The sequence below is a fragment of the Ptiloglossa arizonensis genome, unplaced genomic scaffold (assembly GCF_051014685.1).
Source record: "Ptiloglossa arizonensis isolate GNS036 unplaced genomic scaffold, iyPtiAriz1_principal scaffold0264, whole genome shotgun sequence".
Classification (NCBI taxonomy): domain Eukaryota; kingdom Metazoa; phylum Arthropoda; class Insecta; order Hymenoptera; family Colletidae; genus Ptiloglossa; species Ptiloglossa arizonensis.
Genome location: NW_027478634.1, coordinates 448,707 through 592,885, shown reverse-complemented (window position 1 = coordinate 592,885; position 144,179 = coordinate 448,707). Strand labels below are relative to the sequence as shown.

General features: G+C 42.1%; 1 protein-coding gene across 1 annotated transcript; it reads right to left on the bottom strand.

Moving 5' to 3' along the window:
* Positions 1 to 77,502: 77,502 nt before the first annotated feature.
* On the bottom strand, positions 77,503 to 80,514 carry LOC143154641 (uncharacterized). The gene is made up of 4 exons (XM_076326612.1): positions 78,273 to 80,514; positions 78,041 to 78,163; positions 77,703 to 77,874; positions 77,503 to 77,659 (listed from the first exon to the last, which is right to left on the bottom strand). Exons 1-4 carry the CDS (start codon positions 80,512 to 80,514, stop codon positions 77,503 to 77,505), a joined length of 2,694 nt encoding a protein of 897 aa, XP_076182727.1.
* Positions 80,515 to 144,179: the final 63,665 nt, after the last annotated feature.

Genomic DNA, 144,179 nt, shown 5'->3' with positions numbered 1-144,179 from the left:
TTGACGAACTCAAGAAATTCCTGTTGCATCTGAAAGTAGAAACTTGCCCGATTACAATGGTATGTGTTCTTTTCCCCTAGGCCATTCCAGTTATTGGTTTCGAGTATCAGACTTGCGAAAATTTTGATGGTTTCTCAACCATTCCTTGACTTCAAACGCCCATATCTCGGGAACGGATTGACGCACTCGAGAAATTCCTGTTGCATCTGAAGGCAGAGACTTGCCCGATTACAATGGTGTGTGTTCTTTTCCCCTAGGCCATTCCAGTTATTGGTTTCGAGTATCAGACTTGCGAAAATTTTGATGGATTCTCAACCATTCCTTAACTTCAAACTCCCACATCTCGCGAACGGATTGACGAACTCGAGAAATTCCTGTTGCATCTGAAAGTGGAAACTCGCCCCATTACAATGGTGTGTGTACTTTTCGCCTAGGCCATTCCAGTTATAGGTTTCGAGTACCAGAATTGCGAAAATTTTGATGGTTTCTCAACCATTCCTTAACTTCAAACTCCCACACCTCGCGAACGGTAGGCGAACTCGAGAAATTACTATTGCATCTGAAAGCAGAAACTCGCCCGGTTACAACGGTATGTGTATTTTTTCCCTAGGCCATAGTAGTTATTGGTCTCGAATATAAGACTTGCGAACATTTTGATGGTTTCTCAATCATTCCTTAACTTCAAACTCCCATATCTCGCGAACGGATTGACGAACTCGAGAAATTCCTATTGCATCTGAAAGTAGGAACTCGCCCCATTACAATGGTGGGTGTACTTTTCCCCTAGGCCATTCCAGTTATTGGTTTCGATTATCACACTTGCGAAAATATTGATGGTTTCTCAACCGTTCCTTAACTTCAAACTCCCATATCTCGCGAACGGATTGACGAACTCGAGAAATTCCTGTTGCATCTGAAAGTAGAAACTCGCCCGATTACAAAGGTATGTGTATTTTTCCCCTAGGCCTTTGTAGTTATTGGTTTCGCCTATCATACTTGCGAAAATTTTGATGGTTTCTCAAGCATTCCTTAATTTCAAACTCCCATATCTCGCGAACGGATTGACAAATCCGAAAAATTTCTGTTGCATCTGAAAGTAGAAACTCTCCCGATTACAACGGTATGTGTATCTTTCCCCTAGGTCATTGTAGTTATTGGTTTCGAGTATCAGACTTGCGAAATTTTGATGGTTTCTCAACCATACCTTAACTTCAAACTCCCATATCTCGCGAACGGATTGACGAACTCGAGAAATTCCTTTTGCATCTGAAAGTAGAAACTCGCCCGATTACAATAGTGTGTGTATTTTTGCCCTAGGCCATAGTAGTTATTGGTCTCGAATATAAGACTTGCGAAAATTTTGATGGTTTCTCAATCATTCCTTAACTTCAAGCTCCCATATTTCGCGAACGGATTGACGAACTCGAGATATTCCTGTTGCATCTGACAGCAGAAACTCGCCCGATTACAACGGTATGTGTATTTTTGCCCTAGGCCATAGTAGTTATTGGTTTCGAGTTTCAGACTTGCGAAAATTTTGATGGTTCCTCAACCATTCCTTAACTTCAAACTCTCATATCTCGCGAACGGATTGACGAACTCGAGAAATTCCTGTTGCATCTGAAAGTAGAAACTCGCCCCATTACAATGCTGTTTGTACTTTTCCCCTAGGCCATTCCAGTTATTGGTTTCGAGTATCAGACTTGCGAAAATTTGGATGGTTCCCCAACCATTCCTTAACTTCAAACTCCCATATCTCGCGAAAGAATTGACGAACTCGTGAAATTCCTGTTGCATCTGAAAGTAGAAACTCGCCCGATTACAAATGTATGTGTATTTTTCCCCTAGGCCTTTGTAGTTATTGGTTTCGCGTATCGTACTTGCGAAAATTTTGATGGTTTCTCAAGCATTCCTTAATTTCAAACTCCCATATCTCGCGAACGGATTGACAAAACAGAAAAATTTCTGTTGCATGTGAAAGTAGAAGCTCTCCCGATTACAACGGTATGTGTATCTTTCCCCTAGGTCACTGTAGTTATTGGTTTCGAGTATCAGACTTGCGAAAATTTAGATGGATTCTCAACCATTCATTAACTTCAAACTCCCATATCTCGCGAACGGATTGACGAATTCGAGAAATTCCTTTTGCATCTGACAGCAGAAACTCGCCCGATTACAACGGTATGTGTATTTTTGCCCTAGGCCGTAGTAGTTATTTGTTTCGAGTATCAGACTTGCGAAATTTTGATGGTTTCTCAACCATTCCTTAACTTCAAACTCTCATATCTCGCGAACGGATTGACGAACTCGAGAAATTCCTGTTGCATCTGAAAGTAGAAACTCGCCCGATTACAAAGGTATGTGTATTTTTCCCCTAGGCCTTTGTAGTTATTGGGTTTGAGTATCAGTCTTGCGAAAATTTTGATTGTTTCTCAACCATTCCTTAACTTCACACTCCCATATCTCTCGAACGGATAGACGAACTCGAAAAATTCCGGTTGCATCTGAAAGTAGAAACTCGCCCGATTACAAAGGTATGTGTATTTTTCCCCTAGGCCTTTGTAGTTATTGGTTTCGAGTTTCAGACTTGCGAAAATTTTGATGGTTCCTCAACCATTCCTTAATTTCAAACTCCCATATCTCGCGAACGGATTGACGAACTCGAGAAATTCCTGTTGCATCTGAAAGTAGAAACTCGCCCGATTACATAGGTATGTGTATTCTTCCCCTAGGCCTTTGTAGTTATTGGTTTCGAGTATCAGACTTGCGAAAAGTTTGATTGTTTCTCAACCATTCCTTAACTTCAAACTCCCATATCTCTCGAACGGATAGACGAACTCGAAAAATTCCGGTTGCATCTGAAAGTAGAATCTCGCCCGATTACATAGGTATGTGTATTTTTCCCGTAGGCCTTTGTAGTTATTGGTTTCGCGTATCAGACCAGCGAAAATTTTGATGGTTCCTCAACCATGCCTTAACTTCAAACTCCCATATCTCGCGAAAGGATTGACGAACTCGAGAAATTCCTATTGCATCTGAAAGTAGAAACTCGCCCGATTACAAAGGTATGTGTATTTTTCCCCTAGGCCTTTGTAGTTATTGGTTTCGAGTTTCAGACTTGCGAAAATTTTGATGGTTCCTCAACCATTCCTTAATTTCAAACTCCCATATCTCGCGAACGGATTGACGAACTCGAGAAATTCCTGTTGCATCTGAAAGTAGAAACTCGCCCGATTACATAGGTATGTGTATTCTTCCCCTAGGCCTTTGTAGTTATTGGTTTCGAGTATCAGACTTGCGAAAATTTTGATGGTTCCTCAACCATTCCTTAACTTCAAACTCCCATATCTCGCGAAAGGATTGACGAACTCGAGAAATTCCTATTGCATCTGAAAGTAGAAACTCGCCCGATTACAAAGGTATGTGTATTTTTCCCCTAGGCCTTTGTAGTTATTGGTTTCGCGTATCAGACCAGCGAAAATTTTGATGGTTCCTCAACCATGCCTTAACTTCAAACTCCCATATCTCTCGAACGGATAGACGAACTCGAATAATTCCGGTTGCATCTGAAAGCAGAAACTCGCCCGATTACAATGGAGTGTGTACTTTTCCCCTAGGCCATTCCAGTTATTGGTTTCGAGTATCAGGCCAGCGAAAATTGTGATGGTTTCTCAACCATTCCTTAACTTCAAACTCCCATATCTCTCGAACGGATAGACGAACTCGAATAATTCCGGTTGCATCTGAAAGTAGAAACTCGCCCGATTACAAAGGTATGTGTATTTTTCCCCTAGGCCTTTGTAGTTATTGGTTTCGAGTTTCAGACTTGCGAAAATTTTGATGGTTCCTCAACCATTCCTTAACTTCAAACTCCCATATCTCGCGAAAGGATTGACGAACTCGAGAAATTCCTATTGCATCTGAAAGTAGAAACTCGCCCGATTACAAAGGTATGTGTATTTTTCCCCTAGGCCTTTGTAGTTATTGGTTTCGCGTATCATACTTGCGAAAATTTTGGTGGTTTCTCAAGCATTCCTTAGTTTCAAACTACCATATCTCGCGAACGGATTAACAAAACCGAAAAATTTCTGTTGCATCTGAAAGTAGAAACTCGCCCGATTACAAAGGTATGTGTATTTTTCCCCTAGGCCTTTGTAGTTATTGGTTTCGAGTTTCAGACTTGCGAAAATTTTGATGGTTCCTCAACCATTCCTTAACTTCAAACTCCCATATCTCTCGAACGGATAGACGAACTCGAATAATTCCGGTTGCATCTGAAAGTAGAAACTCGCCCGATTACAAAGGTATGTGTATTTTTCCCCTAGGCCTTTGTAGTTATTGGTTTCGCGTATCATACTTGCGAAAATTTTGATGGTTTCTCAAGCATTCCTTAATTTCAAACTCCCATATCTCGCGAACGGATTGACAAAACCAAAAAATTTCTGTTGCATCTGAAAGTAGAAACTCTCCCGATTACAACGGTATGTGTATCTTTCCCCTAGGTCATTGTAGTTATTGGTTTCGAGTATCAGACTTGCGAAAATTTAGATGGATTCTCAACCATTCCTTAACTTCAAACACCCATATCTCGCGAACGGATTGACGAACTCGAGAAATTCCTTTTGCATCTGAAAGTAGAAACTCGCCCGATTACATTAGTGTGTGTATATTTGCCCTAGGACATAGTAGTTATTGGTTTCGTGTATCAGACTTACTAAAATTTTGATGGTTTCTCAACCATTCCGTAACTTCAAACTCCCATATTTCGCGAACGGATTGACGAACTCGAGAAATTCCTGTTGCATCTGACAGCAGAAACTCGCCCGATTACAACGGTATGTGTATTTCTGCCCTAGCCCATAGTAGTTATTGGTTTCGAGTATCAGACTTGCGAAATTTTGATGGTTTCTCAACCATACCTTAACTTCAAACTCCCATATCTCGCGAACGGATTGAAGAACTCGAGAAATTCCTGTTGCGTCTGAAAGTAGAAACTCGCCCGATTACTATGGTGTGTGTACTTTTCCCCCAGGCCATTCCAGTTATTGGTTTCGAGTATCAGACTTGCGAAAGTTTTGATGGTTCCTCAACCATTCCTTAACTTCAAACTCCCATATCTCGCGAACGGATTGACGAACTCGAGAAATTCCTTTTGCATCTAAAAGTAGAAACTCGCCCGATTACAATGGTGTGTGTATTTTTGCCCTAGGACATAGTAGTTATTGGTTTCGTGTATCAGACTTACTAAAATTTTGATGGTTTCTCAACCATTCCTTAACTTCAAACTCCCATATCTCTCGAACGGATAGACGAACTCGAATAATTCCGGTTGCATCTGAAAGTAGAAACTCGCCCGATTACAAAGGTATGTGTATTTTTCCCCTAGGCCTTTGTAGTTATTGGTTTCGAGTTTCAGACTTGCGAAAATTTTGATGGTTCCTCAACCATTCCTTAACTTCAAACTCCCATATCTCTCGAACGGATAGACGAACTCGAATAATTCCGGTTGCATCTGAAAGTAGAAACTCGCCCGATTACAAAGGTATGTGTATTTTTCCCCTAGGCCTTTGTAGTTATTGGTTTCGAGATTCAGACTTGCGAAAATTTTGATGGTTCCTCAACCATTCCTTAACTTCAAACTCCCATATCTCGCGAAAGGATTGACGAACTCGAGAAATTCCTATTGCATCTGAAAGTTGAAACTCGCCCGATTACAAAGGTATGTGTATTTTTCCCCTAGGCCTTTGTAGTTATTGGTTTCGCGTATCATACTTGCGAAAATTTTGATGGTTTCTCAAGCATTCCTTAGTTTCAAACTACAATATCTCGCGAACGGATTAAGAAAACCGAAAAATTTCTGTTGCATCTGAAAGTAGAAACTCGCCCGATTACAAAGGTATGTGTATTTTTCCCCTAGGCCTTTGTAGTTATTGGTTTCGAGTTTCAGACTTGCGAAAATTTTGATGGTTCCTCAACCATTCCTTAACTTCAAACTCCCATATCTCTCGAACGGATAGACGAACTCGAATAATTCCGGTTGCATCTGAAAGTAGAAACTCGCCCGATTACAAAGGTATGTGTATTTTTCCCCTAGGCCTTTGTAGTTATTGGTTTCGCGTATCATACTTGCGAAAATTTTGATGGTTTCTCAAGCATTCCTTAGTTTCAAACTACAATATCTCGCGAACGGATTAAGAAAACCGAAAAATTTCTGTTGCATCTGAAAGTAGAAACTCGCCCGATTACAAAGGTATGTGTATTTTTCCCCTAGGCCTTTGTAGTTATTGGTTTCGAGTATCAGGCCAGCGAAAATTGTGATGGTTTCTCAACCATTCCTTAACTTCAAACTCACATATCTCGCGAACGGATTGACGAACTCGAGAAATTCCGGTTGCATCTGAAGGCAGAAACACGCCCGATTACAATGGTGTGTGTACTTTTCCCCTAGGCCATTCCAGTTATTGGTTTCGTGTATCAGACTTGCGAAATTTTTGATTGTTTCTCAACCATTCCTTAACTTCAAACTCCCATGTCTCGCGAACCGGTTGAAGAACTCGAGAAATTCCTGTTGCATCTGAAAGTTGAAACTCGCCCGATTACAGCGGTATGTGTATTTTTGCTCTAGACCATAGTAGTTATTGGTTTCGCGTATCAGACTTGCGAAAATTTTTATGGTTTCTCGACCATTCATTAACTTCAAACTCCCATATCTCGCGAACGGATTGACGAACTCGAGAAATGCCTGTTGCATCTGAAAGCAGAATCTCGCCCGATTACAAAGGTATGTGTATTTTTGCCCTAGGCCATAGTAGTTATTGGTTTCGAGTATGAGACTTGAGAAAATTTTGATGGTTTCTCAACCATTCATTAACTTCGAACTCCCATATCTCGCGAACGGATTGACGAATCCGAAAAATTTCTGTTGCACCTGAAAGTAGAAACTCTCCCGATTGCAACGGTATGTGTATTTTTGCCCTAGGCCATAATAGTTATTGGTTTCGAGTAACAGACTTGCGAAAATTTTAATGGTTTCTCAACCATCCCTTAACTCCAAATTCCGATATTTCGCGAACGGATTGACGAACTTGAGAAATTCCTGACGCATCTGAAAGTAGAAACTCGCCCGATCACAATGGTGTGTGTACTTTTCCCCGAGGCAATTCCAGTTATAGGTTTCTAGTATCAGACTTGCGAAAATTTTGATGGTTTCTCAACCATTCCTTAACTTCAAACTCCCATATCTCGCGAACGGATTGACGAACTCGAGAAATTCCGGTTTTATCTGAAAGTAGAAACTCGCCCGATTACAATGGTGTGTGTACTTTTCCCCTAGACCATTCCAGTTATTGGTTTCGTGTATCAGAATTGCGACATTTTTTATTGTTTCTCAGCAATTCCTTAACATCAATCGCCTATATGTCGGGAACGGATTGACGAACTCGAGAAATTCCGGTTGCATCTGAAGGCAGAAACACGCCCGATTACAATGGTGTGTGTACTTTTCCCCTAGGCCATTCCAGTTATTGGTTTCGTGTATCAGACTTGCGAAATTTTTGATTGTTTCTCAACCATTCCTTAACTTCAAACTCCCATGTCTCGCGAACCGGTTGAAGAACTCGAGAAATTCCTGTTGCATCTGAAAGTTGAAACTCGCCCGATTACAGCGGTATGTGTATTTTTGCTCTAGACCATAGTAGTTATTGGTTTCGCGTATCAGACTTGCGAAAACATTGGTGGTTTCTCAACCATTCCTTAACTTCACACTCCCATATCTCGCGAACGGATTGACGAACTCGAGAAATTCCTGTTGCATCTGAAAGTAGAAACTTGCCCGATTACAATGGTGTGTGTTCTTTTCCCCTAGGCCATTCCAGTTATTGGTTTCGAGTATCAGACGTGCGAAAATTTTGATGGTTTCTCAACCATTCCTTGACTTCAAACGCCCATATCTCGGGAACGGATTGACGAACTCGAGAAATTCCTGTTGCATCTGAAGGCCGAAACTTGCCCGATTACAAAGGTGTGTGTTCTTTTCCCCTAGGCCATTCCAGTTATTGGTTTCGAGTATCAGACTTGCGAAAATTTTGATGGATTCTCAACCATTCCTTAACTTCAAACTCCCATATCTCGCGAACGGATTGACGAACTCGAGAAATTCCTGTTGCATCTGAAAGTAGAAACTCGCCCCATTACAATGGTGTGTGTACTTTTCGCCCAGGCCATTCCAGTTATAGGTTTCGAGTACCAGAATTGCGAAAATTTTGATGGTTTCTCAAGCATTCCTTAATTTCAAGTCCCATATCTCGCGAACGGATTGACAAAACCGAAAAATTTCTGTTGCATCTGAAAGTAGAAACTCTCCCGATCACAACGGTATGTGTCTCTTTCCCCTAGGTCATTGTGGTTATTGGTTTCGAGTATCAGACTTGCGAAAATTTAGATGGATTCTCAACCATTCCTTAACTTCAAACTCCCATATCTCGCGAACGGATTGACGAACTCGAGAAATTCCTTTTGCATCTGAAAGTAGAAACTCGCCCGATTACAACGGTATGTGTACTTTTCCCCTAGGCCATTCCAGTTATTGGAATCGAGTATCAGACTTGCGAAAATTTTGATGGTTTCTCAACCATCTCTTAACTCCAAACTCCGATATTTCGCGAACGGATTGACGAACTTGAGAAATTCCTGACGCATCTGAAAGTAGAAACTCGCCCGATCACAATGGTGTGTGTACTTTTCCCCGAGGCAATTCCAGTTATAGGTTTCTAGTATCAGACTTGCGAAAATTTCGATGGTTTCTCAACCATTCCTTAACTTCAAACTCCCATATCTCGCGAACGGATTGACGAACTCGAGAAATTCCGGTTGCATCTGAAAGTAGAAACTCGCCCGATTACAATGGTGTGTGTACTTTTCCCCTAGACCATTCCAGTTATTGGTTTCGTGTATTAGAATTGCGACATTTTTTATTGTTTCTCAGCAATTCCTTAACATCAATCGCCCATATGTCGGGAACGGATTGACGAACTCGAGAAATGCCTGTTGCATCTGAAAGCAGAATCTCGCCCGATTACAACGGTATGTGTATTTTTGCCCTAGGCCATAGTAGTTATTGGTTTCGAGTATGAGACTTGAGAAAATTTTGATGGTTTCTCAACCATTCATTAACTTCGAACTCCCATATCTCGCGAACGGATTGACGAATCCGAAAAATTTCTGTTGCACCTGAAAGTAGAAACTCTCCCGATTGCAACGGTATGTGTATTTTTCCGCTAGGCCATGGTAGTTATTTGTTTCGAGTATCAGACTTGCGAAAATTTTAATGGTTTCTCAACCATCCCTTAACTCCAAATTCCGATATTTCGCGAACGGATTGACGCACTTGAGAAATTCCTGACGCATCTGAGAGTAGAAACTCGCCCGATTACAATGGTATGTTTACTTTACCCTAGGCCATTCCAGTTATTCGTTTCTAGCATCAGACTTGCGAAAGTTTTGATGGTTTCTCAACCATTCCTTAACTCCAAACTCCGATATTTCGCGAACGCATTGACGAACTTGAGAAATTCCTGTTGCAACTGAAAGTAGAAACTCGCCCGATTACAATGGTGTGTGTACTTTTCCCCTAGGCCATTCCAGTTATTGGTTTCGAGTATCAGACTTGCGAAAATTTTGATGGATTCTCAACCATTCCTTAACTTCAAACTCCCATATCTCGCGAACGGATTGACGAACTCGAGAAATTCCTGTTGCATCTGAAAGTAGAAACTCGCCCCATTACAATGGTGTGTGTACTTTTCGCCCAGGCCATTCCAGTTATAGGTTTCGAGTACCAGAATTGCGAAAATTTTGATGGTTTCTCAAGCATTCCTTAATTTCAAACTCCCATATCTCGCGAACGGATTGACAAAACCGAAAAATTTCTGTTGTATCTGAAAGTAGAAACTCTCCCGATCACAACGGTATGTGTCTCTTTCCCCTAGGTCATTGTGGTTATTGGTTTCGAGTATCAGACTTGCGAAAATTTAGATGGATTCTCAACCATTCCTTAACTTCAAACTCCCATATCTCGCGAACGGATTGACGAACTCGAGAAATTCCTTTTGCATCTGAAAGTAGAAACTCGCCCGATTACAACGGTATGTGTACTTTTCCCCTAGGCCATTCCAGTTATTGGAATCGAGTATCAGACTTGCGAAAATTTTGATGGTTTCTCAACCATCTCTTAACTCCAAACTCCGATATTTCGCGAACGGATTGACGCACTTGAGAAATTCCTGACGCATCTGAAAGTAGAAACTCGCCCGATCACAATGGTGTGTGTACTTTTCCCCGAGGCAATTCCAGTTATAGGTTTCTGGTATCAGACTTGCGAAAATTTTGATGGTTTCTCAACCATTCCTTAACTTCAAACTCCCATATCTCGCGAACGGATTGACGAACTCGAGAAATTCCGGTTGCATCTGAAAGTAGAAACTCGCCCGATTACAATGGTGTCTGTGCTTTTCCCCTAGGGCATTCCAGTTATTCGTTTCTAGCATCAGACTTGCGAAAATTTTGATTGTTTTTCAACCATTCCTTAACTTCAAACTCCCATATCTCGCGAGCGGATTGACGAACTTGAGAAATTCCTGACGCATCTGAAAGTAGAAACTCGCCCGATCACAATGGTGTGTGTACTTTTCCCCGAGGCAATTCCAGTTATAGGTTTCTAGTATCAGACTTGCGAAAATATTGATGGTTTCTCAACCATTCCTTAACTTCAAACTCCCATATCTCGCGAACGGATTGACGAACTCGAGAAATTCCGGTTGCATCTGAAAGTAGAAACTCGCCCGATTACAATGGTGTCTGTGCTTTTCCCCTAGGCCATTCCAGTTATTCGTTTCTAGCATCAGACTTGCGAAAATTTTGATGGTTTCTCAACCATTCCTTAACTTCAAACTCCCATATCTCGCGAACGGATTGACGAACTCGAGTAATTCCTGTCGCATCTGAAAGTAGTAACTCGCCCGATTACAATGGTGTGTGTACTTTTCCACTAGACCATTCCAGTTATTGGTTTCGTGTATCAGACTTGCGACATTTTTTATTGTTTCTCAGCAATTCCTTAACATCAATCGCCCATATGTCGGGAACGGATTGACGAACTCGAGAAATGCCTGTGGCATCTAAAAGCAGAAACTCGCCCGATTACAACGGTATGTGTATTTTTGCCCTAGGCCGTAATAGTTATTGGTTTCGAGTATCAGACTTGCGAAAATTTTGATGGTTTCTCAACCATTCTTTAACTTCAAACTCCGATATCTCGCGAACGGATTGACGAACTTGAGAAATTCCTGAAGCATCTGAAAGCAGAAACTCGCCCGATTAGAACGGTATGTGTATTTTTGCCCTAGGCCATAGTAGTTATTGGTTTCGAGTATCAGACTTGCGAAAATTTTGATGGTTTCTCAACCATTCATTAACTTCAAACTCCCATATCTCGCGAACGGATTGACGAACTCGAGAAATGCCTGTTGCATCTGAAAGCAGAATCTCGCCCGATTACAACGGTATGTGTATTTTTGCCCTAGGCCATAGTAGTTATTGGTTTCGAGTATGAGACTTGAGAAAATTTTGATGGTTTCTCAACCATCCCTTAACTCCAAATTCCGATATTTCGCGAACGGATTGACTCACTTGAGAAATTCCTGACGCATCTGAAAGTAGAAACTCGCCCGATCACAATGGTGTGTGTACTTTTCCCTGAGGCAATTCCAGTTATAGGTTTCTAGTATCAGACTTGCGAAAATTTTGATGGTTTCTCAACCATTCCTTAACTTCAAACTCCCATATCTCGCGAACGGATTGACGAACTCGAGAAATTCCGGTTGCATCTGAAAGTAGAAACTCGCCCGATTACAATGGTGTCTGTGCTTTTCCCCTAGGGCATTCCAGTTATTCGTTTCTAGCATCAGACTTGCGAAAATTTTGATTGTTTTTCAACCATTCCTTAACTTCAAACTCCCATATCTCGCGAGCGGATTGACGAACTTGAGAAATTCCTGACGCATCTGAAAGTAGAAACTCGCCCGACTACAATGGTGTGTGTACTTTTCCCCGAGGCAAATCCAGTTATAGGTTTCTAGTATCAGACTTGTGAAAATTTTGATGGTTTCTCAACCATTCCTTAACTTCAAACTCCCATATCTCGCGAACGGATTGACGAACTCGAGAAATTCCGGTTGCATCTGAAAGTAGAAACTCGCCCGATTACAATGGTGTCTGTGCTTTTCCCCTAGGCTATTCCAGTTATTCGTTTCTAGCATCAGACTTGCGAAAATTTTGATGGTTTCTCAACCACTCCTTATCTTCAAACTCCCATATCTCGCGAACGGATTGACGAACTCGAGAAATTCCTGTTGCATCTGAAGGCAGAAACACGCCCGATTACAATGGTGTGTGTACTTTTCCCCTAGGCCATTCCAGTTATTGGTTTCGTGTATCAGACTTGCGAAATTTTTGATTGTTTCTCAACCATTCCTTAACTTCAAACTCCCATGTCTCGCGAACCGGTTGAAGAACTCGAGAAATTCCTGTTGCATCTGAAAGTTGAAACTCGCATGATTACAGCGGTATGTGTATTTTTGCTCTAGACCATAGTAGTTATTGGTTTCGCCTATCAGACTTGCGAAAACATTGGTGGTTTCTCAACCATTCCTTAACTTCACACTCCCATATTTCGCGAACGGATTGACGAACTCAAGAAATTCCTGTTGCATCTGAAAGTAGAAACTTGCCCGATTACAATGGTGTGTGTTCTTTTCCCCTAGGCCATTCCAGTTATTGGTTTCGAGTATCAGACTTGCGAAAATTTTGATGGTTTCTCAACCATTCCTTGACTTCAAACGCCCATATCTCGGGAACGGATTGACGCACTCGAGAAATTCCTGTTGCATCTGAAGGCAGAGACTTGCCCGATTACAATGGTGTGTGTTCTTTTCCCCTAGGCCATTCCAGTTATTGGTTTCGAGTATCAGACTTGCGAAAATTTTGATGGATTCTCAACCATTCCTTAACTTCAAACTCCCACATCTCGCGAACGGATTGACGAACTCGAGAAATTCCTGTTGCATCTGAAAGTGGAAACTCGCCCCATTACAATGGTGTGTGTACTTTTCGCCTAGGCCATTCCAGTTATAGGTTTCGAGTACCAGAATTGCGAAAATTTTGATGGTTTCTCAACCATTCCTTAACTTCAAACTCCCACACCTCGCGAACGGTAGGCGAACTCGAGAAATTACTATTGCATCTGAAAGCAGAAACTCGCCCGGTTACAACGGTATGTGTATTTTTGCCCTAGGCCATAGTAGTTATTGGTCTCGAATATAAGACTTGCGAACATTTTGATGGTTTCTCAATCATTCCTTAACTTCAAACTCCCATATCTCGCGAACGGATTGACGAACTCGAGAAATTCCTATTGCATCTGAAAGTAGGAACTCGCCCCATTACAATGGTGGGTGTACTTTTCCCCTAGGCCATTCCAGTTATTGGTTTCGATTATCACACTTGCGAAAATATTGATGGTTTCTCAACCGTTCCTTAACTTCAAACTCCCATATCTCGCGAACGGATTGACGAACTCGAGTAATTCCTGTCGCATCTGAAAGTAGTAACTCGCCCGATTACAATGGTGTGTGTACTTTTCCACTAGACCATTCCAGTTATTGGTTTCGTGTATCAGACTTGCGACATTTTTTATTGTTTCTCAGCAATTCCTTAACATCAATCGCCCATATGTCGGGAACGGATTGACGAACTCGAGAAATGCCTGTGGCATCTAAAAGCAGAAACTCGCCCGATTACAACGGTATGTGTATTTTTGCCCTAGGCCGTAATAGTTATTGGTTTCGAGTATCAGACTTGCGAAAATTTTGATGGTTTCTCAACCATTCTTTAACTTCAAACTCCGATATCTCGCGAACGGATTGACGAACTTGAGAAATTCCTGAAGCATCTGAAAGCAGAAACTCGCCCGATTAGAACGGTATGTGTATTTTTGCCCTAGGCCATAGTAGTTATTGGTTTCGAGTATCAGACTTGCGAAAATTTTGATGGTTTCTCAACCATTCATTAACTTCAAACTCCCATATCTCGCGAACGGATTGACGAACTCGAGAAATGCCTGTTGCATCTGAAAGCAGAATCTCGCCCGATTACAACGGTATGTGTATTTTTGCCCTAGGCCATAGTAGTTATTGGTTTCGAGTATGAGACTTGAGAAAATTTTGATGGTTTCTCAACCATCCCTTAACTCCAAATTCCGATATTTCGCGAACGGATTGACTCACTTGAGAAATTCCTGACGCATCTGAAAGTAGAAACTCGCCCGATCACAATGGTGTGTGTACTTTTCCCTGAGGCAATTCCAGTTATAGGTTTCTAGTATCAGACTTGCGAAAATTTTGATGGTTTCTCAACCGTTCCTTAACTTCAAACTCCCATATCTCGCGAACGGATTGACGAACTCGAGAAATTCCGGTTGCATCTGAAAGTAGAAACTCGCCCGATTACAATGGTGTCTGTGCTTTTCCCCTAGGGCATTCCAGTTATTCGTTTCTAGCATCAGACTTGCGAAAATTTTGATTGTTTTTCAACCATTCCTTAACTTCAAACTCCCATATCTCGCGAGCGGATTGACGAACTTGAGAAATTCCTGACGCATCTGAAAGTAGAAACTCGCCCGACTACAATGGTGTGTGTACTTTTCCCCGAGGCAAATCCAGTTATAGGTTTCTAGTATCAGACTTGTGAAAATTTTGATGGTTTCTCAACCATTCCTTAACTTCAAACTCCCATATCTCGCGAACGGATTGACGAACTCGAGAAATTCCGGTTGCATCTGAAAGTAGAAACTCGCCCGATTACAATGGTGTCTGTGCTTTTCCCCTAGGCTATTCCAGTTATTCGTTTCTAGCATCAGACTTGCGAAAATTTTGATGGTTTCTCAACCACTCCTTATCTTCAAACTCCCATATCTCGCGAACGGATTGACGAACTCGAGAAATTCCTGTTGCATCTGAAGGCAGAAACACGCCCGATTACAATGGTGTGTGTACTTTTCCCCTAGGCCATTCCAGTTATTGGTTTCGTGTATCAGACTTGCGAAATTTTTGATTGTTTCTCAACCATTCCTTAACTTCAAACTCCCATGTCTCGCGAACCGGTTGAAGAACTCGAGAAATTCCTGTTGCATCTGAAAGTTGAAACTCGCATGATTACAGCGGTATGTGTATTTTTGCTCTAGACCATAGTAGTTATTGGTTTCGCCTATCAGACTTGCGAAAACATTGGTGGTTTCTCAACCATTCCTTAACTTCACACTCCCATATTTCGCGAACGGATTGACGAACTCAAGAAATTCCTGTTGCATCTGAAAGTAGAAACTTGCCCGATTACAATGGTATGTGTTCTTTTCCCCTAGGCCATTCCAGTTATTGGTTTCGAGTATCAGACTTGCGAAAATTTTGATGGTTTCTCAACCATTCCTTGACTTCAAACGCCCATATCTCGGGAACGGATTGACGCACTCGAGAAATTCCTGTTGCATCTGAAGGCAGAGACTTGCCCGATTACAATGGTGTGTGTTCTTTTCCCCTAGGCCATTCCAGTTATTGGTTTCGAGTATCAGACTTGCGAAAATTTTGATGGATTCTCAACCATTCCTTAACTTCAAACTCCCACATCTCGCGAACGGATTGACGAACTCGAGAAATTCCTGTTGCATCTGAAAGTGGAAACTCGCCCCATTACAATGGTGTGTGTACTTTTCGCCTAGGCCATTCCAGTTATAGGTTTCGAGTACCAGAATTGCGAAAATTTTGATGGTTTCTCAACCATTCCTTAACTTCAAACTCCCACACCTCGCGAACGGTAGGCGAACTCGAGAAATTACTATTGCATCTGAAAGCAGAAACTCGCCCGGTTACAACGGTATGTGTATTTTTTCCCTAGGCCATAGTAGTTATTGGTCTCGAATATAAGACTTGCGAACATTTTGATGGTTTCTCAATCATTCCTTAACTTCAAACTCCCATATCTCGCGAACGGATTGACGAACTCGAGAAATTCCTATTGCATCTGAAAGTAGGAACTCGCCCCATTACAATGGTGGGTGTACTTTTCCCCTAGGCCATTCCAGTTATTGGTTTCGATTATCACACTTGCGAAAATATTGATGGTTTCTCAACCGTTCCTTAACTTCAAACTCCCATATCTCGCGAACGGATTGACGAACTCGAGAAATTCCTGTTGCATCTGAAAGTAGAAACTCGCCCGATTACAAAGGTATGTGTATTTTTCCCCTAGGCCTTTGTAGTTATTGGTTTCGCCTATCATACTTGCGAAAATTTTGATGGTTTCTCAAGCATTCCTTAATTTCAAACTCCCATATCTCGCGAACGGATTGACAAATCCGAAAAATTTCTGTTGCATCTGAAAGTAGAAACTCTCCCGATTACAACGGTATGTGTATCTTTCCCCTAGGTCATTGTAGTTATTGGTTTCGAGTATCAGACTTGCGAAATTTTGATGGTTTCTCAACCATACCTTAACTTCAAACTCCCATATCTCGCGAACGGATTGACGAACTCGAGAAATTCCTTTTGCATCTGAAAGTAGAAACTCGCCCGATTACAATAGTGTGTGTATTTTTGCCCTAGGCCATAGTAGTTATTGGTCTCGAATATAAGACTTGCGAAAATTTTGATGGTTTCTCAATCATTCCTTAACTTCAAGCTCCCATATTTCGCGAACGGATTGACGAACTCGAGATATTCCTGTTGCATCTGACAGCAGAAACTCGCCCGATTACAACGGTATGTGTATTTTTGCCCTAGGCCATAGTAGTTATTGGTTTCGAGTTTCAGACTTGCGAAAATTTTGATGGTTCCTCAACCATTCCTTAACTTCAAACCCCCATATCTCGCGAAAGGATTGACGAACTCGAGAAATTCCTGTTGCATCTGAAAGTAGAAACTCGCCCGATTACAAAGGTATGTGTATTTTTCCCCTAGGCCTTTGTAGTTATTGGTTTCGCGTATCATACTTGCGAAAATTTTGATGGTTTCTCAAGCATTCCTTAATTTCAAACTCCCATATCTCACGAACGGATTGAAAAAACCGAAAAATTTCTGTTGCATCTGAAAGTAGAAACTCTCCCGATTACAACGGTATGTGTATCTTTCCCCTAGGTCACTGTAGTTATTGGTTTCGAGTATCAGACTTGCGAAAATTTAGATGGATTCTCAACCATTCATTAACTTCAAACTCCCATATCTCGCGAACGGATTGACGAATTCGAGAAATTCCTGTTGCATCTGAAAGTAGAAACTCGCCCCATTACAATGCTGTTTGTACTTTTCCCCTAGGCCATTCCAGTTATTGGTTTCGAGTATCAGACTTGCGAAAATTTGGATGGTTCCCCAACCATTCCTTAACTTCAAACTCCCATATCTCGCGAAAGGATTGACGAACTCGTGAAATTCCTGTTGCATCTGAAAGTAGAAACTCGCCCGATTACAAATGTATGTGTATTTTTCCCCTAGGCCTTTGTAGTTATTGGTTTCGCGTATCGTACTTGCGAAAATTTTGATGGTTTCTCAAGCATTCCTTAATTTCAAACTCCCATATCTCGCGAACGGATTGACAAAACAGAAAAATTTCTGTTGCATGTGAAAGTAGAAGCTCTCCCGATTACAACGGTATGTGTATCTTTCCCCTAGGTCACTGTAGTTATTGGTTTCGAGTATCAGACTTGCGAAAATTTAGATGGATTCTCAACCATTCATTAACTTCAAACTCCCATATCTCGCGAACGGATTGACGAATTCGAGAAATTCCTTTTGCATCTGACAGCAGAAACTCGCCCGATTACAACGGTATGTGTATTTTTGCCCTAGGCCGTAGTAGTTATTTGTTTCGAGTATCAGACTTGCGAAATTTTGATGGTTTCTCAACCATTCCTTAACTTCAAACTCTCATATCTCGCGAACGGATTGACGAACTCGAGAAATTCCTGTTGCATCTGAAAGTAGAAACTCGCCCGATTACAAAGGTATGTGTATTTTTCCCCTAGGCCTTTGTAGTTATTGGGTTTGAGTATCAGTCTTGCGAAAATTTTGATTGTTTCTCAACCATTCCTTAACTTCACACTCCCATATCTCTCGAACGGATAGACGAACTCGAAAAATTCCGGTTGCATCTGAAAGTAGAAACTCGCCCGATTACAAAGGTATGTGTATTTTTCCCCTAGGCCTTTGTAGTTATTGGTTTCGAGTTTCAGACTTGCGAAAATTTTGATGGTTCCTCAACCATTCCTTAATTTCAAACTCCCATATCTCGCGAACGGATTGACGAACTCGAGAAATTCCTGTTGCATCTGAAAGTAGAAACTCGCCCGATTACATAGGTATGTGTATTCTTCCCCTAGGCCTTTGTAGTTATTGGTTTCGAGTATCAGACTTGCGAAAAGTTTGATTGTTTCTCAACCATTCCTTAACTTCAAACTCCCATATCTCTCGAACGGATAGACGAACTCGAAAAATTCCGGTTGCATCTGAAAGTAGAATCTCGCCCGATTACATAGGTATGTGTATTTTTCCCGTAGGCCTTTGTAGTTATTGGTTTCGAGTATCAGACTTGCGAAAATTTTGATGGTTCCTCAACCATTCCTTAACTTCAAACTCCCATATCTCGCGAAAGGATTGACGAACTCGAGAAATTCCTGTTGCATCTGAAAGTAGAAACTCGCCCGATTACAAAGGTATGTGTATTTTTCCCCTAGGCCTTTGTAGTTATTGGTTTCGCGTATCATACTTGCGAAAATTTTGATGGTTTCTCAAGCATTCCTTAATTTCAAACTCCCATATCTCACGAACGGATTGACAAAACCGAAAAGTTTCTGTTGCATCTGAAAGTAGAAACTCTCCCGATTACAACGGTATGTGTATCTTTCCCCTAGGTCATTGTAGTTATTGGTTACGAGTATCAGACTTGCGAAAAGTTTGATTGTTTCTCAACCATTCCTTAACTTCAAACTCCCATATCTCTCGAACGGATAGACGAACTCGAAAAATTCCGGTTGCATCTGAAAGTAGAATCTCGCCCGATTACATAGGTATGTGTATTTTTCCCGTAGGCCTTTGTAGTTATTGGTTTCGAGTATCAGACTTGCGAAAATTTTGATGGTTCCTCAACCATTCCTTAACTTCAAACTCCCATATCTCGCGAAAGGATTGACGAACTCGAGAAATTCCTGTTGCATCTGAAAGTAGAAACTCGCCCGATTACAAAGGTATGTGTATTTTTCCCCTAGGCCTTTGTAGTTATTGGTTTCGAGTATCAGACTTGCGAAAATTTAGATGGATTCTCAACCATTCCTTAACTTCAAACTTTCATATCTCGCGAACGGATTGACGAACTCGAGAAATTCCTGTAGCGTCTGAAAGTAGAAACTCTCCCGATTACAACTGTATGTGTATCTTTCCCCTAGGTCATTGTAGTTATTGGTTTCGAGTATCAGACTTGCGAAAATTTAGATGGATTCTCAACCATTCCTTACCTTCATACTCCCATATCTCGCGAACGGATTGACGAACTCGAGAAATTCCTTTTGCATCTGAAAGTAGAAACTCGCCCGATTACAATAGTGTGTGTATTTTTGCCCTAGGACATAGTAGTTATTGGTTTCGTGTATCAGACTTACTAAAATTTTGATGGTTTCTCAACCATTCCTTAACTTCAAACTCCCATATCTCTCGAACGGATAGACGAACTCGAATAATTCCGGTTGCATCTGAAAGTAGAAACTCGCCCGATTACAAAGGTATGTGTATTTTTCCCCTAGGCCTTTGTAGTTATTGGTTTCGCGTATCATACTTGCGAAAATTTTGATGGTTTCTCAAGCATTCCTTAATTTCAAACTCCCATATCTCGCGAACGGATTGACAAGACCAAAAAATTTCTGTTGCATCTGACAGCAGAAACTCGCCCGATTACAACGGTATGTGTATTTTTGCCCTAGGCCATAGTAGTTATTGGTTTCGAGTATCAGACTTGCGAAATTTTGATGGTTTCTCAACCATACCTTAACTTCAAACTCCCATATCTCGCGAAAGGATTGACGAACTCGAGAAATTCCTGTAGCGTCTGAAAGTAGAAACTCGCCCGATTACTATGGTGTGTGTACTTTTCCCCTAGGCCATTCCAGTTTTTCGTTTCTAGCATCAGAATTGCGAAAAATTTGATGGTTTCTCAAACATTCCTTAACTTCAAGCTGCCATATTTCGCGAACGGATTGCCGAATCCGAAAAATTTCTGTTGCATCTGAAAGTAGAAACTCTCCCGATTACAACGCTATGTGTATTTTTCCCCTAGGCCATTGTAGTTATTTGTTTCGAGTATCAGACTTGCGAATATTGTGATGGTTTCTCAACCATTCCTTAACTTCAAACTCTCATATCTCGCGAACGGATTGACGAACTCGAGAAATTCCTGTTGCATCTGAAAGTAGAAACTCGCCCGATTACAAAGGTATGTGTATTTTCCCCTAGGCCTTTGTAGTTATTGGTTTCGAGTTTCAGACTTGCGAAAATTTTGATGGTTCCTCAACCATTCCTTAACTTCAAACCCCCATATCTCGCGAAAGGATTGACGAAATCGAGAAATTCCTGTTGCATCTGAAAGTAGAAACTCGCCCGATTACAAAGGTATGTGTATTTTTCCCATAGGCCTTTGTAGTTATTGGTTTCGCGTATCATACTTGCGAAAATTTTGATGGTTTCTCAAGCATTCCTTAATTTCAAACTCCCATATCTCACGAACGGATTGACAAAACCGAAAAATTTCTGTTGCATCTGAAAGTAGAAACTCTCCCGATTACAACGGTATGTGTATCTTTCCCCTAGGTCATTGTAGTTATTGGTTACGAGTATCAGACTTGCGAAAATTTAGATGGATTCTCAACCATTCCTTAACTTCAAACTTTCATATCTCGCGAACGGATTGACGAACTCGAGAAATTCCTGTTGCATCTGAATGTAGAAACTCGCCCCATTACAATGCTGTTTGTACTTTTCCCCTAGGCCATTGCAGTTATTTGTTTCGAGTATCAGACTTGCGAATATTGTGATGGTTTCTCAACCATTCCTTAACTTCAAACTCTCATATCTCGCGAACGGATTGACGAACTCGAGAAATTCCTGTTGCATCTGAAAGTAGAAACTCGCCCGATTACAAAGGTATGTGTATTTTTCCCCTAGGCCTTTGTAGTTATTGGTTTCGAGTTTCAGACTTGCGAAAATTTTGATGGTTCCTCAACCATTCCTTAACTTCAAACCCCCATATCTCGCGAAAGGATTGACGAACTCGAGAAATTCCTGTTGCATCTGAAAGTAGAAACTCGCCCGATTACAAAGGTATGTGTATTTTTCCCCTAGGCCTTTGTAGTTATTGGTTTCGCGTATCATACTTGCGAAAATTTTGATGGTTTCTCAAGCATTCCTTAATTTCAAACTCCCATATCTCGCGAACGGATTGACAAAACCGAAAAATTTCTGTTGCATCTGAAAGTAGAAACTCTCCCGATTACAACGGTATGTGTATCTTTCCCCTAGGTCATTGTAGTTATTGGTTTCGAGTATCAGACTTGCGAAAATTTTGATGGTTCCTCAACCATTCCTTAACTTCAAACTCCCATATCTCGCGAAAGGATTGACGAACTCGAGAAATTCCTATTGCATCTGAAAGTAGAAACTCGCCCGATTACAAAGGTATGTGTATTTTTCCCCTAGGCCTTTGTAGTTATTGGTTTCGCGTATCAGACCAGCGAAAATTTTGATGGTTCCTCAACCATGCCTTAACTTCAAACTCCCATATCTCTCGAACGGATAGACGAACTCGAATAATTCCGGTTGCATCTGAAAGCAGAAACTCGCCCGATTACAATGGAGTGTGTACTTTTCCCCTAGGCCATTCCAGTTATTGGTTTCGAGTATCAGGCCAGCGAAAATTGTGATGGTTTCTCAACCATTCCTTAACTTCAAACTCCCATATCTCTCGAACGGATAGACGAACTCGAATAATTCCGGTTGCATCTGAAAGTAGAAACTCGCCCGATTACAAAGGTATGTGTATTTTTCCCCTAGGCCTTTGTAGTTATTGGTTTCGAGTTTCAGACTTGCGAAAATTTTGATGGTTCCTCAACCATTCCTTAACTTCAAACTCCCATATCTCGCGAAAGGATTGACGAACTCGAGAAATTCCTATTGCATCTGAAAGTAGAAACTCGCCCGATTACAAAGGTATGTGTATTTTTCCCCTAGGCCTTTGTAGTTATTGGTTTCGCGTATCATACTTGCGAAAATTTTGATGGTTTCTCAAGCATTCCTTAGTTTCAAACTACCATATCTCGCGAACGGATTAACAAAACCGAAAAATTTCTGTTGCATCTGAAAGTAGAAACTCGCCCGATTACAAAGGTATGTGTATTTTTCCCCTAGGCCTTTGTAGTTATTGGTTTCGAGTTTCAGACTTGCGAAAATTTTGATGGTTCCTCAACCATTCCTTAACTTCAAACTCCCATATCTCTCGAACGGATAGACGAACTCGAATAATTCCGGTTGCATCTGAAAGTAGAAACTCGCCCGATTACAAAGGTATGTGTATTTTTCCCCTAGGCCTTTGTAGTTATTGGTTTCGCGTATCATACTTGCGAAAATTTTGATGGTTTCTCAAGCATTCCTTAATTTCAAACTCCCATATCTCGCGAACGGATTGACAAAACCAAAAAATTTCTGTTGCATCTGAAAGTAGAAACTCTCCCGATTACAACGGTATGTGTATCTTTCCCCTAGGTCATTGTAGTTATTGGTTTCGAGTATCAGACTTGCGAAAATTTAGATGGATTCTCAACCATTCCTTAACTTCAAACACCCATATCTCGCGAACGGATTGACGAACTCGAGAAATTCCTTTTGCATCTGAAAGTAGAAACTCGCCCGATTACATTAGTGTGTGTATTTTTGCCCTAGGACATAGTAGTTATTGGTTTCGTGTATCAGACTTACTAAAATTTTGATGGTTTCTCAACCATTCCGTAACTTCAAACTCCCATATTTCGCGAACGGATTGACGAACTCGAGAAATTCCTGTTGCATCTGACAGCAGAAACTCGCCCGATTACAACGGTATGTGTATTTCTGCCCTAGCCCATAGTAGTTATTGGTTTCGAGTATCAGACTTGCGAAATTTTGATGGTTTCTCAACCATACCTTAACTTCAAACTCCCATATCTCGCGAACGGATTGAAGAACTCGAGAAATTCCTGTTGCGTCTGAAAGTAGAAACTCGCCCGATTACTATGGTGTGTGTACTTTTCCCCCAGGCCATTCCAGTTATTGGTTTCGAGTATCAGACTTGCGAAAGTTTTGATGGTTCCTCAACCATTCCTTAACTTCAAACTCCCATATCTCGCGAACGGATTGACGAACTCGAGAAATTCCTTTTGCATCTAAAAGTAGAAACTCGCCCGATTACAATGGTGTGTGTATTTTTGCCCTAGGACATAGTAGTTATTGGTTTCGTGTATCAGACTTACTAAAATTTTGATGGTTTCTCAACCATTCCTTAACTTCAAACTCCCATATCTCTCGAACGGATAGACGAACTCGAATAATTCCGGTTGCATCTGAAAGTAGAAACTCGCCCGATTACAAAGGTATGTGTATTTTTCCCCTAGGCCTTTGTAGTTATTGGTTTCGAGTTTCAGACTTGCGAAAATTTTGATGGTTCCTCAACCATTCCTTAACTTCAAACTCCCATATCTCTCGAACGGATAGACGAACTCGAATAATTCCGGTTGCATCTGAAAGTAGAAACTCGCCCGATTACAAAGGTATGTGTATTTTTCCCCTAGGCCTTTGTAGTTATTGGTTTCGAGATTCAGACTTGCGAAAATTTTGATGGTTCCTCAACCATTCCTTAACTTCAAACTCCCATATCTCGCGAAAGGATTGACGAACTCGAGAAATTCCTATTGCATCTGAAAGTTGAAACTCGCCCGATTACAAAGGTATGTGTATTTTTCCCCTAGGCCTTTGTAGTTATTGGTTTCGCGTATCATACTTGCGAAAATTTTGATGGTTTCTCAAGCATTCCTTAGTTTCAAACTACAATATCTCGCGAACGGATTAAGAAAACCGAAAAATTTCTGTTGCATCTGAAAGTAGAAACTCGCCCGATTACAAAGGTATGTGTATTTTTCCCCTAGGCCTTTGTAGTTATTGGTTTCGAGTTTCAGACTTGCGAAAATTTTGATGGTTCCTCAACCATTCCTTAACTTCAAACTCCCATATCTCTCGAACGGATAGACGAACTCGAGAAATTCCTGTTGCATCTGACAGCAGAAACTCGCCCGATTACAACGGTATGTGTATTTTTGCCCTAGGCCATAGTACTTATTGGTTTCGAGTATCAGACTTGCGAAATTTTGATGGTTTCTCAACCATACCTTAACTTCAAACTCCCATATCTCGCGAAAGGATTGACGAACTCAAGAAATTCCTTTTGCATCTAAAAGTAGAAACTCGCCCGATTACAATGGTGTGTGTATTTTTGCCCTAGGACATAGTAGTTATTGGTTTCGTGTATCAGACTTACTAAAACTTTGATGGTTTCTCAACCATTCCTTAACTTCAAACTCCCATATCTCTCGAACGGATAGACGAACTCGAATAATTCCGGTTGCATCTGAAAGTAGAAACTCGCCCGATTACAAAGGTATGTGTATTTTTGCCCTAGGACATAGTAGTTATTGGTTTCGTGTATCAGACTTACTAAAATTTTGATGGTTTCTCAACCATTCCTTAACTTCAAACTCCCATATCTCTCGAACGGATAGACGAACTCGAATAATTCCGGTTGCATCTGAAAGTAGAAACTCGCCCGATTACAAAGGTATGTGTATTTTTCCCCTAGGCCTTTGTAGTTATTGGTTTCGAGTTTCAGACTTGCGAAAATTTTGATGGTTCCTCAACCATTCCTTAACTTCAAAGTCCCATATCTCGCGAAAGGATTGACGAACTCGAGAAATTCCTATTGCATCTGAAAGTAGAATCTCGCCCGATGACAAAGGTATGTGTATTTTTCCCCTAGGCCGTTGTAGTTATTGGTTTCGCGTATCATACTTGCGTAAATTTTGATGGTTTCTCAAGCATTCCTTAGTTTCAAACTACCATATCTCGCGAACGGATTAACAGAACCGAAAAATTTCTGTTGCATCTGAAAGTAGAAACTCGCCCGATTACAAGGGTATGTGTATTTTTCCCCTAGGCCATTCCAGTTATTGGTTTCGAGTATCAGACCAGCAAAAATTTCGATGGTTTCTCAACCATTCCGTAACTTCAAACTCCCATATTTCGCGAACGGATTGACGAACTCGAGAAATTCCTGTTGCATCTGACAGCAGAAACTCGCCCGATTACAACGGTATGTGTATTTCTGCCCTAGCCCATAGTAGTTATTGGTTTCGAGTATCAGACTTGCGAAATTTTGATGGTTTCTCAACCATACCTTAACTTCAAACTCCCATATCTCGCGAACGGATTGAAGAACTCGAGAAATTCCTGTTGCGTCTGAAAGTAGAAACTCGCCCGATTACTATGGTGTGTGTACTTTTCCCCCAGGCCATTCCAGTTATTGGTTTCGAGTATCAGACTTGCGAAAATTTTGATGGTTCCTCAACCATTCCTTAACTTCAAACTCCCATGTCTCGCGAAAGGATTGACGAACTCGAGAAATTCCTGTTGCATCTGAAAGCAGAAACTCGCCCGATTACAATGGGGTGTGTACTTTTCCCCTAGGCCATTCCAGTTATTGGTTTCCAGTATCAGGCCAGCGAAAATTTTGATGGTTCCTCAACCATTCCTTAACTTCAAACTCCCATATCTCGCGAACGGATTGACGAACTCGAGAATTTCCTATTGCATCTGAAAGCAGAAACTCGCCCGATTACAACGGTATGTGTATTTTTGTCCTAGGCCTTAGTGGTTATTGGTTTCGTGTATCAGCCTTGAGAAAATTTTGATGGTTTCTCAACCATTCCTTAACTTCAAACTCCCATATATCGCGAACGGATTGACGAACTCGAGAATTTCCTATTGCATCTGAAAGCAGAAACTCGCCCGATTACAACGGTATGCGTATTTTTGTCCTAGGCCATAGTGGTTATTGGTTTCGTGTATCAGCCTTGAGAAAATTTTGATGGTTTCTTAACCATTCCTTAACTTCAAACTCCCATATCTCGCGAACGGATTGACGAACTCGAGAAATTCCTATTGCATCTGAAAGTAGAAACTCTCCCGATTACAACGGTATGTGTATTTTTCCCCTAGGTCATTGTAGTTATTGGTTTCGAGTATCTGGCTTGCGAAAATTTTGATGGTTTCTCAACAATTCCTTAACTTCAAACTGCCATATTTCGCGAACGGATTGCCGAATCCGAAAAATTTCTGTTGCATCTGAAAGTAGAAACTTTCCCGATTACAACACTATGTGTATTTTTCCCCTAGGCCATTGTACTTATTGGTTTCGAGTATCAGAATTGCGAAAATTTTGATGGTTTCTCAAGCATTCCTTAACTTCAAACACCCATATCTCGCGAACGGATCGACGAACTCGAGAAATTACGGTTGCATCTGGAAGTAGAAACTCTCCCGATTACAACGGTATGTGTATTTTTCCCCTAAGCCTTTGTAGTTATTGGTTTCGAGTATCATACTTGCGAAAATTTTGATAGTTTCTCAACCATTCCTTAACTTCAAACTCCCATATCTCGCGAACGGATTGACGAACTAGAGAAATTCCTGTTGCTTCTGACAGCAATAGCACGCCCGATTACAACGGTATGTGTATTTTTGCCCTAGGCCATAGTTGTTACTGGTTTTGAGTATCAGACTTGCGAAAATTGTGATGGTTTCTCAACCGTTCCTTAACTTCAAACTCCCATATCTCGCGAGCGGATTGACGAACTCGTGAAATTCCTGTTGCATCTGAACGCAGAAACTCGCCCGATTACAACGGTATGTGTATTTTTGCCCTAGGCCATAGTAGTAGTTGGTTTCGAGTATCAGACTTGCGAAAATTTTTATGGTTTCTCAACCATTCCTTAACTCCAAACTCCCATCTTTCGCGAACGGATTGCCGAATCCGAAAAATTTCTGTTGCATCTGAAAGTAGAAACTCTCCCGATTACAACGCTATGTGTATTTTTCCCCTAGGCCACTGTAGTTATTGGTTTCGCGTAACAGACTTGCGAAAATTTTGATGGTTTCTCAACCATTCCTTAACTTCAAACTCCCGTATCTCGCGAACGGATTGACGAACTCGAGAAATTCTTGTTGCATCTGAAAGCAGAAACTCGCCCGATTACCATGGTATGTGTATTTTTGCCCTAGGCCACAGTAGTTATTGGTTTCGAGTAACAGGCTTGCAAAAATTTTGATGGTTTCTCTACCATTCCTTAACTTCAAACTCCCATACCTCGCGAATGGATTGACGAACTCGAGAAATTCCTGTTGCATCTGAAAGTAGAAACTCGCCCCATTACAATGGTGTGTGTACTTTTTCCCTAGACCATTCCAGTTATTGGTTTCGAGTATCAGACTTGCGAAAATTTTGATGGTTTCTCAACCATTCCTTAACTTCAAACTCCCATATCTCGCGAACGGATTGACGAACTCGAGAAATTCCTTTTGCGTCTGAAAGTAAAAACTCGCCCGATTACTATGGTGTGTGTACTTTTCCCCTAGGCCATTCCAGTTTTTCGTTTCTAGCATCAGAATTGCGAAAATTTTGATGGTTTCTCAACCATTCCTTAACTTCAAACACCCATATCTCGCGAACGGATTGACGAACTCGAGAAGTTCCTGTTGCATCTGAAAGTAGAAACTCGCCCCATTACAATGGTGTGTGTACTTTTCCCCTTGGCCATTCCAGTTATTGGTTTCGAGTATCAGACCTGCGAAAATTTTTATGGTTTCTCAACCATTCCTTTACTTCAAACACCCATATCTCGCGAACGGAATGATGAACTCGAGAAATTCCTGTTGCATCTGAAAGTGGAAACTCGCCCGATTACAGTGGTGTGTGTACTTTTCCCCTTGGCAATTCCAGTTATTGGTTTCGAGTATCAGACCAGCGAAAATTTTGATGGTTTCTCAACCATTCCTTAACTTCAAACTCCCATATCTCGCGAACGGATTATCGAACTCGAGAAATTCCTGTTGCATCTGAAAGTAGAAACACGCCCGATTACAAAGGTATGTGTATTTTTCCCCTAGGCCATTCCAGTTTTTCGTTTCTAGCATCAGAATTGCGGAGATTTTGATGGTTTCTCAACCATTTCTTAACTTCAAACTCGCATATCTCGCGAACGGATTGACGAACGCGAGAAATTCCTGTTGCATCTGAAAGCAGAAACTTGCCCGATTACAACGGTAGGTGTATTTTTGCCCTAGGCCATAGTAGTTATTGGTTTCGAGTAACAGATTTGCGAAAATTTTGATGGTTTCTCAACCATTCCAGAACTTCAAACACCCATATCTCGCGAACGGAATGATGAACTCGAGAAATTCCTGTTGCATCAGAAAGTAGAAACTCGCCCGATTACAAAGGTATTTGTATTTTTCCACTAGGCCTTTGTAGTTATTGGTTACGAGTATCAGACTTGCGAAAATTTTTATGGTTTCACAACCATTCCTTAACTTCAAACTCCCATACCTCGCGAACGGATTGGCGAACTCGAGAAATTCCTGTTGCATCTGAAAGTGGAAACTCGCCCGATTACAATGGTGTGTGTACTTTTCCCCTAGGCCATTCCAGTTATTGGTTTCGAGTATCAGACTTGCGAAAATTTTGGTGGTTTCTCAACCATTCCTTAACCTCAAACTCCCATATCTCTCGAACGGATTGAGGAACTCGAGAATTTCCTATTGCAACTGAAAGTAGAAACTCGCCCGATTACAAAGGTATGTGTATTTTTCCCCTAGGCCTTTGTAGTTATTGGTTTCGAGTATCAGACTTGCGAAAATTTTGTTGGTTGCTCAACCATTCCTTAACTTCAAACTCCCATATCTCGCGAACGGATTGACGAACGCGCGAATTTCCTATTGCATCTGAAAGCAGAAACTTGCCCGATTACAACGGTATGTGTATTTCTGCCCTAGGCCATAGTAGTTATTGGTTTCGAGTATTAGACTTGCGAAAATTTTGATGGTTTCTCAACCATTCCTTAACTTCAAACTCCGATACCTCGCGAACGGATTGGCGAACTCGAGAAATTCCTGTTGCATCAGAAAGTAGAAACTCGCCCAATTACAATGGTGTGTGTACTTTTCCCCTAGGCCATTCCAGTTATTGGTTTCGAGTATCAGACCAGCGACAATTTTGATGGTTTCTCAACCATTCCTTAACTTCAAACACCCATAACTCGCGAACGGAATGACGAACTTGAGAAATTCCTGTTGCATCTGAAAATGGAAACTCGCCCGATTACAATGGCGTATGTATTTTTCCCCTTGGCCATTCCAGGTATTGGTTTCGAGTATCAGACTAGCGAAAATTTTGATGGTTTCTCAAGCATTCCTTAACTTCAAACTCCCATATCTCGCGAACGGATTGACGAACTCGAGAAATTCCTGTTGCATCTGAAAGCAGAAACTCTCTCGATTACAACGGTATGTGTATTTTTCCCCTAGGTCATTGTAGTTATTGGTTTCGAGTATCAGGCTTGCGAAAATTTTGGTGGTTTCTCAACCATTCCTTAACCTCAAACTCCCATATCTCTCGAACGGATTGAGGAACTCGAGAATTTCCTATTGCATCTGAAAGTAGAAACTCGCCCGATTACAACGGTATGTGTATTTTTCCCCTAGGTCATTGTAGTTATTGGTTTCGAGTATCAGGCTTGCGAAAATTTTGGTGGTTTCTCAACCATTCCTTAACCTCAAACTCCCATATCTCTCGAACGGATTGAGGAACTCGAGAATTTCCTATTGCATCTGAAAGTAGAAACTCGCCCGATTACAAAGGTATGTGTATTTTTCCCCTAGGCCTTTGTAGTTATTGGTTTCGAGTATCAGACTTGCGAAAATTTTGTTGGTTGCTCAACCATTCCTTAACTTCAAACTCCCATATCTCGCGAACGGATTGACGAACGCGCGAATTTCCTATTGCATCTGAAAGCAGAAACTTGCCCGATTACAACGGTATGTGTATTTCTGCCCTAGGCCATAGTAGTTATTGGTTTCGAGTATTAGACTTGCGAAAATTTTGATGGTTTCTCAACCATTCCTTAACTTCAAACTCCGATACCTCGCGAACGGATTGGCGAACTCGAGAAATTCCTGTTGCATCAGAAAGTAGAAACTCGCCCAATTACAATGGTGTGTGTACTTTTCCCCTAGGCCATTCCAGTTATTGGTTTCGAGTATCAGACCAGCGACAATTTTGATGGTTTCTCAACCATTCCTTAACTTCAAACACCCATAACTCGCGAACGGAATGACGAACTTGAGAAATTCCTGTTGCATCTGAAAATGGAAACTCGCCCGATTACAATGGCGTATGTATTTTTCCCCTTGGCCATTCCAGGTATTGGTTTCGAGTATCAGACTAGCGAAAATTTTGATGGTTTCTCAAGCATTCCTTAACTTCAAACTCCCATATCTCGCGAACGGATTGACGAACTCGAGAAATTCCTGTTGCATCTGAAAGCAGAAACTCTCTCGATTACAACGGTATGTGTATTTTTCCCCTAGGTCATTGTAGTTATTGGTTTCGAGTATCAGGCTTGCGAAAATTTTGATGGTTTCTCAACCATTCCTTAACTTCAAAATCCCATATCTCGCGAACGGATTGACGAACTCGAGAATTTCCTATTGCCTCTGAAAGCAGAAACTCGCCCGATTACAACGGTATGTGTATTTTTCCCCTAGGCCATTGTACTTATTGGTTTCGAGTATCAGCCTTGCGAAAATTTTGATGGTTTCTCAACCATTCCTTAACTTCAAACTGCCATATTTCGCGAACGGATTGCCGAATCCGAAAAATTTCTGCTGCATCTGAAAGTAGAAACTCTCCCGATTACAACACTATGTGTATTTTTCCCCTAGGCCATTGTACTTATTGGTTTCGAGTATCAGAATTGCGAAAATTGTGATGGTTTCTCAACCATTCCTTAACTTCAAACTCCCATATCTCGTGAACGGATTGTCGAACTCGAAAAATTCCTGTTGCATCTGAAAGTAGAAACTCGCCCGATTACAACGGTATTTGTATTTTTGTCCTAGGCCATAGTGGTTATTGGTTTCGTGTATCAGCCTTCAGAAAATTTTGATGGTTTCTCAACCATTCCTTAACTTCAAACTCCCATATCTCGCGAACGGATTGACGAACTCGAGAAATTCCTATTGCATCTGAAAGCAGAAACTCGCCCGATTACAACGGTATGTGTATTTTTGTCCTAGGCCATAGTGGTTATTGGTTTCGTGTATCAGCCTTGAGAAAATTTTGATGGTTTCTTAACCATTCCTTAACTTCAAACTCCCATATCTCGCGAACGGATTGACGAACTCGAGAAATTCCTATTGCATCTGAAAGTAGAAACTCTCCCGATTACAACGGTATGTGTATTTTTCCCCTAGGTCATTGTAGTTATTGGTTTCGAGTATCTGGCTTGCGAAAATTTTGATGGTTTCTCAACCATTCCTTAACTTCAAACTGCCATATTTCGCGAACGGATTGCCGAATCCGAAAAATTTCTGTTGCATCTGAAAGTAGAAACTTTCCCGATTACAACACTATGTGCATTTTTCCCCTAGGCCATTGTACTTATTGGTTTCGAGTATCAGAATTGCGAAAATTTTGATGGTTTCTCAAGCATTCCTTTACTTCAAACTCCCATATCTCGCTAACCGATTGACAAATCCCAAAAATTCCTGTTGTATCTGAAAGTAGAAACTCGACCGATTACAATGGTGTGTGTACTTTTCCCCTTGGCCAATCCAGTTATTGGTTTCGGGTATCAGACCAGCGAAAATTTAGATGGTTTCTCAAACATTCCTTAACTTCAAACACCCATATCTCGCGAACGAAGTGACAAACTCGAGAAATTCCTGTTGCATCTGAGAGTAGAAGCTCGCCCGATTACTATGGTGTGTGTACTTTTCCCCTAGGCCATTCCAGTATTTCGTTTCTAGCATCAGAATTGCGACAATTTTGATGGTTTCTCAACCATTCCTTAACTTCAAACTCCCGTATCTCGCGAACGGATTGACGAACTCGAGAAATTCCTGTTGCATCTGAGAGTAGAAACTCGCCCGATTACAAAGGTATGTGTATTTTTCCCCTAGGCCTTTGTAGTTATTGGTTTCGAGTATCAGACTTGCGAAAATTTTGATGGTTCCTCAACCACTCCTTAACTACAAACTCCCATATCTAGCGAACGGATTGACGAACTCGAGAAATTCCTGTTGCATCTGAAAGAAGAAACTCGCCCGATTACAATGGCGTGTGTACTTTTCCCGTAGGCCGTTCCAGTTATTGGTTTCGAGTATCACACTTGCGAAAATTTTGATGGATTTTCAACCATTCCTTAACTTCAAACTCCCATATCTCGCGAACTGATTGCCGAACTCGAGAAATTCCTGTTGCGTCTGAAGGTAGAAACTCGCCCTATTACTATGGCGTGTGTACTTTTCCCCTAGGCCATTCCAGTTTTTCGTTTCTAGCATCAGAATTGCGAAAATTTTGATGGTTTCTCAACCATTCCTTAACTTCAAACTACCATATCTCGCGAACGGATTGACGAACTCGAGAAATTACGGTTGCATCTGGAAGTAGAAACTCTCCCGATTACAACGGTATGTGTATTTTTCCCCTAAGCCTTTGTAGTTATTGGTTTCGAGTATCATACTTGCGAAAATTTTGATAGTTTCTCAACCATTCCTTAACTTCGAACTCCCATATCTCGCGAACGGATTGACGAACTAGAGAAATTCCTGTTGCATCTGACAGGAATAGCACGCCCGATTACAAAGGTATGTGTATTTTTCCCCTTGGCAAATCCAGTTATTGGTTTCGAGTATAAGACCAGCGAAAATTTTGATGGTTTCTCAACCATTCCTTAACTTCAAACTTCCATATCTCGCGAACGGATTGATGAACTCGAGAAATTCCTGTTGCGTCTGAAAGTGGAAGCTCGCCCTATTTCTATGGTGTGTGTACTTTTCCCCTAGGCCACTCCAGTTTTTCGTTTCTAGCATCAGAATTGCGAAAATTTTGATGGTTTCTCAAATATTCCTTAAATTCAAACACCCATATTTCGCGAACGGAGTGACGAACTCGAGAAATTCCTGTTGCATCTGAAAGTAGAAGCTCGCCCGATTACTACGGTGTGTGTACTTTTCCCCTAGGCCATTCCAGTTTTTCGTTTCTAGCATCAGAATTGCGACAATTTTGATGGTTTCTCAACCATTCCTTAACCTCAAACTGCCATATTTCGCGAACGGATTGCCGAATCCGAAAAATTTCTGTTGCATCTGAAGGTAGAAACTCTCCCGATTCCAACGCTATGCGTATTTTTCCCCTAGGCCATTGTAGTTATTGGTGTCGAGTATCAGAATTGCGAAAATTGTGATGGTTTCTCAACCATTCCTTAACTTCAAACTCTCATATCTCGCGAACGGATTGACGAACTCGAGAAATTCCTGTTGCATCTGAAAGTAGAAACTCCCCCGATTACAAAGGTATGTGTATTTTTCCCCTAGTCCTTTGTAGTTATTGGTTTCGCGTAAGAGACTTGCGTAAATTTTGATGGTTTCTCAAGCATTCCTTAACTTCAGACTCCCATATCTCGCGAACGGATTGACAAATCCGAAAAATTTCTATTGCATCTGAAAGTAGAAACTCTCCCGATTACAACGGTATGTGTATTTTTCCCCTAGGTCATTGTAGTTATTGATTTCGAGTATCAGACTTGCGAAAATTTAGATGGCTTCTCAACCATTCCTTAACTTCAGACTCCCATATGTCGCGATCGGATTGACGAACTCGAGAAATTCCTGTTGCATCTGAAAGTAGAAACTCGCCCCATTACACTGCTTTGGGCACTTTTCCCCTAGGCAATTCCAGTTATTGGTTTCGAGTATCAGACTTGCGAAAATTTTGATGGTTTCTCAACAATTCCTTAATTTCAAACTCCCATATCTCTCGAACAGATTGACGAACTCGAAAAATTCCTGTTGCATCTGAAAGTAGAAACTCGCCCGATTACAATGATATGTGTATTTTCCCCTAGGCCTTTGTAGTTATTGGTTTCGAGTATCAGACTTGCGAAGATTTTGATGGTTTCTCAACCATTCCTTAACTTCAAACTCCGATACCTCGCGAACGGAATGGCGAACTCGAGGAATTCCTGTTGCATCTGAAAGTAGAAACTCGCCCAATTACAATGGGGTGTGTAGTTTTCCCCTAGGCCATTCCAGTTATTGGTTTCGAGTATCAGACTAGCGAAAATTTTGATGGTTTCTCAACCAATCCTTAACTTCAAACACCCATATCTCGCGAAGAACGGAATGACGAACTCGAGAAATTCCTGTTGCATCTAAAAATGGAAACTCGCCGGATTACAATGGCGTGTGTACTTTTCCCTTTGGCTATTCCAGTTATTGGTTTCGAGTATCAGACTTGCGAAAATTTTTATGGTTTCTCAACCATTCCTTAACTTCAAACTCCCATACCTCGCGAACGGATTGGCGAACTCGAGAAATTCCTGTTGCATCTGAAAGAAGAAACTCGTCCGATTACAGTTGTGTGTGTACTTTTCACCTAGGCCATTCCAGTTATTCGTTTCGATTATCAGACTTGCGAAAATTTTGACGGTTTCTCAACCATTCCTTAACTTCAAACTCCCATATCTCTCGAACGGATTGACGAACTCGAGAATTTCCTATTGCATCTGAAAGTAGAAACTCGCCCAATTACAATGGTGTGTGTACTTTTCCCCTAGGCCATTCCAGTTTTTCGTTTCTAGCATCAGAATTGCGAAAATTTTGATGGTTTCTCAACCATTCCTTAACTTCAAACTACCATATCTCGCGAACGGATTGACGAACTCGAGAAATTACGGTTGCATCTGGAAGTAGAAACTCTCCCGATTACAACGGTATGTGTATTTTTCCCCTAAGCCTTTGTAGTTATTGGTTTCGAGTATCATACTTGCGAAAATTTTGATAGTTTCTCAACCATTCCTTAACTTCGAACTCCCATATCTCGCGAACGGATTGACGAACTAGAGAAATTCCTGTTGCATCTGACAGGAATAGCACGCCCGATTACAAAGGTATGTGTATTTTTCCCCTTGGCAATTCCAGTTATTGGTTTCGAGTATCAGACCAGCGAAAATTTTGATGGTTTCTCAACCATTCCTTAACTTCAAACTCCCATATCTCGCGAACGGATTATCGAACTCGAGAAATTCCTGTTGCATCTGAAAGTAGAAACTCGCCCGATTACAAAGGTATGTGTATTTTTCCCCTAGGCCTTTGTAGTTATTGGTTTCGAGTATCAGACTTGCGAAAATTTTGATGGTTTTTCAACCATTCCTTAACTTCAAACTTCCATATCTCGCGAACGGATTGATGAACTCGAGAAATTCCTGTTGCGTCTGAAAGTGGAAACTCGCCCTATTTCTATGGTGTGTGTAGTTTTCCCCTAGGCCATTCCAGTTTTTCGTTTCTAGCATCAGAATTGCGAAAATTTTGATGGTTTCTCAAATATTCCTTAAATTCAAACACCCATATCTCGCGAACGGAGTGACGAACTCGAGAAATTCCTGTTGCATCTGAGAGTAGAAGCTCGCCCGATTACTATGGTGTGTGCACTTTTCCCCTAGGCCATTCCAGTTTTTCGTTTCTAGCATCAGAATTGCGACAATTTTGATGGTTTCTCAACCAATCCTTAACTTCAAACTGCCATATTTCGCGAACGGATTGCCGAATCCGAAAAATTTCTGTTGCATCTGAAAGTAGAAACTTTCCTGATTAGAACGGTATGTGTATTTTTCCCCTAGGTCATTGTAGTTATTGGTTTCGAGTATCAGACTTGCGAAAATTTAGATGTTTCCTCAACCATTCCTTAACTTCAAACTCCCATATCTCGCGAAAGGATTGACGCACGCGAGAAATTCCTGTTGCATCTGAAAGCAGAAACTCGCCCGATTACAATGGTATGTGTATTTTTGCCCTAGGCCACAGTAGTTTTTGGTTTCGAGTATCAGACTTGCGAAAATTTTGTTGGTTTCTCAAACATTCCTTAACTTCAAACTCCCGTATCTCGCGAACGGATTGACGAACTCGAGAAATACCTGTTGCATCTGAAAGTAGAAACTCGCCCGATTACAAAGGTATGTGTATTTTTCCCCTAGGCCTTTGTAGTTATTGGTTTCGAGTATCAGACTTGCGAAAATTTTGATGGTTCCTCAACCATTCCTTAACTTCAAACTCTCATATCTCGCGAACGGATTGACGAACTCGAGAAATTCCTGTTGCATCTGAAAGTAGAAACTCGCCCGATTACAAAGGTATGTGTATTTTTCCCCTAGGCCTTGGTAGTTATTGGTTTCGAGTATCAGACTTGCGAAAATTTTGATGGTTTTTCAACCATTCCTTAACTTCAAACTTCCATATCTCGCGAACGGATTGATGAACTCGAGAAATTCCTGTTGCGTCTGAAAGTGGAAACTCGCCCTATTTCTATGGTGTGTGTAGTTTTCCCCTAGGCCATTCCAGTTTTTCGTTTCTAGCATCAGAATTGCGAAAATTTTGATGGTTTCTCAAATATTCCTTAAATTCAAACACCCATATCTCGCGAACGGAGTGACGAACTCGAGAAATTCCTGTTGCATCTGAGAGTAGAAGCTCGCCCGATTACTATGGTGTGTGCACTTTTCCCCTAGGCCATTCCAGTTTTTCGTTTCTAGCATCAGAATTGCGACAATTTTGATGGTTTCTCAACCATTCCTTAACTTCAAACTGCCATATTTCGCGAACGGATTGCCGAATCCGAAAAATTTCTGTTGCATCTGAAAGTAGAAACTTTCCTGATTAGAACGGTATGTGTATTTTTCCCCTAGGCCATTGTAGTTATTGGTTTCGAGTATCACACTTGCGAAAATTTAGATGTTTCCTCAACCATTCCTTAACTTCAAACTCCCATACCTCGCGAAAGGATTGACGCACCCGAGAAATTCCTGTTGCATCTGAAAGCAGAAACTCGCCCCATTACACTGCTTTGTGTACTTTTCCCCTAGGCAATTCCAGTTATTGGTTTCGAGTATCAGACTTGCGAAAATTTTGATGGTTTCTCAACAATTCCTTAATATCAAACTCCCATATCTCTCGAACGGATTGACGAACTCGAAAAATTCCTGTTGCATCTGAAAGTAGAAACTCGCCCGATTACAATGGTATGTGTATTTTCCCCTAGGCCTTTGTAGTTATTGGTTTCGAGTATCAGACTTGCGAAGATTTTGATGGTTTCTCAACCATTCCTTAACTTCAAACTACCATATCTCTCGAACGGATTGACGAACTCGAGAATTTCCTATTGCATCTGAAAGTAGAAACTCGCCCAATTACAATGGTGTGTGTACTTTTCCCCTAGGCCATTCCAGTTTTTCGTTTCTTGCATCAGAATTGCGAAAATTTTGATGGTTTCTCAACCATTCCTTAACTTCAAACTACCATATCTCGCGAACGGATTGACGAACTCGAGAAATTACGGTTGCATCTGGAAGTAGAAACTCTCCCGATTACAACGGTATGTGTATTTTTCCCCTAAGCCTTTGTAGTTATTGGTTTCGAGTATCATACTTGCGAAAATTTTGATAGTTTCTCAACCATTCCTTAACTTCGAACTCCCATATCTCGCGAACGGATTGACGAACTAGAGAAATTCCTGTTGCATCTGACAGGAATAGCACGCCCGATTACAAAGGTATGTGTATTTTTCCCCTTGGCAATTCCAGTTATTGGTTTCGAGTATCAGACCAGCGAAAATTTTGATGGTTTCTCAACCATTCCTTAACTTCAAACTCCCATATCTCGCGAACGGATTATCGAACTCGAGAAATTCCTGTTGCATCTGAAAGTAGAAACTCGCCCGATTACAAAGGTATGTGTATTTTTCCCCTAGGCCTTTGTAGTTATTGGTTTCGAGTATCAGACTTGCGAAAATTTTGATGGTTTTTCAACCATTCCTTAACTTCAAACTTCCATATCTCGCGAACGGATTGATGAACTCGAGAAATTCCTGTTGCGTCTGAAAGTGGAATCTCGCCCTATTTCTATGGTGTGTGTAGTTTTCCCCTAGGCCATTCCAGTTTTTCGTTTCTAGCATCAGAATTGCGAAAATTTTGATGGTGTCTCAAATATTCCTTAAATTCAAACACCCATATCTCGCGAACGGAGTGACGAACTCGAGAAATTTCTGTTGCATCTGAGAGTAGAAGCTCGCCCGATTACTATGGTGTGTGCACTTTTCCCCTAGGCCATTCCAGTTTTTCGTTTCTAGCATCAGAATTGCGACAATTTTGATGGTTTCTCAACCATTCCTTAACTTCAAACTGCCATATTTCGCGAACGGATTGCCGAATCCGAAAAATTTCTGTTGCATCTGAAAGTAGAAACTTTCCTGATTAGAACGGTATGTGTATTTTTCCCCTAGGTCATTGTAGTTATTGGTTTCGAGTATCAGACTTGCGAAAATTTAGATGTTTCCTCAACCATTCCTTAACTTCAAACTCCCATATCTCGCGAAAGGATTGACGCACGCGAGAAATTCCTGTTGCATCTGAAAGCAGAAACTCGCCCGATTACAATGGTATGTGTATTTTTGCCCTAGGCCACAGTAGTTTTTGGTTTCGAGTATCAGACTTGCGAAAATTTTGTTGGTTTCTCAAACATTCCTTAACTTCAAACTCTCATATCTCGCGAACGGATTGACGAACTCGAGAAATTCCTGTTGCATCTGAAAGTAGAAACTCCCCCGATTACAAAGGTATGTGTATTTTTCCCCTAGTCCTTTGTAGTTAATGGTTTCGCGTAAGAGACTTGCGAAAATTTTGATGGTTTCTCAACCATTCCTTAACTTCAGACTCCCATATCTCGCGAACGGATTGACAAATCCGAAAAATTTCTATTGCATCTGAAAGTAGAAACTTTCCTGATTAGAACGGTATGTGTATTTTTCCCCTAGGTCATTGTAGTTATTGGTTTCGAGTATCAGACTTGCGAAAATTTAGATGTTTCCTCAACCATTCCTTAACTTCAAACTCCCATATCTCGCGAAAGGATTGACGCACGCGAGAAATTCCTGTTGCATCTGAAAGCAGAAACTCGCCCGATTACAATGGTATGTGTATTTTTGCCCTAGGCCTCAGTAGTTTTTGGTTTCGAGTATCAGACTTGCGAAAATTTTGTTGGTTTCTCAAACATTCCTTAACTTCAAACTCCCGTATCTCGCGAACGGATTGACGAACTCGAGACATTCCTGTTGCATCTGAAAGTAGAAACTCGCCCGATTACAAAGGTATGTGTATTTTTCCCCTAGGCCTTTGTAGTTATTGGTTTCGAGTATCAGACTTGCGAAAATTTTGATGGTTCCTCAACCATTCCTTAACTTCAAACACCCATATCTCGCGAACGGAGTGACGAACTCGAGAAATTCCTGTTGCATCTGAAAGAAGAAGCTCGCCCGATTACTATGGTGTGTGCACTTTTCCCCTAGGCCATTCCAGTTTTTCGTTTCTAGCATCAGAATTGCGAAAATTTTGATGGTTTCTCAACCATTCCTTAACTTCAAACTCCCATATCTCTCGAACGGATTGGCGAACTCGACAAATTCCTGTTGCATCTGAAAGTAGAAACTCGCCCAATTACAATGGTGTGTGTACTTTTCCCGTAGGCCATTCCAGTTATTGGTTTCGAGAATCAGACTTGCGAAAATTTTGATGGTTTCTCAACCATTCCTTAACTTCAAACTCCGATACCTCGCGAACGGAATGGCGAACTCGAGAAATTCCTGTTGCATCTGAAAGTAGTAACTCGCCCCATTACAATGCTGTGTTTACTTTTCCCCTAGGCCATTCCAGTTATTGCTTTCGAGTATCAGACTTGCGAAAATTTTGATCGTTTTTCAAACATTCCTTATCTTCGCACTCCCATATCTCGCGAACGGATTGACGAACTCGAGAAATTCCTGTCGCGTCTGAAAGCAGAAACTCGCCCGATTACAACGGTATGTGTATTTTTGCCCTAGGCCATAGTAGTTATTGGTTTCGAGTATCAGATTTGCGAAAATTTTGATGGTTTCTCAACCATTCCTTAACTTCAAACTCCGATACTTCGCGAACGGATTGGCGAAGTCGACAAATTCCTGTTGCATCTGAAAGAAGAAACTCGCCCAATTACAATGGTGTGTGTACTTTTCCCCTAGGCCATTCCAGGTATTGGTTTCGAGTATCAGACCAGCGAAAATTTTGATGGTTTCTCAACCATTCCTTGCCTTCAAACACCCATATCTCGCGAACCGAATGACGAACTCGAGAAATTCCTGTTGCATCTGAAAGTGGAAACTCGCCCGATTACAATGGCGTGTGTACTTTTCCCCTTTGCCATTCCAGTTATTGGTTTCGAGTATCAGACTTGCGAAAATTTTGATGGTATCTCAACCATTCCTTAACTTCAAACTCCCATATCTCGCGAACGGATTGACGAACTCGAGAATTTCCTATTGCATCTGAAAGTAGAAACTCTCCCGATTACAACGCGATGTGTATTTTTTCCATAGGCCATTGTAGTTATTGGTTTCGAGTATCAGCCTTGCGAAAATTTTGATGGTTTCTCAACCATTCCTTAACTTCAACCACCCATATCTCGCGAACGGAATGACGAACTCGAGAAAATCCTGCTGCATCTGAAAGTGGAAACTCGCCCGATTACAACGGCGTACGTAATTTTCCCCTTGGCCATTCCAGGTATTGGTTTCGAGTATCAGACCAGCGAAAATTTTGATGGTTTCTCAACCATTCCTTAACTTCAAACACCCATATCTCTCGAACGGATTGACGAACTCGAAAAATTCCTGTTGCATCTGAAAGCAGAAACTCGCCCGATTACAATGGTATGTGTATTTTTGCCCTAGGCCACAGTAGTTATTTGTTTCGAGTATCAGACTTGCGAAAATTTTGATGGTTCCTCAACCATTCCCCAACTTCAAACTCCCATATCTCGCGAACGGATTGACGAACTCGAGAAATTCCTGTTGCATCTGAAAGAAGAAACACACCCGTTTACAACGCTATGTGTATTTTTCCCATAGGCCATTGTAGTTATTCGTTTCGAGTATCAGACTTGCGAAAATTTTGATGGTTTCTCAACCATTCCTTAACTTCAAACTCTCATATCTTGCGAACGGATTGACGAACTCGAGAAATTCCTGTTGCATCTGAAAGTAGAAACTCGCCGCATTACAATGCCGTGTTTACTTTTCCCCTAGGCCATTCCAGTTATTGGTTTCGAGTATCAGACTTGCGAAAATTTTGGTGGTTTCTCAACCATTCCTTAACTTCAAACTCCCATATCTCTCGAACGGATTGACGAACTCGAAAAATTCCTGTTGCATCTGGAAGTAGAAACTCGCCCGATAACAGTGGTGTGTGTACTTTTCCCTTAGGCCATTCCAGTTATTGGTTTCGAGTATCAGACTTGCGAAAATTTTGATGGTTTCTCAACCATTCCTTAACTTCAAACTCCCATATCTCGCGAACGGATTGACGAACTCGAGAAATTCCTGTTGCATCTGAAAGTAGGAACTCGCCCCATTACAATGATGTGTTTACTCTTCCTCTAGGCCATTCCAGTTATTGGTTTCGAGTATCAGACTTGCGAAAATTTTGATGGTTTCTCAACCATTCCTTAACTCCAAACCCCCATATCTCTCGAACGGATTGACGAACTCGAAAAATTCCTGTTGCATCTGAAAGCAGAAACTCGCCCGATTACAATGGTATGTGTATTTTTGCCCTAGGCCACAGTAGTTATTTGTTTCGAGTATCAGACTTGCGAAAATTTTGATGGTTCCTCAACCATTCCCTAACTTCAAACTCCCATATCTCGCGAACGGATTGACGAACTCGAGAAATTCCTGTTGCATCTGAAAGAAGAAACACACCCGTTTACAACGCTATGTGTATTTTTCCCATAGGCCATTGTAGTTATTCGTTTCGAGTATCGGACTTGCGAAAATTTTGATGGTTTCTCAACCATTCCTTAACTTCAAACTCTCATATCTCGCGAACGGATTGACGAACTCGAGAAATTCCTGTTGCATCTGAAAGTAGAAACTCGCCGGATTACAATGGCGTGTGTACTTTTCCCTTGGCCATTCCAGTTATTGGTTTCGAGTATCAGACTTTCGAAAGTTTTTATGGTCTCTCAACCATTCCTTAATTTCAAACTCCCATACCTCGCGAACGGATTGGCGAACTCGAGAAATTCCTGTTGCATCTGGAAGTAGAAACTCGCCCGATAACAGTGGTGTGTGTACTTTTCCCTTAGGCCATTCCAGTTATTGGTTTCGAGTATCAGACTTGCGAAAATTTTGGTGGTTTCTCAACCATTCCTTAACTTCAAACTCCCATACCTCTCGAACGGATTGACGAACTCGAAAAATTCCTGTTGCATCTGAAAGCAGAAACTCGCCCGATTACAATGGTATGTGTATTTTTGCCCTAGGCCACAGTAGTTATTTGTTTCGAGTATCAGACTTGCGAAGATTTTGATGGTTCCTCAACCATTCCTTAACTTCAAACTCTCATATCTCGCGAACGGATTGACGAACTCGAGAAATTCCTGTTGCATCTGAAAGTAGAAACTCGCCGCATTACAATGCCGTGTGTACTTTTCCCATAGGCCATTCCAGTTTTTCGTTTCTAGCATCAGAATTGCGAAAATTTTGATGGTTTCTCAACCATTCCTTAACTTCAAACTTCGATACTTCGCGAACGGAATGGCGAACTCGAGAAGTTCCTGTTGCATCTGAAAGTAGAAACTCGCCCAGTTACAATGGTGTGTGTACTTTTCCCCTAGGCCATTCCAGTTATTCGTTTCGAGTATCAGACCAGCGAAAATTTTGATGGTTTCTCAACCATTCCTTAACTTCAAACACCCATATCTCGCGAACGGAATGACGAACTCGAGAAATTCCTGTTGCATCTAAAAGTGGAAACTCGCCGGATTACAATGGCGTGTGTACTTTTCCCTTGGCCATTCCAGTTATTGGTTTCGAGTATCAGACTTTCGAAAGTTTTTATGGTTTCTCAACCATTCCTTAACTTCAAACTCCCATACCTCGCGAACGGATTGGCGAACTCGAGAAATTCCTGTTGCATCTGGAAGTAGAAACTCGCCCGATAACAGTGGTGTGTGTACTTTTCCCTTAGGCCATTCCAGTTATTGGTTTCGAGTATCAGACTTGCGAAAATTTTGATGGTTTCTCAACCATTCCTTAATTTCAAACTCCCATATCTCTCGAACGGATTGACGAACTCGAGAATTTCCTATTGCATCTGAAAGTAGAAACTCGCCCGATTACAAAGGTATGTGTATTTTTCCCCTAGGCCTTTGTAGTTATTGGTTTCGCGTATCAGACTTGCGAAAATTTTGATGGTTTCTCAAGCATTCCTTAACTTCAAACTCCCATATCTCGCGAACGGATTGACGAACTCGAGAAATTCATGTTGCATCTGAAAGCAGAAACTCTCTCGATTTCAACGGTATGTGTACTTTTCCCCTAGGCCATTCCTGTTATTGGTTTCGAGTATCAGACTTGCGAAAATTTTGATGGTTTCTCAACCGTTCCTTAACTTCAAACTCCCATATCACGCGAACGGATTGACGAACTCGAGAGATTCCTGTTGCATCTGACAGCAATAGCACGCCCGATTACAACGGTATGTGTATTTTTGCCCTAGGCCATAGTAGTTACTGGTTTCGAGTGTCAGACTTGCGAAAATTGTGATGGTTTCTCAACCGTTCCTTAACTTCAAAGTCCCATATCTCGCAAACGGATTGACGAACTCGAGAAATTCCTGCTGCATCTGAAGGCAGAGACTCGCCCGATTACAACGGCATGTGTATTTTTGCCCTAGACCATAGTAATTAATGGCTTAGAGTATCAGACTTGCGAAAACTTTGATGGTTTCTCAACCATTCCTTAACTTCAAACTCCCATATCTCGCGAACGGATTGACGAAATCGAGAAATTCCCGTTGCGTCTGAAAGTAGAGACTCGCCCGATTACAATGGTGTGTGTACTTTTCCCCTAGGCCATTCCAGTTATTGGTTTCGTATATCAGACTTGCGAAATTTTTGATTGTTCCTCAACCATTCCTTAACTTCAAACTCCCATATCTCGCGAACGGATTGACGAACTCGAGAAATTCCTATTGCATCTGAAGGCAGAAACTCGCCCGATTACAATGGTGTGTGTTCTTTTCCCCTAGGCCATTCCAGTTATTGGTTTCGGGTATCAGACTTGCGAAAATTTTGATGGTTTCTCAACCATTCCTTAACTTCAAACTCCAATATCTCGCGAACGGATTGACGAACTCGAGAAATTCCTGTTGCATCTGAAAGTAGAAGCTTGCCCGATTACAATGGTGTGTGTATTTCTCCCCTGGGCCATTCCAGTTATCGGTTTCGAGTATCAGAGCAGCGAAAATTTTGGTGGTTTCACAACAGTTCCATGACTTCAAATTCCCATATCTCGCGAACGGATTGACGGACTCGAGAAATTCCTATTGCATCTGAAGGCAGAAACTCGCCCGATTACAATGGTGTGTGTACTTTTCCCCTAGGCCATTCCAGTTATTGTTTTCGAGTAACAGACTTGCGAAAATTTTAATGGACTCTCAACCATTCCTTAAATTCAAACTCCCATATCTCGCGAACCGGTTGAATAACTCGAGAAATTCCTGTTGCATCTGAAAGTTGAAACTCGCCCGATTACAAAGGTGTGTGTACTTTTCCTCTAGGCCATTCCAGTTATTCGTTTCGAGTATCAGACTTACGAAAATTTTGATGGTTTCTCAACCATTCCCTAATTTCGAACTCGCATATCTCGCGAACGGATTGACGAACTCGAGTAATTCCTGTTGAATCTGAAAGCAGAGACTCGCCCGATTACAACGGCATGTGTATTTTTGCCCTAGACCATAGTAATTAATGGCTTCGAGTATCAGATTCCGAAAATTTTGATGGTTTCTCAACCATTCCTTATCTTCAAACTCTCATATCTCGCGAACGGATTGACGAACTCGAGAAATTCCTATTGCATCTGAAGGCAGAAACTCGCCCGATTACAATGGTGTGTGTACTTTTCCCCTAGGCCATTCCAGTTATTGGTTTCGAGTAACAGACTTGCGAAAATTTTAATGGACTCTCAACCATTCCTTAAATTCAAACTCCCATATCTCGCGAACCGGTTGAATAACTCGAGAAATTCCTCTTGCATCTGAAAGTAGAAACTCGCCCGATTACAATGGTGTGTGTACTTTTCCCCTAGGCCATTCCAGTTATTGGTTTCGTGTATCAGACTTGCGAAATTTTTGATTGTTCCTCAACCATTCCTTAACTTCAAACTCCCATATCTCGCGAACGGATTGACGAACTCGAGAAATTCCTATTGCATCTGAAGGCAGAAACTTGCCCGATTACAATGGTGTGTGTACTTTTCCCCTAGGCCATTCCAGTTATTGGTTTCGGGTATCAGACTTGCGAAAATTTTGGTGGTTTCACAACAGTTCCATGACTTCAAACTCCCATATCTCGCGAACGGATTGACGGACTCGAGAAATACCTGTTTCATCTGAAAGTAGAAACTCGCCCGATTACAACGGTATGTGTATTTTTGCCCTAGACCATAGTAGTTAATGGTTTAGAGTATCAGATTCCTAAAATTTTGATGGCTTCTCAACCATTCCTTAACTTCAAACTCCCATATCTCGCGAACGGATTGACGAACTCAAGAAATTCCTGTTGCATCTGAAAGTAGAAACTTGCCCGATTACAATGGTGTGTGTTCTTTTCCCCTAGGCCATTCCAGTTATTGGTTTCGAGTATCAGACTTGCGAAAATTTTGATGGTTTCTCAACCATTCCTTAACATCAAACTCCCATATCACGCGAACGGATTGACGAACTCGAGAGATTCCTGTTGCATCTGACAGCAATAGCACGCCCGATTACAACGGTATGTGTATTTTTGCCCTAGGCCATAGTAGTTACTGGTTTCGAGTGTCAGACTTGCGAAAATTGTGATGGTTTCTCAACCGTTCCTTAACTTCAAAGTCCCATATCTCGCAAACGGATTGACGAACTCGAGAAATTCCTGCTGCATCTGAAGGCAGAGACTCGCCCGATTACAACGGCATGTGTATTTTTGCCCTAGACCATAGTAATTAATGGCTTAGAGTATCAGACTTGCGAAAACTTTGATGGTTTCTCAACCATTCCTTAACTTCAAACTCCCATATCTCGCGAACGGATTGAGGAAATCGAGAAATTCCCGTTGCGTCTGAAAGTAGAGACTCGCCCGATTACAATGGTGTGTGTACTTTTCCCCTAGGCCATTCCAGTTATTGGTTTCGTATATCAGACTTGCGAAATTTTTGATTGTTCCTCAACCATTCCTTAACTTCAAACTCCCATATCTCGCGAACGGATTGACGAACTCGAGAAATTCCTATTGCATCTGAAGGCAGAAACTCGCCCGATTACAATGGTGTGTGTTCTTTTCCCCTAGGCCATTCCAGTTATTGGTTTCGGGTATCAGACTTGCGAAAATTTTGATGGTTTCTCAACCATTCCTTAACTTCAAACTCCAATATCTCGCGAACGGATTGACGAACTCGAGAAATTCCTGTTGCATCTGAAAGTAGAAGCTTGCCCGATTACAATGGTGTGTGTATTTCTCCCCTGGGCCATTCCAGTTATCGGTTTCGAGTATCAGAGCAGCGAAAATTTTGGTGGTTTCACAACAGTTCCATGACTTCAAATTCCCATATCTCGCGAACGGATTGACGGACTCGAGAAATTCCTATTGCATCTGAAGGCAGAAACTCGCCCGATTACAATGGTGTGTGTACTTTTCCCCTAGGCCATTCCAGTTATTGTTTTCGAGTAACAGACTTGCGAAAATTTTAATGGACTCTCAACCATTCCTTAAATTCAAACTCCCATATCTCGCGAACCGGTTGAATAACTCGAGAAATTCCTGTTGCATCTGAAAGTTGAAACTCGCCCGATTACAAAGGTGTGTGTACTTTTCCTCTAGGCCATTCCAGTTATTCGTTTCGAGTATCAGACTTACGAAAATTTTGATGGTTTCTCAACCATTCCCTAATTTCGAACTCGCATATCTCGCGAACGGATTGACGAACTCGAGTAATTCCTGTTGAATCTGAAAGCAGAGACTCGCCCGATTACAACGGCATGTGTATTTTTGCCCTAGACCATAGTAATTAATGGCTTCGAGTATCAGATTCCGAAAATTTTGATGGTTTCTCAACCATTCCTTATCTTCAAACTCTCATATCTCGCGAACGGATTGACGAACTCGAGAAATTCCTATTGCATCTGAAGGCAGAAACTCGCCCGATTACAATGGTGTGTGTACTTTTCCCCTAGGCCATTCCAGTTATTGGTTTCGAGTAACAGACTTGCGAAAATTTTAATGGACTCTCAACCATTCCTTAAATTCAAACTCCCATATCTCGCGAACCGGTTGAATAACTCGAGAAATTCCTCTTGCATCTGAAAGTAGAAACTCGCCCGATTACAATGGTGTGTGTACTTTTCCCCTAGGCCATTCCAGTTATTGGTTTCGTGTATCAGACTTGCGAAATTTTTGATTGTTCCTCAACCATTCCTTAACTTCAAACTCCCATATCTCGCGAACGGATTGACGAACTCGAGAAATTCCTATTGCATCTGAAGGCAGAAACTCGCCCGATTACAATGGTGTGTGTACTTTTCCCCTAGGCCATTCCAGTTATTGGTTTCGGGTATCAGACTTGCGAAAATTTTGGTGGTTTCACAACAGTTCCATGACTTCAAACTCCCATATCTCGCGAACGGATTGACGGACTCGAGAAATACCTGTTTCATCTGAAAGTAGAAACTCGCCCGATTACAACGGTATGTGTATTTTTGCCCTAGACCATAGTAGTTAATGGTTTAGAGTATCAGATTCCTAAAATTTTGATGGCTTCTCAACCATTCCTTAACTTCAAACTCCCATATCTCGCGAACGGATTGACGAACTCAAGAAATTCCTGTTGCATCTGAAAGTAGAAACTTGCCCGATTACAATGGTGTGTGTTCTTTTCCCCTAGGCCATTCCAGTTATTGGTTTCGAGTATCAGACTTGCGAAAATTTTGATGGTTTCTCAACCATTCCTTAACATCAAACTCCCATATCTCGCGAACGGACTGACGAACACGAGAAATTCCTGTTGCATCTGAAAGTAGAAACTCGCCCGATTACAATGGAGTGTGTACTTTTGCCCTAGGCCATTCCAGTTATTCGTTTCGAGTATCAGACTTGCGAAAATTTTGATGGTTTCTCAACCATTCCTTAACTTCAAACTCCAATATCTCGCGAACGGACTGACGAACTCGAGAAATTCCTGTTGCATCTGAAAGTAGAAACTCGCCCGATTACAATGGAGTGTGTACTCTTCCCCTAGGCCATTCCAGTTATTGGTTTCGAGTATCACACTTGCGAAAATTTTGATGGTTTGTCAACCATTCCTTAACTTCAAACTCCCATATCTCGCAAACGGATTGACGAACTCGAGAAATTCCTGTTGCATCTGAAAGCAGAAACTCTCCCGATTACAACGGTATGTGTATTTTTCCCCTAGGTCATTGTAGTTATTGGTTTCGAGTATCAGACCAGCGAAAATTTTGATGGTTTCTCAACCATTCCTCAACTTCAAACACCCATATCTCGCGAACGGAATGACGAACTCGAGAAATTCCTGTTGCATCTGAAAGTGGAATCTCGCCCGATTACAATGGCGTGTGTACTTTTCCCCTTGGCCATTCCAGTTATTGGTTTCGGGTATCAGACCAGCGAAAATTTTGATGGTTTCTCAAATATTCCTTAACTTCAAACACCCATATCTCGCGAACGGAGTGACGAACTCGTGAAATTCCTGTTGCATCTGAAAGTAGAAGCTCGCCCGATTTATATTGTGTGTGTACTTTTCCCCTAGGCCATTCCAGTTTTTCGTTTCTAGCATCAGAATTGCGACAATTTTGATGGTTACTCAACCATTCCTTAACTTCAAACTGCCATATTTCGCGAACGGATTGCCGAATTCGAAAAATTTCTGTTGCATCTGAAGGTAGAAACTCTCTCGATTACAACGCTATGTGTATTTTTCCCCTAGGCCATTGTAGTTATTGGTGTCGAGTATCAGAATTGCGAAAATTTAGATGGATTCTCAACCATTCCTTAACTTCAAACTCCCATATCTTGCGAACGGATTGACGAACTCGAGAAATTCCTGTTGCATCTGAAAGTAGAAACTCGCCCGATTACAAAGGTATGTGTATTTATCCCCTAGTCCTTTGTAGTTATTGGTTTCGCGTAAGAGACTTGCGAAAATTTTGATGGTTTCTCAACCATTCCTTAACTTCAAACTCCCATATCTCGCGAACGGATTGACAAATCCGAAAAATTTCTGTTGCATCTGAAAGTTGAAACTCTCCCGATTACAAAAGTATGTGTATTTTTCCCCTAGGTCATTGTAGTTATTGGTTTCGAGTATCAGACTTGCGAAAATTTAGATGGATTCTCAACCATTCCTTAACTTCAAACTCCCATATCTTGCGAACGGATTGACGACCTCGAGAGATTCCTGTTGCATCTGAAAGTAGAAACTCGCCCCATTACACTGCTGTCTGTACTTTTCCCCTAGGCCATTCCAGTTATTGGTTTCGAGTATCACACTTGCGAAAATTTTGATGGTTTCTCAACCATTCCTTAACTTCAAACGGCGATACCTCGCGAACGGATTGGCGAACTCGAGAAACTTCTGTTGCATCTGCAATTGGAAACTCGCCCGATTACAATGGTGTGTGTACTTTTCCCCTAGGCCATTCCAGTTTTTCGTTTCTAGCATCAGAATTGCGACAATTTTGATGGTTTCTCAAGCATTCCTTAAATTCAAACTCCCATATCTCGCGAAAGGATTGACGAACTCGAGAAATTCCTGTTGCATCTGAAAGCAGAAACTCGCTCCATTACAATGCTGTGTTTACTTTTCCCCTAGGCCATTCCAGTTATTGGTTTCGAGTATCAGAATTGCGAAAATTTTGATTATTTCTCAACCATCTCATAATTCCAAACTCCGATATTTCGCGAACGGATTGACGAATTCGAAATATTTCTGTTGCATCTGAAAGCAGAAACTTTCTTGATTAGAACGGTACGTGCATATTTCCCTTAGGCCATTGTAGTTATTGGTTTCGAGTATCAGACTTGCGAAAATTTAGATGGATTCTCAACCATTCCTTAACTTCAAACTGCCATATTTCGCGAACGGAATGCCGAATCCGAAAAATTTCTGTTGCATCTGAGAGTAGAAACTCTCCCGATTACAACGCTATGTGTATTTTTCCCCTAGGCCATTGTAGTTATTGGTTTCGAGTATCAGACTTGCGAGAATTTTGATGGTTCCTCAACCATTCCTTAACTTCAAACTCCCATATCTCGCGAACGGATTGACGAATCCGAAAAATTTCTGATGCATCTGAAATTAGAAACTCTCCCGATTACAACGCTATGTGTATTTTTCCCCTAGGTCATTGTAGTTATTGGTTTCGAGTATCAGACTTGCGAAAATTTTGTTGGTTTCTCAAAAATTCCTTAACTTCAAACTCCCATATCTCGCGAACGGATTGACGAACTCGAGAAATTCCTGTTGCATCTGAAAGCAGAAACTCGCCCGATTACAATGGTACGTGTATTTTTGCCCTAGGCCACAGTAGTTATTGGTTTCGAGTATCAGACTTGCGAAAATTTTGTTGGTTTCTCAAACATTCCTTAACTTCAAACTCCCATATCTCGCGAACGGATTGACGAACTCGAGAAATTCCTGTTGCATCTGAAAGTAGAAACTCGCTCCATTACAATGCTGTGTTTACTTTTCCCCTAGGCCATTCCAGTTATTGGTTTCGAGTATCAGAATTGCGAAAATTTTAATGGTTTCTCAACCATTCCTTAAATTCAAACTCCCATATCTCGCGAAAGGATTGACGAACTCGAGAAATTCCTGTTGCATTTGAAAGCAGAAACTCGCCCGATTACAGTGTGTGTGTACTTTTCCCCTAGCCCATTCCAGTTATTGGTTTCGTGTATCAGACTAGCGAAATTTTTGTTGGTTTCTCAAACATTCCTTAACTTCAAACTCCCATATCTCGCGAACGGATTGACGAACTCGAGAAATTCCTGTTGCGTCTGAAAGTAGAAACTCGCCCGATTACAAAGGTATGTGAATTTTCCCCCTAGGCCTTTGTAGTTATTGGTTTCGAGTATCAGACTTGCGAAAATTTTGTTGGTTTCTCAAACATTCCTTAACTTCAAACTCCCATATCTCGCGAACGGATTGACGAACTCGAGTAATTCCTGTTGCATCTGAAAGTAGAAACTCGCTCCATTACAATGCTGTGTTTACTTTTCCCCTAGCCCATTCCAGTTATTGGTTTCGTGTATCAGACTTGCGAAATTTTTGATTGTTCCTCAACCATTCCTTAACTTCAAACTCCCATATCTCGCGAACGGATTGACGAACTCGAGAAATTCCTATTGCATCTGAAGGCAGAAACTCGCCCGATTACAATGGTGTGTGTACTTTTCCCCTAGGCCATTCCAGTTATTGGTTTCGGGTATCAGACTTGCGAAAATTTTGATGGTTTCTCAACCATTCCTTAACTTCAAACTCCAATATCTCGCGAACGGATTGACGAACTCGAGAAATTCCTGTTGCATCTGAAAGTAGAAGCTTGCCCGATTACAATGGTATGTGTATTTCTCCCCTGGGCCATTCCAGTTATCGGTTTCGAGTATCAGAGCAGCGAAAATTTTGGTGGTTTCACAACAGTTCCATGACTTCAAATTCCCATATCTCGCGAACGGATTGACGGACTCGAGAAATTCCTATTGCATCTGAAGGCAGAAACTCGCCCGATTACAATGGTGTGTGTACTTTTCCCCTAGGCCATTCCAGTTATTGGTTTCGAGTAACAGACTTGCGAAAATTTTAATGGACTCTCAACCATTCCTTAAATTCAAACTCCCATATCTCGCGAACCGGTTGAATAACTCGAGAAATTCCTGTTGCATCTGAAAGTTGAAACTCGCCCGATTACAAAGGTGTGTGTACTTTTCCTCTAGGCCATTCCAGTTATTCGTTTCGAGTATCAGACTTGCGAAAATTTTGATGGTTTCTCAACCATTCCCTAATTTCGAACTCGCATATCTCGCGAACGGATTGACGAACTCGAGTAATTCCTGTTGAATCTGAAAGCAGAGACTCGCCCGATTACAACGGCATGTGTATTTTTGCCCTAGACCCTAGTAATTAATGGCTTCGAGTATCAGATTCCGAAAATTTTGATGGTTTCTCAACCATTCCTTAACTTCAAACTCTCATATCTCGCGAACGGATTGACGAACTCGAGAAATTCCTGTTGCATCTGAAAGTAGAAACTCGCTCCATTACAATGCTGTGTTTACTTTTCCCCTAGGCCATTCCAGTTATTGGTTTCGAGTATCAGAATTGCGAAAATTTTAATGGTTTCTCAACCATTCCTTAAATTCTAACTCCCATATCTCGCGAACGGATTGACGAACTCGAGAAATTCCTGTTGCATCTGAAAGTAGAAACTCGCCCGATTACAATGGTGTGTGTACTTTTCCCCTAGGCCATTCCAGTTATTGGTTTCGTGTATTAGACTTGCGAAATTTTTGATTGTTCCTCAACCATTCCTTAACTTCAAACTCCCATATCTCGCGAACGGATTGACGAACTCGAGAAATTCCTATTGCATCTGAAGGCAGAAACTCGCCCGATTACAATGGTGTGTGTACTTTTCCCCTAGGCCATTCCAGTTATTGGTTTCGGGTATCAGACTTGCGAAAATTTTGGTGGTTTCACAACAGTTCCATGACTTCAAACTCCCATATCTCGCGAACGGATTGACGGACTCGAGAAATACCTGTTGCATCTGAAAGTAGAAACTCGCCCGATTACAACGGTATGTGTATTTTTGCCCTAGACCATAGTAGTTAATGGTTTAGAGTATCAGATTCCTAAAATTTTGATGGCTTCTCAACCATTCCTTAACATCAAACTCCCATATCTCGCGAACGGATTTACGAACTCGAGAAATTCCTGTTGAATCTGAAAGTAGAAACTTGCCCGATTACAATGGAGTGTGTACTTTTCCCCTAGGTCATTGTAGTCATTGGTTTCGAGTATCAGACTTGCGAAAATTTAGATGGATTCTCAACCATTCCTTAACTTCAAACTCCCATATCTTGCGAACGGATTGACGACCTCGAGAAATTCCTGTTGCATCTGAAAGTAGAAACTCGCCCCATTACACTGCTGTCTGTACTTATCCCCTAGGCCATTCCAGTTATTGGTTTCGAGTATCACACTTGCGAAAATTTTGATGGTTTCTCAAACATTCCTTAACTTCAAACGGCGATACCTCGCGAACGGATTGGCGAACTCGAGAAACTCCTGTTGCATCTGAAAGTAGAAACTCGCCCAATTACAATGGTGTGTGTACTTTTCCCCTAGGCAATTCCAGTTATTGGTGTCGAGTATCAGACCAGCGAAAATTTTGATGGTTTCTCAACCATTCCTTAACTTCAAACACCCATATCTCGCGAACGGAATGACGAACTTGAGAAATTACTGTTGCATCTGCAAGTGGAAACTCGCCCGATTACAATGGTGTGTGTACTTTTCCCCTAGGCCATTCCTGTTATTGGTTTCGAGTATCAGACCAGCGAAAATTTTGATGGTTTCTCAACCATTCCTTAACTTCAAACTCCCATATCTCGGGAACGGATTGACGAACTCGAGAAATTCCTGTTGCCTCTGAAAGTAGAAGCTCGCCCGATTACTATGGTGTGTGTACTTTTCCCCTAGGCCATTCCAGTTTTTCGTTTCTAGCATCAGAATTGCGACAATTTTGATGGTTTCTCAAGCATTCCTTTACTTCAAACTCCCATATCTCGCTAACCGATTGACAAATCCGAAAAATTCCTGTTGCATCTGACAGTAGAAACTCGCCCAATTACAATGGTGTGTGTACATTTCCCCTAGGCCATTCCAGTTATTGGTTTCGAGTATGAGAATTGCGAAAGTTTTGATTATTTCTCAACCATCTCTTAATTCCAAACTCCGATATTTCGCGAACGGATTGACGAATTCGAAATATTTCTGTTGCATCTGAAAGCAGAAACTTTCTTGATTAGAACGGTACGTGCATATTTCCCTTAGGCCATTGTAGTTATTGGTTTCGAGTATCAGACTTGCGAAAATTTAGATGGATCCTCAAACATTCCTTAACTTCAAACTGCCATATTTCGCGAACGGAATGCCGAATCCGAAAAATTTCTGTTGCATCTGAGAGTAGAAACTCTCCCGATTACAACGCTATGTGTATTTTTCCCCTAGGCCATTGTAGTTATTGGTTTCGAGTATCAGACTTGCGAGAATTTTGATGGTTCCTCAAACATTCCTTAACTTCAAACTCCCATATCTCGCGAACGGATTGACGAATCCGAAAAATTTCTGATGCATCTGAAATTAGAAACACTCCCGATTACAACGCTATGTGTATTTTTCCCCTAGGTCATTGTAGTTATTGGTTTCGAGTATCAGACTTGCGAAAATTTTGTTGTTTTCTCAAACATTCCTTAACTTCAAACTCCCATATCTCGCGAACGGATTGACGAACTCGAGAAATTCCTGTTGCATCTGAAAGCAGAAACTCGCCCGATTACAATGGTATGTGTATTTTTGCCCTAGGCCACAGTAGTTATTGGTTTCGAGTATCAGACTTGCGAAAATTTTGTTGGTTTCTCAAACATTCCTTCACTTCAAACTCCCATATCTCGCGAACGGATTGACGAACTCGAGAAATTCCTGTTGCATCTGAAAGTAGAAACTCGCTCCATTACAATGCTGTGTTTACTTTTCCCCTAGGCCATTCCAGTTATTGGTTTCGAGTATCAGAATTGCGAAAATTTTAATGGTTTCTCAACCATTCCTTACATTCAAACTCCCATATCTCGCGAAAGGATTGACGAACTCGAGAAATTCCTGTTGCATCTGAAAGCAGAAACTCGCCCGATTACAATGGTGTGTGTACTTTTCCCCTAGGCCATTCCAGTTATTGGTTTCGGGTATCAGACTTGCGAAAATTTTGATGGTTTCTCAACCATTCCTTAACTTCAAACTCCAATATCTCGCGAACGGATTGACGAACTCGAGAAATTCCTGTTGCATCTGAAAGTAGAAGCTTGCCCGATTACAATGGTATGTGTATTTCTCCCCTGGGCCATTCCAGTTATCGGTTTCGAGTATCAGAGCAGCGAAAATTTTGGTGGTTTCACAACAGTTCCATGACTTCAAATTCCCATATCTCGCGAACGGATTGACTGACTCGAGAAATTCCTATTGCATCTGAAGGCAGAAACTCGCCCGATTACAATGGTGTGTGTACTTTTCCCCTAGGCCATTCCAGTTATTGGTTTCGAGTAACAGACTTGCGAAAATTTTAATGGACTCTCAACCATTCCTTAAATTCAAACTCCCATATCTCGCGAACCGGTTGAATAACTCGAGAAATTCCTGTTGCATCTGAAAGTTGAAACTCGCCCGATTACAAAGGTGTGTGTACTTTTCCTCTAGGCCATTCCAGTTATTCGTTTCGAGTATCAGACTTGCGAAAATTTTGATGGTTTCTCAACCATTCCCTAATTTCGAACTCGCATATCTCGCGAACGGATTGACGAACTCGAGTAATTCCTGTTGAATCTGAAAGCAGAGACTCGCCCGATTACAACGGCATGTGTGTTTTTGCCCTAGACCCTAGTAATTAATGGCTTCGAGTATCAGATTCCGAAAATTTTGATGGTTTCTCAACCATTCCTTAACTTCAAACTCTCATATCTCGCGAACGGATTGACGAACTCGAGAAATTCCTGTTGCATCTGAAAGTAGAAACTCGCTCCATTACAATGCTGTGTTTACTTTTCCCCTAGGCCATTCCAGTTATTGGTTTCGAGTATCAGAATTGCGAAAATTTTAATGGTTTCTCAACCATTCCTTAAATTCAAACTCCCATATCTCGCGAACGGATTGACGAACTCGAGAAATTCCTGTTGCATCTGAAAGTAGAAACTCGCCCGATTACAATGGTGTGTGTACTTTTCCCCTAGGCCATTCCAGTTATTGGTTTCGTGTATTAGACTTGCGAAATTTTTGATTGTTCCTCAACCATTCCTTAACTTCAAACTCCCATATCTCGCGAACGGATTGACGAACTCGAGAAATTCCTATTGCATCTGAAGGCAGAAACTCGCCCGATTACAATGGTGTGTGTACTTTTCCCCTAGGCCATTCCAGTTATTGGTTTCGGGTATCAGACTTGCGAAAATTTTGGTGGTTTCGCAACAGTTCCATGACTTCAAACTCCCATATCTCGCGAACGGATTGACGGACTCGAGAAATACCTGTTGCATCTGAAAGTAGAAACTCGCCCGATTACAACGGTATGTGTATTTTTGCCCTAGACCATAGTAGTTAATGGTTTAGAGTATCAGATTCCTAAAATTTTGATGGCTTCTCAACCATTCCTTAACATCAAACTCCCATATCTCGCGAACGGATTTACGAACTCGAGAAATTCCTGTTGAATCTGAAAGTAGAAACTTGCCCGATTACAATGGAGTGTGTACTTTTCCCCTAGGTCATTGTAGTTATTGGTTTCGAGTATCAGACTTGCGAAAATTTAGATGGATTCTCAACCATTCCTTAACTTCAAACTCCCATATCTTGCGAACGGATTGACGACCTCGAGAAATTCCTGTTGCATCTGAAAGTAGAAACTCGCCCCATTACACTGCTGTCTGTACTTTTCCCCTAGGCCATTCCAGTTATTGGTTTCGAGTATCACACTTGCGAAAATTTTGATGGTTTCTCAAACATTCCTTAACTTCAAACGGCGATACCTCGCGAACGGATTGGCGAACTCGAGAAACTCCTGTTGCATCTGAAAGTAGAAACTCGCCCAATTACAATGGTGTGTGTACTTTTCCCCTAGGCAATTCCAGTTATTGGTGTCGAGTATCAGACCAGCGAAAATTTTGATGGTTTCTCAACCATTCCTTAACTTCAAACACCCATATCTCGCGAACGGAATGACGAACTTGAGAAATTCCTGTTGCATCTGCAAGTGGAAACTCGCCCGATTACAATGGTGTGTGTACTTTTCCCCTAGGCCATTCCTGTTATTGGTTTCGAGTATCAGACCAGCGAAAATTTTGATGGTTTCTCAACCATTCCTTAACTTCAAACTCCCATATCTCGCGAACGGATTGACGAACTCGAGAAATTCCTGTTGCCTCTGAAAGTAGAAGCTCGCCCGATTACTATGGTGTGTGTACTTTTCCCCTAGGCCATTCCAGTTTTTCGTTTCTAGCATCAGAATTGCGACAATTTTGATGGTTTCTCAAGCATTCCTTTACTTCAAACTCCCATATCTCGCTAACCGATTGACAAATCCGAAAAATTCCTGTTGCATCTGACAGTAGAAACTCGCCCAATTACAATGGTGTGTGTACATTTCCCCTAGGCCATTCCAGTTATTGGTTTCGAGTATGAGAATTGCGAAAGTTTTGATTATTTCTCAACCATCTCTTAATTCCAAACTCCGATATTTCGCGAACGGATTGACGAATTCGAAATATTTCTGTTGCATCTGAAAGCAGAAACTTTCTTGATTAGAACGGTACGTGCATATTTCCCTTAGGCCATTGTAGTTATTGGTTTCGAGTATCAGACTTGCGAAAATTTAGATGGATTCTCAAACATTCCTTAACTTCAAACTGCCATATTTCGCGAACGGAATGCCGAATCCGAAAAATTTCTGTTGCATCTGAGAGTAGAAACTCTCCCGATTACAACGCTATGTGTATTTTTCCCCTAGGCCATTGTAGTTATTGGTTTCGAGTATCAGACTTGCGAGAATTTTGATGGTTCCTCAAACATTCCTTAACTTCAAACTCCCATATCTCGCGAACGGATTGACGAATCCGAAAAATTTCTGATGCATCTGAAATTAGAAACACTCCCGATTACAACGCTATGTGTATTTTTCCCCTAGGTCATTGTAGTTATTGGTTTCGAGTATCAGACTTGCGAAAATTTTGTTGGTTTCTCAAACATTCCTTAACTTGAAACTCCCATATCTCGCGAACGGATTGACGAACTCGAGAAATTCCTGTTGCATCTGAAAGCAGAAACTCGCCCGATTACAATGGTATGTGTATTTTTGCCCTAGGCCACAGTAGTTATTGGTTTCGAGTATCAGACTTGCGAAAATTTTGTTGGTTTCTCAAACATTCCTTCACTTCAAACTCCCATATCTCGCGAACGGATTGACGAACTCGAGAAATTCCTGTTGCATCTGAAAGTAGAAACTCGCTCCATTACAATGCTGTGTTTACTTTTCCCCTAGGCCATTCCAGTTATTGGTTTCGAGTATCAGAATTGCGAAAATTTTAATGGTTTCTCAACCATTCCTTACATTCAAACTCCCATATCTCGCGAAAGGATTGACGAACTCGAGAAATTCCTGTTGCATCTGAAAGCAGAAACTCGCCCGATTACAATGGTGTGTGTACTTTTCCCCTAGGCCATTCCAGTTATTGGTTTCGGGTATCAGACTTGCGAAAATTTTGATGGTTTCTCAACCATTCCTTAACTTCAAACTCCAATATCTCGCGAACGGATTGACGAACTCGAGAAATTCCTGTTGCATCTGAAAGTAGAAGCTTGCCCGATTACAATGGTATGTGTATTTCTCCCCTGGGCCATTCCAGTTATCGGTTTCGAGTATCAGAGCAGCGAAAATTTTGGTGGTTTCACAACAGTTCCATGACTTCAAATTCCCATATCTCGCGAACGGATTGACGGACTCGAGAAATTCCTATTGCATCTGAAGGCAGAAACTCGCCCGATTACAATGGTGTGTGTACTTTTCCCCTAGGCCATTCCAGTTATTGGTTTCGAGTATCAGACTTGCGAAAATTTTAATGGACTCTCAACCATTCCTTAAATTCAAACTCCCATATCTCGCGAACCGGTTGAATAACTCGAGAAATTCCTCTTGCATCTGAAAGTAGAAACTCGCCCCATTACACTGCTGTGTGTACTTTTCCCCTAGGCCATTCCAGTTATTGGTTTCGAGTATCAGACTTGCGAAAATTTTGATGGTTTCTCAACCATTCCTTAACTTCAAACTCCCATATCTCTCGAACGGATTGACGAACTCGAAAAATTCTTGTTGCATCTGAAAGTAGAAACTCGCCCCATTACAAAGGTATGTGTATTTTCCCCTAGGCCTTTGTAGTTATTGGTTTCGAGTATCAGACTTGCGGAAATTTTGATGGTTCCTCAACCATTCCTTAACTTCAAACTCCTATATATCGCGAACGGCTTGACGAACTGGAGTTATTCCTGTTGCAAATGAAAGTAGAAACGCGCCCGATTACAAAGGTATCTGAATTTCTCCCCTAGGCCTTTGTAGTTATTGGTTTCGAGTATCAGACTTGCGAAAATTTTGATGGTTCCTTAACCATTCCTTAACTTCAAACTCCCATATCTCGCGAACGGATTGACGAACTCGAGAAATTCCTGTTGCATCTGAAATTAGAAACTCGCCCGATTACAATGGTGTGTGTACTTTTCCCCTAGGCCATTCCAGTTTTTCGTTTCTAGCATCAGAATTGCGAAAATTTTGATGGTTTCTCAACCATTCCTTAACTTCACACTCCCATACCTCTCGAACGGATTGACGAACTCGAAAAATTCCTGTTGCATCTGAAAGTAGAAACTCGCCCGATTACAAAGGTATGTGTATTTTTCCCCTAGGCCTTTGTAGTTATTGGTTTCGAGTATCAGACTTGCGAAAATTTTGTTGGTTTCTCAAACATTCCTTAACTTCAAACTCCCATATCTCGCGAACGGATTGACGAACTCGAGAAATTCCTGTTGCATCTGAAAGAAGAAACTCGCCCGATTACAATGGTGTGTGTACTTTTCCCCTAGGCCATTCCAGTTATTGGTTTCGAGTATCAGACTTGCGAAAATTTTGATGGTTTCTCAACCATTCCTTAACTTCAAACTCCCATATCTCTCGAACGGATTGACGAACTCGAAAAATTCTTGTTGCATCTGAAAGTAGAAACTCGCCCCATTACAAAGGTATGTGTATTTTCCCCTAGGCCTTTGTAGTTATTGGTTTCGAGTATCTGACTTGCGGAAATTTTGATGGTTCCTCAACCATTCCTTAACTTCAAACTCCTATATATCGCGAACGGATTGACGAACTGGAGTTATTCCTGTTGCAAATGAAAGTAGAAACGCGCCCGATTACAAAGGTATCTGAATTTCTCCCCTAGGCCTTTGTAGTTATTGGTTTCGAGTATCAGACTTGCGAAAATTTTGATGGTTCCTTAACCATTCCTTAACTTCAAACTCCCATATCTCGCGAACGGATTGACGAACTCGAGAAATTCCTGTTGCCTCTGAAAGTAGAAGCTCGCCCGATTACTATGGTGTGTGTACTTTTCCCCTAGGCCATTCCAGTTTTTCGTTTCTAGCATCAGAATTGCGACAATTTTGATGGTTTCTCAAGCATTCCTTTACTTCAAACTCCCATATCTCGCTAACCGATTGACAAATCCGAAAAATTCCTGTTGCATCTGACAGTAGAAACTCGCCCAATTACAATGGTGTGTGTACATTTCCCCTAGGCCATTCCAGTTATTGGTTTCGAGTATGAGAATTGCGAAAGTTTTGATTATTTCTCAACCATCTCTTAATTCCAAACTCCGATATTTCGCGAACGGATTGACGAATTCGAAATATTTCTGTTGCATCTGAAAGCAGAAACTTTCTTGATTAGAACGGTACGTGCATATTTCCCTTAGGCCATTGTAGTTATTGGTTTCGAGTATCAGACTTGCGAAAATTTAGATGGATCCTCAAACATTCCTTAACTTCAAACTGCCATATTTCGCGAACGGAATGCCGAATCCGAAAAATTTCTGTTGCATCTGAGAGTAGAAACTCTCCCGATTACAACGCTATGTGTATTTTTCCCCTAGGCCATTGTAGTTATTGGTTTCGAGTATCAGACTTGCGAGAATTTTGATGGTTCCTCAAACATTCCTTAACTTCAAACTCCCATATCTCGCGAACGGATTGACGAATCCGAAAAATTTCTGATGCATCTGAAATTAGAAACACTCCCGATTACAACGCTATGTGTATTTTTCCCCTAGGTCATTGTAGTTATTGGTTTCGAGTATCAGACTTGCGAAAATTTTGTTGGTTTCTCAAACATTCCTTAACTTCAAACTCCCATATCTCGCGAACGGATTGACGAACTCGAGAAATTCCTGTTGCATCTGAAAGCAGAAACTCGCCCGATTACAATGGTATGTGTATTTTTGCCCAAGGCCACAGTAGTTATTGGTTTCGAGTATCAGACTTGCGAAAATTTTGTTGGTTTGTCAAACATTCCTTCACTTCAAACTCCCATATCTCGCGAACGGATTGACGAACTCGAGAAATTCCTGTTGCATCTGAAAGTAGAAACTCGCTCCATTACAATGCTGTGTTTACTTTTCCCCTAGGCCATTCCAGTTATTGGTTTCGAGTATCAGAATTGCGAAAATTTTAATGGTTTCTCAACCATTCCTTACATTCAAACTCCCATATCTCGCGAAAGGATTGACGAACTCGAGAAATTCCTGTTGCATCTGAAAGCAGAAACTCGCCCGATTACAATGGTGTGTGTACTTTTCCCCTAGGCCATTCCAGTTATTGGTTTCGGGTATCAGACTTGCGAAAATTTTGATGGTTTCTCAACCATTCCTTAACTTCAAACTCCAATATCTCGCGAACGGATTGACGAACTCGAGAAATTCCTGTTGCATCTGAAAGTAGAAGCTTGCCCGATTACAATGGTATGTGTATTTCTCCCCTGGGCCATTCCAGTTATCGGTTTCGAGTATCAGAGCAGCGAAAATTTTGGTGGTTTCACAACAGTTCCATGACTTCAAATTCCCATATCTCGCGAACGGATTGACGGACTCGAGAAATTCCTATTGCATCTGAAGGCAGAAACTCGCCCGATTACAATGGTGTGTGTACTTTTCCCCTAGGCCATTCCAGTTATTGGTTTCGAGTATCAGACTTGCGAAAATTTTAATGGACTCTCAACCATTCCTTAAATTCAAACTCCCATATCTCGCGAACCGGTTGAATAACTCGAGAAATTCCTCTTGCATCTGAAAGTAGAAACTCGCCCCATTACACTGCTGTGTGTACTTTTCCCCTAGGCCATTCCAGTTATTGGTTTCGAGTATCAGACTTGCGAAAATTTTGATGGTTTCTCAACCATTCCTTAACTTCAAACTCCCATATCTCTCGAACGGATTGACGAACTCGAAAAATTCTTGTTGCATCTGAAAGTAGAAACTCGCCCCATTACAAAGGTATGTGTATTTTCCCCTAGGCCTTTGTAGTTATTGGTTTCGAGTATCAGACTTGCGGAAATTTTGATGGTTCCTCAACCATTCCTTAACTTCAAACTCCTATATATCGCGAACGGATTGACGAACTGGAGTTATTCCTGTTGCAAATGAAAGTAGAAACGCGCCCGATTACAAAGGTATCTGAATTTCTCCCCTAGGCCTTTGTAGTTATTGGTTTCGAGTATCAGACTTGCGAAAATTTTGATGGTTCCTTAACCATTCCTTAACTTCAAACTCCCATATCTCGCGAACGGATTGACGAACTCGAGAAATTCCTGTTGCATCTGAAAGAAGAAACTCGCCCGATTACAATGGTGTGTGTACTTTTCCCCTAGGCCATTCCAGTTTTTCGTTTCTAGCATCAGAATTGCGAAAATTTTGATGGTTTCTCAACCATTCCTTAACTTCACACTCCCATACCTCTCGAACGGATTGACGAACTCGAAAAATTCCTGTTGCATCTGAAAGTAGAAACTCGCCCGATTACAAAGGTATGTGTATTTTTCCCCTAGGCCTTTGTAGTTATTGGTTTCGAGTATCAGACTTGCGAAAATTTTGTTGGTTTCTCAAACATTCCTTAACTTCAAACTCCCATATCTCGCGAACGGATTGACGAACTCGAGAAATTCCTGTTGCATCTGAAAGCAGAAACTCTCCCGATTACAACGCTAGGTGTATTTTTCCCCTAGGCCATTGTAGTTATTGGTTTCGAGTATCAGACTTGCGAGAATTTTGATGGTTCCTCAACCATTCCTTAAATTCAAACTCCCATATCTCGCGAACGGATTGACGAACTCGAGAAATTCCTGTTGCATCTGAAAGTAGAAACTCGCCCGATTACAATGGTATGTGTACTTTTCCCGTAGGCCATTCCAGTTATTGGTTTCGAGTATCAGACATGCGAAAATTTTGATGGTTTTTCAACCATTCCTTAACTTCACACTCCCGTATCTCGCGAACGGATTGACGAACTCGAGAAATTCCTGTTGCATCTGAAAGTAGAAACTCGCCCCATTACAATGCTGTGTTTACTTTTCCCGTGGGCCATTCCAGTTATTGGTTTCGAGTATCACACTTGCGAAAATTTTGATGGTTTTTCAACCATTCCTTCATTTCAAACTCCCATATCTCGCGAACTGATTGCCGAACTCGAGAAATTCCTGTTGCGTCTGAAATTAGAAACTCGCCCGATTACTATGGTGTGTGTACTTTTCCCCTAGGCCATTCCAGTTTTTCGTTTCTAGCATCAGAATTGCGAAAATTTTGATGGTTTCTCAACCATTCCTTAACTTCAAACTCCCATACCTCTCGAACGGATTGACGAACTCGAAAAATTCCTGTTGCATCTGAAAGTAGAAACTCGCCCGATTACAAAGGTATGTGTATTTTTCCCCTAGGCCTTTGTAGTTATTGGTTTCGAGTATCAGACTTGCGAAAATTTTGTTGGTTTCTCAAACATTCCTTAACTTCAAACTCCCATATCTCGCGAACGGATTGACGAACTCGAGAAATTCCTGTTGCATCTGAAAGAAGAAACTCGCCCGATTACAATGGTGTGTGTACTTTTCCCCTAGGCCATTCCAGTTATTGGTTTCGAGTATCAGACTTGCGAAAATTTTGATGGTTTCTCAACCATTCCTTAACTTCAAACTCCCATATCTCTCGAACGGATTGACGAACTCGAAAAATTCTTGTTGCATCTGAAAGTAGAAACTCGCCCCATTACAAAGGTATGTGTATTTTCCCCTAGGCCTTTGTAGTTATTGGTTTCGAGTATCTGACTTGCGGAAATTTTGATGGTTCCTCAACCATTCCTTAACTTCAAACTCCTATATATCGCGAACGGATTGACGAACTGGAGTTATTCCTGTTGCAAATGAAAGTAGAAACGCGCCCGATTACAAAGGTATCTGAATTTCTCCCCTAGGCCTTTGTAGTTATTGGTTTCGAGTATCAGACTTGCGAAAATTTTGATGGTTCCTTAACCATTCCTTAACTTCAAACTCCCATATCTCGCGAACGGATTGACGAACTCGAGAAATTCCTGTTGCATCTGAAAGAAGAAACTCGCCCGATTACAATGGTGTGTGTACTTTTCCCCTAGGCCATTCCAGTTTTTCGTTTCTAGCATCAGAATTGCGAAAATTTTGATGGTTTCTCAACCATTCCTTAACTTCAAACTCCCATATCTCTCGAACGGATTGACGAACTCGAAAAATTCCTGTTGCATCTGAAAGTAGAAACTCGCCCGATTACAAAGGTATGTGTATTTTTCCCCTAGGCCTTTGTAGTTATTGGTTTCGAGTATCAGACTTGCGAAAATTTTGTTGGTTTCTCAAACATTCCTTAACTTCAAACTCCCATATCTCGCGAACGGATTGACGAACTCGAGAAATTCCTGTTGCATCTGAAAGCAGAAACTCTCCCGATTACAACGCTAGGTGTATTTTTCACCTAGGCCATTGTAGTTATTGGTTTCGAGTATCAGACTTGCGAGAATTTTGATGGTTCCTCAACCATTCCTTAAATTCAAACTCCCATATCTCGCGAACGGATTGACGAACTCGAGAAATTCCTGTTGCATCTGAAAGTAGAAACTCGCCCGATTACAATGGTATGTGTACTTTTCCCGTAGGCCATTCCAGTTATTGGTTTCGAGTATCAGACATGCGAAAATTTTGATGGTTTTTCAACCATTCCTTAACTTCACACTCCCGTATCTCGCGAACGGATTGACGAACTCGAGAAATTCCTGTTGCATCTGAAAGTAGAAACTCGCCCCATTACAATGCTGTGTTTACTTTTCCCGTGGGCCATTCCAGTTATTGGTTTCGAGTATCACACTTGCGAAAATTTTGATGGTTTTTCAACCATTCCTTAATTTCAAACTCCCATATCTCGCGAACTGATTGCCGAACTCGAGAAATTCCTGTTGCGTCTGAAATTAGAAACTCGCCCGATTACTATGGTGTGTGTACTTTTCCCCTAGGCCATTCCAGTTTTTCGTTTCTAGCATCAGAATTGCGAAAATTTTGATGGTTTCTCAACCATTCCTTAACTTCAAACTCCCATACCTCTCGAACGGATTGACGAACTCGAAAAATTCCTGTTGCATCTGAAAGTAGAAACTCGCCCGATTACAAAGGTATGTGTATTTTTCCCCTAGGCCTTTGTAGTTATTGGTTTCGAGTATCAGACTTGCGAAAATTTTGTTGGTTTCTCAAACATTCCTTAACTTCAAACTCCCATATCTCGCGAACGGATTGACGAACTCGAGAAATTCCTGTTGCATCTGAAAGCAGAAACTCTCCCGATTACAACGCTAGGTGTATTTTTCCCCTAGGCCATTGTAGTTATTGGTTTCGAGTATCAGACTTGCGAGAATTTTGATGGTTCCTCAACCATTCCTTAAATTCAAACTCCCATATCTCGCGAACGGATTGACGAACTCGAGAAATTCCTGTTGCATCTGAAAGTAGAAACTCGCCCGATTACAATGGTATGTGTACTTTTCCCGTAGGCCATTCCAGTTATTGGTTTCGAGTATCAGACTTGCGAAAATTTTGATGGTTTTTCAACCATTCCTTAACTTCACACTCCCGTATCTCGCGAACGGATTGACGAACTCGAGAAATTCCTGTTGCATCTGAAAGTAGAAACTCGCCCCATTACAATGCTGTGTTTACTTTTCCCGTGGCCATTCCAGTTATTGGTTTCGAGTATCACACTTGCGAAAATTTTGATGGTTTTTCAACCATTCCTTAATTTCAAACTCCCATATCTCGCGAACTGATTGCCGAACTCGAGAAATTCCTGTTGCGTCTGAAATTAGAAACTCGCCCGATTACTATGGTGTGTGTACTTTTCCCCTAGGCCATTCCAGTTTTTCGTTTCTAGCATCAGAATTGCGAAAATTTTGATGGTTTCTCAACCATTCCTTAACTTCAAACTCCCATACCTCTCGAACGGATTGACGAACTCGAAAAATTCCTGTTGCATCTGAAAGTAGAAACTCGCCCGATTACAAAGGTATGTGTCTTTTTCCCCTAGGCCTTTGTAGTTATTGGTTTCGAGTATCAGACTTGCGAAAATTTTGTTGGTTTCTCAAACATTCCTTAACTTCAAACTCCCATATCTCGCGAACGGATTGACGAACTCGAGAAATTCCTGTTGCATCTGAAAGCAGAAACTCTCCCGATTACAACGCTAGGTGTATTTTTCCCCTAGGCCATTGTAGTTATTGGTTTCGAGTATCAGACTTGCGAGAATTTTGATGGTTCCTCAACCATTCCTTAAATTCAAGCTCCCATATCTCGCGAACGGATTGACGAATCCGAAAAATTTCTGATGCATCTGAAATTAGAAACACTCCCGATTACAACGCTATGTGTATTTTTCCCCAAGGTCATTGTAGTTATTGGTTTCGAGTATCAGACTTGCGAAAATTTAGATGGATTCTCAACCATTCCTTAACTTCAAACTCCCATATCTCGCGATCAGATTGGCGAACTCGAGAAATTCCTCTTGCATCTGAAAGTAGAAACTCGCCCCATTACACTGCTGTGTGTACTTTTCCCCTAGGCCATTCCAGTTATTGGTTTCGAGTATCAGACTTGCGAAAATTTTGATGGTTTCTCAACCATTCCTTAACTTCAAACTCCCATATCTCTCGAACGGATTGACGAACTCGAAAAATTCTTGTTGCATCTGAAAGTAGAAACTCGCCCCATTACAAAGCTATGTGTATTTTCCCCTAGGCCTTTGTAGTTATTGGATTCGAGTATCAGACTTGCGGAAATTTTGATGGTTCCTCAACCATTCCTTAACTTCAAACTCCTATATATCGCGAACGGATTGACGAACTGGAGTTATTCCTGTTGCAAATGAAAGTAGAAACGCGCCCGATTACAAAGGTATCTGAATTTCTCCCCTAGGCCTTTGTAGTTATTGGTTTCGAGTATCAGACTTGCGAAAATTTTGATGGTTCCTTAACAATTCCTTAACTTCAAACTCCCATATATCGCGAACGGATTGACGAACTCGAGAAATTCCTGTTGCATCTGAAAGAAGAAACTCGCCCGATTACAATGGTGTGTGTACTTTTCCCGTAGGCCATTCCTGTTATTGGTTTCGAGTATCAAACTTGTGAAAATTTTGATGGTTTTTCAACCATTCCTTAACTTCAAACTCCCATATCTCGCGAACGGTTTGACCAACTCGAGAAATTCCTGTTGCGTCTGAAAGTAGAAACTCGCCCGATTACTATGGTGTGTGTACTTTTCCCCTAGGCCATTCCAGTTATTCGTTTCGAGTATCAGACTTGCGAAAATTTTGATGGTTTCTCAACCATTCCTTAACTTCAAACTCCCATATCTCTCGAACGGATTGACGAACACGAGAATTTCCTATTGCATCTAAAAGTAGAAACTCGCCCGATTACAAAGGTATGTGTATTTTTCCCCTAGGCCTTTGTAGTTATTGGTTTCGAGTATCAGACTTTCGAAAATTTTGATTGTTCCTCAACCATTCCTTAACTTCAAGCTCCCATATCTCGCGAACGGATTGACGAACTCGAGAAATTCCTGTTGCATCTGAAAGCAGAAACTCTCCCGATTACAACGCTATGTGTATTTTTCCCCTAGGCCATTGTAGTTATTGGTTTCGAGTATCAGACTTGCGAAAATTTTGGTGGTTTCACAACAGTTCCATGACTTCAAATTCCCATATCTCGCGAACGGATTGACGGACTCGAGAAATTCCTATTGCATCTGAAGGCAGAAACTCGCCCGATTACAATGGTGTGTGTACTTTTCCCCTAGGCCATTCCAGTTATTGGTTTCGAGTATCAGACTTGCGAAAATTTTAATGGACTCTCAACCATTCCTTAAATTCAAACTCCCATATCTCGCGAACCGGTTGAATAACTCGAGAAATTCCTCTTGCATCTGAAAGTAGAAACTCGCCCCATTACACTGCTGTGTGTACTTTTCCCCTAGGCCATTCCAGTTATTGGTTTCGAGTATCAGACTTGCGAAAATTTTGATGGTTTCTCAACCATTCCTTAACTTCAAACTCCCATATCTCTCGAACGGATTGACGAACTCGAAAAATTCTTGTTGCATCTGAAAGTAGAAACTCGCCCCATTACAAAGGTATGTGTATTTTCCCCTAGGCCTTTGTAGTTATTGGTTTCGAGTATCAGACTTGCGGAAATTTTGATGGTTCCTCAACCATTCCTTAACTTCAAACTCCTATATATCGCGAACGGATTGACGAACTGGAGTTATTCCTGTTGCAAATGAAAGTAGAAACGCGCCCGATTACAAAGGTATCTGAATTTCTCCCCTAGGCCTTTGTAGTTATTGGTTTCGAGTATCAGACTTGCGAAAATTTTGATGGTTCCTTAACCATTCCTTAACTTCAAACTCCCATATCTCGCGAACGGATTGACGAACTCGAGAAATTCCTGTTGCATCTGAAAGAAGAAACTCGCCCGATTACAATGGTGTGTGTACTTTTCCCCTAGGCCATTCCAGTTTTTCGTTTCTAGCATCAGAATTGCGAAAATTTTGATGGTTTCTCAACCATTCCTTAACTTCACACTCCCATACCTCTCGAACGGATTGACGAACTCGAAAAATTCCTGTTGCATCTGAAAGTAGAAACTCGCCCGATTACAAAGGTATGTGTATTTTTCCCCTAGGCCTTTGTAGTTATTGGTTTCGAGTATCAGACTTGCGAAAATTTTGTTGGTTTCTCAAACATTCCTTAACTTCAAACTCCCATATCTCGCGAACGGATTGACGAACTCGAGAAATTCCTGTTGCATCTGAAAGCAGAAACTCTCCCGATTACAACGCTAGGTGTATTTTTCCCCTAGGCCATTGTAGTTATTGGTTTCGAGTATCAGACTTGCGAGAATTTTGATGGTTCCTCAACCATTCCTTAAATTCAAACTCCCATATCTCGCGAACGGATTGACGAACTCGAGAAATTCCTGTTGCATCTGAAAGTAGAAACTCGCCCGGTTACAATGGTATGTGTACTTTTCCCGTAGGCCATTCCAGTTATTGGTTTCGAGTATCAGACATGCGAAAATTTTGATGGTTTTTCAACCATTCCTTAACTTCACACTCCCGTATCTCGCGAACGGATTGACGAACTCGAGAAATTCCTGTTGCATCTGAAAGTAGAAACTCGCCCCATTACAATGCTGTGTTTACTTTTCCCGTGGGCCATTCCAGTTATTGGTTTCGAGTATCACACTTGCGAAAATTTTGATGGTTTTTCAACCATTCCTTCATTTCAAACTCCCATATCTCGCGAACTGATTGCCGAACTCGAGAAATTCCTGTTGCGTCTGAAATTAGAAACTCGCCCGATTACTATGGTGTGTGTACTTTTCCCCTAGGCCATTCCAGTTTTTCGTTTCTAGCATCAGAATTGCGAAAATTTTGATGGTTTCTCAACCATTCCTTAACTTCAAACTCCCATACCTCTCGAACGGATTGACGAACTCGAAAAATTCCTGTTGCATCTGAAAGTAGAAACTCGCCCGATTACAAAGGTATGTGTATTTTTCCCCTAGGCCTTTGTAGTTATTGGTTTCGAGTATCAGACTTGCGAAAATTTTGTTGGTTTCTCAAACATTCCTTAACTTCAAACTCCCATATCTCGCGAACGGATTGACGAACTCGAGAAATTCCTGTTGCATCTGAAAGAAGAAACTCGCCCGATTACAATGGTGTGTGTACTTTTCCCCTAGGCCATTCCAGTTATTGGTTTCGAGTATCAGACTTGCGAAAATTTTGATGGTTTCTCAACCATTCCTTAACTTCAAACTCCCATATCTCTCGAACGGATTGACGAACTCGAAAAATTCTTGTTGCATCTGAAAGTAGAAACTCGCCCCATTACAAAGGTATGTGTATTTTCCCCTAGGCCTTTGTAGTTATTGGTTTCGAGTATCTGACTTGCGGAAATTTTGATGGTTCCTCAACCATTCCTTAACTTCAAACTCCTATATATCGCGAACGGATTGACGAACTGGAGTTATTCCTGTTGCAAATGAAAGTAGAAACGCGCCCGATTACAAAGGTATCTGAATTTCTCCCCTAGGCCTTTGTAGTTATTGGTTTCGAGTATCAGACTTGCGAAAATTTTGATGGTTCCTTAACCATTCCTTAACTTCAAACTCCCATATCTCGCGAACGGATTGACGAACTCGAGAAATTCCTGTTGCATCTGAAAGAAGAAACTCGCCCGATTACAATGGTGTGTGTACTTTTCCCCTAGGCCATTCCAGTTTTTCGTTTCTAGCATCAGAATTGCGAAAATTTTGATGGTTTCTCAACCATTCCTTAACTTCAAACTCCCATACCTCTCGAACGGATTGACGAACTCGAAAAATTCCTGTTGCATCTGAAAGTAGAAACTCGCCCGATTACAAAGGTATGTGTATTTTTCCCCTAGGCCTTTGTAGTTATTGGTTTCGAGTATCAGACTTGCGAAAATTTTGTTGGTTTCTCAAACATTCCTTAACTTCAAACTCCCATATCTCGCGAACGGATTGACGAACTCGAGAAATTCCTGTTGCATCTGAAAGCAGAAACTCTCCCGATTACAACGCTAGGTGTATTTTTCACCTAGGCCATTGTAGTTATTGGTTTCGAGTATCAGACTTGCGAGAATTTTGATGGTTCCTCAACCATTCCTTAAATTCAAACTCCCATATCTCGCGAACGGATTGACGAACTCGAGAAATTCCTGTTGCATCTGAAAGTAGAAACTCGCCCGATTACAATGGTATGTGTACTTTTCCCGTAGGCCATTCCAGTTATTGGTTTCGAGTATCAGACATGCGAAAATTTTGATGGTTTTTCAACCATTCCTTAACTTCACACTCCCGTATCTCGCGAACGGATTGACGAACTCGAGAAATTCCTGTTGCATCTGAAAGTAGAAACTCGCCCCATTACAATGCTGTGTTTACTTTTCCCGTGGGCCATTCCAGTTATTGGTTTCGAGTATCACACTTGCGAAAATTTTGATGGTTTTTCAACCATTCCTTAATTTCAAACTCCCATATCTCGCGAACTGATTGCCGAACTCGAGAAATTCCTGTTGCGTCTGAAATTAGAAACTCGCCCGATTACTATGGTGTGTGTACTTTTCCCCTAGGCCATTCCAGTTTTTCGTTTCTAGCATCAGAATTGCGAAAATTTTGATGGTTTCTCAACCATTCCTTAACTTCAAACTCCCATACCTCTCGAACGGATTGACGAACTCGAAAAATTCCTGTTGCATCTGAAAGTAGAAACTCGCCCGATTACAAAGGTATGTGTATTTTTCCCCTAGGCCTTTGTAGTTATTGGTTTCGAGTATCAGACTTGCGAAAATTTTGTTGGTTTCTCAAACATTCCTTAACTTCAAACTCCCATATCTCGCGAACGGATTGACGAACTCGAGAAATTCCTGTTGCATCTGAAAGCAGAAACTCTCCCGATTACAACGCTAGGTGTATTTTTCCCCTAGGCCATTGTAGTTATTGGTTTCGAGTATCAGACTTGCGAGAATTTTGATGGTTCCTCAACCATTCCTTAAATTCAAACTCCCATATCTCGCGAACGGATTGACGAACTCGAGAAATTCCTGTTGCATCTGAAAGCAGAAACTCTCCCGATTACAACGCTATGTGTATTTTTCCCCTAGGCCATTGTAGTTATTGGTTTCGAGTATCAGACTTGCGAAAATTTAGATGGATTCTCAACCATTCCTTAACTTCAAACTCCCATATCTCGCGATCAGATTGACGAACTCGAGAAATTCCTGTTGCGTCTGAAAGTAGAAACTCGCCCGATTACTATGGTGTGTGTACTTTTCCCCTAGGCAATTCCAGTTTTTCGTTTCTAGCATCAGAATTGCGAAAATTTTGATGGTTTCTCAACCATTCGTTAACTTCAAACTCCCATATCTCTCGAACGGATTGACGACCTCGAAAAATTCCTGTTGCATCTGAAAGTAGAAACTCGCCCGATGACAAAGGTATGTGTATTTTTCCCCTAGGCCTTTGTAGTTATTGGTTTCGAGTATCAGACTTGCGAAAATTTTGTTGGTTTCTCAAACATTCCTTAACTTCAAACTCCTATACATCGCGAACGGATTGACGAACTGGAGAAATTCCTGTTGCAAATGAAAGTAGAAACGCGCCCGATTACAAAGGTATCTGTATTTCTCCCCTAGGCCTTTGTAGTTATTGGTTTCGAGTATCAGACTTGCGAAAATTTTGATGGTTTCTCTACCATTCCTTAACTTCAAACTCCCATATCTCTCAAACGGATTGACGAACTCGAAAAATACCTGTTGCATCTGAAAGTAGAAACTCGCCCGATTACAAAGGTATGTGTATTTTTCCCCTAGGCCTTTTTAGTTATTGGTTTCGAGTATCAGACTTGCGAAAATTTTGATGGTTCCTCAACCATTCCTTAACTTCAAACTCCCATATCTCGCGAAAGGATTGACGAACTCGAGAAATTCGTGTTGCGTCTGGAAGTAGAAACTCGCCCGATTACTATGGTGTGTGTACTTTTCCCATAGGCCATTCCAGTTTTTCGTTTCTAGCATCAGAATTGCGAAAATTTTGATGGTTTCTCAACCATTCCTTAACTTCAAACTCCCATATCTCGCGAACGGATTGAGAAATCCGAAAAATTTCTGTTGCATATGAAAGCAGAAACTCTCCCGATTACAACGGTATGTGTATTTTTCCCCTAGGTCATTGTAGTTATTGGTTTCGAGTATCAGACTTGCGAAAATTTTGATGGTTTCTCAACCATACCTTAATTTCAAACTCCCATATCTCTCGAACAGATTGACGAACTCGAGACATTCCTGTTGCATCCGAAACTAGAAACTCGCCCCATTACAATGGTGTGTGTACTTTTTCCCTAGACCATTCCAGTTATTGGTTTCGAGTATCAGACTTGCGAAAATTTTGATGGTTCCTCAACCATTCCTTAACTTCAAACTCCCATATCTCGCGAAAGGATTGACGAACTCGAGAAATTCGTGTTGCGTCTGGAAGTAGAAACTCGCCCGATTACTATGGTGTGTGTACTTTTCCCATAGGCCATTCCAGTTTTTCGTTTCTAGCATCACACTTGCGAAAAGTTTGATGGTTTCTCAACCATTCCTTAACTTCAAACTCCCATATCTCGCGAACGGATTGACGAACGCGAGAATTTCCTATTGCATCTGAAAGCAGAAACTCGCCCGATTACAACGGTATGTGTATTTTTGCCCTAGGCCATAGTAGTTATTGGTTTCGAGTATCAGACTTGCGAAAATTTTGATGGTTTCTCAACCATTCCTTAACTTCAAACTACGATACCTCGAGAACGGTTTGGCAAACTCGACAAATTCCTGTTGCATCTGAAAGTAGAAACTCGCCCAATTACAATGGTGTGTGTCCTTTTCCCCTAGGCCATTCCAGTTATTGGTTTCGAGTATCAGACCAGCGAAAATTTTGATGGTTCCTCAACCATTCCTTAACTTCAAACTCCCATATCTCGCGAAAGGACTGACGAACTCGAGAAATTCGTGTTGCGTCTGGAAGTAGAAACTCGCCCGATTACTATGGTGTGTGTACTTTTCCCATAGGCCATTCCAGTTTTTCGTTTCTAGCATCAGAATTGCGAAAATTTTGATGGTTTCTCAACCATTCCTTAACTTCAAACTCCCATATCTCGCGAACGGATTGAGAAATCCGAAAAATTTCTGTTGCATATGAAAGCAGAAACTCTCCCGATTACAACGGTATGTGTATTTTTCCCCTAGGTCATTGTAGTTATCGGTTTCGAGTATCAGACTTGCGAAAATTTTGATGGTTTCTCAACCATACCTTAATTTCAAACTCCCATATCTCTCGAACAGATTGACGAACTCGAGACATTCCTGTTGCATCCGAAACTAGAAACACGCCCCATTACAATGGTGTGTGTACTTTTTCCCTAGACCATTCCAGTTATTGGTTTCGAGTATCACACTTGCGAAAAGTTTGATGGTTTCTCAACCATTCCTTAACTTCAAACTCCCATATCTCGCGAACGGATTGACGAACGCGAGAATTTCCTATTGCATCTGAAAGCAGAAACTCGCCCGATTACAACGGTATGTGTATTTTTGCCCTAGGCCATAGTAGTTATTGGTTTCGAGTATCAGACTTGCGAAAATTTTGATGGTTTCTCAACCATTCCTTAACTTCAAACTACGATACCTCGAGAACGGTTTGGCAAACTCGACAAATTCCTGTTGCATCTGAAAGTAGAAACTCGCCCAATTACAATGGTGTGTGTCCTTTTCCCCTAGGCCATTCCAGTTATTGATTTCGAGTATCAGACCAGCGAAAATTTTGATGGTTCCTCAACCATTCCTTAACTTCAAACTCCCATATCTCGCGAAAGGATTGACGAACTCGAGAAATTCGTGTTGCGTCTGGAAGTAGAAACTCGCCCGATTACTATGGTGTGTGTACTTTTCCCATAGGCCATTCCAGTTTTTCGTTTCTAGCATCAGAATTGCGAAAATTTTGATGGTTTCTCAACCATTCCTTAACTTCAAACTCCCATATCTCGCGAACGGATTGAGAAATCCGAAAAATTTCTGTTGCATATGAAAGCAGAAACTCTCCCGATTACAACGGTATGTGTATTTTTCCCCTAGGTCATTGTAGTTATTGGTTTCGAGTATCAGACTTGCGAAAATTTTGATGGTTTTTCAACCATACCTTAATTTCAAACTCCCATATCTCTCGAACAGATTGACGAACTCGAGAAATTCCTGTTGCATCCGAAACTAGAAACTCGCCCCATTACAATGGTGTGTGTACTTTTCCCCTAGGCCATTCCAGTTTTTCGTTTCTAGCATCAGAATTGCAACAATTTTGATGGTTTCTCAACCATTCCTTAACTTCAAACTGCCATATTTCGCGAACGGATTGCCGAATCCGAAAAATTTCTGTTGCATCTGAAAGTAGAAACTCTCCCGATTACAATGCTATGTGTATTTTTCCCCTAGGCCATTTGTAGCTGCTCGTGGTAGATCTCGAGGATCTTTCGTGCATTGAATGTGTTTGCACGATGGGTGCCGACTATAGATGACTCGAAGGACCACCTTCCCGTTGGAAGGACTAACTGTTGTTGATCGTTGTCCACTAGGCTGGACCGATGGAGGTTGTAATGCCGCCTTCGAGGTCTCCGCCGCTTGCTGCTCTCACGTCCAGGGGGGTGTTGAGCGTTGTCCTCACACACGGCGCCTCACTGGATGCACAAGTCGGCTGCCGAACTTCCTCGAAGGTCCAAGATTCCGTGGAGGCTCGAGGGATTGCTGGTAATTCCCTCGAGGAGTGCAAGTTCTTTGTGGGAACTAACGCCGGAAGCTTCACACGTCAATCCGTGCGTTCAGGCCAAAACTCTAACCGTGATCTCTTAGCTGTACTCTGTACGCCTTGGTTGTAAGCTCTTGGCGATACTCTGTACACTCTAGTCGTCGACCCTTGGTTCTATTGTCTTGGTGGTATTCTGTGCAACTAATCTGAGATTTCTCGGGTCAGTGCAAACGTCGCCTCGGTTCGCCCTACTCCCTTGAATTAAGGGTGGGTGGCGACGAATGCCTGACCAATTACGACGGGTCCTAGTCCCGCCGAATCTAGGACATGCCCATCGCTATGGGGCTTAGGTGGGGGCGTCGCGACGTAGACAGGGTGTCCAAACCCCCGCAGGCCTGGGCTAAATTTTCCAGCATCTTGAATGATGCAACAAACGGCGCTAGGGCCTCGCGTGCCAGGCGATGCGGAGGGTCCCTGTCTAAGTGCCTGCAGTGGTTTATGACGGGAAATAGCTATCACTTGCTCCGTGCCTCGAGTCGAACAACAAATAAACTGACCTTCGGTGACAGGCCCGTGCCGTAGCCATGTGGACAATTTCTCTAACAAACTCGAAGCACGGTCCCGCCATAAACCGCAGCTGCAAGCCTCTACATACCGCCCACCTTGAACTACTCGAGTTCAACTAAATCAAAGTAACCTAATGCGACTTATGCTATATCGCCTATTGGTTATTGTTGCTAAACGACTAAAATACAGTTTTTAAACACACGCATCGCGATCAATTGACTGCGCATGCTCTTCTTCGCTTGACTGCGACTGAAGTCTCTTCTTCACTTGACTGCGACAGAAGTCTCTTCTTCACTTGACTGCGACAGAAGTCTCTTCTTCACTTGACTGCGACAGAAGTCTCTTCTTCCTGCGCCCTAGGCAGCACGCAAATCCTCGTGAGTGGTCTCGTCAATGATCCACTGGCCGTCCGAGGAGAGACCACTCGCGTGACGCCATCCTGACCGGGTTGCAGCTCCGAGCTGCGCCTCAGAGTTCACTTCCTTGGAGGCAGGTTGTCTTCCTTAATCGGGAACCCTCGTCCCGACCCTCGGGTGACTGCGTGTTCCAAGCCGCCATTTCTGTCGCTGCTGTAGTCCATTTAAATATTCCTGCTGCCATCGCTTCCAAAGATGGCGGAGCCTTGCTGCAACAGCTGAAATCTATTTAACCGATTAGGCCGAACACGCGTCATATCAACCTCGGCCAACGCCGTCAGTGCCTCTCCACTCAAGAAGTGCCCGGGAGTCAAAAGGATGCAAGTCCGACGGCTCGGGTGATAAAGGATGGGGTTAAGATATGCTTCAACCTGCGTGAGAATCGTGTATAATTCCTCGACGGTCAGTCTGTGGTTGCCCAGTCCTTATGCGCGCGAGACGTCAACAATAAAACCCAGGTGCGTCGCCTTGGCAGCAATAAATAGGCACAGGTAGGCCTTTCTCGAGGTGCGGAAACGTCCGCGGTCAATGACCAGAAAGGGTCCGGCATCGCCTACACCGCAGGTAGCGAAAACACGAACCGGACTCACCCGTGCGGCAGGCCGAATCCCCATTTGAGACTGTTCGCTGCTGGGATTTGCCTTTGAAGCACGTGACACAATCGCGCAACACCTTTCGAGTTGCGCGTCTAACGAATGTAAGCCAGTGTTTTTCTGTGGGGGACGCGAGGGTCTGTTACCATCCGGGCAACAGTCGCACAGGCTCGCGTCGAATCAACAAGCTAATTGTTTTTAGAAGAGTTATCCGCGACCTCGCGCATACCATTCGAGAGGCCCACGTCTTTGTTGCGTTCCCGAACGCGGGCAGATGGCCGCTCCGTATGCCTGTTCCGAAACGTCGGAGGACCCGCGCAACTCGGCGCCCAGACTGGGAGACGGCACACGCCGCAGGACACGCAACGCAGAGATTTCCCGTATCTCATCTCGGAAACGGTTCGCCTTTGCAGATTCACAAATCGTCGTTCTGCCTGAGCGCGAGACCCACCGAGTTCTTCGATTCGTTTATTGCGTGGCATCGCGACCACGAGCCGGCCATTTCTATTGCACGTCGCGTTCTCCTTAAAACGTTTCTCGGTGCGACCACTGTCGCTCACGCGCCCGCCGTTGTCGAACTTCTTTACCTTCCCGGAACGCGAAACCGCTGCCTCTAATTTCGCAGTGGTGATTGCGTGCAATCCGGAAGCAAGCTTGACTTTACCTTTCGAAACGGGCCACTGTAGGCTCCCACCTAGTACCCACCCGAGTCGTGTCTTTTGCCACAGAAGGTGGCTGGTTCCCACCCTTATCTGTCCGACACACAGGAGCTCCCAGAATAGGCCGGCGCCTATAAGTAGATCTACGTTCCCCGGGACTCCGAACTCTGGGTCAGCGGGCTTTATTCCGTAGGGTGTGGGAATGTTTGCCTTTTCCAACGGCATGTTGGGTAGCCTATCCGTGATTGATTTTATTACTAGGCACTCCAGGTTTGCCTTGAAGTTTCTACTACTGGATTCCATCTTTACCTGGGTAGTAGACCTGACGGTGCCTTTGACGCGCCCCAACGCGCCTACCATATATTCGAATGCCTGACACGGCAGGCCAGCCCGCTCGCAAAATTCCCTACTCACGAAGTTTGCTTGCGAACCCGAATCTAACAAAGCGCGACATTTGTACCTGTTCCCTCCTTTCCCTATGATGACGACGACCGCCGTGGAAAGGACGGTGTACTGGGTCCTGGGTTGTGCCGCGCTTGAGCTGTGAAATGACACGGTGGGAGGATCCGATTCTACCTCGCGTTCCTCGGGATCCGACTCCTCCTTATGTAATAAGGTGTGGTGCTTCTTATCACACTTTAGGCACGTTCTTCGTGTGCACGTTTTGACTCCATGACCGGGAGCCAAACAGTTGTAACACACTCGCGCCTGTTTTGCTATTGCACGCCGTTCAGAAACGGACATGGCTTTCCACTTTAAGCAATTGTTCAAGAAATGATCACCAGTGCACACTACGCATTTTCTAGCCTTACTAGCGACGTGCGACACTGGGGAGAACGTTCTATCCACTACTTCACGCGATTTCCTAATTACTGTCTTCGCGCTCGGTAAGGAACTTGGAATGTTACTCGCATCCTTATGAAGAAGGTATTGAGATCGTTGCTCAATGAATCCGACGAACTCGTGAAACGTGGGCAGCGTCTTCGAACCCATGGCTCGCCTCTCCCATTCATCACGGGAATCTACATCTAACCTTTTCGCGAGTGCCGCATTAACAACAGCATCAAGGTGGCCCGCGGGCTCCAACAGTGACCCGAGAGCACGCATGTTGTTAACTGCCCTATCCGCGAACTCACTGAGTGATTTACCATCCTGTCGCCTAGTCGGTTCGATCTCTAGGAGGGACTGAATATGATGGTTCACTAATAGCCTAGGGTCGTCGTATTTTTCCCTAAGCCGCGCCCAAGCTAATTCATAATTGGCTGCTGACACGCTAAATGACTCAATTGCTCGTGCCGCAGCACCCGATAACGAAGTCGTCAGGTAGTTGAAACGGTCGATAGCAGACAACTTGTCCGAACTGTGGACTAAGGAGAGAAAGGTGTCCCGAAACCGAATCCATTGCCCACAATCTCCGGTAAAGATTGGCAATTGTACGACAGGTAACTGCGCCGCCGGATGAGGATCGGACGGTACCTGTCTGTCGGAGGTGGCCGACGCCGTGCTAGGCGCCGCTTGACCGCGAACCTCTATTATTCGTTTTTCGGCGGCGACCATAATACTGTAGTATTTCTCCTCAAACTGCTCGCGCTCGTCTACCTGTGCTTCCGCTTGCGGGGTGTCCATTAAGGACGTGTCTATCTGCGATTGTATAGACTCAAATTTCTCGAGAAGGCACTGATTCGACTGAACGCGTTTTTCGAAAACGGCTAAATTTGCGCGAACATCTGCTGACTCGACAAACTTTCCGAAACTGGTCAACCTAGACTTCACATGCCTTCGTTCGAGAACAAGTGATTTTACGGACTCCATTTTTTACACGATCAACACACAGATTGAAACAATAAATGACTCACGGACAAGAGGAGTGGATTGGCGGCTTCAGGCGGCTTCCGTAGACCGTCCTGCAGAATACTCGTTGTTCGTGCTGTCCGGATCCTAGGGCTGATGCCGTCCTGGATGCTGCCCCCTTCGGTTGTCTCCTCGTCGCTGTGGTCCAAGTTTTGGGTGTAGCAACCCTCGATGATGCCCGTCGCTTGCTGCCTTCACGTCCAGGGGGGTGGTGAGCGTTGTCCTCACGCACAGCGCCTTACTGGATGCACAAGCCGACGTGCACGTTGCACGGAGCCCAAAATGCTTCGTGACTGTAGATTCCAGCCGACTGTCCGACTCGTACGGACACAGTGGCTGCTTTCTGGCTGGTCCTCTCTGAAGGACCGATGTTGCTGGATGATCCGGCTCAACACCAGGATGTAGCTGGATTATCCAGCTCGTCGGACCATAGGTCGCTGGTTCAGATCCGGCTCGTACGGACCAAAATGTAGCTGCTCGTGGTAGATCTCGAGGATCTTTCGAGCATTGAATGTGTTTGCACGATGGGTGCCGACTATAGATGACTCGAAGGACCACCTTCCCGTTGGAAGGACTAACTGTTGTTGATCGTTGTCCACTAGGCTGGACCGATGGAGGTTGTAATGCCGCCTTCGAGGTCTCCGCCGCTTGCTGCTCTCACGTCCAGGGGGGTGTTGAGCGTTGTCCTCACACACGGCGCCTCACTGGATGCACAAGACGGCTGCCGAACTTCCTCGAAGGTCCAAGATTCCGTGGAGGCTCGAGGGATTGCTGGTAATTCCCTCGAGGAGTGCAAGTTCTTTGTGGGAACTAACGCCGGAAGCTTCACACGTCAATCCGTGCGTTCAGGCCAAAACTCTAACCGTGATCTCTTAGCTGTACTCTGTACGCCTTGGTTGTAAGCCCTTGGCGATACTCTGTACACTCTAGTCGTCGACCCTTGGTTCTATTGTCTTGGTGGTATTCTGTGCAACTAATCTGAGATTTCTCGGGTCAGTGCAAACGTCGCCTCGGTTCGCCCTACTCCCTTGAATTAAGGGTGGGTGGCGACGAATGCCTGACCAATTACGACGGGTCCTAGTCCCGCCGAATCTAGGACATGCCCATCGCTATGGGGCTTAGGTGGGGGCGTCGCGACGTAGACAGGGTGTCCAAACCCCCGCAGGCCTGGGCTAAATTTTCCAGCATCTTGAATGATGCAACAAACGGCGCTAGGGCCTCGCGTGCCAGGCGATGCGGAGGGTCCCTGTCTAAGTGCCTGCAGTGGTTTATGACGGGAAATAGCTATCACTTGCTCCGTGCCTCGAGTCGAACAACAAATAAACTGACCTTCGGTGACAGGCCCGTGCCGTAGCCAAGTGGACAATTTCTCTAACAAACTCGAAGCACGGTCCCGCCATAAACCGCAGCTGCAAGCCTCTACACCATTGTAGTTATTGGTTTCGCGTAACAGACTTGCGAAAATTTTGATGGTTTCTCAAGCATTCCTTTACTTCAAACTCCCATATCTCGCTAACCGATTGACAAATCCGAAAAATTCCGGTTGCATCTGACAGTAGAAACTCGCCCAATTACAATGGTGTGTGTACTTTTCCCCTAGGCCATTCCAGTTATTGGTTTCGAGTATGAGAATTGCGAAAATTTTGATTATTTCTCAACCATCTCTTAATTCCAAAGTCCGATATTTCCCGAACGGATTGACGAATTCGAAATGTTTCTGTTGCATCTGAAAGCAGAAACTTTCTTGATTAGAACGGTACGTGCATTTTTCCCTTAGGCCATTGTAGTTATTGGTTTCGAGTATCAGACTTGCGAAAATTTAGATGGATTCTCAACCATTCCTTAACTTCAAACTCCCATATCTCGCGAACGGATTGACGAACACGAGAAATTCCTGTTGCATCTAAAAGTGGAAACTCGCCGGGTTACAATGGCGTGTGTACTTTTCCCCTTGGCCAATCCAGTTATTGGTTTCGGGTATCAGACCAGCGAAAATTTTGATGGTTTCTCAAACATTCCTTAACTTCAAACACACATATCTTGCGAACGGAGTGACAAACTCGAGAAATTCCTGTTGCATCTGAGAGTAGAAGCTCGCCCGATTACTATGGTGTGAGTACTTTTCCCCTAGGCCATTCCAGTTTTTCGTTTCTAGCATCAGAATTGCGACAATTTTGACGGTTTCTCAACCATTCCTTAACTTCAAACTGCCATATGTCGCGAACGGATTGACGAACTCGAGAAATTCCTGTTGCATCTGAAAGCAGAAACTCGCCCGATTACAATGGTATGTGTATTTTTGCCCTAGGCCACAGTAGTTATTGGTTTCGAGTATCAGACTTGCGAAAATTTTGTTGGTTTCTCAAACATTCCTTATCTTCAAACTCCCATATCTCGCGAACGGATTGACGAACTCGAGAAATTCCTGTTGCATCTGAAAGTAGAAATTCGCCCGATTACAAAGGTATGTGTATTTTTCCCCTAGGCCTTTGTAGTTATTGGTTTCGAGTATCAGACTTGCGAAAATTTTGATGGTTCCTCAACCAATCCTTAACTTCAAACTCCCATATCTCGCGAACGGATTGACGAACTCGAGAAATTCCTGTTGCATCTGAAAGAAGAAACTCGCCCGATTACAATGGTGTGTGTACTTTTCCCGTAGGCCATTCCAGTTATTGGTTTCGAGTATCACACTTGCGAAAATTTTGATGGTTTTTCAACCATTCCTTAACTTCAAACACCCATATCTCGCGAACGGATTGACGAACTCGAGAAATTTCTGTTGCACCTGAAAGTAGAAACTCTCCCGATTACAAAGGTATGTGCATTTTTCCCCTAGGTCATTGTAGTTATTGGTTTCGAGTATCAGACTTGCGAAAATTTAGATGGATTCTCAACCATTCCTTGACTTCAAACTACCATATCTCGCGAACGGATTGACGAACTCGAGAAATTCCTGTTGCATCTGAAAGTAGAAACTCGCCCCATTACACTGCTGTGTGTGCTTTTCCCCTAGGCCATTCCAGTTATTGGTTTCGAGTATCAGACTTGCGAAAATTTTGATGGTTTCTCAACCATTCCTTAACTTCAAACACCCATATCTCTCGAACGGATTGACGAAGTCGAGAAATTCCTGTTGCATCCGAAACTAGAAACTCGCCCCATTACAATGGTGTGTGTACTTTTTCCGTAGGCCATTCCAGTTATTGGTTTCGAGTATCACACTTGCGAAAATTTTGTTGGTTTCTCAAACATTCCTTAACTTCAAACTCCCATATCTCGCGAACGGATTGACGAACAGGAGAAATTCCTGTTGCATCTGAAAGTAGAAATTCGCCCGATTACAAAGGTATGTGTATTTTTCCCCTAGGCCTTTGTAGTTATTGGTTTCGAGTATCAGACTTGCGAAAATTTTGATGGTTCCTCAACCAATCCTTAACTTCAAACTCCCATATCTCGCGAACGGATTGACGAACTCGAGAAATTCCTGTTGCGTCTGAAAGAAGAAACTCGCCCGATTACAATGGTGTGTGTACTTTTCCCGTAGGCCATTCCAGTTATTGGTTTCGAGTGTCACACTTGCGAAAATTTTGATGGTTTTTCAACCATTCCTTAACTTCAAACACCCATATCTCGCGAACGGATTGACGAACTCGAGAAATTTCTGTTGCACCTGAAAGTAGAAACTCTCCCGATTACAAAGGTATGTGCATTTTTCCCCTAGGTCATTGTAGTTATTGGTTTCGAGTATCAGACTTGCGAAAATTTGGATGGATTCTCAACCATTCCTTGACTTCAAACTACCATATCTCGCGAACGGATTGACGAACTCGAGAAATTCCTGTTGCATCTGAAAGTAGAAACTCGCCCGATTACAATGGTATGTGTACTTTTTCCGTAGGCCATTCCAGTTATTGGTTTCGAGTATCAGACTTGCAAAAATTTTGATGGTTTCTCAACCATTCCTTAACTTCAAGCTCCCATATCTCGCGAACGGATTGACGAACTCGAGAAATTCCTATTGCATCTGAAAGTAGAAACTCGCCCCATTACACTGCTGTGTGTAGTTTTCCCCTAGGCCAATCCAGTTATTGGTTTCGAGTATCAGACTTGCGAAAATTTTGATGGTTTCTCAACCATTCCTTAACGTCAAACTCCGATACCTCGCGATCGCAATGGCGAACTCGAGAATTTCCTATTGCATCTGAAAGTAGAAACTCGCCCGATTACAATGGTATGTGTACTTTTCCCGTAGGCCATTCCAGTTATTGGTTTCGAGTATCAGACTTGCGAAAATTTTGATGGTTTCTCAACCATTCCTTAACTTCAAACACCCATATCTCTCGAACGGATTGACGAAGTCGAGAAACTCCTGTTGCATCCGAAACTAGAAACTCGCCCCATTACAATGGCGTGTGTACTTTTTCCCTAGGCCATTCCAGTTATTGGTTTCGAGTATCACACTTGCGAAAATTTTGATGGTTTCTCAACCATTCCTTAACTTCAAACTCCGATACCTCGCGATCGCAATGGCGAACTCGAGAATTTCCTATTGCATCTGAAAGTAGAAACTCGCCCGATTACAATGGTATGTGTACTTTTCCCGTAGGCCATTCCAGTTATTGGTTTCGAGTATCAGACTTGCGAAAATTTTGTTGGTTTCTCAACCATTCCTTAACTTCAAACACCCATTTCTCTCGAACGGATTGACGAAGTCGAGAAATTCCTGTTGCATCCGAAACTAGAAACTCGCCCCATTACAATGGTGTGTGTACTTTTTCCCCAGGCCATTCCAGTTATTGGTTTCGAGTATCACACTTGCGAAAATTTTGATGGTTTTTCAAACATTCCTTAACTTCAAGCTCCCATATCTCGCGAACGGATTGACGAACTCGAGAAATTCCTGTTGCATCTGAAAGTAGAAACTCGCCCCATTACACTGCTGTGTGTAGTTTTCCCCTAGGCCATTCCAGTTATTGGTTTCGAGTATCACACTTGCGAAAAGTTTGATGGTTTCTCAACCATTCCTTAACTTCAAACTCCCATATCTCGCGAACGGATTGACGAACGCGAGAATTTCCTATTGCATCTGAAAGCAGAAACTCGCCCGATTACAACGGTATGTGTATTTTTGCCCTAGGCCATAGTAGTTATTGGTTTCGAGTATCAGACTTGCGAAAATTTTGATGGTTCCTCAACCATTCCTTAACTTCAAACTCCCATATCTCGCGAAAGGATTGACGAACTCGAGAAATTCGTGTTGCGTCTGGAAGTAGAAGCTCGCCCGATTACTATGGTGTGTGTACTTTTCCCCTAGGCCATTCCATTTTTTCGTTTCTAGCATCAGAATTGCGAAAATTTTGATGGTTTCTCAACCATTCCTTAACTTCAAACTCCCATATCTCGCGAACGGATTGAGAAATCCGAAAAATTTCTGTTGCATCTGAAAGCAGAAACTCGCCCGATTACAACGGTATGTGTATTTTTGCCCTAGGCCATAGTAGTTATTGGTTTCGAGTATCAGACTTGCGAAAATTTTGATGGTTTCTCAACCATTCCTTAACTTCAAACTACGATACCTCGAGAACGGTTTGGCGAACTCGACAAATTCCTGTTGCATCTGAAAGTAGAAACTCGCCCAATTACAATGGTGTGTGTCCTTTTCCCCTAGGCCATTCCAGTTATTGGTTTCGAGTATCAGACCAGCGAAAATTTTGATGGTTTCTCAACCATTCCTTAACTTCAAACACCCATATCTCGCGAACGGAGTGACAAGCTCGAGAAATTCCTGTTGCATCTGAAAGTAGATGCTCGCCCGATTACTATGGTGAGTGTACTTTTCCCCTAGGCCATTCCAGTTTTTCGTTTCTAGCATCAGAATTGCAACAATTTTGATGGTTTCTCAACCATTCCTTAACTTCAAACTGCCATATTTCGCGAACGGATTGCCGAATCCGAAAAATTTCTGTTGCATCTGAAAGTAGAAACTCTCCCGATTACAATGCTATGTGTATTTTTCCCCTAGGCCATTGTAGTTATTGGTTTCGCGTAACAGACTTGCGAAAATTTTGATGGTTTCTCAAGCATTCCTTTACTTCAAACTCCCATATATCGCTAACCGATTGACAAAACCGAAAAATTCCGGTTGCATCTGACAGTAGAAACTCGCCCAATTACAATGGTGTGTGTACTTTTCCCCTAGGCCATTCCAGTTATTGGTTTCGAGTATGAGAATTGCGAAAATTTTGATTATTTCTCAACCATCTCTTAATTCCAAAGTCCGATATTTCCCGAACGGATTGACGAATTCGAAATGTTTCTGTTGCATCTGAAAGCAGAAACTTTCTTGATTAGAACGGTACGTGCATTTTTCCCTTAGGCCATTGTAGTTATTGGTTTCGAGTATCAGACTTGCGAAAATTTAGATGGATTCTCAACCATTCCTTAACTTCAAACTCCCATATCTCGCGAACGGATTGACGAACACGAGAAATTCCTGTTGCATCTAAAAGTGGAAACTCGCCGGGTTACAATGGCGTGTGTACTTTTCCCCTTGGCCAATCCAGTTATTGGTTTCGGGTATCAGACCAGCGAAAATTTTGATGGTTTCTCAAACATTCCTTAACTTCAAACACACATATCTTGCGAACGGAGTGACAAACTCGAGAAATTCCTGTTGCATCTGAGAGTAGAAGCTCGCCCGATTACTATGGTGTGTGTACTTTTCCCCTAGGCCATTCCAGTTTTTCGTTTCTAGCATCAGAATTGCGACAATTTTGACGGTTTCTCAACCATTCCTTAACTTCAAACTGCCATATGTCGCGAACGGATTGACGAACTCGAGAAATTCCTGTTGCATCTGAAAGCAGAAACTCGCCCGATTACAATGTTATGTGTATTTTTGCCCTAGGCCACAGTAGTTATTGGTTTCGAGTATCAGACTTGCGCAAAAATTTTGTTGGTTTCTCAAACATTCCTTATCTTCAAACTCCCATATCTCGCGAACGGATTGACGAACTCGAGAAATTCCTGTTGCATCTGAAAGTAGAAATTCGCCCGATTACAAATGTATGTGTATTTTTCCCCTAGGCCTTTGTAGTTATTGGTTTCGAGTATCAGACTTGCGAAAATTTTGATGGTTCCTCAACCAATCCTTAACTTCAAACTCCCATATCTCGCGAACGGATTGACGAACTCGAGAAATTCCTGTTGCGTCTGAAAGAAGAAACTCGCCCGATTACAATGGTGTGTGTACTTTTCCCGTAGGCCATTCCAGTTATTGGTTTCGAGTATCACACTTGCGAAAATGTTGATGGTTTTTCAACCATTCCTTAACTTCAAACACCCATATCTCGCGAACGGATTGACGAACTCGAGAAATTTCTGTTGCACCTGAAAGTAGAAACTCTCCCGATTACAAAGGTATGTGCATTTTTCCCCTAGGTCATTGTAGTTATTGGTTTCGAGTATCAGACTTGCGAAAATTTAGATGGATTCTCAACCATTCCTTAACTTCAAACTCCCATATCTCGCGAACGGATTGACGAACTCGAGAAATTCCTGTTGCGTCTGAAAGAAGAAACTCGCCCGATTACAATGGTGTGTGTACTTTTTCCGTAGGCCATTCCAGTTATTGGTTTCGAGTATCACACTTGCGAAAATTTTGATGGTTTCTCAACCATTCCTTAACTTCAAACTCCCATATCTCGCGAACGGATTGACGAACGCGAGAATTTCCTATTGCATCTGAAAGCAGAAACTCGCCCGATTACAACGGTATGTGTATTTTTGCCCTAGGCCATAGTAGTTATTGGTTTCGAGTATCAGACTTGCGAAAATTTTGATGGTTTCTCAACCATTCCTTAACTTCAAACTCCGATAATTCGCGAACGCAATGGCGAACTCGAGAATTTCCTATTGCATCTGAAAGTAGAAACTCGCCCGATTACAATGGTATGTGTACTTTTTCCGTAGGCCATTCCAGTTATTGGTTTCGAGTATCAGACTTGCAAAAATTTTGATGGTTTCTCAACCATTCCTTAACTTCAAGCTCCCATATCTCGCGAACGGATTGACGAACTCGAGAAATTCCTATTGCATCTGAAAGTAGAAACTCGCCCCATTACACTGCTGTGTGTAGTTTTCCCCTAGGCTATTCCAGTTATTGGTTTCGAGTATCAGACTTGCGAAAATTTTGATGGTTTCTCAACCATTCCTTAACTTCAAACACCCATATCTCTCGAACGGATTGACGAAGTCGAGAAATTCCTGTTGCATCCGAAACTAGAAACTCGCCCCATTACAATGGTGTGTGTACTTTTTCCCTAGGCCATTCCAGTTATTGGTTTCGAGTATCACACTTGCGAAAATTTTGATGGTTTCTCAACCATTCCTTAACTTCAAACTCCCATATCTCGCGAACGGATTGACGAACGCGAGAATTTCCTATTGCATCTGAAAGCAGAAACTCGCCCGATTACAACGGTATGTGTATTTTTGCCCTAGGCCATAGTAGTTACTGGTTTCGAGTATCAGACTTGCGAAAATTTAGATGGATTCTCAACCATTCCTTGACTTCAAACTACCATATCTCGCGAACGGATTGACGAACTCGAGAAATTCCTGTTGCATCTGAAAGTAGAAACTCGCCCCATTACACTGCTGTGTGTGCTTTTCCCCTAGGCCATTCCAGTTATTGGTTTCGAGTATCAGACTTGCGAAAATTTTGATGGTTTCTCAACCATTCCTTAACTTCAAACACCCATATCTCTCGAACGGATTGACGAAGTCGAGAAATTCCTGTTGCATCCGAAACTAGAAACTCGCCCCATTACAATGGTGTGTGTACTTTTTCCGTAGGCCATTCCAGTTATTGGTTTCGAGTATCACACTTGCGAAAATTTTGTTGGTTTCTCAAACATTCCTTAACTTCAAACTCCCATATCTCGCGAACGGATTGACGAACAGGAGAAATTCCTGTTGCATCTGAAAGTAGAAATTCGCCCGATTACAAAGGTATGTGTATTTTTCCCCTAGGCCTTTGTAGTTATTGGTTTCGAGTATCAGACTTGCGAAAATTTTGATGGTTCCTCAACCAATCCTTAACTTCAAACTCCCATATCTCGCGAACGGATTGACGAACTCGAGAAATTCCTGTTGCGTCTGAAAGAAGAAACTCGCCCGATTGCAATGGTGTGTGTACTTTTCCCGTAGGCCATTCCAGTTATTGGTTTCGAGTATCACACTTGCGAAAATTTTGATGGTTTTTCAACCATTCCTTAACTTCAAACACCCATATCTCGCGAACGGATTGACGAACTCGAGAAATTTCTGTTGCACCTGAAAGTAGAAACTCTCCCGATTACAAAGGTATGTGCATTTTTCCCCTAGGTCATTGTAGTTATTGGTTTCGAGTATCAGACTTGCGAAAATTTAGATGGATTCTCAACCATTCCTTGACTTCAAACTACCATATCTCGCGAACGGATTGACGAACTCGAGAAATTCCTGTTGCATCTGAAAGTAGAAACTCGCCCCATTACACTGCTGTGTGCTTTTCCCCTAGGCCATTCCAGTTATTGGTTTCGAGTATCAGACTTGCGAAAATTTTGATGGTTTCTCAACCATTCCTTAACTTCAAACACCCATATCTCTCGAACGGATTGACGAAGTCGAGAAATTCCTGTTGCATCCGAAACTAGAAACTCGCCCCATTACAATGGTGTGTGTACTTTTTCCGTAGGCCATTCCAGTTATTGGTTTCGAGTATCACACTTGCGAAAATTTTGATGGTTTCTCAACCATTCCTTAACTTCAAACTCCCATATCTCGCGAACGGATTGACGAACGCGAGAATTTCCTATTGCATCTGAAAGCAGAAACTCGCCCGATTACAACGGTATGTGTATTTTTGCCCTAGGCCATAGTAGTTATTGGTTTCGAGTATCAGACTTGCCAAAATTTTGATGGTTTCTCAACCATTCCTTAACTTCAAACTCCGATAATTCGCGAACGCAATGGCGAACTCGAGAATTTCCTATTGCATCTGAAAGTAGAAACTCGCCCGATTACAATGGTATGTGTACTTTTTCCGTAGGCCATTCCAGTTATTGGTTTCGAGTATCAGACTTGCAAAAATTTTGATGGTTTCTCAACCATTCCTTAACTTCAAGCTCCCATATCTCGCGAACGGATTGACGAACTCGAGAAATTCCTATTGCATCTGAAAGTAGAAACTCGCCCCATTACACTGCTGTGTGTAGTTTTCCCCTAGGCTATTCCAGTTATTGGTTTCGAGTATCAGACTTGCGAAAATTTTGATGGTTTCTCAACCATTCCTTAACTTCAAACACCCATATCTCTCGAACGGATTGACGAAGTCGAGAAATTCCTGTTGCATCCGAAACTAGAAACTCGCCCCATTACAATGGTGTGTGTACTTTTTCCCTAGGCCATTCCAGTTATTGGTTTCGAGTATCACACTTGCGAAAATTTTGATGGTTTCTCAACCATTCCTTAACTTCAAACTCCCATATCTCGCGAACGGATTGACGAACGCGAGAATTTCCTATTGCATCTGAAAGCAGAAACTCGCCCGATTACAACGGTATGTGTATTTTTGCCCTAGGCCATAGTAGTTACTGGTTTCGAGTATCAGACTTGCGAAAATTTTGATGGTTTCTCAACCATTCCTTAACTTCAAACTCCGATACCTCGCGAACGCAATGGCGAACTCGAGAATTTCCTATTGCATCGGAAAGTAGAAACTCGCCCGATTACAATGGTATGTGTACTTTTCCCGTAGGCCATTCCAGTTATTGGTTTCGAGTATCACACTTGCGAAAATTTTGATGGTTTTTCAACCATTCCTTAACTTCAAGCTCCCATATCTCGCGAACGGATTGACGAACTCAAGAAATTCCTGTTGCATCTGAAAGTAGAAACTCGCCCCATTACACTGCTGTGTGTAGTTTTCCCCTAGGCCATTCCAGTTATTGGTTTCGAGTATCAGACTTGCAAAAATTTTGATGGTTTCTCAACCATTCCTTAACGTCAAACTCCGATACCTCGCGATCGCAATGGCGAACTCGAGAATTTCCTATTGCATCTGAAAGTAGAAACTCGCCCGATTACAATGGTATGTGTACTTTTCCCGTAGGCCATTCCAGTTATTGGTTTCGAGTATCAGACTTGCGAAAATTTTGATGGTTTCTCAACCATTCCTTAACTTCAAACACCCATATCTCTCGAACGGATTGACGAAGTCGAGAAACTCCTGTTGCATCCGAAACTAGAAACTTGCCCCATTACAATGGTGTGTGTACTTTTTCCCTAGGCCATTCCAGTTATTGGTTTCGAGTATCACACTTGCGAAAATTTTGATGGTTTCTCAACCATTCCTTAACTTCAAACTCCGATACCTCGCGATCGCAATGGCGAACTCGAGAATTTCCTATTGCATCTGAAAGTAGAAACTCGCCCGATTACAATGGTATGTGTACTTTTCCCGTAGGCCATTCCAGTTATTGGTTTCGAGTATCAGACTTGCGAAAATTTTGATGGTTTCTCAACCATTCCTTAACTTCAAACACCCATTTCTCTCGAACGGATTGACGAAGTCGAGAAATTCCTGTTGCATCCGAAACTAGAAACTCGCCCCATTACAATGGTGTGTGTACTTTTTCCCCAGGCCATTCCAGTTATTGGTTTCGAGTATCACACTTGCGAAAATTTTGATGGTTTTTCAAACATTCCTTAACTTCAAGCTCCCATATCTCGCGAACGGATTGACGAACTCGAGAAATTCCTGTTGCATCTGAAAGTAGAAACTCGCCCCATTACACTGCTGTGTGTAGTTTTCCCCTAGGCCATTCCAGTTATTGGTTTCGAGTATCAGACTTGCGAAAATTTTGATGGTTTCTCAACCATTCCTTAACTTCAAACTCCGATACCTCGCGAACGCAATGGCGAACTCGAGAATTTCCTATTGCATCTGAAAGTAGAAACTCGCCCGATTACAATGGTATGTGTACTTTTCCCGTAGGCCATTCCAGTTATTGGTTTCGAGTATCACACTTGCGAAAATTTTGATGGTTTTTCAAACATTCCTTAACTTCAAGCTCCCATATCTCGCGAACGGATTGACGAACTCGAGAAATTCCTGTTGCATCTGAAAGTAGAAACTCGCCCCATTACACTGCTGTGTGTTGTTTTCCCCTAGGCCATTCCAGTTATTGGTTTCGAGTATCAGACTTGCGAAAATTTTGATGGTTTCTCAACCATTCATTAACTTCAAACTCCGATACCTCGCGATCGCAATGGCGAACTCGAGAATTTCCTATTGCATCTGAAAGTAGAAACTCGCCCGATTACAATGGTATGTGTACTTTTCCCGTAGGCCATTCCAGTTATTGGTTTCGAGTATCAGACCAGCGAAAATTTTGATGGTTTCTCAACCGTTCCTTAACTTCAAACTCCCATATCTCGCGAACGGAATGACAAACTCGAGAAAATCCTGTTGCATCTGAAGGCAGAAACTCGCACGATTACAATGGTGTTTGTACTTTTCCCCTAGGCCATTCCAGTTATTGGTTTCGAGTAACAGACTTGCGAAAATTTTAATGGACTCTCAACCATTCCTTAAATTCAAACTCCCATATCTCGCGAACCGGTTGAAGAACTCGAGAAATTCCTGATGCATCTGAAAGCAGAAACTCGCCCGATTACAACGGTATTTGTATTTTTCCCCCAGGCCATTGTAGTTATTGCTTTCGAGTTTCAGACTTGCGAAAACTTTGATGGTTTCTCAACCATTCCTTAACTTCAAACTCCCATATCGCGCGAACGGATTGACGAACTCGAGAAATTCCTGTTGCGTCCGAAAGTAGAAACTCGCCCGATTACAATGGTGTGTGTACTTTTCCCCTAGGCCATTCCAGTTATTGGTTTCGTGTATCAGACTTGCGAAATTTTTGATTGTTTCTCAACCATTCCTTAAGTTCAAACTCCCATATCTCGCGAACGGATTGACGAACTCGAGAAATTCCTATTGCATCTGAAGGCAGAAACTCGCCCGATTACAATGGTGTGTGTACTTTTCCCCTAGGCCATTCCAGTTATTGGTTTCGAGTAACAGACTTGCGAAAATTTTAATGGACTCTCAACCATTCCTTAAATTCAAACTCCCATATCTCGCGAACCGGTTGAAGAACTCGAGAAATTCCTGTTGCATCTGAAAGTTGAAACTCGCCCGATTACAACGGTTTGTGTATTTTTGCTCTAGACCTTAGTAGTTATTGGTTTCGAGTATCTGACTTGCGAAAATTTTGATGGTTTCCCAACCATTCCATAACATCAAACTCCCATATATCGCGAACGGATTGACGAACTCGAGAATTTCCTGTTGCATCTGAAAGCAGAAACTCGCCCGATTACAATGGTGTGTGTACTTTTCCCCTAGGCCATTCCAGTTATTCGTTTCGAGTATCAGACTTGCGAAAATTTTGATGGTTTCTCAACCATTCCATAATTTCAAACTCCCATATCACGCGAACGGATTCACGAACTCGAGAAATTCCTGCTGCATCTGACAGCAATAGCACGCCCGATTACAACGGTATTTGTATTTTTCCCCCAGGCCATTGTAGTTATTGCTTTCGAGTATCAGACTTGCGAAAACTTTGATGGTTTCTCAACGATTCCTTAACTTCAAACTCCCATATCTCGCGAACGGATTGACAAACTCGAGAAATTCCTGTTGCATCTGAACGTAGAAACTTGCCCGATTACAATGGTGTGTGTACTTGTCCCCTAGGCCATTCCAGTTATTGGTTTCGAGTAACAGACTTGCGAAAATTTTAATGGACTCTCAACCATTCCTTAAATTCAAACTCCCATATCTCGCGAACCGGTTGAAGAACTCGAGAAATTCCTGTTGCATCTGAAAGTTGAAACTCGCCCGATTACAACGGTTTGTGTATTTTTGCTCTGGACCATAGTAGTTATTGGTTTCGAGTATTAGACTTGCGAAAACTTTGATGGTTTCTCAACCATTCCTTAACTTCAAACTTCCACATCTCGCGAACGGATTGACGAACTGGAGAAATTCCTGTTGAATCTGAAAGTAGATACTCGCCCGATTACAAAGGTATGTGTATTTTTCCCCTAGGCCCTTGTATTTATTGGTTTCGAGTATCTGACTTGCGTAAATTTTGATGGTTTCTCAAGCATTCCTTAACTTCAAACTCCCATATCACGCGAACGGATTGACGAACTCGAGAAATTCCTGTTGCATCTGACAGCAATAGCACGCCCGATTACAACGGTATGTGTATTTTTGCCCTAGGCCATAGTAGTTACTGGTTTCGAGTATCAGACTTGCGAAAATTGTGATGGCTTCTCAACCGTTCCTTAACTTCAAACTCCCATATCACGCAAACGGATTGACGAACTCGAGAAATTCCCGCTGCATCTGAAAGCAGAAACTCGCCCGATTACAACGGTATGTGCATTTTTGCCCTAGGCCATAGTAGTTATTGGTTTCGAGTATAAGACGTGCGAAAATTTTGATGGTTTCTCAACCGTTCCTAACTTCAAACTCCCATATCTCGCGAACGGATTGACGAACTCGAGAAATTCCTGTTGCGTCTGAAAGTAGAAACTCGCCCGATTACATTGGTGTGTGTACTTTTCCCCTAGGCCATTCCAGTTATTGGTTTTGAGGATCAGACTTGCGAAAATTTTGATGGTTTCTCAACCATTCCTTAACTTCAAACTCCCATATCACGCGAACGGATTGAGGAACTCGAGAAATTCCTGTTGCATCTGACAGCAATAGCACGCCCGATTACAACGGTATGTGTACTTTTCCCCTAGGCCATTCCAGTTATTGGTTTCGAGTAACAGACGTGCGAAAATTTTGATGGTTTCTCAACCGTTCCTTAACTTCAAACTCCCATATCTCGCGAACGGATTGACGAACTCGAGAAATTCCTGTTGCGTCTGAAAGTAGAAACTCGCCCGATTACATTGGTGTGTGTACTTTTCCCCTAGGCCATTCCAGTTATTGGTTTTGAGGATCAGACTTGCGAAAATTGTGATGGCTTCTCAACCGTTCCTTAACTTCAAACTCCCATATCTCGCAAACGGATTGACAAACTCGAGAAATTCCTACTGCATCTGAAGGCAGAAACTCGCCCGATTACAATGGTGTGTGTACTTTTCCCCTAGGCCATTCCAGGTGTTGGTTTCGAGTAACAGACTTGCGAAAATTTTAATGGACTCTCAACCATTCCATAATTTCAAACTCCCATATCACGCGAACGGATTGACGAACTCGAGAAATTCCTGTTGCATCTGACAGCAATAGCACGCCCGATTACAACGGTATTTGTATTTTTCCCCCAGGCCATTGTAGTTATTGCTTTCGAGTATCAGACTTGCGAAAACTTTGATGGTTTCTCAACCATTCCATAATTTCAAACTCCCATATCACGCGAACGGATTGACGAACTCGAGAAATTCCTGTTGCATCTGACAGCAATAGCACGCCCGATTACAACGGTATTTGTATTTTTCCCCCAGGCCATTGTAGTTATTGCTTTCGAGTATCAGACTTGCGAAAACTTTGATGGTTTCTCAACCATTCCTTAACTTCAAACTCCCATATCTCGCGAACGGATTGACGAACTCGAGAAATTCCTGTTGCATCTGAACGTAGAAACTTGCCCGATTACAATGGTGTGTGTACTTTTCCCCTAGGCCATTCCAGTTATTGGTTTCGAGTAACAGACTTGCGAAAATTTTAATGGACTCTCAACCATTCCTTAAATTCAAACTCCCATATCTCGCGAACCGGTTGAAGAACTCGAGAAATTCCTGTTGCATCTGAAAGTTGAAACTCGCCCGATTACAACGGTTTGTGTATTTTTGCTCTGGACCATAGTAGTTATTGGTTTCGAGTATTAGACTTGCGAAAACTTTGATGGTTTCTCAACCATTCCTTAACTTCAAACTCCCATATCTCGCGAACGGATTGACGAACTGGAGAAATTCCTGTTGCATCTGAACGTAGAAACTTGCCCGATTACAATGGAGTGTGTACTTTTCCCCTAGACCATTCCTGTTATTGGTTTCGAGTATCAGACTTGCGAAAATTTTGATGGTTTCTCAATCATTCCTTAACTTCAAACTCCCATATCTCGCGAACGGATAGACGAACTGGAGAAATTCCTGCTGCATCTGAAGGTAGAAACTCGCCCGATTACAACGGTGGGTGTACTTATCCCCTTGGCCATTCCAGTTATTGGTTTCCAGTAGCAGACCAGCGAAAATTTTGATGGTTTCTCATCCATTCCTTAACTTCAAACTCCCATATCTCGCGAGCGGATTGACGAACTCGAGAAATTCCTGTAGCATCTGAAAGTAGAAACTCGCCCGACTACAACGGTATGTTTATTTTTGCCCTTGGCCATTGTAATTATTGGTTTCGAGTATCAGACTTGCGAAAATTTTGATGGTTTCTCAACCATTCTTTAACTTCAAACTCCCATATCTCGCGAACGGATTGACGAACTCGAGAAGTTCCTGTTGCATCTGAAAGCAGATACTCGCCCGATTACAACGGTGTGTGTATTTTTGCCCTAGGCCATAGAGGTTACTGTTTTCGAATATCAGAATTGCGAAAATTTTGATGGTTTCTCAACCATTCCTTAACTCCAAACTCCCATATCTCGCGAACGGATTGACTAACTCCAGAAATTCCTATTGCATCTGAAAGTAGAAAATCTCCCGATTACAATGGTGTTTGTACTCTTGCCTTAGGCCATTCCAGTTATTGGTTTCGAGTATCAGACTTGCGAAAATTTTGATGGTTTCTCAACCATTCCTTAACTTCAAACTCCCATATCTCGTGAACGGATTGACGAACTCGAGAAGTTCCTGTTGCATCTGAAAGCAGATACTCGCCCGATTACAACGGTGTGTGTATTTTTGCCCTAGGCCATCGAGGTTACTGTTTTCGAATATCAGAATTGCGAAAATTTTGATGGTTTTTCAACCATTCCTTAACTTCAAACACCCATATCTCGCGAACGGATTGACGAACTCGAGAAATTTCTGTTGCACCTGAAAGTAGAAACTCTCCCGATTACAAAGGTATGTGCATTTTTCCCCTAGGTCATTGTAGTTATTGGTTTCGAGTATCAGACTTGCGAAAATTTTGATGGTTTCTCAACCATTCCTTAACTTCAAACACCCATATCTCTCGAACGGATTGACGAAGTCGAGAAATTCCTGTTGCATCCGAAACTAGAAACTCGCCCCATTACAATGGTGTGTGTACTTTTTCCCTAGGCCATTCCAGTTATTGGTTTCGAGTATCACACTTGCGAAAATTTTGATGGTTTCTCAACCATTCCTTAACTTCAAACTCCCATATCTCGCGAACGGATTGACGAACGCGAGAATTTCCTATTGCATCTGAAAGCAGAAACTCGCCCGATTACAACGGTATGTGTATTTTTGCCCTAGGCCATAGTAGTTACTGGTTTCGAGTATCAGACTTGCGAAAATTTTGATGGTTTCTCAACCATTCCTTAACTTCAAACTCCGATACCTCGCGAACGCAATGGCGAACTCGAGAATTTCCTATTGCATCGGAAAGTAGAAACTCGCCCGATTACAATGGTATGTGTACTTTTCCCGTAGGCCATTCCAGTTATTGGTTTCGAGTATCACACTAGCGAAAATTTTGATGGTTTTTCAACCATTCCTTAACTTCAAGCTCCCATATCTCGCGAACGGATTGACGAACTCAAGAAATTCCTGTTGCATCTGAAAGTAGAAACTCGCCCCATTACACTGCTGTGTGTAGTTTTCCCCTAGGCCATTCCAGTTATTGGTTTCGAGTATCAGACTTGCAAAAATTTTGATGGTTTCTCAACCATTCCTTAACGTCAAACTCCGATACCACGCGATCGCAATGGCGAACTCGAGAATTTCCTATTGCATCTGAAAGTAGAAACTCGCCCGATTACAATGGTATGTGTACTTTTCCCGTAGGCCATTCCAGTTATTGGTTTCGAGTATCAGACTTGCGAAAATTTTGATGGTTTCTCAACCATTCCTTAACTTCAAACACCCATATCTCTCGAACGGATTGACGAAGTCGAGAAATTCCTGTTGCATCCGAAACTAGAAACTCGCCCCATTACAATGGTGTGTGTACTTTTTCCCTAGGCCATTCCAGTTATTGGTTTCGAGTATCACACTTGCGAAAATTTTGATGGTTTCTCAACCATTCCTTAACTTCAAACTCCGATACCTCGCGATCGCAATGGCGAACTCGAGAATTTCCTATTGCATCTGAAAGTAGAAACTCGCCCGATTACAATGGTATGTGTACTTTTCCCGTAGGCCATTCCAGTTATTGGTTTCGAGTATCAGACTTGCGAAAATTTTGATGGTTTCTCAACCATTCCTTAACTTCAAACACCCATTTCTCTCGAACGGATTGACGAAGTCGAGAAATTCCTGTTGCATCCGAAACTAGAAACTCGCCCCATTACAATGGTGTGTGTACTTTTTCCCCAGGCCATTCCAGTTATTGGTTTCGAGTATCACACTTGCGAAAATTTTGATGGTTTTTCAAACATTCCTTAACTTCAAGCTCCCATATCTCGCGAACGGATTGACGAACTCGAGAAATTCCTGTTGCATCTGAAAGTAGAAACTCGCCCCATTACACTGCTGTGTGTAGTTTTCCCCTAGGCCATTCCAGTTATTGGTTTCGAGTATCAGACTTGCGAAAATTTTGATGGTTTCTCAACCATTCCTTAACTTCAAACTCCGATACCTCGCGATCGCAATGGCGAACTCGAGAATTTCCTATTGCATCTGAAAGTAGAAACTCGCCCGATTACAATGGTATGTGTACTTTTCCCGTAGGCCATTCCAGTTATTGGTTTCGAGTATCAGACTTGCAAAAATTTTGATGGTTTCTCAACCATTCCTTAACGTCAAACTCCGATACCTCGCGATCGCAATGGCGAACTCGAGAATTTCCTATTGCATCTGAAAGTAGAAACTCGCCCCATTACACTGCTGTGTGTGCTTTTCCCCTAGGCCATTCCAGTTATTGGTTTCGAGTATCAGACTTGCGAAAATTTTGATGGTTTCTCAACCATTCCTTAACTTCAAACTCCCATATCTCGCGAACGGATTGACGAACGCGAGAATTTCCTATTGCATCTGAAAGCAGAAACTCGCCCGATTACAACGGTATGTGTATTTTTGCCCTAGGCCATAGTAGTTATTGGTTTCGAGTATCAGACTTGCGAAAATTTTGATGGTTTCTCAATCATTCCTTAACTTCAAACTCCGATAATTCGCGAACGCAATGGCGAACTCGAGAATTTCCTATTGCATCTGAAAGTAGAAACTCGCCCGATTACAATGGTATGTGTACTTTTTCCGTAGGCCATTCCAGTTATTGGTTTCGAGTATCAGACTTGCAAAAATTTTGATGGTTTCTCAACCATTCCTTAACTTCAAGCTCCCATATCTCGCGAACGGATTGACGAACTCGAGAAATTCCTATTGCATCTGAAAGTAGAAACTCGCCCCATTACACTGCTGTGTGTAGTTTTCCCCTAGGCTATTCCAGTTATTGGTTTCGAGTATCAGACTTGCGAAAATTTTGATGGTTTCTCAACCATTCCTTAACTTCAAACACCCATATCTCTCGAACGGATTGACGAAGTCGAGAAATTCCTGTTGCATCCGAAACTAGAAACTCGCCCCATTACAATGGTGTGTGTACTTTTTCCCTAGGCCATTCCAGTTATTGGTTTCGAGTATCACACTTGCGAAAATTTTGATGGTTTCTCAACCATTCCTTAACTTCAAACTCCCATATCTCGCGAACGGATTGACGAACGCGAGAATTTCCTATTGCATCTGAAAGCAGAAACTCGCCCGATTACAACGGTATGTGTATTTTTGCCCTAGGCCATAGTAGTTACTGGTTTCGAGTATCAGACTTGCGAAAATTTTGATGGTTTCTCAACCATTCCTTAACTTCAAACTCCGATACCTCGCGAACGCAATGGCGAACTCGAGAATTTCCTATTGCATCTGAAAGTAGAAACTCGCCCGATTACAATGGTATGTGTACTTTTCCCGTAGGCCATTCCAGTTATTGGTTTCGAGTATCACACTTGCGAAAATTTTGATGGTTTTTCAAACATTCCTTAACTTCAAGCTCCCATATCTCGCGAACGGATTGACGAACTCGAGAAATTCCTGTTGCATCTGAAAGTAGAAACTCGCCCCATTACACTGCTGTGTGTAGTTTTCCCCTAGGCCATTCCAGTTATTGGTTTCGAGTATCAGACTTGCGAAAATTTTGATGGTTTCTCAACCATTCATTAACTTCAAACTCCGATACCTCGCGATCGCAATGGCGAACTCGAGAATTTCCTATTGCATCTGAAAGTAGAAACTCGCCCGATTACAATGGTATGTGTACTTTTCCCGTAGGCCATTCCAGTTATTGGTTTCGAGTATCAGACCAGCGAAAATTTTGATGGTTTCTCAACCATTCCTTAACTTCAAACACCCATTTCTCGCGAACGGAATGACGAACTCGAGAAAATCCTGTTGCATCTGAAAGTGGAAACTCGCCCGATTACAACGGTATGTGTATTTTTTCCATAGGCCATTGTTGTTATTGGTTTCGAGTATCAGCCTTGCGAAAATTTTGATGGTTTCTCAACCGTTCCTTAACTTCAAACTCCCATATATCGCGAACGGATTGACAAACTCGAGAAAATCCTGTTGCATCTGAAGGCAGAAACTCGCACGATTACAATGGTGTTTGTACTTTTCCCCTAGGCCATTCCAGTTATTGGTTTCGAGTAACAGACTTGCGAAAATTTTAATGGACTCTCAACCATTCCTTAAATTCAAACTCCCATATCTCGCGAACCGGTTGAAGAACTCGAGAAATTCCTGATGCATCTGAAAGCAGAAACTCGCCCGATTACAACGGTATTTGTATTTTTCCCCCAGGCCATTGTAGTTATTGCTTTCGAGTTTCAGACTTGCGAAAACTTTGATGGTTTCTCAACCATTCCTTAACTTAAAACTCCCATATCGCGCGAACGGATTGACGAACTCGAGAAATTCCTGTTGCGTCCGAAAGTAGAAACTCGCCCGATTACAATGGTGTGTGTACTTTTCCCCTAGGCCATTCCAGTTATTGGTTTCGTGTATCAGACTTGCGAAATTTTTGATTGTTTCTCAACCATTCCTTAAGTTCAAACTCCCATATCTCGCGAACGGATTGACGAACTCGAGAAATTCCTATTGCATCTGAAGGCAGAAACTCGCCCGATTACAATGGTGTGTGTACTTTTCCCCTAGGCCATTCCAGTTATTGGTTTCGAGTAACAGACTTGCGAAAATTTTAATGGACTCTCAACCATTCCTTAAATTCAAACTCCCATATCTCGCGAACCGGTTGAAGAACTCGAGAAATTCCTGTTGCATCTGAAAGTTGAAACTCGCCCGATTACAACGGTTTGTGTATTTTTGCTCTAGACCTTAGTAGTTATTGGTTTCGAGTATCTGACTTGCGAAAATTTTGATGGTTTCCCAACCATTCCATAACATCAAACTCCCATATATCGCGAACGGATTGACGAACTCGAGAATTTCCTGTTGCATCTGAAAGCAGAAACTCGCCCGATTACAATGGTGTGTGTACTTTTCCCCTAGGCCATTCCAGTTATTCGTTTCGAGTATCAGACTTGCGAAAATTTTGATGGTTTCTCAACCATTCCATAATTTCAAACTCCCATATCACGCGAACGGATTCACGAACTCGAGAAATTCCTGCTGCATCTGACAGCAATAGCACGCCCGATTACAACGGTATTTGTATTTTTCCCCCAGGCCATTGTAGTTATTGCTTTCGAGTATCAGACTTGCGAAAACTTTGATGGTTTCTCAACGATTCCTTAACTTCAAACTCCCATATCTCGCGAACGGATTGACAAACTCGAGAAATTCCTGTTGCATCTGAACGTAGAAACTTGCCCGATTACAATGGTGTGTGTACTTGTCCCCTAGGCCATTCCAGTTATTGGTTTCGAGTAACAGACTTGCGAAAATTTTAATGGACTCTCAACCATTCCTTAAATTCAAACTCCCATATCTCGCGAACCGGTTGAAGAACTCGAGAAATTCCTGTTGCATCTGAAAGTTGAAACTCGCCCGATTACAACGGTTTGTGTATTTTTGCTCTGGACCATAGTAGTTATTGGTTTCGAGTATTAGACTTGCGAAAACTTTGATGGTTTCTCAACCATTCCTTAACTTCAAACTTCCACATCTCGCGAACGGATTGACGAACTGGAGAAATTCCTGTTGAATCTGAAAGTAGATACTCGCCCGATTACAAAGGTATGTGTATTTTTCCCCTAGGCCCTTGTATTTATTGGTTTCGAGTATCTGACTTGCGTAAATTTTGATGGTTTCTCAAGCATTCCTTAACTTCAAACTCCCATATCACGCGAACGGATTGACGAACTCGAGAAATTCCTGTTGCATCTGACAGCAATAGCACGCCCGATTACAACGGTATGTGTATTTTTGCCCTAGGCCATAGTAGTTACTGGTTTCGAGTATCAGACTTGCGAAAATTGTGATGGCTTCTCAACCGTTCCTTAACTTCAAACTCCCATATCACGCAAACGGATTGACGAACTCGAGAAATTCTTGCTGCATCTGAAAGCAGAAACTCGCCCGATTACAACGGTATGTGCATTTTTGCCCTAGGCCATAGTAGTTATTGGTTTCGAGTATAAGACGTGCGAAAATTTTGATGGTTTCTCAACCGTTCCTTAACTTCAAACTCCCATATCTCGCGAACGGATTGACGAACTCGAGAAATTCCTGTTGCGTCTGAAAGTAGAAACTCGCCCGATTACATTGGTGTGTGTACTTTTCCCCTAGGCCATTCCAGTTATTGGTTTTGAGGATCAGACTTGCGAAAATTTTGATGGTTTCTCAACCATTCCTTAACTTCAAACTCCCATATCACGCGAACGGATTGAAGAACTCGAGAAATTCCTGTTGCATCTGACAGCAATAGCACGCCCGATTACAACGGTATGTGTACTTTTCCCCTAGGCCATTCCAGTTATTGGTTTCGAGTAACAGACGTGCGAAAATTTTGATGGTTTCTCAACCGTTCCTTAAATTCAAACTCCCATATCTCGCGAACGGATTGACGAACTCGAGAAATTCCTGTTGCGTCTGAAAGTAGAAACTCGCCCGATTACATTGGTGTGTGTACTTTTCCCCTAGGCCATTCCAGTTATTGGTTTTGAGGATCAGACTTGCGAAAATTGTGATGGCTTCTCAACCGTTCCTTAACTTCAAACTCCCATATCTCGCAAACGGATTGACAAACTCGAGAAATTCCTACTGCATCTGAAGGCAGAAACTCGCCCGATTACAATGGTGTGTGTACTTTTCCCCTAGGCCATTCCAGGTGTTGGTTTCGAGTAACAGACTTTCGGAAATTTTAATGGACTCTCAACCATTCCATAATTTCAAACTCCCATATCACGCGAACGGATTGACGAACTCGAGAAATTCCTGTTGCATCTGACAGCAATAGCACGCCCGATTACAACGGTATTTGTATTTTTCCCCCAGGCCATTGTAGTTATTGCTTTCGAGTATCAGACTTGCGAAAACTTTGATGGTTTCTCAACCATTCCATAATTTCAAACTCCCATATCACGCGAACGGATTGACGAACTCGAGAAATTCCTGTTGCATCTGAACGTAGAAACTTGCCCGATTACAATGGTGTGTGTACTTTTCCCCTAGGCCATTCCAGTTATTGGTTTCGAGTAACAGACTTGCGAAAATTTTAATGGACTCTCAACCATTCCTTAAATTCAAACTCCCATATCTCGCGAACCGGTTGAAGAACTCGAGAAATTCCTGTTGCATCTGAAAGTTGAAACTCGCCCGATTACAACGGTTTGTGTATTTTTGCTCTGGACCATAGTAGTTATTGGTTTCGAGTATTAGACTTGCGAAAACTTTGATGGTTTCTCAACCATTCCTTAACTTCAAACTCCCATATCTCGCGAACGGATTGACGAACTGGAGAAATTCCTGTTGCATCTGAACGTAGAAACTTGCCCGATTACAATGGTGTGTGTACTTTTCCCCTAGACCATTCCTGTTATTGGTTTCGAGTATCAGACTTGCGAAAATTTTGATGGTTTCTCAACCATTCCTTAACTTCAAACTCCCATATCTCGTGAACGGATTGACGAACTCGAGAAATTCCTGTTGCATCTGAAAGCAGAAACTCGCCCGATTACAACGGTATGTGTATTCTTGACCTAGACCATAATAGTTATGGGTTTCGAGTATCAGACTTGCGAAAATTTTGATGGTTTCTCAACCATTCCTTAACTTCAAACTTCCATATCTCGCGAACGGATAGACGAACTGGAGAAATTCCTGCTGCATCTGAAGGTAGAAACTCGCCCGATTACAACGGTGGGTGTACTTATCCCCTTGGCCATTCCAGTTATTGGTTTCCAGTATCAGACCAGCGAAAATTTTGATGGTTTCTCATCCATTCCTTAACTTCAAACTCCCATATCTCGCGAGCGGATTGACGAACTCGAGAAATTCCTGTAGCATCTGAAAGTAGAAACTCGCCCGACTACAACGGTATGTTTATTTTTGCCCTTGGCCATTGTAATTATTGGTTTCGAGTATCAGACTTGCGAAAATTTTGATGGTTTCTCAACCATTCTTTAACTTCAAACTCCCATATCTCGCGAACGGATTGACGAACTCGAGAAGTTCCTGTTGCATCTGACAGCAATAGCACGCCCGATTACAACGGTATGTGTATTTTTGCCCTAGGCCATAGTAGTTACTGGTTTCGAGTATCAGACTTGCGAAAATTGTGATGGCTTCTCAACCGTTCCTTAACTTCAAACTCCCATATCACGCAAACGGATTGACGAACTCGAGAAATTCCTGCTGCATCTGAAAGCAGAAACTCGCCCGATTACAACGGTATGTGCATTTTTGCCCTAGGCCATAGTAGTTATTGGTTTCGAGTATAAGACGTGCGAAAATTTTGATGGTTTCTCAACCGTTCCTTAAATTCAAACTCCCATATCTCGCGAACGGATTGACGAACTCGAGAAATTCCTGTTGCGTCTGAAAGTAGAAACTCGCCCGATTACATTGGTGTGTGTACTTTTCCCTTAGGCCATTCCAGTTATTGGTTTTGAGGATCAGACTTGCGAAAATTTTGATGGTTTCTCAACCATTCCTTAACTTCAAACTCCCATATCACGCGAACGGATTGAAGAACTCGAGAAATTCCTGTTGCATCTGACAGCAATAGCACGCCCGATTACAACGGTATGTGTACTTTTCCCCTAGGCCATTCCAGTTATTGGTTTCGAGTAACAGACGTGCGAAAATTTTGATGGTTTCTCAACCGTTCCTTAAATTCAAACTCCCATATCTCGCGAACGGATTGACGAACTCGAGAAATTCCTGTTGCGTCTGAATGTAGAAACTCGCCCGATTACATTGGTGTGTGTACTTTTCCCCTAGGCCATTCCAGTTATTGGTTTTGAGGATCAGACTTGCGAAAATTGTGATGGTTTCTCAACCGTTCCTTAACTTCAAACTCCCATATCTCGCAAACGGATTGACAAACTCGAGAAATTCCTACTGCATCTGAAGGCAGAAACTCGCCCGATTACAATGGTGTGTGTACTTTTCCCCTAGGCCATTCCAGGTGTTGGTTTCGAGTAACAGACTTGCGGAAATTTTAATGGACTCTCAACCATTCCATAATTTCAAACTCCCATATCACGCGAACGGATTGACGAACTCGAGAAATTCCTGTTGCATCTGACAGCAATAGCACGCCCGATTACAACGGTATTTGTATTTTTCCCCCAGGCCATTGTAGTTATTGCTTTCGAGTATCAGACTTGCGAAAACTTTGATGGTTTCTCAACCATTCCATAATTTCAAACTCCCATATCACGCGAACGGATTGACGAACTCGAGAAATTCCTGTAGCATCTGAACGTAGAAACTTGCCCGATTACAATGGTGTGTGTACTTTTCCCCTAGGCCATTCCAGTTATTGGTTTCGAGTAACAGACTTGCGAAAATTTTAATGGACTCTCAACCATTCCTTAAATTCAAACTCCCATATCTCGCGAACCAGTTGAAGAACTCGAGAAATTCCTGTTGCATCTGAAAGTTGAAACTCGCCCGATTACAACGGTTTGTGTATTTTTGCTCTGGACCATAGTAGTTATTGGTTTCGAGTATTAGACTTGCGAAAATTTTGATGGTTTCTCAACCATTCCTTAACTTCAAACTCCCATATCTCGTGAACGGATTGACGAACTCGAGAAATTCCTGTTGCATCTGAAAGCAGAAACTCGCCCGATTACAACGGTATGTGTATTCTTGACCTAGACCATAATAGTTATGGGTTTCGAGTATCAGACTTGCGAAAATTTTGATGGTTTCTCAACCATTCCTTAACTTCAAACTCCCATATCTCGCGAACGGATAGACGAACTGGAGAAATTCCTGCTGCATCTGAAGGTAGAAACTCGCCCGATTACAACGGTGGGTGTACTTATCCCCTTGGCCATTCCAGTTATTGGTTTCCAGTATCAGACCAGCGAAAATTTTGATGGTTTCTCATCCATTCCTTAACTTCAAACTCCCATATCTCGCGAGCGGATTGACGAACTCGAGAAATTCCTGTAGCATCTGAAAGTAGAAACTCGCCCGACTACAACGGTATGTTTATTTTTGCCCTTGGCCATTGTAATTATTGGTTTCGAGTATCAGACTTGCGAAAATTTTGATGGTTTCTCAACCATTCTTTAACTTCAAACTCCCATATCTCGCGAACGGATTGACGAACTCGAGAAGTTCCTGTTGCATCTGAAAGCAGATACTCGCCCGATTACAACGGTGTGTGTATTTTTGCCCTAGGCCATAGAGGTTACTGTTTTCGAATATCAGAATTGCGAAAATTTTGATGGTTTCTCAACCATTCCTTAACTCCAAACTCCCATATCTCGCGAACGGATTGACTAACTCCAGAAATTCCTATTGCATCTGAAAGTAGAAAATCTCCCGATTACAATGGTGTTTGTACTCTTCCCTTAGGCCATTCCAGTTATTGGTTTTGAGTATCAGACTTGCGAAAATTTTGATGGTTTCTCAACCATTCCTTAACTTCAAACTCCCATATCTCGTGAACGGATTGACGAACTCGAGAAATTCCTGTTGCATCTGAAAGCAGAAACTCGCCCGATTACAACGGTATGTGTAGTTTTGCCCTAGGCCATAATAGTTATGGGTTTCGAGTATCAGACTTGCGAAAATTTTGATGGTTTCTCAACCATTCCTTAACACCAAACTCCCATATCTCGCGAACCGATTGACTAACTTCAGAAATTCCTGTTGCATCTGAAAGCAGAAACTCGCCCGATTACAACGGTATGTGTATTCTTGACCTAGACCATAATAGTTATGGGTTTCGAGTATCAGACTTGCGAAAATTTTGATGGTTTCTCAACCATTCCTTAACTTCAAACTCCCACATCTCGCGAACGGATTGACGAACTCGAGAAATTCCTGCTGCATCTGAAAGTAGAAACTCGCCCGATTACAACGGTGGGTTTACTTATCCCCTAGGCCATTCCAGTTATTGGTTTCCAGTATCAGACCAGCGAAAATTTTGATGGATTCTCATCCATTCCTTAACTTCAAACTCCCATATGTCGCGAGCGGATTGACGAACTCGAGAAATTCCTGTAGCACCTGAAAGTAGAAACTCGCCCGACTACAACGGTATGCTTATTTTTCCCCTTGGCCATTGTAATTATTGGTTTCGAGTATCAGACTTGCGAAAATTTTGATGGTTTCTCAACCATTCCTTAACTTCAAACTCCCATATCTCGCGACCGGATTGACAAACTCGAGAAATTCCTGTTGCATCTGAAAGCAGAAACTAGCCCGATTACAACGGTATGTGTATTTTTGCCCTAGGCCATAATAGTTATGGGTTTCGAGTATCAGACTTGCGAAAATTTTGATGGTTTCTCAACCATTCCTTAACTACAAACTCCCATATCTCGCGAACGGATTGACTAACTCCAGAAATTCCTATTGCATCTGAAAGTAGAAAATCGCCCGATTACAATGGTGCGTGTACTTTTCTCTTAGGCCATTCCAGTTATTCGTTTCCAGTATCAGACCAGCGAAAATTTTGATGGATTCTCAATCATTCCTTAACTTCAAACTCCCACATCTCGCGAGCGGATTGACGATCTCGAGAAATTCCTGTTGCATCTGAAAGCAGAAACTCGCCCGATTACAACGGTATGTGTATTTTTGCCCTAGGCCATAATAGTTATGGGTTTCGAGTATTAGAATTGCGAAAATTTTGATGGTTTCTCAACCATTCCTTAACTCCAAACTCCCATATCTCGCGAACGGATTGACCAACTCCAGAAATTCCTATTGCATCTGAAGGCAGAAACTCGCCCGATTACAATGGTGTGTGTACTTTTCCCCTAGGCCATTCCTGTTATTAGTTTCGAGTAACAGACTTGCGAAAATTTTGATGGTTTCTCAACCATTCCTTAACTTCAAACTCCCATATCTCGCGAACGGATTGACGAACTCGAGAAATTCCTGTTGCATCTGAAAGCAGATACTCGCCCGATTACAACGGTGGGTGTACTTATCCCCTTGGCCATTCCAGTTATAGGTTTCCAGTATCAGACCAGCAAAAATTTTGATGGTTTCTCATCCATTCCTTAACTTCAAACACCCATATCTCGCGAGCTGATTGACGAACTCGAGAAATTCCTATTGCATCTGAAGGCAGAAACTCGCCCGATTACAATGGTGTGTGTACTTTTCCCCTAGGCCATTCCTGTTATTAGTTTCGAGTAACAGACTTGCGAAAATTTTGATGGTTTCTCAACCATTCCTTAACTTCAAACTCCCATATCTCGCGAACGGATTGACGAACTCGAGAAATTCCTGTTGCATCTGAAAGCAGATACTCGCCCGATTACAACGGTGTGTGTATTTTTGCCCTAGGCCATAGTGGTTATTGGTTTCGAGTATCAGACTTGCGAAAATATTGATGGTTTCTCAACCATTCCTTAACTTCAAACTCCCATATCTCGCGAACGGATTGACGAACTCGAGAAATTCCTGCTGCATCTGAAGGCAGAAGCTCGCCCGATTACAACGGTGTGTGTACTTTTCCCCTAGGCCATTCCAGTTATTCGTTTCCAGTATCAGACCAGCGAAAATTTTGATGGATTCTCAATCATTCCTTAACTTCAAACTCCCATATCTCGCGAGCGGATTGACGAACTCGAGAAATTCCTGTTGCATCTGAAAGCAGATACTCGCCCGATTACAACGGTGTGTGTATTTTTGCCCTAGGCCATAGTGGTTATTGGTTTCGAGTATCAGACTTGCGAAAATATTGATGGTTTCTCAACCATTCCTTAACTCCAAACTCCCGTATCTCGCGAACGGATTGACTAACTCCAGAAATTCCAATTGCATCTGAAAGTAGAAAATCGCCCGATTACAATGATGTGTGTACTTTTACCTTAGGCCATTCCAGTTATTGGTTTCGAGTATCAGACTTGCGAAAATTTTGATGCCTTCTCAACCATTCCTTAACTTCAAACTCCCATATCTCGCGAACGGATTGACGAACTCGAGAAATTCCTGTTGCATCTGAAAGCAGATACTCGCCCGATTACAACGGTGTGTGTATTTTTGCCCTAGGCCATAGTGGTTATTGGTTTCGAGTATCAGACTTGCGAAAATATTGATGGTTTCTCGACCATTCCTTAACTTCAAACTCCCATATCTCGCGACCGGATTGACAAACTCGAGAAATTCCTGTTGCATCTGAAAGCAGAAACTAGCCCGATTACAACGGTATGTGTATTTTTGCCCTAGGCCATAATAGTTATGGGTTTCGAGTATCAGACTTGCGAAAATGTTGATGGTTTCTCAACCATTCCTTAACTCAAACTCCCATATCTCGCGAACGGATTGACGAACTCGAGAAATTCCTGTTGCATCTGAAGGCAGAAGCTCGCCCGATTACAATGGTGCGTGTACTTTTCTCTTAGGCCATTCCAGTTATTCGTTTCCAGTATCAGACCAGCGAAAATTTTGATGGATTCTCAATCATTCCTTAACTTCAAACTCCCACATCTCGCGAGCGGATTGACGATCTCGAGAAATTCCTGTTGCATCTGAAAGCAGAAACTCGCCCGATTACAACGGTATGTGTATTTTTGCCCTAGGCCATAATAGTTATGGGTTTCGAGTATTAGAATTGCGAAAATTTTGATGGTTTCTCAACCATTCCTTAACTCCAAACTCCCATATCTCGCGAACGGATTGACCAACTCCAGAAATTCCTATTGCATCTGAAGGCAGAAACTCGCCCGATTACAATGGTGTGTGTACTTTTCCCCTAGGCCATTCCTGTTATTAGTTTCGAGTAACAGACTTGCGAAAATTTTGATGGTTTCTCAACCATTCCTTAACTTCAAACTCCCATATCTCGCGAACGGATTGACGAACTCGAGAAATTCCTGTTGCATCTGAAAGCAGATACTCGCCCGATTACAACGGTGGGTGTACTTATCCCCTTGGCCATTCCAGTTATAGGTTTCCAGTATCAGACCAGCAAAAATTTTGATGGTTTCTCATCCATTCCTTAACTTCAAACACCCATATCTCGCGAGCTGATTGACGAACTCGAGAAATTCCTATTGCATCTGAAGGCAGAAACTCGCCCGATTACAATGGTGTGTGTACTTTTCCCCTAGGCCATTCCTGTTATTAGTTTCGAGTAACAGACTTGCGAAAATTTTGATGGTTTCTCAACCATTCCTTAACTTCAAACTCCCATATCTCGCGAACGGATTGACGAACTCGAGAAATTCCTGTTGCATCTGAAAGCAGATACTCGCCCGATTACAACGGTGTGTGTATTTTTGCCCTAGGCCATAGTGGTTATTGGTTTCGAGTATCAGACTTGCGAAAATATTGATGGTTTCTCAACCATTCCTTAACTTCAAACTCCCATATCTCGCGAACGGATTGACGAACTCGAGAAATTCCTGCTGCATCTGAAGGCAGAAGCTCGCCCGATTACAACGGTGTGTGTACTTTTCCCCTAGGCCATTCCAGTTATTCGTTTCCAGTATCAGACCAGCGAAAATTTTGATGGATTCTCAATCATTCCTTAACTTCAAACTCCCATATCTCGCGAGCGGATTGACGAACTCGAGAAATTCCTGTTGCATCTGAAAGCAGATACTCGCCCGATTACAACGGTGTGTGTATTTTTGCCCTAGGCCATAGTGGTTATTGGTTTCGAGTATCAGACTTGCGAAAATATTGATGGTTTCTCAACCATTCCTTAACTCCAAACTCCCGTATCTCGCGAACGGATTGACTAACTCCAGAAATTCCAATTGCATCTGAAAGTAGAAAATCGCCCGATTACAATGATGTGTGTACTTTTACCTTAGGCCATTCCAGTTATTGGTTTCGAGTATCAGACTTGCGAAAATTTTGATGCCTTCTCAACCATTCCTTAACTTCAAACTCCCATATCTCGCGAACGGATTGACGAACTCGAGAAATTCCTGTTGCATCTGAAAGCAGATACTCGCCCGATTACAACGGTGTGTGTATTTTTGCCCTAGGCCATAGTGGTTATTGGTTTCGAGTATCAGACTTGCGAAAATATTGATGGTTTCTCGACCATTCCTTAACTTCAAACTCCCATATCTCGCGACCGGATTGACAAACTCGAGAAATTCCTGTTGCATCTGAAAGCAGAAACTAGCCCGATTACAACGGTATGTGTATTTTTGCCCTAGGCCATAATAGTTATGGGTTTCGAGTATCAGACTTGCGAAAATGTTGATGGTTTCTCAACCATTCCTTAACTCAAACTCCCATATCTCGCGAACGGATTGACGAACTCGAGAAATTCCTGTTGCATCTGAAGGCAGAAGCTCGCCCGATTACAATGGTGCGTGTACTTTTCTCTTAGGCCATTCCAGTTATTCGTTTCCAGTATCAGACCAGCGAAAATTTTGATGGATTCTCAATCATTCCTTAACTTCAAACTCCCACATCTCGCGAGCGGATTGACGATCTCGAGAAATTCCTGTTGCATCTGAAAGCAGAAACTCGCCCGATTACAACGGTATGTGTATTTTTGCCCTAGGCCATAATAGTTATGGGTTTCGAGTATTAGAATTGCGAAAATTTTGATGGTTTCTCAACCATTCCTTAACTCCAAACTCCCATATCTCGCGAACGGATTGACCAACTCCAGAAATTCCTATTGCATCTGAAGGCAGAAACTCGCCCGATTACAATGGTGTGTGTACTTTTCCCCTAGGCCATTCCTGTTATTAGTTTCGAGTAACAGACTTGCGAAAATTTTGATGGTTTCTCAACCATTCCTTAACTTCAAACTCCCATATCTCGCGAACGGATTGACGAACTCGAGAAATTCCTGTTGCATCTGAAAGCAGATACTCGCCCGATTACAACGGTGGGTGTACTTATCCCCTTGGCCATTCCAGTTATAGGTTTCCAGTATCAGACCAGCAAAAATTTTGATGGTTTCTCATCCATTCCTTAACTTCAAACACCCATATCTCGCGAGCTGATTGACGAACTCGAGAAATTCCTATTGCATCTGAAGGCAGAAACTCGCCCGATTACAATGGTGTGTGTACTTTTCCCCTAGGCCATTCCTGTTATTAGTTTCGAGTAACAGACTTGCGAAAATTTTGATGGTTTCTCAACCATTCCTTAACTTCAAACTCCCATATCTCGCGAACGGATTGACGAACTCGAGAAATTCCTGTTGCATCTGAAAGCAGATACTCGCCCGATTACAACGGTGTGTGTATTTTTGCCCTAGGCCATAGTGGTTATTGGTTTCGAGTATCAGACTTGCGAAAATATTGATGGTTTCTCAACCATTCCTTAACTTCAAACTCCCATATCTCGCGAACGGATTGACGAACTCGAGAAATTCCTGTTGCATCTGAAAGCAGATACTCGCCCGATTACAACGGTGTGTGTATTTTTGCCCTAGGCCATAGTGGTTATTGGTTTCGAGTATCAGACTTGCGAAAATATTGATGGTTTCTCAACCATTCCTTAACTCCAAACTCCCGTATCTCGCGAACGGATTGACTAACTCCAGAAATTCCAATTGCATCTGAAAGTAGAAAATCGCCCGATTACAATGATGTGTGTACTTTTACCTTAGGCCATTCCAGTTATTGGTTTCGAGTATCAGACTTGCGAAAATTTTGATGCCTTCTCAACCATTCCTTAACTTCAAACTCCCATATCTCGCGAACGGATTGACGAACTCGAGAAATTCCTGTTGCATCTGAAAGCAGATACTCGCCCGATTACAACGGTGTGTGTATTTTTGCCCTAGGCCATAGTGGTTATTGGTTTCGAGTATCAGACTTGCGAAAATATTGATGGTTTCTCGACCATTCCTTAACTTCAAACTCCCATATCTCGCGACCGGATTGACAAACTCGAGAAATTCCTGTTGCATCTGAAAGCAGAAACTAGCCCGATTACAACGGTATGTGTATTTTTGCCCTAGGCCATAATAGTTATGGGTTTCGAGTATCAGACTTGCGAAAATGTTGATGGTTTCTCAACCATTCCTTAACTCAAACTCCCATATCTCGCGAACGGATTGACGAACTCGAGAAATTCCTGTTGCATCTGAAGGCAGAAGCTCGCCCGATTACAACGGTATGTGTACTTTTCCCCTAGGCCATTCCAGTTATTCGTTTCCAGTATCAGACCAGCGAAAATTTTGATGGATTCTCAACCATTCCTTAACTTCAAACTCCCATATCTCGCGAACGGATTGACGAACTCGAGAAATTCCTGCTGCATCTGAAAGTAGAAACTCGCCCGATTACAACGGTGGGTGTACTTATCCCCTTTGCCATTCCAGTTATTGGTTTCCAGTATCAGACCAGCGAAAATTTTGATGGTTTCTCATCCATTCCTTAACTTCAAACTCCCATATCTCGCGAGCGGATTGACGAACTCGAGAAATTCCTGTAGCATCTGAAAGCAGACACTCTCCCGATTACAACGGTATGTTTATTTTTGCCCTAGGCCATAATAGTTATGGGTTTCGAGTATCAGACTTGCGAAAATTTTGATGGTTTCCCAACCATTCCTTAACTCCAAACTCCCGTATCTCGCGAACGGATTGACTAACTCCAGAATTTTCTATTGCATCTGAAAGTAGAAAATCGCCCGATTACAATGGTGTGTGTACTTTTCCCATAGGCCATTCCAGTTATTGTATTCGAGTATCAGACTTGCGAAAATTTTGATGGTTTCTCAACCATTCCTTAACGTCAAACTCCCATATCTCGCGAACGGATTGACGAACTCGAGAAATTCCTGTTGCATCTGAAAGCAGATACTCGCCCGATTACAACGGTGTGTGTATTTTTGCCCTAGGCCATAGTGGTTATTGGTTTCGAGTATCAGACTTGCGAAAATATTGATGGTTTCTCAACCATTCCTTAACTTCAAACTCCCATATCTCGCGACCTGATTGACGAACTCGAGAAATTCCTGTTGCATCTGAAAGCAGAATCTAGCCCGATTACAACGGTATGTGTATTTTTGCCCTAGGCAATAATAGTTATGGGTTTCGAGTATCAGACTTGCGAAAATTTTGATGGTTTCTCAACCATTCCTTAACTCCAAACTCCCATATCTCGCGAACGGATTGACTAACTCCAGAAATTCCTATTGCATCTGAAAGCAGAAACTCGCCCGTTTAGAACGGTATGTGTATTTTTGCCCTAGGCCATAATTATTATGGGTTTCGTGTATCAGACTTGCGAAAATTTTGATGGTTTCTCAACCATTCCTTAACTTCAAACTCCCATAACTCGCGAAGGGCTTGACGAACTCGAGAAATTCCTTCTGCATGTGAAAGCAGACACTCGCCGGATTACAAAGGTATGTGTATTTTTGCCATAGTAAATAGTAGTTATTGGTTTCGAGTATCAGACTTGCGAAAATTTTGAAGGTTTCTCAACCATTCCTTAACTTCAAACTCCCATATCTCGCTAACGGATTGACGAACTCGAGAAATTCCTGTTGTGTCTGAAGGTAGAACCTCGCCCGATTACAATGGTTTGTGTACTTTTCCCCTAGGCCATTCCAGTTATTGGTTTCGAGTATCAGACCAGCGAAAATTTTGATGGTTCCTCAACCATTCATTAATTTCAAAGTCCCATATCTGGCGAACGGATTGACGACCTCGAGAAATTCCTGTTGCATCTGAAAGCAGAATCTCGCACGATTAGAATGGTATGTGTATTTTTGCCCTAGTCCATAGTAGTTATTGTTTTCGAGTATCAGACTTGCGAAAATTTTCATGGTTTCTCAACCATCCCTTAGCTACAAACTCCCATATTTTGCGAACGGTTTGACGAATCCGAAAAATTTCTGTTGCATCTGGAAGTAGAAACTCTCCCGATTTCAACGGTATGTGTATTTTTGCCCTAGACCATAATAGTTATTGCTTTCGAGTATCAGAATTGCGAAAATTTTTCTGGTTCCTCAACCATTCCTTAACTTCAAACTAACATATCTCGCGAACGGATTGATGAACTCGAGAAATTCCTGTTGCATCTGAAAGAAGAAACTCGCCCGATTACAATGGTTTGTGTACTTTGCCCCTAGGGCATTCCAGTTATTCTTTTCTAGCATCAGAATTGCGAAAATTTGGATGGTTTCTCAACCATTCCTTAATTTCAAACTCCCATATCTCGCGAACGGATTGACGAACTCGAGAAATTCCTGTTGCATCTGAACGTAGAAACTCGCCCGATTACAAAGCTATGTGTATTTTTCCCCTAGGCCTTTGTAGTTATCGGTTTCGCGTATCAGACTTGCGAAAATTTTGATGATTCCTCAACCATTCCTTAACTTCAAACTCCCATATCTCGCGAACTCATTGACGAACTCGAGAAATTCCTGTTGTATCTGAAAGTAGAAACTCGCCCGATTACAATGGTGTGTGTACTTTTCCCCTTGGCCATTGTAATTATTGGTTTCGAGTATCAGACTTGCGAAAATTTTGATGGTTTCTCAACCATTCCTTAACTTCAAACTCCCGTATCTCGCGAACGGATTGACTAACTCCAGAATTTTCTATTGCATCTGAAAGTAGAAAATCGCCCTATTACAATGGTGTGTGTACTTTTCCCATAGGCCATTCCAGTTATTTTTTTTCGAGTATCAGACTTGCGAAAATTTTGATGATTTCTCAACCATTCCTTAACGTCAAACTCCCATATCTCGCGAACGGATTGACGAACTCGAGAAATTCCTGTTGCATCTGAAGGCAGAAGCTCGCCCGATTACAACGGTATGTGTACTTTTCCCCTACGTCATTCCAGTTATTCGTTTCCAGTATCAGACCAGCGAAAATTTTGATGGATTCTCAATCATTCCTTAACTTCAAACTCCCATATCTCGCGACCGGATTGACGAACTCGAGAAATTCCTGTAGCATCTGAAAGTAGAATCTCTCTCGACTACAACGGTATGTTTATTTCTCCCCTAGGCCAAGGTAGTTATTGCTTTCGAGTATCAGACTTGCGCAAATTTTGATGGTTTCTCCACCATTCCTTAACTTCAAACTCCCATAACTCGCGAACGGATTGACGAACTCGAGAAATTCCTGTTGCATCTGAAAGCAGACCCTCGCCCGATTACAACGGTATGTGTATTTTTGCCCTAGGCCATAATAGTTATGGGTTTCGAGTATCAGACTTGCGAAAATTTTGATGGTTTCTCAACCATTCCTTAACTTCAAACTCCCATATCTCGCGAACGGATTGACGAACTCGAGAAATTCCTGCTGCATCTGAAAGTAGAAACTCGCCCGATTACAACGGTGGGTGTACTTATCCCCTTTGCCATTCCAGTTATTGGTTTCCAGTATCAGACCAGCGAAAATTTTGATGGTTTCTCATCCATTCCTTAACTTCAAACTCCCATATCTCGCGAGCGGATTGACGAACTCGAGAAATTCCTGTAGCATCTGAAAGCAGACACTCTCCCGATTACAACGGTATGTTTATTTTTGCCCTAGGCCATAATAGTTATGGGTTTCGAGTATCAGACTTGCGAAAATTTTGATGGTTTCCCAACCATTCCTTAACTCCAAACTCCCGTATCTCGCGAACGGATTGACTAACTCCAGAATTTTCTATTGCATCTGAAAGTAGAAAATCGCCCGATTACAATGGTGTGTGTACTTTTCCCATAGGCCATTCCAGTTATTGTTTTCGAGTATCAGACTTGCGAAAATTTTGATGGTTTCTCAACCATTCCTTAACGTCAAACTCCCATATCTCGCGAACGGATTGACGAACTCGAGAAATTCCTGTTGCATCTGAAAGCAGATACTCGCCCGATTACAACGGTGTGTGTATTTTTGCCCTAGGCCATAGTGGTTATTGGTTTCGAGTATCAGACTTGCGAAAATATTGATGGTTTCTCAACCATTCCTTAACTTCAAACTCCCATATCTCGCGACCTGATTGACGAACTCGAGAAATTCCTGTTGCATCTGAAAGCAGAATCTAGCCCGATTACAACGGTATGTGTATTTTTGCCCTAGGCAATAATAGTTATGGGTTTCGAGTATCAGACTTGCGAAAATTTTGATGGTTTCTCAACCATTCCTTAACTCCAAACTCCCATATCTCGCGAACGGATTGACTAACTCCAGAAATTCCTATTGCATCTGAAAGCAGAAACTCGCCCGATTAGAACGGTATGTGTATTTTTGCCCTAGGCCATAATTATTATGGGTTTCGTGTATCAGACTTGCGAAAATTTTGATGGTTTCTCAACCATTCCTTAACTTCAAACTCCCATAACTCGCGAAGGGCTTGACGAACTCGAGAAATTCCTTCTGCATGTGAAAGCAGACACTCGCCGGATTACAAAGGTATGTGTATTTTTGCCATAGTAAATAGTAGTTATTGGTTTCGAGTATCAGACTTGCGAAAATTTTGAAGGTTTCTCAACCATTCCTTAACTTCAAACTCCCATATCTCGCTAACGGATTGACGAACTCGAGAAATTCCTGTTGTGTCTGAAGGTAGAACCTCGCCCGATTACAATGGTGTGTGTACTTTTCCCCTAGGCCATTCCAGTTATTGGTTTCGAGTATCAGACCAGCGAAAATTTTGATGGTTCCTCAACCATTCATTAATTTCAAAGTCCCATATCTGGCGAACGGATTGACGACCTCGAGAAATTCCTGTTGCATCTGAAAGCAGAATCTCGCACGATTAGAATGGTATGTGTATTTTTGCCCTAGTCCATAGTAGTTATTGTTTTCGAGTATCAGACTTGCGAAAATTTTTATGGTTTCTCAACCATCCCTTAGCTACAAACTCCCATATTTTGCGAACGGTTTGACGAATCCGAAAAATTTCTGTTGCATCTGGAAGTAGAAACTCTCCCGATTTCAACGGTATGTGTATTTTTGCCCTAGACCATAATAGTTATTGCTTTCGAGTATCAGAATTGCGAAAATTTTTCTGGTTCCTCAACCATTCCTTAACTTCAAACTAACATATCTCGCGAACGGATTGATGAACTCGAGAAATTCCTGTTGCATCTGAAAGAAGAAACTCGCCCGATTACAATGGTTTGTGTACTTTGCCCCTAGGGCATTCCAGTTATTCTTTTCTAGCATCAGAATTGCGAAAATTTGGATGGTTTCTCAACCATTCCTTAATTTCAAACTCCCATATCTCGCGAACGGATTGACGAACTCGAGAAATTCCTGTTGCATCTGAACGTAGAAACTCGCCCGATTACAAAGGTATGTGTATTTTTCCCCTAGGCCTGTGTAGTTATCGGTTTCGCGTATCAGACTTGCGAAAATTTTGATGATTCCTCAACCATTCCTTAACTTCAAACTCCCATATCTCGCGAACTCATTGACGAACTCGAGAAATTCCTGTTGTATCTGAAAGTAGAAACTCGCCCGATTACAATGGTGTGTGTACTTTTCCCCTAGGCCATTCCAGTTATTGGTTTCGAGTATCAGACCAGAGAAAATTTTGCTGGTTTCTCAACCATTCCTTGACTTCAAACTCCCATACCTCGCGAACGGATTGACGAGCTCGAGAAATTCCTGTTGCATCTGAAAGCAGAATCTCGCCCGATTACAATGGTATGTGTGTTTTTTCCCTAGGCCATAGTAGTTATTGGTTTCGAGTATCAGACTTGCGAAAATTTTGATGGTTTCTCAACCATTCCTTAACATCAAACTCCCATATCTCGCGAACGGATTGACGAACTCGAGAAATTCCTGTTGCATCTGAAAGTAGAAACTCGCCCGATTACAATGGTGTTCGTACTTTTCCCCTAGCCATTCCAGTTATTGGTTTAGAGTATCAGACCTGTGAAAATTCTTATGGTTTCTCAACCATTCCTTAACTTCAAACTCAGATATCTCGGGAACGGATTGACGAACTCGAGAATTTCCTATTGCATCTGAAAGCAGAAACCCGCCCGATTACAACGGTATGTGTACTTTTGCCCGAGGCTATAGTAGTTGTTGGATTCTAGTATCAGACTTGCGAAACTTTTGGTGATTTCTCAACCATTCCTTAACTTCAAACTCCCATATCTCGCGAACGGATTGACGAACTCGAGAAATTCCTGCTGCATCTGAAAGTAGAAACTCGCCCGACTACAACGGTATGCTTATTTTTCCCATTGGCCATTGTAATTATTGGTTTCGAGTATCAGACTTGCGAAAATTTTGATGGTTTCTCAACCATTCCTTAACTTCAAACTCCCATATCTCGTGAACGGATTGACATACTCGAGAAATTCTTGTTGCATCTGAAATCAGAAACTCGCTCGATTACAACGGTATGTGTATTTTTGACCTAGGCTATTCCAGTTATTGGCTTCGAGTATCAGAATTGCGAAAATTTTGATGGTTTCTCAACCCTTCCTTAACTTCAAACTCCCATATCTCGCGAACGGATTGACGAACTCGAGAAACTCCTATTGCATCTGAAAGCAGAAGCTCGCCCGATTACAACGGTATGTGTATTCTTGACCTAGACCATAATAGTTATGGGTTTCGAGTATCAGACTTGCGAAAATTTTGATGGTTTCTCAACCATTCCTTAACTTCAAACTCCCATATCTCGCGAACGGATTGACGAACTCGAGAAATTCCTGTTGCATCTGAAAGCAGAAACTCGCCCGATTACAACGGTATGTGTATTTTTGCCCTAAGCCATAATAGTTATGGGTTTCGAGTAACAGACTTGCGAAAATTTTGATGGTTTCTCAACCATTCCTTAACTCCAAACTCCCATATCTCGCGAACGGATTGACTAATTCCAGAAATTCTTTTTGCATCTGAAAGCAGAAACTCGCCCGATTACAACGGTATGTGTATTCTTGACCTAGACCATAATAGTTATGGGTTTCGAGTATCAGACTTGCGAAAATTTTGATGGTTTCTCAACCATTCCTTAACTTCAAACTCCCATATCTCGCGAACGGATAGACGAACTGGAGAAATTCCTGCTGCATCTGAAAGTAGAAACCCGCCCGATTACAACGGTGGGTGTACTTATCCCCTTGGCCATTCCAGTTATTGGTTTCCAGTATCAGACCAGCGAAAATTTTGATGGTTTCTCATCCATTCCTTAATTTCAAACTCCCATATCTCGCGAGCGGATTGACGAACTCGAGAAATTCTTGTAGCATCTGAAAGTAGAAACTCGCCCGACTACAACGGTATGTTTATTTTTCCCCTTGGCCATTGTAATTATTGGTTTCGAGTATCAGACTTGCGAAAATTATGATGGTTTCTCAACCATTCCTTAACTTCAAACTCCCATAACTCGCGAACGGATTGACGAACTCGAGAAGTTCCTGTTGCATCCGAAAGCAGATACTCGCCCGATTACAACGGTGTGTGTATTTTTGACCTAGGCTATCCCAGTTCTTGGTTTCGAGTATCAGACCAGCGAAAATTTTGATGGTTTCTCATCCATTCCTTAATTTCAAACTCCCATATCTCGCGAACGGATTGACGAACTCGAGAAATTTCTGTTGCATCTGAAAGTAGACACTCGCCCGATTACATTGGTGTATGTACTTTTCCCCTAGGCCATTCCAGTTATAGGTTTCGAGTATCAGACCAGCGAAAATTTTGAGGGATTCTCAACAATTCCTTAACTTCAAACTCCCATATCTCGCGAGCGGATTGACGAACTCGAGAAATTCTTGTAGCATCTGAAAGTAGAAACTCGCCCGACTACAACGGTATGTTTATTTTTCCCCTTGGCCATTGTAATTATTGGTTTCGAGTATCAGAATTGCGAAAATTTTGATGGTTTCTCAACCATTCCTTAACTCCAAACTCCCATATCTCGCGAACGAATTGACTAACTCCAGAAATTCCTGTTGCATCTGAAAGCAGAAACTCGCCCGATTACATCGGTATGTGTATTTTTGAACTAGGCCATTCCAGTTATTGGTTTCGAGTATCAGAATTGCGAAAATTTTGATGGTTTCTCGACCATTCCTTAACTTCAAACTCCCATATCTCGTGAACGGATGACATACTCGAGAAATTCTTGTTGCATCTGAAAGCAGAAACTCGCCCGATTACAACGGTGTGTGTATTTTTGCCCTGGGAAATAGTAGTTATTGGTTTCGAGTATCAGACTTGCGAAAATTTTGATGGTTTCTCAGCCATTCCTTAATTTCAAACCCCAATATCTCGCGAACGGATTGACGAACTCGAGAAATTTCTGTTGCATCTGAAAGTAGACACTCGCCCGATTACAATGGTGTATGTACTTTTCCCCTAGGCCATTCCAGTTATAGGTTTCGAGTATCAGACCAGAGAAAATTTTGAGGGATTCTCAACAATTCCTCAACTTCAAACTCCCATATCTCGCGAGCGGATAGACGAACTCGAGAAATTCCTGTAGCATCTGAAAGTAGAATCTCTCTCGACTACAACGGTATGTTTATTTCTCCCCTAGGCCATTGTAGTTATTGCTTTCGAGTATCAGACTTGCGCAAATTTTGATGGTTTCTCGACCATTCCTTAACTCCAAACTCCCGTATCTCGCGAACGGATTGACTAGCTCCAGAAATTCCTATTGCATCTGAAAGTAGAAAATCTCCCGATTACAATGGTGTTTGTACTCTTCCCTTAGGCCATTCCAGTTATTGGTTTCGAGTATCAGACTTGCGAAAATTTTGATGGTTTCTCAACCATTCCTTAACTTCAAACTCCCATATCTCGCGAGCGGATTGACGAACTCGAGAAATTCCTGTTGCATCTTAAAGCAGAAACTCGCCCGATTACAACGGTATGTGAATTTTTGCCCTAGGCCATAATAGTTATGGGTTTCGAGTATCAGAATTGCGAAAATTTTGATGGTTTCTCAACCATTCTTTAACTCCAAACTCCCATATCTCGCGAACGGATTGACTAACTCCAGAAATTCCTATTGCATCTGAAAGTAGAAAATCTCCCGATTACAATGGTGTTTGTTCTCTTCCCTTAGGCCATTCCAGTTATTGGTTTCGAGTATCAGACTTGCGAAAATTTTGATGGTTTCTCATCCATTCCTTAACTTCAAACTCCCATATCTCGCGAACGGATTGACGAACTCGAGAAATTCCTGTTGCATCTGAAAGCAGAAACTCGCCCGATTACTACGGTATGTGTATTTTTGCCCTAGGCCATAATAGTTATGGGTTTCGAGTATCAGACTTGCGAAAATTTTGTTGGTTTCTCAACCATTCCTTAACTCCAAACTCCCATATCTCGCGAACGGATTGACTAACTCCAGAAATTCCTGTTGCATCTGAAAGCAGAAACTCGCCCGATTACAACGGTATGTGTATTCTTGGCCTAGACCATAATAGTTATGGGTTTCGAGTATCAGACTTGCGAAAATTTTGATGATTTCTCAACCATTCCTTAACTTCAAACTCCCATATCTCGCGAACGGATAGACGAACTGGAGAAATTCCTGCTGCATCTGAAGGTAGAAACTCGCCCGATTACAACGGTGGGTGTACTTATCCCCTTGGCCATTCCAGTTATTGGTTTCGAGTATCAGACCAGCGAAAATTTTGATGGTTTCTCATCCATTCCTTAATTTCAAACTCCCATATCTCGCGAGCGTATTGACGAACTCGAGAAATTCCTGTAGCATCTGAAAGTAGAAACTCGCCTGACTACAACGGTATGTTTATTTTTACCCTTGGCCATTGTAATTATTGGTTTCGAGTATCAGACTTGCGAAAATTTTGATGGTTTCTCAACCATTCCTTAACTTCAAACTCCCATATCTCGCGAACGGATTGACGAGCTCGAGAAATTCCTGTTGCATCTGAAAGCAGACACTCGCCCGATTACAACGGTATGTGTATTTTTGCCCTAGGCCATAATAGTTATGGGTTTCGAGTATCAGACTTGCGAAAATTTTGATGATTTCTCAACCATTCCTTAACTTCAAACTCCCATATCTCGCGAACGGATTGACTAACTCCAGAAATTCCTATTGCATCTGAAAGTAGAAAATCTCCCGATTACAATGGTGTTTGTTCTCTTCCCTTAGGCCATTCCAGTTATTGGTTTCGAGTGTCAGACTTGCGAAAATTTTGATGGTTTCTCAATCATTCCTTAACTTCAAACTCCCATATCTCGCGAACGGATAGACGAACTGGAGAAATTCCTGCGGCATCTGAAAGTAGAAACGCGCTCGATTACAACGGTGGGTGTACTTATCCCCTTGGCCATTCCAGTTATTGGTTTCCAGTATCAGACCAGCGAAAATTTTGATGGTTTCTCATCCATTCCTTAACTTCAAACTCCCATATCTCGTGAACGGATTGACATACTCGAGAAATTCTTGTTGCATCTGAAAGCAGAAACTCGCCCGATTACAACGGTGTGTGTATTTCTGCCCTAGGAAATAGTAGTTATTGGTTTCGAGTATCAGACTTGCGAAAATTTTGATGGTTTCTCAACCATTCCTTAACTTCAAACCCCAATATCTCGCGAACGGATTGACGAACTCGAGAAATTCCTGCTGCATCTGATAGTAGAATCTCGCCCGATTACAAGGGTGTGTGTACTTTTCCCCTAGGCCATTCCAGTTATTCGTTTCCAGTATCAGACCAGCGAAAATTTTGATGGATTCTCAAACATTCCTTAACTTCAAACTCCCATATCTCGCGAGCAGATTGACGAACTCGAGAAATTCCTGTAGCATCTGAAAGTAGAATCTCTCTCGACTAGAACGGTATGTTTATTTCTCCCCTAGGCCATTGTAGTTATTGCTTTCGAGTATCGGACTTGCGCAAATTTTGATGGTTTCTCAACCATTCCTTAACTTCAAACTCCCATAACTCGCGAACGGTTTGACGAACTCGAGAAATTCCTGTTGCATCTGAAAGCAGACACTCGCCCGATTACAACGGTGTGTGTATTTTTGCCCTAGGCCATAGTGGTTACTGTTTTCGAGTATCAGAATTGCGAAAATTTTAATGGTTTCTCAACCATTCCTTAACTCCAAACTCCCATATCTCGCGAACGGATTGACTAACTCCAGAAATTCCTGTTGCATCTGAAAGCAGAAACTCGCCCGATTACAACGGTATGTGTATTTTTGACCTAGGCCATTCCAGTTATTGGTTTCGAGTATCAGACCAGCGAAAATTTTGATGGTTTCTCGACCATTCCTTAACTTCAAACTCCCATATCTCGTGAACGGATTGACATACTCGAGAAATTCTTGTTGCATCTGAAAGCAGAAACTCGCCCGATTACAACGGTGTGTGAATTTTTGCCCTAGGAAATAGTAGTTATTGTTTTCGAGTATCAGACCAGCGAAAATTTTGATGGATTCTCAAACATTCCTTAACTTCAAACTCCCATATCTCGCGAGCGGATTGACGAACTCGAGAAATTCCTGTAGCATCTGAAAGTAGAATCTCTCTCGACTACAACGGTATGTTTATTTCTCCCCTAGGCCATTGTAGTTATTGCTTTCGAGTATCGGACTTGCGCAAATTTTGATGGTTTCTCAACCATTCCTTAACTTCAAACTCCCATAACTCGCGAACGAATTGACGAACTCGAGAAATTCCTGTTGCATCTGAAAGCAGACTCTCGCCCGATTACAACGGTGTGTGTATTTTTGCCCTAGGCCATAGTGGTTACTGTTTTCGAGTATCAGAATTGCGAAAATTTTGATGGTTTCTCAACCATTCCTTAACTCCAAACTCCCATATCACGCGAACTGATAGACTAACTCCAGAAATTCCTATTGCATCTGAAAGTAGAAAATCCCCCGATTACAATGGTGTTTGTACTCTTCCCTTAGGCCATTCCAGTTATTGGTTTCGAGTATCAGACTTGCCAAAATTTTGATGGTTTCTCAACCATTCCTTAACTTCAAACTCCCATGTCTCGTGAACGGATTGACATACTCGAGAAATTCCTGTTGCATCTGAAAGCAGAAACTCGCCAGATTACAACGGTGTGTGTATTTTTGCCGTAGGAAATAGTAGTTATTGGTTTCGAGTATCAGACTTGCGAAAATTTTGATGGTTTCTCAACCATTCCTTAACTTCAAACCCCAATATCTCGCGAACGGATTGACGAACTCGAGAAATTTCTGTTGCATCTGAAAGTAGACACTCGACCGAATACAATGGTGTATGTACTTTTCCCCTAGGCAATTCCAGTTATAGGTTTCGAGTATCAGACCAGCGAAAATTTTGATGGTTTCTCAACCATTCCTTAATTTCAAACTCCCATATCTCGCGAACGGATTGACGAACTCGAGAAATTCCTGCTGCATCTGATAGTAGAAACTCGCCCGATTACAAGGGTGTGTGTACTTTTCCCCTAGGCCATTTCAGTTATTCGTTTCCAGTATCAGACCAGCGAAAATTTTGATGGATTCTCAAACATTCCTTAACTTCAAACTCCCATATCTCGCGAGCGGATTGACGAACTCGAGAAATTCCTGTAGCATCTGAAAGTAGAATCTCTCTCGACTACAACGGTATGTTTATTTCTCCCCTAGGCCATTGTAGTTATTGCTTTCGAGTATCGGACTTGCGCAAATTTTGATGGTTTCTCAACCATTCCTTAACTTCAAACTCCCATAACTCGCGAACGGATTGACGAGCTCGAGAAATTCCTGTTGCATCTGAAAGCAGACACTCGCCCGATTACAACGGTATGTGTATTTTTGCCCTAGGCCATAATAGTTATGGGTTTCGAGTATCAGACTTGCGAAAATTTTGTTGGTTTCTCAACCATTCCTTAACTCCAAACTCCCATATCTCGCGAACGGATTGACTAACTCCAGAAATTCCTGTTGCATCTGAAAGCAGAAACTCGCCCGATTACAACGGTATGTGTATTCTTGGCCTAGACCATAATAGTTATGGGTTTCGAATATCAGACTTGCGAAAATTTTGATGATTTCTCAACCATTCCTTAACTTCAAACTCCCATATCTCGCGAACGGATAGACGAACTGGAGAAATTCCTGCTGCATCTGAAGGTAGAAACTCGCCCGATTACAACGGTGGGTGTACTTATCCCCTTGGCCATTCCAGTTATTGGTTTCGAGTATCAGACCAGCGAAAATTTTGATGGTTTCTCATCCATTCCTTAATTTCAAACTCCCATATCTCGCGAGCGTATTGACGAACTCGAGAAATTCCTGTAGCATCTGAAAGTAGAAACTCGCCTGACTACAACGGTATGTTTATTTTTCCCCTTGGCCATTGTAATTATTGGTTTCGAGTATCAGACTTGCGAAAATTTTGATGGTTTCTCAACCATTCCTTAACTTCAAACTCCCATATCTCGCGAACGGATTGACGAACTCGAGAAGTTCCTGTTGAATCTGAAAGCAGATACTCGCCCGATTACAACGGAGTGTGTATTTTTGCCCTAGGCCATAGTGGTTACTGTTTTCGAGTATCAGAATTGCGAAAATTTTGATGGTTTCTCAACCATTCCTTAACTCCAAACTCCAATATCTCGCGAACGGATTGACTAACTCCAGAAATTTCTATTACATCTGAAAGTAGAAAATCTCCCGATTACAATGGTGTTTGTACTCTTCCCTTAGGCCATTCCAGTTATTGGTTTCGAGTATCAGACTTGCGAAAATTTTGATGGTTTCTCAACCATTCCTTAACTTCAAACTCCCATATCTCGCGAACGGATAGACGAACTGGAGAAATTCCTGCGGCATCTGAAAGCAGAAACTCGCCCGATTACAACGGTATGTGAATTTTTGCACTAGGCCATAATAGTTATGGGTTTCGAGTATCAGAATTGCGAAAATTTTGATGGTTTCTCAACCATTCCTTAACTACAAACTCCCATATCTCGCGAACGGATTGAATAACTCCAGAAATTCCTATTGCATCTGAAAGTAGAAAATCTCCCGATTACAATGGTGTTTGTACTCTTCCCTTAAGCCATTCCAGTTATTGGTTTCGAGTATGAGACTTGCGAAAATTTTGATGGTTTCTCATCCATTCCTTAACTTCAAACTCCCATATCTCGCGAACGGATTGACGAACTCGAGAAATTCCTGTTGCATCTGAAAGCAGAAACTCGCCCGATTACTACGGTATGTGTATTTTTGCCCTAGGCCATAATCGTTATGGGTTTCGAGTATCAGACTTGCGAAAATTTTGTTGGTTTCTCAACCATTCCTTAACTCCAGACTCCCATATCTCGCGAACGGATTGACTAACTCCAGAAATTCCTGTTGCATCTGAAAGCAGAAACTCGCCCGATTACAACGGTATGTGTATTCTTGACCTAGACCATAATAGTTATGGGTTTCGAGTATCAGACTTGCGAAAATTTTGATGATTTCTCAACCATTCCTTAACTTCAAACTCCCATATCTCGCGAACGGATAGACGAACTGGAGAAATTCCTGCTGCATCTGAAGGTAGAAACACGCCCGATTACAACGGTGGGTGTACTTATCCCCTTGGCCATTCCAGTTATTGGTTTCGAGTATCAGACCAGCGAAAATTTTGATGGTTTCTCATCCATTCCTTAATTTCAAACTCCCATATCTCGCGAGCGTATTGACGAACTCGAGAAATTCCTGTAGCATCTGAAAGTAGAAACTCGCCCGACTACAACGGTATGTTTATTTTTCCCCTTGGCAATTGTAATTATTGGTTTCGAGTATCAGACTTACGAAAATTTTGATGGTTTCTCAACCATTCCTTAACTTCAAACTCCCATAACTCGCGAACGAATTGACGAACTCGAGAAATTCCTGTTGCATCTGAAAGCAGACACTCGCCCGATTACAACGGTGTGTGTATTTTTGCCCTAGGCCATAGTGGTTACTGTTTTCGAGTATCAGAATTGCGAAAATTTTGATGGTTTCTCAACCATTCCTTAACTCCAAACTCCCATATCACGCGAACTGATAGACTAACTCCAGAAATTCCTATTGCATCTGAAAGTAGAAAATCTCCCGATTACAATGGTGTTTGTACTCTTCCCTTAGGCCATTCCAGTTATTGGTTTCGAGTATCAGACTTGCGAAAATTTTGATGGTTTCTCAACCATTCCTTAACTTCAAACTCCCATGTCTCGTGAACGGATTGACATACTCGAGAAATTCCTGTTGCATCTGAAAGCAGAAACTCGCCAGATTACAACGGTGTGTGTATTTTTGCCGTAGGAAATAGTAGTTATTGGTTTCGAGTATCAGACTTGCGAAAATTTTGATGGTTTCTCAACCATTCCTTAACTTCAAACCCCAATATCTCGCGAACGGATTGACGAACTCGAGAAATTTCTGTTGCATCTGAAAGTAGACACTCGACCGAATACAATGGTGTATGTACTTTTCCCCTAGGCAATTCCAGTTATAGGTTTCGAGTATCAGACCAGCGAAAATTTTGATGGTTTCTCAACCATTCCTTAATTTCAAACTCCCATATCTCGCGAACGGATTGACGAACTCGAGAAATTCCTGCTGCATCTGATAGTAGAAACTCGCCCGATTACAAGGGTGTGTGTACTTTTCCCCTAGGCCATTTCAGTTATTCGTTTCCAGTATCAGACCAGCGAAAATTTTGATGGATTCTCAAACATTCCTTAACTTCAAACTCCCATATCTCGCGAGCGGATTGACGAACTCGAGAAATTCCTGTAGCATCTGAAAGTAGAATCTCTCTCGACTACAACGGTATGTTTATTTCTCCCCTAGGCCATTGTAGTTATTGCTTTCGAGTATCGGACTTGCGCAAATTTTGATGGTTTCTCAACCATTCCTTAACTTCAAACTCCCATAACTCGCGAACGGATTGACGAGCTCGAGAAATTCCTGTTGCATCTGAAAGCAGACACTCGCCCGATTACAACGGTATGTGTATTTTTGCCCTAGGCCATAATAGTTATGGGTTTCGAGTATCAGACTTGCGAAAATTTTGTTGGTTTCTCAACCATTCCTTAACTCCAAACTCCCATATCTCGCGAACGGATTGACTAACTCCAGAAATTCCTGTTGCATCTGAAAGCAGAAACTCGCCCGATTACAACGGTATGTGTATTCTTGGCCTAGACCATAATAGTTATGGGTTTCGAATATCAGACTTGCGAAAATTTTGATGATTTCTCAACCATTCCTTAACTTCAAACTCCCATATCTCGCGAACGGACAGACGAACTGGAGAAATTCCTGCTGCATCTGAAGGTAGAAACTCGCCCGATTACAACGGTGGGTGTACTTATCCCCTTGGCCATTCCAGTTATTGGTTTCGAGTATCAGACCAGCGAAAATTTTGATGGTTTCTCATCCATTCCTTAATTTCAAACTCCCATATCTCGCGAGCGTATTGACGAACTCGAGAAATTCCTGTAGCATCTGAAAGTAGAAACTCGCCTGACTACAACGGTATGTTTATTTTTCCCCTTGGCCATTGTAATTATTGGTTTCGAGTATCAGACTTGCGAAAATTTTGATGGTTTCTCAACCATTCCTTAACTTCAAACTCCCATATCTCGCGAACGGATTGACGAACTCGAGAAGTTCCTGTTGAATCTGAAAGCAGATACTCGCCCGATTACAACGGAGTGTGTATTTTTGCCCTAGGCCATAGTGGTTACTGTTTTCGAGTATCAGAATTGCGAAAATTTTGATGGTTTCTCAACCATTCCTTAACTCCAAACTCCAATATCTCGCGAACGGATTGACTAACTCCAGAAATTTCTATTACATCTGAAAGTAGAAAATCTCCCGATTACAATGGTGTTTGTACTCTTCCCTTAGGCCATTCCAGTTATTGGTTTCGAGTATCAGACTTGCGAAAATTTTGATGGTTTCTCAACCATTCCTTAACTTCAAACTCCCATATCTCGCGAACGGATAGACGAACTGGAGAAATTCCTGCGGCATCTGAAAGCAGAAACTCGCCCGATTACAACGGTATGTGAATTTTTGCACTAGGCCATAATAGTTATGGGTTTCGAGTATCAGAATTGCGAAAATTTTGATGGTTTCTCAACCATTCCTTAACTACAAACTCCCATATCTCGCGAACGGATTGAATAACTCCAGAAATTCCTATTGCATCTGAAAGTAGAAAATCTCCCGATTACAATGGTGTTTGTACTCTTCCCTTAAGCCATTCCAGTTATTGGTTTCGAGTATGAGACTTGCGAAAATTTTGATGGTTTCTCATCCATTCCTTAACTTCAAACTCCCATATCTCGCGAACGGATTGACGAACTCGAGAAATTCCTGTTGCATCTGAAAGCAGAAACTCGCCCGATTACTACGGTATGTGTATTTTTGCCCTAGGCCATAATAGTTATGGGTTTCGAGTATCAGACTTGCGAAAATTTTGTTGGTTTCTCAACCATTCCTTAACTCCAGACTCCCATATCTCGCGAACGGATTGACTAACTCCAGAAATTCCTGTTGCATCTGAAAGCAGAAACTCGCCCGATTACAACGGTATGTGTATTCTTGACCTAGACCATAATAGTTATGGGTTTCGAGTATCAGACTTGCGAAAATTTTGATGATTTCTCAACCATTCCTTAACTTCAAACTCCCATATCTCGCGAACGGATAGACGAACTGGAGAAATTCCTGCTGCATCTGAAGGTAGAAACACGCCCGATTACAACGGTGGGTGTACATATCCCCTTGGCCATTCCAGTTATTGGTTTCGAGTATCAGACCAGCGAAAATTTTGATGGTTTCTCATCCATTCCTTAATTTCAAACTCCCATATCTCGCGAGCGTATTGACGAACTCGAGAAATTCCTGTAGCATCTGAAAGTAGAAACTCGCCCGACTACAACGGTATGTTTATTTTTCCCCTTGGCAATTGTAATTATTGGTTTCGAGTATCAGACTTACGAAAATTTTGATGGTTTCTCAACCATTCCTTAACTTCAAACTCCCATATCTCGCGAACGGATTGACGAACTCGAGAAGTTCCTGTTGAATCTGAAAGCAGATACTCGCCCGATTACAACGGAGTGTGTATTTTAGCCCTAGGCCATAGTGGTTACTGTTTTCGAGTATCAGAATTGCGAAAATTTTGATGGTTTCTCAACCATTCCTTAACTCCAAACTCCAATATCTCGCGAACGGATTGACTAACCCCAGAAATTCCTATTGCATCTGAAAGTAGAAAATCTCCCGATTACAATGGTGTTTGTACTCTTCCCTTAGGCCATTCCAGTTATTGGTTTCGAGTATCAGACTTGCGAAAATTTTGATGGTTTCTCAACCATTCCTTAATTTCAAACTCCCATATCTCGCGAACGGATAGACGAACTGGAGAAATTCCTGCGGCATCTGAAAGCAGAAACTCGCCCGATTACAACGGTATGTGAATTTTTGCACTAGGCCATAATAGTTATGGGTTTCGAGTATCAGAATTGCGAAAATTTTGATGGTTTCTCAACCATTCCTTAACTACAAACTCCCATATCTCGCGAACGGATTGACTAACTCCAGAAATTCCTATTGCATCTGAAAGTAGAAAATCTCCCGATTACAATGGTGTTTGTACTCTTCCCTTAAGCCATTCCAGTTATTGGTTTCGAGTATGAGACTTGCGAAAATTTTGATGGTTTCTCATCCATTCCTTAACTTCAAACTCCCATATCTCGCGAACGGATTGACGAACTCGAGAAATTCCTGTTGCATCTGAAAGCAGAAACTCGCCCGATTACTACGGTATGTGTATTTTTGCCCTAGGCCATAATAGTTATGGGTTTCGAGTATCAGACTTGCGAAAATTTTGTTGGTTTCTCAACCATTCCTTAACTCCAGACTCCCATATCTCGCGAACGGATTGACTAACTCCAGAAATTCCTGTTGCGTCTGAAAGCAGAAACTCGCCCGATTACAACGGTATGTGTATTCTTGACCTAGACCATAATAGTTATGGGTTTCGAGTATCAGACTTGCGAAAATTTTGATGATTTCTCAACCATTCCTTAACTTCAAACTCCCATATCTCGCGAACGGATTGACTAACCCCAGAAATTCCTATTGCATCTGAAAGTAGAAAATCTCCCGATTACAATGGTGTTTGTACTCTTCCCTTAGGCCATTCCAGTTATTGGTTTCGAGTGTCAGACTTGCGAAAATTTTGATGGTTTCTCAATCATTCCTTAACTTCAAACTCCCATATCTCGCGAACGGATAGACGAACTGGAGAAATTCCTGCGGCATCTGAAAGTAGAAACGCGCTCGATTACAACGGTGGGTGTACTTATCCCCTTGGCCATTCCAGTTATTGGTTTCCAGTATCAGACCAGCGAAAATTTTGATGGTTTCTCATCCATTCCTTAACTTCAAACTCCCATATCTCGTGAACGGATTGACATACTCGAGAAATTCTTGTTGCATCTGAAAGCAGAAACTCGCCCGATTACAACGGTGTGTGTATTTCTGCCCTAGGAAATAGTAGTTATTGGTTTCGAGTATCAGACTTGCGAAAATTTTGATGGTTTCTCAACCATTCCTTAACTTCAAACCCCAATATCTCGCGAACGGATTGACGAACTCGAGAAATTCCTGCTGCATCTGATAGTAGAAACTCGCCCGATTACAAGGGTGTGTGTACTTTTCCCCTAGGCCATTCCAGTTATTCGTTTCCAGTATCAGACCAGCGAAAATTTTGATGGATTCTCAAACATTCCTTAACTTCAAACTCCCATATCTCGCGAGCAGATTGACGAACTCGAGAAATTCCTGTAGCATCTGAAAGTAGAATCTCTCTCGACTAGAACGGTATGTTTATTTCTCCCCTAGGCCATTGTAGTTATTGCTTTCGAGTATCGGACTTGCGCAAATTTTGATGGTTTCTCAACCATTCCTTAACTTCAAACTCCCATAACTCGCGAACGGTTTGACGAACTCGAGAAATTCCTGTTGCATCTGAAAGCAGACACTCGCCCGATTACAACGGTGTGTGTATTTTTGCCCTAGGCCATAGTGGTTACTGTTTTCGAGTATCAGAATTGCGAAAATTTTAATGGTTTCTCAACCATTCCTTAACTCCAAACTCCCATATCTCGCGAACGGATTGACTAACTCCAGAAATTCCTGTTGCATCTGAAAGCAGAAACTCGCCCGATTACAACGGTATGTGTATTTTTGACCTAGGCCATTCCAGTTATTGGTTTCGAGTATCAGACCAGCGAAAATTTTGATGGTTTCTCGACCATTCCTTAACTTCAAACTCCCATATCTCGTGAACGGATTGACATACTCGAGAAATTCTTGTTGCATCTGAAAGCAGAAACTCGCCCGATTACAACGGTGTGTGTATTTTTGCCCTAGGAAATAGTAGTTATTGTTTTCGAGTATCAGACCAGCGAAAATTTTGATGGATTCTCAAACATTCCTTAACTTCAAACTCCCATATCTCGCGAGCGGATTGACGAACTCGAGAAATTCCTGTAGCATCTGAAAGTAGAATCTCTCTCGACTACAACGGTATGTTTATTTCTCCCCTAGGCCATTGTAGTTATTGCTTTCGAGTATCGGACTTGCGCAAATTTTGATGGTTTCTCAACCATTCCTTAACTTCAAACTCCCATAACTCGCGAACGAATTGACGAACTCGAGAAATTCCTGTTGCATCTGAAAGCAGACACTCGCCCGATTACAACGGTGTGTGTATTTTTGCCCTAGGCCATAGTGGTTACTGTTTTCGAGTATCAGAATTGCGAAAATTTTGATGGTTTCTCAACCATTCCTTAACTCCAAACTCCCATATCACGCGAACTGATAGACTAACTCCAGAAATTCCTATTGCATCTGAAAGTAGAAAATCTCCCGATTACAATGGTGTTTGTACTCTTCCCTTAGGCCATTCCAGTTATTGGTTTCGAGTATCAGACTTGCGAAAATTTTGATGGTTTCTCAACCATTCCTTAACTTCAAACTCCCATGTCTCGTGAACGGATTGACATACTCGAGAAATTCCTGTTGCATCTGAAAGCAGAAACTCGCCAGATTACAACGGTGTGTGTATTTTTGCCGTAGGAAATAGTAGTTATTGGTTTCGAGTATCAGACTTGCGAAAATTTTGATGGTTTCTCAACCATTCCTTAACTTCAAACCCCAATATCTCGCGAACGGATTGACGAACTCGAGAAATTTCTGTTGCATCTGAAAGTAGACACTCGACCGAATACAATGGTGTATGTACTTTTCCCCTAGGCAATTCCAGTTATAGGTTTCGAGTATCAGACCAGCGAAAATTTTGATGGTTTCTCAACCATTCCTTAATTTCAAACTCCCATATCTCGCGAACGGATTGACGAACTCGAGAAATTCCTGCTGCATCTGATAGTAGAAACTCGCCCGATTACAAGGGTGTGTGTACTTTTCCCCTAGGCCATTTCAGTTATTCGTTTCCAGTATCAGACCAGCGAAAATTTTGATGGATTCTCAAACATTCCTTAACTTCAAACTCCCATATCTCGCGAGCGGATTGACGAACTCGAGAAATTCCTGTAGCATCTGAAAGTAGAATCTCTCTCGACTACAACGGTATGTTTATTTCTCCCCTAGGCCATTGTAGTTATTGCTTTCGAGTATCGGACTTGCGCAAATTTTGATGGTTTCTCAACCATTCCTTAACTTCAAACTCCCATAACTCGCGAACGGATTGACGAGCTCGAGAAATTCCTGTTGCATCTGAAAGCAGACACTCGCCCGATTACAACGGTATGTGTATTTTTGCCCTAGGCCATAATAGTTATGGGATTCGAGTATCAGACTTGCGAAAATTTTGATGATTTCTCAACCATTCCTTAACTTCAAACTCCCATATCTCGCGAACGGATAGACGAACTGGAGAAATTCCTGCTGCATCTGAAGGTAGAAACTCGCCCGATTACAACGGTGGGTGTACTTATCCCCTTGGCCATTCCAGTTATTGGTTTCGAGTATCAGACCAGCGAAAATTTTGATGGTTTCTCATCCATTCCTTAATTTCAAACTCCCATATCTCGCGAGCGTATTGACGAACTCGAGAAATTCCTGTAGCATCTGAAAGTAGAAACTCGCCTGACTACAACGGTATGTTTATTTTTCCCCTTGGCCATTGTAATTATTGGTTTCGAGTATCAGACTTGCGAAAATTTTGATGGTTTCTCAACCATTCCTTAACTTCAAACTCCCATATCTCGCGAACGGATTGACGAACTCGAGAAGTTCCTGTTGAATCTGAAAGCAGATACTCGCCCGATTACAACGGAGTGTGTATTTTTGCCCTAGGCCATAGTGGTTACTGTTTTCGAGTATCAGAATTGCGAAAATTTTGATGGTTTCTCAACCATTCCTTAACTCCAAACTCCAATATCTCGCGAACGGATTGACTAACTCCAGAAATTTCTATTACATCTGAAAGTAGAAAATCTCCCGATTACAATGGTGTTTGTACTCTTCCCTTAGGCCATTCCAGTTATTGGTTTCGAGTATCAGACTTGCGAAAATTTTGATGGTTTCTCAACCATTCCTTAACTTCAAACTCCCATATCTCGCGAACGGATAGACGAACTGGAGAAATTCCTGCGGCATCTGAAAGCAGAAACTCGCCCGATTACAACGGTATGTGAATTTTTGCACTAGGCCATAATAGTTATGGGTTTCGAGTATCAGAATTGCGAAAATTTTGATGGTTTCTCAACCATTCCTTAACTACAAACTCCCATATCTCGCGAACGGATTGAATAACTCCAGAAATTCCTATTGCATCTGAAAGTAGAAAATCTCCCGATTACAATGGTGTTTGTACTCTTCCCTTAAGCCATTCCAGTTATTGGTTTCGAGTATGAGACTTGCGAAAATTTTGATGGTTTCTCATCCATTCCTTAACTTCAAACTCCCATATCTCGCGAACGGATTGACGAACTCGAGAAATTCCTGTTGCATCTGAAAGCAGAAACTCGCCCGATTACTACGGTATGTGTATTTTTGCCCTAGGCCATAATAGTTATGGGTTTCGAGTATCAGACTTGCGAAAATTTTGTTGGTTTCTCAACCATTCCTTAACTCCAGACTCCCATATCTCGCGAACGGATTGACTAACTCCAGAAATTCCTGTTGCATCTGAAAGCAGAAACTCGCCCGATTACAACGGTATGTGTATTCTTGACCTAGACCATAATAGTTATGGGTTTCGAGTATCAGACTTGCGAAAATTTTGATGATTTCTCAACCATTCCTTAACTTCAAACTCCCATATCTCGCGAACGGATAGACGAACTGGAGAAATTCCTGCTGCATCTGAAGGTAGAAACACGCCCGATTACAACGGTGGGTGTACTTATCCCCTTGGCCATTCCAGTTATTGGTTTCGAGTATCAGACCAGCGAAAATTTTGATGGTTTCTCATCCATTCCTTAATTTCAAACTCCCATATCTCGCGAGCGTATTGACGAACTCGAGAAATTCCTGTAGCATCTGAAAGTAGAAACTCGCCCGACTACAACGGTATGTTTATTTTTCCCCTTGGCAATTGTAATTATTGGTTTCGAGTATCAGACTTACGAAAATTTTGATGGTTTCTCAACCATTCCTTAACTTCAAACTCCCATATCTCGCGAACGGATTGACGAACTCGAGAAGTTCCTGTTGAATCTGAAAGCAGATACTCGCCCGATTACAACGGAGTGTGTATTTTAGCCCTAGGCCATAGTGGTTACTGTTTTCGAGTATCAGAATTGCGAAAATTTTGATGGTTTCTCAACCATTCCTTAACTCCAAACACCAATATCTCGCGAACGGATTGACTAACCCCAGAAATTCCTATTGCATCTGAAAGTAGAAAATCTCCCGATTACAATGGTGTTTGTACTCTTCCCTTAGGCCATTCCAGTTATTGGTTTCGAGTATCAGACTTGCGAAAATTTTGATGGTTTCTCAACCATTCCTTAATTTCAAACTCCCATATCTCGCGAACGGATAGACGAACTGGAGAAATTCCTGCGGCATCTGAAAGCAGAAACTCGCCCGATTACAACGGTATGTGAATTTTTGCACTAGGCCATAATAGTTATGGGTTTCGAGTATCAGAATTGCGAAAATTTTGATGGTTTCTCAACCATTCCTTAACTACAAACTCCCATATCTCGCGAACGGATTGACTAACTCCAGAAATTCCTATTGCATCTGAAAGTAGAAAATCTCCCGATTACAATGGTGTTTGTACTCTTCCCTTAAGCCATTCCAGTTATTGGTTTCGAGTATGAGACTTGCGAAAATTTTGATGGTTTCTCATCCATTCCTTAACTTCAAACTCCCATATCTCGCGAACGGATTGACGAACTCGAGAAATTCCTGTTGCATCTGAAAGCAGAAACTCGCCCGATTACTACGGTATGTGTATTTTTGCCCTAGGCCATAATAGTTATGGGTTTCGAGTATCAGACTTGCGAAAATTTTGTTGGTTTCTCAACCATTCCTTAACTCCAGACTCCCATATCTCGCGAACGGATTGACTGACTCCAGAAATTCCTGTTGCGTCTGAAAGCAGAAACTCGCCCGATTACAACGGTATGTGTATTCTTGACCTAGACCATAATAGTTATGGGTTTCGAGTATCAGACTTGCGAAAATTTTGATGATTTCTCAACCATTCCTTAACTTCAAACTCCCATATCTCGCGAACGGATTGACTAACCCCAGAAATTCCTATTGCATCTGAAAGTAGAAAATCTCCCGATTACAATGGTGTTTGTACTCTTCCCTTAGGCCATTCCAGTTATTGGTTTCGAGTGTCAGACTTGCGAAAATTTTGATGGTTTCTCAATCATTCCTTAACTTCAAACTCCCATATCTCGCGAACGGATAGACGAACTGGAGAAATTCCTGCGGCATCTGAAAGTAGAAACGCGCTCGATTACAACGGTGGGTGTACTTATCCCCTTGGCCATTCCAGTTATTGGTTTCCAGTATCAGACCAGCGAAAATTTTGATGGTTTCTCATCCATTCCTTAACTTCAAACTCCCATATCTCGTGAACGGATTGACATACTCGAGAAATTCTTGTTGCATCTGAAAGCAGAAACTCGCCCGATTACAACGGTGTGTGTATTTCTGCCCTAGGAAATAGTAGTTATTGGTTTCGAGTATCAGACTTGCGAAAATTTTGATGGTTTCTCAACCATTCCTTAACTTCAAACCCCAATATCTCGCGAACGGATTGACGAACTCGAGAAATTCCTGCTGCATCTGATAGTAGAAACTCGCCCGATTACAAGGGTGTGTGTACTTTTCCCCTAGGCCATTCCAGTTATTCGTTTCCAGTATCAGACCAGCGAAAATTTTGATGGATTCTCAAACATTCCTTAACTTCAAACTCCCATATCTCGCGAGCAGATTGACGAACTCGAGAAATTCCTGTAGCATCTGAAAGTAGAATCTCTCTCGACTAGAACGGTATGTTTATTTCTCCCCTAGGCCATTGTAGTTATTGCTTTCGAGTATCGGACTTGCGCAAATTTTGATGGTTTCTCAACCATTCCTTAACTTCAAACTCCCATAACTCGCGAACGGTTTGACGAACTCGAGAAATTCCTGTTGCATCTGAAAGCAGACACTCGCCCGATTACAACGGTGTGTGTATTTTTGCCCTAGGCCATAGTGGTTACTGTTTTCGAGTATCAGAATTGCGAAAATTTTAATGGTTTCTCAACCATTCCTTAACTCCAAACTCCCATATCTCGCGAACGGATTGACTAACTCCAGAAATTCCTGTTGCATCTGAAAGCAGAAACTCGCCCGATTACAACGGTATGTGTATTTTTGACCTAGGCCATTCCAGTTATTGGTTTCGAGTATCAGACCAGCGAAAATTTTGATGGTTTCTCGACCATTCCTTAACTTCAAACTCCCATATCTCGTGAACGGATTGACATACTCGAGAAATTCTTGTTGCATCTGAAAGCAGAAACTCGCCCGATTACAACGGTGTGTGTATTTTTGCCCTAGGAAATAGTAGTTATTGTTTTCGAGTATCAGACCAGCGAAAATTTTGATGGATTCTCAAACATTCCTTAACTTCAAACTCCCATATCTCGCGAGCGGATTGACGAACTCGAGAAATTCCTGTAGCATCTGAAAGTAGAATCTCTCTCGACTACAACGGTATGTTTATTTCTCCCCTAGGCCATTGTAGTTATTGCTTTCGAGTATCGGACTTGCGCAAATTTTGATGGTTTCTCAACCATTCCTTAACTTCAAACTCCCATAACTCGCGAACGAATTGACGAACTCGAGAAATTCCTGTTGCATCTGAAAGCAGACACTCGCCCGATTACAACGGTGTGTGTATTTTTGCCCTAGGCCATAGTGGTTACTGTTTTCGAGTATCAGAATTGCGAAAATTTTGATGGTTTCTCAACCATTCCTTAACTCCAAACTCCCATATCACGCGAACTGATAGACTAACTCCAGAAATTCCTATTGCATCTGAAAGTAGAAAATCTCCCGATTACAATGGTGTTTGTACTCTTCCCTTAGGCCATTCCAGTTATTGGTTTCGAGTATCAGACTTGCGAAAATTTTGATGGTTTCTCAACCATTCCTTAACTTCAAACTCCCATGTCTCGTGAACGGATTGACATACTCGAGAAATTCCTGTTGCATCTGAAAGCAGAAACTCGCCAGATTACAACGGTGTGTGTATTTTTGCCGTAGGAAATAGTAGTTATTGGTTTCGAGTATCAGACTTGCGAAAATTTTGATGGTTTCTCAACCATTCCTTAACTTCAAACCCCAATATCTCGCGAACGGATTGACGAACTCGAGAAATTTCTGTTGCATCTGAAAGTAGACACTCGACCGAATACAATGGTGTATGTACTTTTCCCCTAGGCAATTCCAGTTATAGGTTTCGAGTATCAGACCAGCGAAAATTTTGATGGTTTCTCAACCATTCCTTAATTTCAAACTCCCATATCTCGCGAACGGATTGACGAACTCGAGAAATTCCTGCTGCATCTGATAGTAGAAACTCGCCCGATTACAAGGGTGTGTGTACTTTTCCCCTAGGCCATTTCAGTTATTCGTTTCCAGTATCAGACCAGCGAAAATTTTGATGGATTCTCAAACATTCCTTAACTTCAAACTCCCATATCTCGCGAGCGGATTGACGAACTCGAGAAATTCCTGTAGCATCTGAAAGTAGAATCTCTCTCGACTACAACGGTATGTTTATTTCTCCCCTAGGCCATTGTAGTTATTGCTTTCGAGTATCGGACTTGCGCAAATTTTGATGGTTTCTCAACCATTCCTTAACTTCAAACTCCCATAACTCGCGAACGGATTGACGAGCTCGAGAAATTCCTGTTGCATCTGAAAGCAGACACTCGCCCGATTACAACGGTATGTGTATTTTTGCCCTAGGCCATAATAGTTATGGGTTTCGAGTATCAGATTTGCGAAAATTTTGATGGTTTCTCAACCATTCCTTAAATCCAAACTCCCGTATCTCGCGAACGGATTGACTAACTCCAGAAATTCCTATTGCACCTGAAAGTAGAAAATCGCCCGATTACAATGGTGTTTGTACTCTTCCCTTAGGCCATTCCAGTTATTGGTTTCGAGTATCAGACTTGCGAAAATTTTGATGGTTTCTCAACCATTCCTTAACTTCAAACTCCCATATCTCGCGAACGGATTGACGAACTCGAGAAATTCCTGTTGCATCTGAAAGCAGAAACTCGCCCGATTACAACGGTATGTGTATTTTTGCCCTAAGCCATAATAGTTATGGGTTTCGAGTATCAGACTTGCGAAAATTTTGATGGTTTCTCAACCATTCCTTAACTCCAAACTCCCATATCTCGCGAACGGATTGACTAACTCCAGGAATTCTTGTTGCATCTGAAAGCAGAAACTCGCCCGATTACAACGGTGTGTGTATTTTTGCCCTAGGAAATAGTAGTTATTGGTTTCGAGTATCAGACTTGCGAAAGTTTTGATGGTTTCTCAACCATTTCTTAACTTCAAACCCCAATATCTCGCGAACGGATTGACGAACTGGAGAAATTTCTGTTGCATCTGAAAGTAGACACTCGCCCGAATACAATGGTGTATGTACATTTCCCCTAGGCCATTCCAGTTATAGGTTTCGAGTATCAGACCAGCGAAAATTTTGATGGTTTCTCAACCATTCCTTAACTTCAAACTCCCATAACTCGCGAACGGATTGACGAGCTCGAGAAATTCCTGTTGCATCTGAAAGCAGACACTCGCCCGATTACAACGGTATGTGTATTTTTGCCCTAGGCCATAATAGTTATGGGTTTCGAGTATCAGACTTGCGAAAATTTTGATGGTTTCTCAACCATTCCTTAAATCCAAACTCCCGTATCTCGCGAACGGATTGACTAACTCCAGAAATTCCTATTGCACCTGAAAGTAGAAAATCGCCCGATTACAATGGTGTTTGTACTCTTCCCTTAGGCCATTCCAGTTATTGGTTTCGAGTATCAGGCTTGCGAAAATTTTGATGGTTTCTCAACCATTCCTTAACTTCAAACTCCCATATCTCGCGAACGGATTGACGAACTCGAGAAATTCCTGTTCCATCTGAAAGCAGATACTCGCTCGATTACAACGGTATGTGTATTTTTCCCCTAGGCAATTGTAGTTATTGGTTTCGAGTATCAGACTTGCGAAAATTTTGATGGTTTCTCCACCATTCCTTATCTTCAAACTCCCATATCTCACAAACTGATTGACGAACTCGAGAAATTCCTGTTGCATCTGAAAGCAGAAAGTCGCCCGATTACAACGGCACGTGTATTTTTGCCCTAGGCAATAGTCGTTATTGGTATCGAGTATCAGACTTGCGAAAATTTTGATGGTTTCTCAACCATTCCTTAACTTCAGACTCCCATATCTCGCGAACGGATTGACGAACTCGAGAAATTCCTGTTGCATCTGAAAGTAGAAACTCGCCCGATTACAATGGTTTCTGTACCTTTCCCCTAGGCCATTCCAGTTATAGGTTTCGAGTATCAGACCAGCGAAAGCTTTGATGGTTTCTCAAACATTCCGTAACTTCAAACTTCCATATCTCGCGAACGGATTGACGAACTCGAGAAATTCCTGTTGCATATGAAAGCAGAGACTCGCCCGATTACAACGGTACCTGTATTTTTGCCCTAGGAAATAGTAGTTATTGCTCTCGAGTATCAGACTTGCGAAAATTTTGACTGTTTCTCAACCATTCCTTACCTTCAAACCCCCATATCTCGCGAACGGATTGACGAACTCGAGAATGTCCTGCTGCATCTGAAAGCAGAAACCAGCCCGATTACAGCGGTATGTGTATTTTTGCCCTAGGAAATAGTAGTTATTGGTTTCGAGTATCAGACTTGCGAAAATTTGATGGTTTCTCAACCAATCCTTAACTTCAAACTCCCATATCTCACGAACGGATTGACGAACTCGAGAAATTCCTGTCGCATCTGAAAGCAGAAACTCGCCCGATTACAATGGTGTCTGTACTTTTCCCCTAGGCCATTCCAGTTATAGGTTTCGAGTATCAGACCAGCGAAAATTTTGATGGTTTCTCAAACATTCCGTAATTTCAAGCTTCCATATCTCGCAAACGGATTGACGAACTCGAGAAATTCCTGTTGCATATGAAAGCAGAAACTCGCCCGATTACAACGGTATGTGTATTTTTGCCCTAGGAAATAGTAGTTATTGCTCTCGAGTATCAGACTTGCGAAAATTTTGACGGTTTCTCAACCATTCCTTATCTTCAAACCCCCA

Bases quoted from the DNA above. Each gene is read 5' to 3' on its own strand.
- LOC143154641 (XM_076326612.1), bottom strand. From the start codon at position 80,514: ATGGAGTCCGTAAAATCACTTGTTCTCGAACGAAGGCATGTGAAGTCT. The intron at 77,875-78,040 runs GTGAGTCCGGTT...CGCGCGCATAAG, and splicing joins GGATTCGGCCTGCCGCACGG to GACTGGGCAACCACAGACTG. The intron at 77,660-77,702 runs GCGTGTTCGGCC...CAGCTGTTGCAG, and splicing joins TTGGCCGAGGTTGATATGAC to CAAGGCTCCGCCATCTTTGG.